The 123,126-nt window shown below is 55.2% G+C and overlaps 1 protein-coding gene across 2 annotated transcripts; it reads left to right on the top strand.

Moving 5' to 3' along the window:
* Positions 1 to 31,999: 31,999 nt before the first annotated feature.
* Positions 32,000 to 110,959, top strand: OSBPL5 (oxysterol binding protein like 5). 2 transcript variants are annotated; one of them, XM_008010885.3, is made up of 22 exons: positions 32,000 to 32,133; positions 67,880 to 68,036; positions 70,455 to 70,537; positions 74,813 to 74,893; positions 75,137 to 75,238; positions 76,601 to 76,804; positions 77,620 to 77,704; positions 89,429 to 89,603; positions 89,919 to 90,111; positions 92,996 to 93,180; positions 94,421 to 94,502; positions 95,443 to 95,541; positions 95,997 to 96,093; positions 97,439 to 97,537; positions 103,392 to 103,489; positions 103,890 to 103,979; positions 104,062 to 104,198; positions 104,667 to 104,852; positions 105,161 to 105,287; positions 107,044 to 107,182; positions 107,799 to 107,901; positions 109,720 to 110,959. In XM_008010885.3, the coding sequence occupies exons 2-22, from the start codon at positions 67,901 to 67,903 to the stop codon at positions 109,856 to 109,858; spliced, it is 2,640 nt and encodes an 879-aa protein (XP_008009076.3). In that variant the 5' UTR covers positions 32,000 to 32,133; positions 67,880 to 67,900; the 3' UTR covers positions 109,859 to 110,959. The 2 variants fall into 2 exon arrangements, with proteins under 2 accessions (XP_008009076.3, XP_008009164.3); XM_008010973.3 differs by lacking the exon at positions 32,000 to 32,133 and adding an exon at positions 51,160 to 51,287.
* The last annotated feature ends 12,167 nt before the right edge of the window (positions 110,960 to 123,126 follow it).

Raw genomic sequence — 123,126 nt, 5'->3', positions numbered from 1 at the left:
CGCTCTGCAGCTCTGCTCCAGCCAGCGTTCCTCTCTCCCACACCAGCGAGCCCCTGCTGCGGCCCTGGGCCTGCCCCGGACTCTCCTTCAGAACTCTCTGGAAGCCCACATGGCAGCAGAGGTGTCCTGAGGTTGGAAGGTGGCAGTGTGGGGAGGGGAGAGGAAGAGGACAGGGGCTATGGGGGTCTTCACCTCCCCAGCATGGGAGCTGATGGGGTTTTGTTCTGGGTGGAGGTTGATCCTAGAGGCAGGTCCTGCCCCAGAACTAAGACTCCCAGGCCCCACATGGCCAGAGGGGCCTCAGAAGAGCCAAGGACCTCACAGCCTCCACGTGTCTGCCCCAGCTGCCCCAAGGGCCTTCCAAGCAGGCCACTGACTCATTCCTCCCTTCCCAGCAGGCCTGAGCCCCATCCATGGGGGCCAGGTAGCAAGGGGCTCAGTCAAATCTCACTTCTCTGACCGTCTCAGCTTAGGAGACCACCAGAGCCCTTCCCTGCAGGGGGCCTGGGCTGTGCCGAGCCTCATTCCTGCCTCTGCCAGGTTCTTTGCCTGGCGTTGCCTCCTCCGTGACTTGGTGGTTCCAACCCATGAGAAAAGCTCAGCCTTGCCCTACCCTCGAGGAGGCACAGATCTGCCTGGAGAGTCAGGGGGGCTTCCTGGAGGAGATGGTGGAGAGTCGGGGGCGGGGGGCTTCCTGGAGGAGGTGGTGGAGAGTCAGGAGGGCTTCCTGGAGGAAGTGGTGGAGAGTCAGAGGGGGCTTCCTGGAGAAGGTGATGGAGTCAGGAGGGCTTCCTGAAGGAGGTGATGGAGAATCAGAGGTGCTTCCTGGAGGAGGTGGTGGAGCGTCAAGGGGGCTTCCTGCAGGAGGGAAGGCTCACCCAGGCTCTCCAGGGAGTTGGAACTGCCCTGCCCTATTCCAGGCCAAGCGGCTCCACGTTCAAAGCATGGTGGTGTGGACACTTTTCCCCCTCCTCATTCTGTTCTGTGGGAGCTCTGCTGGGCACCAAGGAGGGTGTGTGCCTGGGATGATGGGGACTAGGCCAGAGGGGCCAGCATTGGCCAGATCACGGAGAGCATTGGACTCCAGGCTCATGAGCTTAGAGTCGGTCCTAAGAACAGCAGAGGCAGGAGGGTTCCAAGCCAGGGAATGATGTGGACAATGTAGGTTCTAGAAGGTCCTCAGGCTGCATCCTGGGGGCTCCCAAGGTGTGGGGAAGGCAGGAGGTGAGGAGCAGAGGGGGCCGAGCAGGACTCCCATGACCCTGCTCAAGGACCTTGGTCATGCCAGGCAGCCCCTTCCACTCAGCACCCCTGCTGCTTTCTTTCTCATTGTTCTCTGACCCGTCACCCTCTTTAGCCCCCAGGGCAGAGCAATCTGTTCCTGGGCTTTCGGCCCTGGGCTGTCCTTGGTGTATTCCCCACCTGGGTGGCAAACAGCCCTGAAACCCAGTGCCCGCCCCTGCCATCTCCATTCTGGAGACAACCGAGGAACTGGGGCCGGAGGGCAAACAGGCTGCAATGGAGCAGCTGAGCCCAACTGAGCCGCCTCCTTGCACAGGGCCTAGCCTCTCTGCCTCTCCACGGAGTGGTGGGGAGGCCCCAGGCAGCAGGGCAGGGCCAGGGCCTTGGGGTGACAAGGAAGCAGGGCCCAGGCCTGTAGTCTGTGGTCCTGTGATTCTGTGGCTGGTGCCCTCTGCCATCCACTCAAAGGCTCTCTGGCCTCTTGGGCCCCAACCTGCACCTTGTACCCTGCACCTAGCACCCTCTGAGCAGCAGGTTTTCTGGGGTCCCAGGTACCAGTGCTTCCCGAGACGTGTCAAACCACTGGGGACTCCCAGTGGCCTGAGTGGGCCGGATGCCCCCGAGCTGCAGCTTAGGACCCTTGGCAAACCCTCAGGGCTGGAGCTCTGTTCCCAGGGCAGACCCATGCTGGCTCTCAGAGAACTGAGGTGTGGGGACTGCTCAGGGGGAGATGGAGGCTGGGGCGATCAAGGAGTCTGAGCTGCAGCCCTGGGGCGCTATGCTGAACCCTGCTGCCTGTCATCAGTCCCGGAAGCAGCCCTCAAATGATAAATACGTCTATGCGGGACATAAGAGCCAAACTAGACTCTGCTAATTGACTGAATAGGGCCTTGAAGTGAGGCACAGCAGGGTGAAGGTTGTGCTCACAGGATCTGAGTTCAAATCCCAGCCCCAGTACTTCCCAGCCGCGTGTCCCTGGGCAAGCACCTGTGGTCTTTCTCTGCCTCAGTTTTCCCATCTGTGGAGTGGGAAATGATGCTAATAATCTCACCTCACTGTCTCCCTGAGAATTAAGTGAGCTGCCTTGTGTGTGGTGCCTGGCACATAATCTGACGCTTTGTGTGGGTGGCTGCTGTTGCTAGAGAATTAATTTTGATGTTGCATTTTCTACTCATCACCGGGAGCCACAGCTTTACACCTCCGATATTTTGGTAGTTATTGAAATTCGTGTAGGCCCAAGGTACGGGAGGCCAGGTAGTGAAAAGTCCCTGGGCTCCGGGGCCGTGACCCACAGCAACAGGCTCCATAAATGCAGCAATCAGGGGCATCCGTTGAGGGTGTGTCTGCTCCCGGCTCTGCCCGCAGGATCAGCTGTCCCCAGGGGGTGGGATCCACTGGGCTCTGCAGTGGTCAGTCCGGGGTCTGAGCCTCAAACCCCAGCAGCTAGGAGTCAGGAGACCCAGCTACGATGGCAGGACACCCCGGAGGCAGAGGCAGCACCCAGACCTCCTCCAAGAAGCTTCTTAGCCCATACTGGTTCTGCTCACCTCCCCATCTCCCCAGAAGACCCCTGGGCTGGGCCCACATCCTCCCAGGGGGCGCTGTCTGCTGGTCCCAGGAAGCTGAACCGCTGGGCACAGTTCTTCAGCATCTCCTTTGCCCGGGGCTCCCACCAGGCGGGAGAGGAGGAGGTGAGGAAAGGTCTAGTAACGGGGCTAAGCGGATGCCGGGCCCTCCAGCACTTCTCCCGCGGCCAAGCAAGGGGAGGGCGAGCTGCAGGGGAGGCGAGACAGCCTGGTGCCCCTGAGGGAGAAGGGGGAAGGCAAGTAGGCCTCCCTGAGTATCCCTTGTCAGCTTCCCCGAGGCGTCCCCAGAGGCTGCCCTGCCTCAATGGGCCTCTCCAGCAAGGGACCTGCAGAGCTGGAACTGCCTTTAGTTGAAGCCACGGGCTGCTGAGGTCAGGTCCATACTCTTCTCCTGATTGGAACCCCATGCTGATGGGCAGAGGCGGGTCTGGGAGCTGGCAAGAGCCAGAGGAAGGTGGTGACTATGGGGGGACTTTGAGGGGTCCCTGGGCTGGTCCCGGCCACAGTGGAGCAGGGCTTATAGGGGAGGTTTTAGAAGAGAGCCGAGCAGCCCCAAACCTCACATCCAGCCTGGGCTCCTGCTCCAGGGGCCCCCACAGGCCCCACAGGGATCCCTGAGCTGGGACAACCCAATGGAATACTCAAACTCATGTCCCTTCCCTCAGCCCCGGGGGTTCTTCCCACATCACATCACAGTACCTCCGGCCAGACCCTGGCTGCCTCGTGGCCCCCCGACGCACACTCCGTGGGTCAGACAAGACTGCACCCACCTTGCCCACCTGCCTCCTGCTCACACCCCCCAGGGTGAGGCTGGGCTAGGATAAGGACACCCAGATCCTGCCAGTCATTCGTGCCTGCACGGCACCAGCCCAGGGTGACCCTGGGACTTGGGACACAACCTGGGCCCTCCTGGGCCTTCCTTTCCAGCTGGCAAACATCTCGTCTTGGCTGGCGGCTGCGTCAGGAGCCTGCATTTCAGGACGACTGTCCTTGGCTGGCCTATAGTTCATCCTCGTCACATGAGTGCCCATCTCCCCAGACTCCGCTCACTCCAGGAGCCCACAGCCCCCAGCTCATGTGCTGATACCTCCCTCACCCCTCCTTGGGCCTCCCAGGCTCCAGCATCTTCTCAGCTCCATCTGCAGGCCTGTGGGGGCCCTGCCCTGCCATCCAGGGACTGGCTGGACTGGAGCCTCCCTGTGCCACTCTAGGTGGTGAGCAAAGCTGCTGCTGTCAGGAGCCAGCAGGGAGGGGCAGCTGAGTGCGGTCTCCAGGCCAGCTTAGTCTTGCACCTGAGCTGCCTGAGCTCAGCCCAAGCTGCCTGTGGCAGCCCCAGCAGGTGGGACAGTCTATGCTTTGCTCACCACTGGGCAGGGTTCCCAGGGCACACGGTGCCTGGTCCCAGGCAGCCCTTGTAGTCATACCTGGGCACTGAGCTGCCCACTAGCCCACCTGGAGAGCAGATGGGGCTCCCAGGACCCCACCCAGCCAGAGGAAAGCCATCCCACAGGGCCAGGCCCACACAGTCAGCCCGTCCTGGATCTGAGCTCTGATGGTCCCCCACACCCAAGGACAGTGGGAGCCACAGCTCTGCAGGGCTTGGAGCCCTCTCCCCCGGGCCCAGGGACCTGCCCCCGTCACTGGCACCCTGCAGCCTGCAGTCATCACAGGCCTCATCTGAGCCGTCCTTGTCAGGGCTGTGAAGGAGAAGCAAGGTCGTGCAGGCCTCCTGGCACAGATGGGCCGGGCCAGCTGCTTCTATGCCAGCTCACCCACCTGGCTGCTGTGCCTTCACCGCCGAGGTGGTCGGAAGGGCTTGGGACCCTCCAGAGGGAGGAGAGCGAGTCCCCACACAGAGTCGCAGAGCCAGAGCCAGAACCAGATCCCTTGGCCCAGCCCCTTTCTCTCCTGCACACGAGACCCCCTCCCACTTTCTCTTGTGTGGACTTTCATTTGGCCCAGTCACAGGCCCTGTGGGTAAAAGCCAGAGTTACGTCAGGGACCCACGCCCACCTGCTCTCTCTCTCCCTGTCCCGACTCACAAGTCCTGAGACCCTAATCACAGCCTAGGTGCCTCCACCTTCAATCAGTCCATATAACCGGGCTGTGCACTAGTGACCTGAGGTGGTCCTGACCAAGTCCATAGCCTGGATGATCCAGGCAACAGGAGTTTACTGTCTCACAGCTCCAGAAGTCTGAGGTCAAGGTGTGGGCAAAGCCAGTTCCCACTGAGACTGTGAGGCAGAATTGGTTCCCAGCCCCGGGGACAGCCCGTGGGGCCCTATCCAGAGGCCACAGGCAGGGGAGCTGCCACAGAAGGGAGGTCTTTGAGCACCAGGCTGCCTCTGACTGTCCAGGGTTGGCCCCAGAGCCACCTAGGCGGGGCCCCAAGCGCATCCCACTGGCTAGGGAGGAACCAAGGTCTGCAGCAAAGACCTGCAGCCTACCTGCTCCCCGCTCAATCAGGGTCCCTGGGCAGGCCCAGGGCCCAAGGCAGAAGCGTCCTGGGCCGACTGCTTCCTGCAGGTGAGCTGAGCCACAGGTGCTACACCCGGCCCTGCACGGGGACAGGGAGACTTTTGGCAGCTTACAACAGTCCCGGAAGGCTGGGGCCGTGGGAGAAGTCTCCTGGCCAGTCAGGCATAGACCTCGGTGGTGCCAGGGAGCCTGCCCGCCTTCCAGTCGGCTCTTGTCTCAGTCGAAGTGCAATGAGTTTTTCCCACTTCCCCATTTTTCCCAGAGCAGCTTCCTCTCTTCCCGGCAGGGGTCAGTGTGGGACGGTTTGGCCAAGGCTGTTGCCAGGAAGAGCAGGCGGGAGAAGCTGGATGGGAGCTGCATGGGACTGGAGGCGGAAGCCCACCCTGTCCATAATGAGTGGCCCCGTGAGCCTGGACCCTTCTCAGCGCCGCTACTCACTGGTCCCCACCACTGGGCTTAGTGGAGCATTAATGGGGTGCCAGCTGCATGCTGGGCACGGGGCCTTGATGTTTGTGGGCACTCTCACATTCAGTCCTACAAAACCTTTGCTGGGAAGGTGCTATGATGATCTCCATTTCACAGATGGGAAGGCTGAGGCCCGGGAAGGTTAAACGGCCTGCTGGGTTGTCTGCTAGGCTGAGGTTTTGGAGAGACCCGCGATGGGGGATCTCTAGCCTTCTCCTTCCCAGCCCTCGGCAGCTGTTCTTCAGGGGAGGAGATGGCCACCACGTGCTCCTTTGGGGTCAAGGGGATGAAGGTTTTGCTTCTCAGTAAGAATGTAAAAGTCTCTCAAAGACTCAAGATAAATGAGTAGCAATCAATCACACCCCAGTGTGAATTAGGGAGCGCTGCCTGAGTAGCTCACTGCAGAGGACCAGGCAGAGTGGTGGGCATCTTCCTGGATTTTGAGGGGGGCTCTATGTAGAAGGTGCACCCTGCAAAATAGCCTAAGAGGCAGCAGGAGCACAGGCAGCCCCAAAGGAGAAGGAGCATCTACCCTCCGCTACCCACACCCTGGGAGCAGGGGCGCGCAGCAGGCCTGCAGAGACAGTTTCCTGATTCCTAAGACCCTCTGTCCTCAGCATCCCCCACACCCCTGTCCCAGAAGAGGCCTGGTCCTGGGGCCAACCTGGAAGGAGGGAAGGGGGGTAGGGGAGGGCAGGGGAGGCGATGCAGGGAGGCCACATCCCTCCCCAGACGCCCTGGACCTGGGGCTGGGGTAGAGCTGCCCCAGTGGGAGGGTCCCCTTCCTGCTGCACCTCCCTCTGGTCAGGAAGGTAGAGGCCTAACCTTGGCAGGGGACGAGGGTAACTATCCCTCCTTCTTTGTCAGGAAGGATCTCGTCCATCAAGGACCTCTACAATTCTACTCTGGCCAGAAAATGCCGGAAAATGCCAGAAAGAGCTGGAAAGAACAAATAGGCCAAGTGGGAAAAGGTGGAGGTGGCCACAGGTCTGGTGGTGCCCTCCCTTCTGGTTGGCCCAGCCACGCCCCTCTGCCCATGCAGTATTGGGGAACGTGTCCCTGGAGAAGGGAGAAGTGGGGGCTGTGCTCCCAGACCACCATTGGCCCCTCAATCCAGGTCTCCCATCTCACCCCAAACACACCCTCCACCCACGTCCTCCTCTCTGGGATGCGGGTAGCATCTAGGTTCCCGGGTAGAGCTCCAGGCTGAAAATCATTAAAGCAAGGGGAAGGGGGACCCCCTGAGATTCCAGGGCAACAACTTCCTGGGGTGGCACACACAGGTGGGTCCCCTTACCCTGCCTCTGCCCTCAAATCCCCCTCATGCCTGGAGCTGAAGTCCCAGTAGGTACCCACTCGCAGCATTTTGTGCCAAGTGACTTATTCACACCGTAGAGAGGCATCTGTGCGTGTGTCGGGGGCTGGGGAGCCGGTGTGCCCACATCTCCTGGACTTTCTGCTTCTGAGAAAGGACGGTGGCCGATTCCAGCCGACTGTGGCCCTGGAGGGGCTGAGCCGCCCCCTACTTCTGCTCCTTATATTGCACAGCCCTTCAGAAGTTGGAGGGATCTTCCCTTGGCCCCTGTCCCCTCTGAGTGTCGGGGGCTCAGTTCCCTGGGGCCTGAGTCCTGACTCAGAAAATGAGCCGAGTCGTCCATGGCCTCCCTGTCCAGTTTGGGGGTTTCTGGAAATCCCAAGGGAACCCATTCCTTCTAGGTTTTCACCCTGACTACACTTCCACACCACTGGGGAACTGGTAGAACCCCTGAGGCCTGGACCCCGCAAGTGCCACCACCAATGAAGTAGGAATCCCAGAGCTGGGAGGGAGACCCTCTCTGGGTGCCTCCTGGGAGCCTGCAGCTGGCGTTGTACAGGGAAGGTGCTGCTTGATTCGAGGGGCTCTGTGGAAAGGAGGTGGTGCTCACAGAAGCACCAGAGCCTGAATGACCTGGCTTGGAGGGAGGAGGGGCCAACAGTGGCCCCAGGAGAGGTTGTCTGGGGAGCAGTTGGGTCCCCCTACCAAGGCCCACCCTGCCCTCTTCTCTGCCAGGGCAGATCTGCCCACACCCACTCGCTTCAGCTCTGGCTGCCGAGCCACAGGCCCGAGCCGGGTCCCTGGGGGAAGGAAGAGACCGGGGGAGGCAGGGGCTGGGAGGAGAAAGGAGGTGCTCTCAGGAAAGGATGCTGCCACCTGAAACTCACAAGCCTCCACCTGCACGCTCCCTACGTGTATGGATGATTACCGGAACCAGCCTCACCTGCAGTGAATGCGTTCCTGTTTACAAACTGCACGTGGATGCTCCACCGAGCAAAAGCACCCCAGCTGGGAGGAAAGGAGGATAACAAGTCCCGAGAACAAGGACATCAGAGTCCCTTCTGACCACGTCACTCCCCCAAGTCCCTGGCCTCAGCTGGGCACAGAGTCCTGCTAAGCAACCCCACATTCTTCAGACCCTGGCAGACAAACCCAGACTGGGGTCTATCTCCCAGGGCTTACAGCCACAGTCACCTCCAATTCCCACCCCGGGGCTTCAGGGAGGTAAGCTGAACTAGGAGGAGATCTAGGAGGGCTTCCAGGAGGAGGTGAGGCCAGAGCCCAGAGCTGAAGGAGGAGTAGGCTTACAAGCAGCAGAGAAGGCGCAGATGGGTTTCTATGCAGGCCACCAGAAACACACCTGGCTGGCAGTGGTGCCTCTCCACTGTTTTATGCTTTCTCCCTGAATATTGTTGGCTTTCGAGCCATCACATCCTCGTGTGTAGCTCCCACATCCACATCCCTCAGCTTCATTGTAGAAGCCACCGATTCCCAAGCAGCTGCCCCCATTTATGAGGCCTGTTCCCCTCCTGTGTCAGAGCCACTCTTGCTGAGGACCCTTCTGGAACTTTCCATTCTTGGCTGGGCTGCCCTCTGGAGCTACGTCTATTAGGCCCTTCTTGCATTGCTATAAAGAAATGCCTGAGACTGGGTTATAAAGAGAAGAGGTTGAATTGGCTCACGGTTCTGCAGGCCATACAGGAATCATGCTGCCGGCATCCTCTCGGCTTCAGGGGAGGCCTCAGGAAACTTACAATCATGGTGGAAGGCAAAGGGGCAGCCAGCACCAGCGCTGCACATGGCCGGAGAAGAAAGGTGGGGGGCGGGCAGTGCTGCACACTTTTTAATAACCGGATCTGGGGAGAACTCACTGTCACAAGAACAGCACCAAAGTGGGGAATCCACCCCCAGGATCCAGTCACCTGCCAGCAGTCCTCACCTCCAGCACTGGGGATTACAATTCTACGTGAGATTTGGGTGGGGACACAGACCCAGACCATAGCACTGTGGTTTTTTGGTTGAATAAGCTAAGACTCACCTGAATCTTTGTTGAAAATGCTAATTCCGTGTTCTCCTCCAGACACTGGGGAGTCTCCACTGGGACCCTGGAGTCTGCCTTCACTGGCTCTGTGCTGTGGGTCCTTGGATCCTTGTCACCGGAACCCCCGTTAGAGCATATCTGGCACCAGATCACACCCTCTGCCAGCTCACAAGTATGTCCTGAGGGCTGCTGACCAAAGGCACCACCCCACCACTAAGTACAATTTTTTTTTGGGGGGACGGAGTTTCCCTCTGTCACCCAGGCTAGAGTGCAGTGGGGTGATCTCAGCTCACTGCAACCTCTGCCTCCCGGGTTCAAGCAATTCTCCTGCCTTAGCCTCCCAAGTAGCTGGGACTACAGATGCGTACCACCACCACGCCTGGCTAATTTTTTGTATTTTTAGTAGAGATGGGGTTTCACCATGTTAGCCAGGATGGTCTCGATCTCCTGACCGTGTGATCTGCCCACCTCAGCCTCTCAAAGTGCTGGGATTGCAGGCGTGAGCCACCGCGCCCGGCCTAAGTACTAATATTTTATATTTTAATAGAGCCCCAGGGCTTCTTCACGTTTTTTCTAGGGCAGGAATTGGCTTTGGCCATCATGTGAAAACTCACCAAAGCAACACTACGGTGAATATGGAACTATTCTGCTTAAAACAGGGGTGGAGGCCCCAAACCTGCCCATTCATCAGCCCCACCCCCTCCCTGTCTCTTCACCACTACAGCCGCAGCTGGTGACCACTGATGTGGCAGGGGAGCTAATCTTCTGTGGGATTTGCCTGTGATTTTATAAAATCATCATCTACTCAGAAAGTTGCATTTTGCTACACTTTTCCCCCTACTTAATGCTACCATTTACTTCTAGGTCAGCGGCATCTTACAAACATCCTAATCTGACGGCTTTAAAATCTATGAATCCATTTTCAGCCAAGTTTATTTTCACTAATAAAAAAATCTTCAAAGGAGACACTTCCTGCTGTGGACTGAATGTGGCCCCAAAGCTCATGTGTTGGAAGCGTAACCCCCCAGTGCGACAGTGCGGGGTGTCGGGGCCTCTTGACAGGTGTTTAGCTCCTGGGCTGTACCCCATGAATAGGTTAATGCCGCTGCCTGGGGTTTGGCCGCCTTCTGCCCTCCCCTCCCTTCTGCCCTGTGAGGACACAGCACCCCTGCACCACAGAGGTCACAGCAACGAGGCACCGTTCTGGAAGCAGAGATGGGGGCCCTCACCAGACAGCAAACCCGCTGGAACCTTCGTCTTGGACGTCCCCAGCCCCCAGAACTGCAAGAAAATACATTTCTGTCTATAAATTACCCAGTCTCAGATATTCTGTTAGAGCAGCACAAAATGGACTGAAACACCTTCCTAATCGAATCTCAGAGTTGGAAGGATGCAGAAGTCACCACCTGGCTTCCCACCCAGCTATGGTCTCCTGAGTGAATGTGGCCCAGCAATGCCTTGGTTCACCCACACAGACTCCAAGAACCGACGGTGGAATCTGTCCCACAGAGCCTGGTTGTAATCTCTGAATCCTCAAGAGGACACTCCAGACCCAGTTCTGCTCCAGGGAGGCCTAAAAGCAGGGCAGCAAGCTCTCCAAGTCCTTCATATTCCCCAACAAAACCCAATGGAGTGGTCTGTCACCAGCCAGCCTGTTCTATTCTAGGTTCATCCCTATTTACCTATGTCTTTGCGCCCATTGCTGATCCACAAGCTCAGGTATGATTTGATCAGGTTACAATACATTGGGATTATCACCTCCTATGATATGCACACTATATCCCTGTTAATGTGACCAAAGAGTGAAATTTTATAAATGTGTGTATACACACACACACACGTGCACATGTGCACATACATCTGCACCCCACGCCCCAATCACAATTTAATGAGACTCACCTTTGGATGTTACTGGTCTTTACAGTTTAGGAGCTCACAGCCACCAATGCTCAGGCTTCTCACCCGTCTCCTTCATGAGGCTCACATTCACACAGGGTTGGCAGCCCCTGTGCCCAGGGAGGGCACCCCGCAGACAAGCCTGGAATTGAGCCTGTCATCTGCCATTTGGGGCCGTAGACCTCAGGCAGGTCACTGCACCTCTTTGAGCTGCACATCCTCGCCCGTAAGGGAGTAATGGATGGGCTGTGCTAAAGACCACATTGTCAGGCCTCTGAGCCCAAGTCAAGCCATCGCATCCCTATGACTTGCACGTATACGCCCAGATGGCCTGAAGTAACTGAAGAATCACAAAAGAAGTGCAAATGCCCTGCCTCGCCTTAACCGATGACATTCCACCACAAAAGAAGTGAAAATGGCCGGTCGTTGCCTTAAGTGATGATATTATCTTGTGAAATTCCTTTTCCTGGCTCATCCTGGCTCAAAAAGCTCCCCCACTGAGCACCTTGTGACCCCCACTCCTGCCCACCAGAGAACAACCCCCCTTTGACTGTAATTTTCCTTTACCTACCCAAATCCTATAAAATGGCCCCACCCTTATCTCCCTTCGCTGACTCTCTTCAGACTCAGCCTGCCTGCACCCAGGTGATTAAAAAGCTCTATTGCTCACACAAAGCCTGTTTGGTGGTCTCTTCACATGGACACGCATGACACACATGACAGCCCCAGTAGGGCTATTCTTCCTGCCTCCTGGGCCATGTCACTCACGTGCACTTGACCACTCGTCAGCTCTCAGTGGCAGTGGGGTCCCGGGGACCAGCCAGCAGCTGAAAGGCATCTGTCTCCTCCTCTGCTGGTGGAAACGGAGGCTCCTGAGAAAGAAAAGCACTGGGCTGCTTGTGTGCTGCGTCTCAGGACGGAGTTCATGGGGATTTCTAAGCTGTGCAGCCACCCAGCCCCCAACCCCCACACTCCCCTACAACACACCGGCCGCCCTGGGCCAGAGTTCGTTAGCATTTAAATGGAGTTTCAAAGCCCTCCCCACCCCCACCAAGGCAAACGGCCCTGCCTGGCCAGCACTTGTCCAGTGACAACACAGCAAGTCACTTACCCCCTGTCGAGAAAAACTAGCAATAAGACCAGAGATAACAAAGGAGGCTGGCACGGTGGCTCCTACCTGTCATCCCAGCACTTTGGGAGGCCGAGGCAGTGGTGTGGAGGGAGCGGATCGCTTGAGCCCAGGAGTTGAGGCCCTCCTGGGCAACATGGCAAAACCCCATCTCTACAAAATAAAATAAAATAAAATAAAATGTCCTGGGTGTGGTGACACATGGCTGCAAATCATTCCGGCTACCTGGAAGGCTGAGGTGGGAGGACTGCCTAAGCCCAGGAGGTTAAGACTACAGTGAGCCATGATCATGCCACTGGACTCCAGCCTGGGTGACAGAGTGAGACCCTGACTGAAATAAATAAACACACACAAAGAAGGCTGCAGCCCTTCCAGGGACACTGTGGCAGCCTTCTCTACCTGTCAGGTCCAGCAGCTGGGAGGCATGCGATTGGCTAACCAGGCTCAGGGTCCCCTGCAGCTCCCCGAAGGACCTTGCCAAGGACCATCCCTGCCAAACCTCTCCTCCTAGGGCTGAGAGCCGAGGACAGAGGCCAATTGCTTTGGGTGACCACACTCAGCCCAAATGCCACCTCCTGAGATGCCTTTCCACATTCCTTCTCAGCAACACACAAACCAGTCAGCACCCTGCCAGCCCCCATCCCACGCATTCACGCCCTCACTCTGTTATGAGCTTTTGTGAAAGTTTTTTTTTTTTTTTTTTTTTTTTGAGACAGAGTCTCACTCTGTCGCCCAGGCAGGAGTGCAGTGGCTCGAGGTCGGCTCACTGCAACCTCCGCCTTCGGGGTTCAAGCGATTCTCCTGCCTCAGCCTCCCGAGTAGCTGGGATTGTAGGCGCATACCACCACGCCTGGCTAGTTTTTTTATTTTTAGTAGAGATGGGGTTTCACCATGTTGACCAGGCTGATTTCCAACACCTGACCTCAAGTGATCCACCCACCTCGGCCTCCCAAGGTGCTGGGATTACAGCATGAGCCACCATGCCCAGCTTTGTGAGAGATTTTTCCTCCCCCGCTGCCCCGGGTGAAGAGCACCTTGGGGCCCAAGCTGGGTCTCCTCCCATGTACATGGAATGATGAGCACAGGCACTAATGCATGGATAGATCCATGAGCGTCAAGATGTGGCAACAACAGTTAAATGCATTCCTGCACCCTGGAGATGCCCCTGGGGGTGCAGGAGACTCCTGGGGGAGTCTCTGAGCTGCAGTGAGGTGCTGAGAGCACACAGTGAGGTGCCGTGTTTTGAGCGCAGCCATCCTGACTGGGAGAGGTGGCCCCTTAGTGGGGTTTTGATTCGCATTTTCCTAATGATTAGCGATGCCCGGCACCTTTTCGTGTTGGTTGTCCATTTGTGTATCATCTTTGCAGCAATCTCTATTCTGGTCCTTTGCCCGCTTTTGAATCTGTTGTCTGGTTTCTGTCGGGTGGTGGCTGAATTGTAGGAGTTCTTGACATCTTCTCACATTAATCCCTTCTCAGATATGTGATTTGCAGACATTTTCTCCATTCCGCGGGCTGTCTTTTCGCTCTTGATGGTGGCTTTGATACACAAAAGTTTTTAATTCTGATGATGTCCAATTTGTCTGTTTTTTCTTTTGTTGCCTGTGCCTTGGTGTCATATCCGAGAAATCATTGCCAAATCCAGTGTCACGAAGCCTTTCCCCTGTGTTTTCTTCTAAAAGTTTTATGTTTTCAACTCTTATATTTAGGACTTGGATCTATTTCGAGTTAATTTTTGTATACAGTTTAGGAGAAGGGTCCAGCTTGGTGCTTTTCCATGTGGATTTTCAGTTTTTCCAGCACTGTTTGTTGAAAAGACTCTTCTTTCCACATTGAAAGGTCTCGGCACCCTTATTAAAAATCATTTGCCCGCATATTCAAGGGTTTCTTTCTGGGCTCCTATTCTATGTAGTTAGTCTTGGTGTCTGTCTTTATGCCAGTGCCAGTGTGTTGATTACTGTAGCTTTGCAAAAGCTTTCAAAATCAGGGCATGTGAGTCCTCCAGCTTTGTCCTTTTTCAAGATTATTTTGGCCATTTAAGTCCCATGAGATTCCATAAAAATTCTAGGATGGGCTTTTCTATTTCTGCAAAAAAAAAAAAAAAAAATTCCTTTGGACTTTGATAGGGATTGCATTGAATCTGTAGGTCAGTTAGGGTTGTCTCAACATCTTAATGGGCAATCTCTTTTTACCCCAGATCCTTTCCACCTGCTAATCACCCACACATGTCTAAAGGGAGAGAGGTCTCAGCAGAAAAGCAGATAAACAATTATTAAAAAGTCAAAAAATGACAGATGCTGGCAAGGCTGCAGAGAAAAGGGAATGCTTATGTTACGCACTATTAGTGGGAGTGTAAGTTCGTTCAGCCGCTGTGGAAAGCAGTTTGGAGATATCTCTAAGAACCTGAAACAGAGCTACCGTTCAACCCAGCAGTCCCACTCATCACTGGGTACATATCCAAAGAAAAATAAACATTCGACCAAAAACACACCTGCACCTGCCTGCCCGTCACAGCAACTGTTCACGAGAGCAAAGACGTGGAAGCAAACCGGGTGTCCGGCAGGGTGGATGCAAAGAAAACGTAGTATGCATACACCATAGAATATTATGCAGCCTTGAAAAATGAAGTAATACCTGTTGCAGCCACATGGATGCAGCCGGAGGCCATTATCCTAAGCAAACTAATATGGAAACAGAAAGCCAAATACCACATGTTCTCACTTATCCATGGGAGCTAAATCCTGGGTTCACATGGACATGAAGATAGGAACCACAGACACTGGCAACTCCAAAAGGAGGGAGGCTGGGAGGGGGCAAGGGCCAAAAACGTTCCTGTTGGGTGCTACGTTCACTACCTGGGTGACGGGATCAGTAGAAGACCAAAACCTCAGCACCACACAATATTCCCTGGTAACAAACCTGCACATGTTTCCCCTAAATCTAAAAGAAAAATGGAAACTTGTTTTAAAAAGACAAGGAAAGGGGGTTGGAGGAAAAGGGTGGGGAGAGCATTGGGACAAATACCTAATGCATGCAGGGGCGTAAAGCCTAGATGACAGGTTGATAGGGGCAGCAAACCACCATGGCACTGTATACGTAGGTAACAAACCTGCACGTTCAGCACATGTATCCCAGAACTTAAAGTTAAAAAACAAAACAAAATAAAATAAAATCAGAATGTGTTTCCCAAAAAAATAAGAACCCTCTCTTTCACTGTAAATACAGTTGGAAGTATTTTAAAAAATGAAAGAAAGGAAAAGAGAACGACTATCCCCAAATCTCAGTGATTGAACCCAAATATTTCTAACTCACACTGCATGTCCACTGAGGTTTTTGGAAGACTCTGCTAGTCACTCAGAGGCCATGCTGAGGAAGGGTCTACCAACCAACTTCTACCCGTGTTATTTAGACCATGTGACCTTCTCTGTCCCTACGGTAGGGGAAGAGAGAGACTGGGGAATCACTTTGGGCTAGTTTACTATCAGCTCCAAATTGATACAGTATCATTACTGCTATGGGTTGAATGTGTGTGTCCCTGAAACATTTGTAGGTTGGAACCCTCCCCCAGAATGTGATGATATTTGGAAGTGAGGCCTATGGGAGTGAATTAGATCTAGTTGAAGCCGTGAGGGAGGGGTCCTTCCTCATAAGTGTCCTTATGAGAAAGAACACCAGACAGCCAGCTTTCTGTCTGCCTCTGCCAGGTGAGGATGCAGCAAAATGGTGACCATCTGCAAACCAGCAACCACACTCTCATCAGACACCAAGCCTGCTTGCACCTTGACAAGGTTTGCATTTGTGGCCCCGCCCAAATCTCATGTGGAACTGTAATCCCCAATGTTGGAGGACGAGGCTAGGAGAGGTGATTGGACCGTGGGGGTGGACTTCCCCCTTGCTGTTCTTGTGATAGTGATGAGTACTCATGAGATCTGGTTGTTTTAAAGTGTGTAGCTCCTCCCCCTGGCCTCTCTTCCTCCTGCTCCAGCCATGTAAGACATGCCTCCTTCCCCTTTGCCTTCCGCCATGATTGTAAGTTTCCTGAGGCCTCCCAGCCATGCTTCCTGTACAGCCTGTGGAACGGGGAGTCAATCAAACCTATTTTCTTTATAAATTACCCAGTCTCAGGTAGTTCTTTATAGCAATGTGAGAACAGACAAGTACACACCTTAGTCTTAGACTTTCCAGCCTCTAGAATTGTGAAAGACAAATACTTGTTGTTGAAGTCACTCAAAAAAGAGCAGATCAACCACTTTATTTTAAATCTAAGAAATAGGTCTCCCTCTGTCACCCAGGCTGGAGTGCAGTGGTGCAATCATAGCTCACTGCAGCCTCACATTCCTGGACTCAAGCAATTCTCCTGTCTCTGCCTCCAAAGTACCTGGGACTAGAGGCATGCACCAGTACATCCAGCTAATTTTTTTTATTTTATTGTACAGATGGGGTCTCACTATGTTGCCCAGGCTGGTCTCTAGTTGCAGGAACTACAGGTGTGAGCCACCAGTCCCAACCCCAGATAAACCACTTTTTTTTTAGATGGAGTCTCGTTCTGTCACCCAAGCTGCAGTGCAGTGGCGCAATCTTGGCTCACTGCAACCTCTGCCTCCTGGGTTCAAGTGATTCTCATGCCTCAGCCTCCTGAGTAGCTGGAATTACAAGCATGTGCCACCACGCCCAGCTAATTTTTGTATTTTTAGTAGAGACAGAGTTTCACCATGTTGACCAGGCTGGTCTCAAACTCCCTGCCTCAAGCAATTCACCCACCTCGGCCTCCCAAAATGCTGGGATAACAGGCGTGAGCCACCATGCCTGGCCAGATAAACCACTTTTAAGAGTCTAGATCTGCACTGTCCATAGTGTAGCCACTGGCCACACAGGGATACTTAAACTGACAATATTAATTAAAACTCAGTTCCTTGGTGGTACCAGCCCCATTTTAAGAGCTAAAGAACTGTGTGCAGCTAGTTCCTCCTACAGCAAGCCAGGCAGCTTGTGGGACACTGTCATCGCTTCAGAAAGTTCTACTGGATGGAGCCATTCTTGACCTTTTTTGGGTTGCAAGAGGCCAGAATTGGAAAAGTGATCCCAAATGCTTACAGGCTCTGAATGGGCTGAGATGGTTTCCACAAAATAGGTCCTCGAATAGAAATAAAGAGAACCATAGTGAGTTATTGGGAGGTGGAGTTACAATTCTGTCTTAGAAATAAAGAGAACAGGCCAGGCGCGGTGGCTCACACCTGTAATCCCAGCACTTTGGGAAGCCGAGGCGGGCAGATCACAAGGTCAGAAGATCGAGACCACGGTGAAATCCCGTCTCTACTAAAAAAATACAAAAAATTAGCTGGGCGCGGTGGCGGGCGCCTGTAGTCCCAGCTACTCAGGAGACTGAGGCAGGAGAATGGCGTGAACCCGGGAGGCGGAGCTTGCAGTGAGCCGAGATCGTGCCACTGCACTCCAGCCTGGGTGACAGAGCAAGACTCCGTCTCAAAAAAATAATAAATAAATAAATAAATAAATAAATAAATAAATAAATAAATAAAAAATAAAGAGAACCATGGTGAGTTTTTGGGAGGTGGAGTTACAATTCTGTCTCGCAGAGAGTGTGGACTCTGAAGAGGACACGGTGCCTACTAGGAAGGAAGAAGGAGGCGGATGGGCACTGGGCAAAGCCTTCTCTGGAGTCCACCTCCCATCCTGAGGAGGTCAAGGCAAGGACCAGAAGCTGCAGGCCCGGCCTGGCCCGGCTGTGGTGCAGCTGAGGTGGGACATAGAGTTTTCAAGGTAGGACATAATTACCCCTTCCCTCACTCTGTCCTCACTAAACTGCTCTTGCCAGCCCACCCTTATCTCCACCCTCAGCAAATGCAAGAGTGAGGACCCCTTTCCTCCCTGGCCAGAGGGCCTGGCACCAGGAGAGGGTCAGAGAGGGTGGTTTGGATGTGGTCTGTCTCCACCAAAACTCGTCTTGACATTAGGTCCCCAGTGTGGCAGTGACAGGAGAAGGGCCTAGGGGAAAGCGTTTGGGTCATGGGGGCAGATCCCTCATGAATGGATCAACCCCTCCCACGGGAGTGAGTCCTTCAAGAAATGATTCATTCAAGGCCGGGCGCGGTGGCTCAAGCCTGTAATCCCAGTGCTTTGGGAGGCCGAGACGGGCGGATCACGAGGTCAGGAGATCAAGACCATCCTGGCTAACCCGGTGAAACCCCGTCTCTAGTAAAAAATACAAAAAAATAGCCGGGCGAGGTGGCGAGCGTCTGTAGTCCCAGCTACTTGGGAGGCTGAGGCAGGAGAATGGTGTAAACCCGGGAGGCGGAGCTTGCAGTGAGCCGAGATCTGGCCACTGCACTCCAGCCTGGGTGACAGAGCGAGACTCCGTCTCAAAAAAAAAAAAAAAAAAAAAAAAGAAATGATTCATTCCCTGGAGAGTAGGTTGTTAAAGAGTCTAGTTGTAATCCTAGGATTTCAGGAGGTTAAGTTGGGAAGATCACTTGAGGCCAGGAGTTCCAGACCAGTGTAAGCAACATAGCAAGACCCCATCTCAAAAAAAAAAAAAAAAAAAAAAAAAAAAAAAAAAACACTTTTTAAAAATTAGCCAGGTGTGGTGGCCACACCTGTGTTCCCAGTGACTGGGGAGGCTGAGGCAGGAGGACCACTTGAGCCCAGGAATTCAAGGCTGCAGTGAGCTATGATAGTGCCACTGTACTCCCACCTGGGCAACAGAGTGAGACCCTGTTTCTAAAAGTAATAATTTAAAAGTCAAAAAAAGAGAGAATCTGGCACTGTTGCTTTCTCTCGCCATGTGATCTCCTTGCCCATGCCTGCCCCTTTCCATTTTGCACTGTGAGTGGAAGCTGCTGAGGCCCTCACCAGACACAGTTGCCCAATCTTGATCATTCCAGCCACCAGAACCATGAGCCAATCTCTTTTCTCTAGACATTACCCAGCCTAAGGTATTCTGTAATAGCAACACAGAAAGGACTAAGACAGAGGGTGACTGGCCCCTGCCCTGCCATAGCCAAGGCTTGCAGCACTGCCCCCCAGCCCCACAGGGCCACTGTGTGCCCCTTCATCTTTGGCCAGAGTACGAGGTGGAGCAGCTGAGCTCTGCTGCTGTCCTATCACAGGGCACACCTGGCACCCAACAGCTCAGGAGACCAATGACTGGGCAGGCCTGACCCCTGGCCTTTGTCTGCATGCACTTGTGTCTGGGAATGGGCCAGACCCAAGCCAGAGCTGCTGCTGTCTAGGAGGGCCACCCCACACTTGCTGCCAAGCTCCTCTGGCAAGGAGCACACAGAGGTGCCCCTCAGCCCTGCGGTGACAGACCCACCCTCACCCAGCTCAGGACAAGGCTGTGGTCATTTCCCAGCCAGACACTCATTCGAGGTTCCACATTTGCTTTCAGGGATTTTGAAGTGGCTGAACCCATCCAGCCCCTGGCCCGGCCTGTAGAGGCCCTCGGGCAGTCCTCACCTGCCAGAATCAGTGGCTCCCCGGTTCTGAGCTGGCCCTGGGGCTGTTCTGCTACCCTCCACAGATGACCAACATCTGTGGGCCCCCGACTTCATGACCCAGAAAGCACACCTTCAGAGAGTTTGGGGCCCCCAGCAGAGCCCTGGTGACCAGACTCCAGCATGCCAGGACCGGAAGAAAGTGTCTCTGGAATGTGCCACCTCGGGAGTGTTTTCGATGCCTACTGCTTTTTTTTTTTTTTAATCACATATAAGTAATAAGCAACGATTTGAAAGCAAGCAAATGTGGTTTGTGCATTAGACAGGATTTGAGCACGGGCTGCTCTTGGGCCTGGATCCTTTTTTCACCATTCCATTCATACGCCTTTTTCGAGGGGGCCCGGATCTTTTTTTCAGCATTCCCTTCTTATGCCTTTTTTGAGGTATCGTTGTATTCGGTGTCAATCATAATCCCCAAAGACACAATCCTGAACTGCGTAATCTGCAATGCTGAAATCCCTAAGTCTAAAATCCCTCATGTCAGATTGAAATCCTGAATATGCCGGAATCCTGAAAGCTGAGTCCTGGGGAAAGGATTGGTGCCTGTCTGTCTGTACACAGGACAGTCGCACCGTGTTGGGCAGAACGACGAGGTAGACCTGTGGACCTAATTTCAGGTGTCAACTTGACTGGGCTAAGAGGTACCCAGAAACCTGGTAAAACAGTAGTTCAGTTGTATCCATGAGGGTGTTTCCAGAGGAGATGGAAACATTCTCAGCTAAGCAGCATCTAAATGCACTTGCTTCATCACAACACTTGAGCATAGCAAGAATGAATGTCCGCCCTGACAACCTTCTGTGCTGGCTTCGTACAAGTACATTTCCATCCTGTTATTAGTTATCACCCCTGTCTCAGAGTTGATAATACTTCACTCACTCACCCGTGAGTCTGAGTGGACTCAGGGGAAGATCAGCCCTCGGTGTTGGCAGGCACCATCCAGTCAACCAGGGGCCTAGAAAGAATAAATACAGACACGGAAATCAGTCTTTCTCTGAGAGCTGGGACAGACTCTTCTTCTGCTGCCTTGGACATGAGAAATCCAGGGTTGCCAGCCTTTGGACCCCAGGACATACATCAGCAGCCCCCTTGGGTCCTGAGGCTTGTGTGGACTCAGAGACCACTAGACCACTGGTGTCCCTGGTTCTGAGGCCTTTGGACTTAGACTGAGCCTTGCCCCTGGCATTACAGGGTCTCCAGCTTGCCTGTCATGGGACTTTCCAGCCACCATAATTGCATGAGTCCATTCCCCAGGGAAATCCCCACTCTTTATCTGTATACCTATCTTATCAGTTCTGTCTTGCTGGAGAAGCTTAGTATAGATCTGGTACTGCGGAAGTCAAATATTCCTTCTCACTGTGTTTCTCACAACGTAATGGTACAGAGCTGTGAAAGTGATCCCTTGCAAAAAGGCTGTGATAAGTGTACTGAATGATGGAATATTAAAGATTTAAAGCTAATTATTATTAAGGCTGTGAAAGCAGGTATCGCTTAACTGCAACTGCTGACCAAGACCAGACTTGCAAATGGACAGCAAAGACACAATTTGTAGGCCACAACCACTCTCCAAGTGCAGCAAATGTTTCAAAGATCACAGAAGAAGTGAAAATGCAGGTGAAACATTTAGGAAATCTTTTCCACCAAATTATTCCATCATGTGCAATTTCCGCCCCTTCACACGTAGTGCCAATTTGCCATGCTGTATTTCATCTTCATATCATTTCCAACACTGGAGGCATAAATTATGTTACTTCAAAATGTACGTGAATATGTCCACTTCTCCTGACCTCCCATTCAAGCACCCCAAAACAACCTGAAACAACACTGACTCTGTTTACAAGACTTCCTGTCTCCATTCTGTCTGTACAGCAAAAACAAAGACCATCACATTCCCTCCTCAGAACTCCCTAAATGGCTTCCATCACAATCAGAATGAAATCAAACTCCACATGGGGCACAGGAAGCCAGGTGTGACGGCCCCTGCAACCTCCCTGACCTACTTCCTGCCCTTCTCCCTCCCCCTGGCCACCCTGGCCTCTGGCCATTATGTGAACACACCAAGCTCATGGCCTCCTGGTGCCTGGGTACCTGCTGTTTCCTCTGCCTGGGACATACTTAACCCTGAGGTGCTGTGGCTCACCCACTCCCTTGCTTCATGAGGGTTTCTGCCCAAATGTTCTCTCCCCAGAAAAAGTCCTCGCTGGCCCCCCTCTCCAAGCCCACTCAACACTGCATGCCTCCTCCTACCTCCTGCCCCGGATTGGCTTTCCTTCCTTCCAGTGTCGCTGGGGCTGTGTTCATGCACTCATTTTCTGTCTTTCTCACAAAAGTTTGAGCAACATGCAGGCGGGAGTCCTGTTTGTCCCCTTCACAGCCATGTCCCCATGCCTAGACACTACCTAGCACCCAATAGGTACTCTAAAAATATGTGATTAGGGAGAGGGAGCATCATGGGCCTGCTGCAAGTATCCCCAGTCCAAAGAACAGAGCAGAGCTGAGAGGTGGGAGGAGGCCTCACTATCACTAGCCTGCACCTCAGCCTGCCACACCCCCCTCTGCTGTCTCCATAGGCCTGGCCACCTCCCCTGTGCAAGTCTTACAGCTGGGGCAGCTGTGACAACAGGGGTGAGCATTCAGCCAGTGCCACAGTGTGCCACGCCTGGGGGATGATGCTTTTCACATGGGACTCTCCCACCCCAAGATGGGTGTAATTTTAATGCCTGTTTTACATGATCAAGAGGATTAGGTTAACGTTGACATGCACATAGCCAGTGCCTGGTCCTTAGTAGATATTCAGTAATAGCAAACTATTAACATTAGCAATATTCCCAACTAACAAGCAACAAATAGAGACAAACCAAGCTTGAGTAACTCCCCAGGATTAGAGAGAACAGAGACAAACAGATTGATATTCAGAGCATGCTCCACCAAGCAATTTAACTTTTATACGCTTCAGTCTCCTCACCTGTAAAAATGGATAATATTACCTGCCTGGTAGAGTTCTATGGTGATTAGAGAAAATGACTTATAAAGACCTGACACAGTGTCTGGCACACAGTTCATGCTCAGCCAAAGGGAGGCAGTAATCATGAGAATAGTCATGATAATGGTGGTGGTAATGATGGAAACGCTGGTGGCATTGTGGTAATGCTGGTGATGGTGATGGTAATACTGATGAAGGAGGTGATGATGGTGATGATAGAGATGATTATGATGATGATGATAGTGATGATGATGATGGTGATTATGATGGTGATGGTGATGAAAACTGATGGTTGATGATGGTGGTGGTGGTGATGATGGTGACGATGGTGATGGTGGTGATGATGATGATGTTGATGGTGATAACGATGACAATGAAGGTGGTGATGGTGCTTATGATGGTGATGAAAGCAATGATGATTGATGATGGTGATGACGATGGTGGTGGTGGTGATGATGGTGATGGTGGGGATAGTGATGATGATGATGGTGGTGGTGATGGTGATTATGATGATTGAAAGCAATGATGGTGATGATGGTGATGGTGATGGTGATTATGATGATGATGGCGATGATGGTGATGATGATGAAGATGGTGATGGTGATCATGATGGTGATGGTGATGAAAGCAATGATGGTTGATGATGGTGGTGGTGATGATGGTGATGGTGAGGATAGTGATGATGATAATGATGGTGGTGGTAATGGTGATTATGATTGAAAGCAATGATGGTTGATGATGGTGATGGTGATGGTGATTATGATGATGATGGTGATGATGATGAAGACGGTGATGGTGATCATGATGGTGATGGTGATGAAAACAATGATGGTTGATGATGGTGGTAGTGATGATGGTGGTGGTGAGGATAGTAATGATGATGGTGGTGGTGGTGATGGTGATGATGATGATGAAAGCTATGATGGTTGTTGCAGTAATGACGGTGCTGGTGGTGATAATGATGGTGGAGGTTGAGGTAACAATGGTAGCAGAGGAATAGGTGAGGATGGCAAAGCCTAGATTCACACCCAGCTCTGACCCCAAAGCCCAACCCCTCTTCAGCACATCATCCTGGAATCCCTACTCTGCCTTCCAGCATCCTCTACATCCATGGTTTTCAAGCCTTTTGGTCTTAGCGTCCTTTATAGTCTTAAAAAATTACTGAGAACCACAAAGAACATTTGTTTCTGTAGGTTATGTCTATCAGTATTCACTAAATGTTTTAAAATCTGCATTTAATTATTCATTTAAAAAGTAACTATTATAAATCTATTACACTGTTAATGTAAATAACACATTATGAGAACCAACCATATTCTACAAAACAAAAATATTTTATGAAAAGAGTGGCATTGTTGTACATTTTTGTGAGTCTCCTTAATGCCTGGCTTAACAGACGCTAGCTGGATCTTTGCATCTGCTTCTGTATTCTCTCCATTGCAATATCACACATGGGCTGCCTCCAGAAAACTCCACTGTACGTTGTAAGAGAACAAGGGTGGAAAGGGCAAATAGCATCCTAGTATTACAATGAAAATAAGTTTGACCTCTTGGACTCCTGAAAGAGTCTCAAGGACCCCAAGAGGCTGAGTCTGTCCACTTGGGAGACTCCAGGCACACACTCAAAATCACTGCTCTAGCTCCTCTTAAATGAGTAACCATCAGCCAGGCATGGTGGCTCATGCCTGTAATCTCAGCACTTTGGGAGGACGAGGCAGGCGGATCACCTGAGGTCAGGAGTTTGAGACCAGACTAGTCAATATAGTGAAACCCCGTCTCTACTAAAAATACAAAAATTAGCCAGGCGTGGTGGTAGGTGCCTGTAGTCCCAACTACTCGGGAGGCTGAGGCAGGAGAATCGCTTGAACCCGGGAGGCAGAGGTTGCAGTGAGCCGAGATCATGCCACTGCACTGCAGCGTGGGCGACAGAAAGAAACTCTGTCTCAAAAAAAAAAAAAAAAAATGAGTAGCCGTCTCCAGCTGTGGGTTGTCTCGTTGTTCCTGCAGGGGTGACAGGAGAGCCGCAGGTCATGCATGCCCCAATACTGACTTGCCCTGAGTCCTGGGTGACCCTCCCTCCAGGTCTTGGTCATCTTTAGGGCCTTTCCATCTGCCTCTCAGTGCACAAGTTACACCTGCCAACCAACCCCAATTCCATAAGAAAGTGACTTCTCAGTGGTGGCCCTGTGAGTACAAGCAGGGTCTGCAGCATCCGGGACTCCCCTCCCACCCCACAGACCTGGCCATGCGATTCTGCAGTCTTGGGTTTCTGTATCCTGAGAGGAAAAGGCGGCATCTCTCCTGGGCATCACAGGGTGGCCACTAAGACTGCAGATTCTCTGGTCAGATCCTGCCTTGGGGCAGTCGTTTTCTTTCCCCACCCATTCACTGTGTGTCACCAGGAAGCAGCCCCAGGCCTTCCCCAACAGGTGGAAGACAGAACGTGCCAGATTCCCCATGATCCTCCCGAGGGCAGTTTGAAGGTCCCTGGAGGGAAGCCAGCCTTCCACCCCAATGTGCACTTGCCAAAATCCTGCTCCTCGGGTACCCAGTTGTTCCTGGCTAGAAATCAGCAAGCCGAAAGGGCAGCTTCTAGCAAAAGCGTAGACCCTGCACTGCTCCCGGGAGGTGTCGACCGCCCCATTCAACCCTCTCCATTAGTAGGGGCCAGGAACGGCCTCCAGCTTGAGGCACAGAGCCAGGATCTGCTCCATCGAGGCTTCCAGGCCCCGAGGCTGTGCACTCAACAGAGACCCAGAACACAAGCATTTAGGACAGGAAAGAAGTTCAACCGGCTCACCAAAACCAATGGCATTCAATGGGAAAATCAACACAACACTGCCAAGGTTACCTTGCGCAGGGCCAAACCCCCAGTACCTGTGAATGTGACACTATTTGGAAATAGGGTCTTTACAGATGTAATCAAAGGAAGGATTTTCAGATGATATCATCCTGGATTACCCCAGTGGGCCCTAAATCCTATGACTGGTGTCCTTATAAGAGAAAGGAGATGGAGATTGGAGACATAGACACAGAAAGGGAAGGACGCCATGGCTGAGGATGGAGGCAGAGATTGGAGGGACGCCTCTTCAAGCCAAGGAGTGCCTAGGATTGCCGGCCACCAGAAACTGGGGAGAAGCAGGGAAGGACCCTCCCTCAGAGCCTCCAGAAGGAACCCAGCTGCTGACACCTTGATTTCAGGCTTCCAGCCCCCAGAACTGTGGGGGAAGCAATTCCTGTTGTTTCAAGCCCCCTGGCGTGTGGCAGCTGTTTGTTCTGGTGGTTCCGGGAAGTGAGCACACCTGTTTACAGTTGGTCTGTGGGTTGAGGAGAATCACCGGGGTTTTATTTGGTCATCACATCCACTAGGGTCACTGCGTGTCTTTGAGCACCAGCATTCTGAAGTCACGGATGGGGTCGTCCTCATGGGGTGTCAGCGACTTATTAGGAAAGCTCCAGGTCTCATTAACTTGGAACCAGATCTGGGTGAGGTGACCCTGCGCACTTCTGGCTTACGGCAGGTGCTGTTAGTTCTTCCTGAGGGGCACACGCACCCAGGATGTAGGGGGCAGGCCTTAGCCTCTCAGGCCTTCAGCCCTCTCCTCCTTGTCTGTGTCCCAGGAGGGCCCTGCTTTCCTGCAGCAGGTCCTCAGCCCCAAGCCAACACGGAGGTTCAGGACCCAGCTCTGATCTCAGGCGTCAGTGCCAGGGAGCACCGCCTGAGTGAGCAGGCTCCGGGAGGCTGCCCCTCAGATAGCCATATCCCTGCAGGGTCTGCAGCCTCCCAAGTGGACACACTGGACCTCCTGGGTGAGAACTTGGACACGATGTGCCTCCCTTAGAGACATGTCTGCTCCGGGTGCCCCTTGATCTGCTCCTTCAGGTACCAGCACTGAGGAGACGCTGCACCCAGCTACCTGCGGCCTTACCCAGGGCTCTCTCCACACCCACAGCTGACCGACATGCTGTGCCTGCTCCTTGGGCGGGGAGGATCACTGTCTTCCTCCTCAGAGCGGGGACAGAAGCTTCCCCTGAGCCCCAAGCAGGAGCCAGGGGCCCCCGTGAACTGCCCCCTCCCAGCCTCCCTCCCTGCCTCCAGCAGCAGCACCATGGGGCAGGCAGATGCCCACGACTGTGGCAGATGCAGCCCATGGCCAAGGGTGACAGGCAACGGGCTCCTAAATCCAGGTCCTGAGCTGGGTGTGCCCCTGATCCCTGAGAAGAGGCCCGGCTGGAGCCCAAGGCAGCGCCCCCAGCTAGCGACTCCCTGGAGCAGCTGCCCCCACTCAACCAGGGCACCAGCCAGCTTTGGGAACCTCTGGGCATTTCTTTCTTTACCCCGTGAGGTTTCTGTGGTGTATCACCAACCTCCCTGCAGTGCCCACGAGGCCCTGCTCCTCCTCCTGACCAGGTGCGGTGGAGGATGGCATAGGGCTGGCTGCACATAGCAGGGCCATAGGCAGAGCCCGTCACCCTGGGAGTCAGCTCTGAGGACTGGCTCCACACTCGTGGGGAGGTCTGAGCACGAGCTTATCCCACATATCCAATGCCGTTCAGCGGCACCCACAGCCCCCTGGAGCCACCTCAGCTTCCCACCGAGTCCTGCGGAGGTTTTGACCCTATAAATAGCATCTTCTTTTCCTTTCAGGCAGGAGTCCAAATACTGTCACCAAGAGAGGTGGGAAACTCCGTTTTTATTATGATCATATTACAATGCCTGAATCACAGGTTTAGATATGGCTTTCTGGAAGACAGGGGTGTGTGTGAGTGTGCGTGTGTGTGTGTGTGTGTGCACACGTGTGCATCAGAGAGAGAGAGAGACAGAGACACAGAGTAACAGAGTCAGAGACAGACAGGCAGACAGAGCCAGAGAGCTGGGGCGATACTTCAGGCAGCAGGCCTGCTCAGGACACATTGTGGACAGTGTAGCCCAAAGCTGGGAAGGGAGTCCTGCAGGCTGCCCCAGGAAAAAACCAAAAGAACAGAAAACAGCCACTGCTCCGTCCCGCTCCCCACACCTGGCTTTGTGACTCAGCCCGGGAGACACCACCACAGTCTCCCTAGGAAGAGGAGGAGGAACGCATGTGGGGACCCAGTACGTCCTTGCTTCTCCTCAGGCCCCAGCCCCTGCACCCCTGTGGGATCCAGGAGAGGAAAGGACTTGTCTCCCTCCCATGGCTGGTGGCCCAAAGTGGCAGCCATGTCCAGCCCTGAAGGAGGGAACAGCGGGGAAATCCTGCCTCCTGTAACCTGAACGCCAGCTTGGTTTCCAGTCCTGCCTGGGACGCTCCTCAGAGGCCAGCCTGGAGCTGGTGGCATCACCTCCTTGACTTTCCACTTCGGCGTCTGTAAGCTGGGGATGCTAACAACCACAGGCTTGCCAGCAGTGCAGGGGGATGCAATCCGGTCACGTGAAGTTGAGGACATAGTGTCAGGTGCACAACAAATGGTCCATACGTGCTGCGATGTTCTTGTGATTAGCTTTGTGCCATGGAGACTACCTGGACGCTTGGAGTTTCACTGACGCCCCACTGCCTACGGGAGATGTCATCTCATCCCCCTGCACAGGGGAGGAAACAGAATTAGCAGCAAAGGCTCCCACAAGAGACCACACCTGGGGGTGGATGTGCCCTCAGGGCAGCAGGGAGGGCAGCAGAGCCCAGGCTCACCCCTGGATCTCCCCACTGCAGCCTGGGGAAACCGGGCAGGTGCCCCACTAGGAGTCGGAGACCCACCTAAGTCCAGGTTCACCCCTTACTACTGGGACCTCAGTTTCCTCATCTGTCCGAGGGAGAGAAGTGGTTATTGCTGCCTCAGAAGACTGAAAAGGACCGGGCGTGGTGGTTCACGCCTGGAATCCCAGCACTTTGGGAGGCCAAGGCGGGTGGATCACAAGGTCAGGAGTTCAAGACCATCCTGGCCAAGATGGTGAAACGCCGCCTCTACAAAAAATACCAAAATTAGCTGGGCGCGGCGGCAGGCACCTGTAATCTCAGCTACTCAGGAGGCTCAGGCAAGGGAACTGCTTGAACCCAGAGGGCGGAGGTTGCAATGAGCCAAGATTGCGGAGATAACCGACAACAGTTTGCAGGCCCACACCTGCTGAAGGTCTCTCCCCAGGGGGCCACACCCAGCCCCGCGGGCTCCTGCAGTGGCTGCAGCCCTGAGCAAGGCTTTCCTGGTTGGTGGCACCTTCTCTGGACTGGGCCCAGCCCTGTTCCCACATGTCCTGGCCACCCCAGCCCTTTCCAGGGAGGTAGCCAGATGCAGTAGAAGGGGCAGGGGCTTTGGGGGGTCTCCTCTGAGCTGGTGGGTCTTCATCATGAACCAGGTGGCAGAGCACAGCGGATCAGAGCACAGTTCTGGAGCCAGAGAGGTTGGTGACTGCCTCGCCTGCTGTGCCTCAGCTTCCCCATCTGTAAAATGGAGTCAGTCACGACAGAACTAGCTCATAAGTTTGTGAGACAGATGAAATGCACCAAGTGTCTAAAGCCGTCAGAAAAGGGTCTGACAGAAGAAAGGTGCCCACAGCCATCTTATTCACCCCTCAGTTGGTGTCAGGAGGAGTAGATGAGATGCAAAGAACCTGGGATAGGGTAGGCGCTCCATCAGCAGGAGGCCTTGGGGGCTTAGACCAACCACCCGAAACCAAGGAGTGATGCCAGCAGGTGGACATGTATTCACTTCTGGGGCAGGGATTCTTGACCACTGCATGACCAGCATTTGGGGCCAGGTCACTGTTTGTGGTGGAGGCTGTCCTGTGCATGACAACGTGTTTAGCAGCATCCTTGGCCTCTACCCACTAGACACCAGTAGCAACCTCCAATGTCAACTATCTCCAGGCAGTGCCAAATGCCACCTGGAAACTGGAGGCAAAACCACCCCTAGCAGAGAACTGCCATTCTGGAGACTTGGATTGGAACTGCCCTGATTTTAAATTGCACTCTGCTTGCAAAGCATTTTAAAAATTCTTACTTATCACAGACATATTTGTCTGAATTACCATAAATTCCAAACTAACCAGCTGGGCGCTGCAAGCCGTTCCTTCCCATAGTTCACTCATGGTCCCCAATGCCCACCAACAGCCAGCACTTGCAAAGTCTGTTGGCCCACGGGGGACTCACGGAAGCTCATGCAGTGGAAACTGCTCTGGTCATCATTGCCATTTACAGATGAGGAAACTGAGGCACAGCCAGTTGCACAAACTTGCTCAAGGGCTCCTGGATGGTGGGGCCTATTGGGCGTGCCCCCCTAAAGCTGGTGCCGTTGGCACCTGGCTCTGCCCATCTCTGAGAATTCTCATGCCCTCATTTCCTGCGCTGACCACCAGGCACAGATGCTGTGTCCATCTGACAGGAGAGGAAGCGGGGGCCCAGGAGGAATAAGCCACTGCTTGGTGACAGAGCTGCTTTCTGGCAGCAGCAGGATTCAGACCTACCTCTTGTTGGGGGCGACCTCTTCGGCTCACTGCCTCTCCAAAACCAGGCAAAAGGCTGGAAATGGGGCTTTCTGGAAAAATGCAGACCCTGCTGGGAAGCAGGGCAGACACCTGACACCTGTCGCTCAGCCTGGCAGGTGGCGTGTTCTTCATTTCTTGTGTGGTCATCTGGCTGTCACACTCAACCCAGTGAGAGGGTCAACCCTCGTCCTGCTCCGCCCCAGCCCCACCCTGCTGTCATCTATGGCCCCTTTCCCCACCCCGTCAGGTGCCTCTTTGACTTTTGACCTCTGCCCTCAGCAGTGTCATTTCATGAAACCCAGGCCCCGGACAGCCAGCATCAAGCACCTGGCAACCTTCCATACTTCGCCCCTGAGACCTCTGCCCTAGGGATAGGGGCTTTGTTTTCTTCCCTAATTCCCTTTGGATTGGCCCCAGCAACCAGCAATTTACCAGGCAGCAGCACCCCAGCTTTGGGCGGAGTCTTCAAAGAGCAAACCCAGCAGGTGTCTGTGGATCCCGGCTGCACAGACCCTCTCCTGGAGAGGCAGAGGCCACCTGCCACAGGCCACGCGGAGCAGGGTCCCACCATGGCCCTGAGCATCTTGACTGAGCAGTTCTGCATCCCAAGACCTCACAAGGTGACTATGGAATGGCAAGGCTAGCCCTGAGGGTAAGCTTAGGGCAAGTCCGAGTAGCCAACACACCTCCATAAGCCGTGGGTTCCTGTGATCGGCGCACAAGCGGCTGGTGCTGCTATCCACAGGAGGATACCCACCAACTTGTCTAATGGGGTGGGCGAGGCCAGGGCTGAGAGGAGAAGGGGTCTGGCTTGTGGTGGGCAGAGCACCTGCATGCTGTGCCACTCCCCCTTCAGGTGCTGGAAGGAGCCTTCCTGGGCGGCTCGCCCTCCGCAGCCCTGCTGGGAGGTCTTGCACACGCCCATGATAGCCAGGTTTAGGGCCTCCCGAATGCACCTGCAGCGTGAAACCGTGGAAACACGCGTGTCAGTGGCAGTTCTGTGAGGGGAGGAGCCCGGGGCTCTCTGCAGAGGGTCAGTTCTGTCCCTTTTAAGGTTCTGCGTGGAAAAGGCTAGGCGCCTTCTTGGGTCTACCTACATCTGGGGATGCCAGAGCCCAGCTCCCAGTTTTTCTGATATTTGGGGGCATACCATAGGAAGGACCTGCGGGGCACCTCAGGCTTGTATACTACGGCTGCAAACCTTGGGGCCAACCCTGGGCTCACACCCAATTCAGGGTCTACAGGCAGGGAGCCAGGGGCCAGGGGAGGACTTCTCAGCTCCCATTGGGGATGCTGTTTAGGGGAATTAGAATGTATTTTATATACAAGAGAACTGAGGGGTCTAAAAATGTCTCTGGGGGGTAGAAAAAAGTGAGGAGGAAACACAGGAAGAAACGCACATGAGGGTAGGTTCTTGTCAAAAGGGTCCTGAGAAAGACGTACAGTTAGAAACACAGAGTGTGACTGAGGGTCCTTCTTAGCACGTAAGGGGCAAGGACAATAGTCTTAGATGTCTGGGGCTCCTCTTATGTTCTGATGGTTCCTGAGGTGGGGAGAAACGGCGACAGTTTCTTGGGTTCAGAGAGGGAGAGGAGGCGCCTCACACTCTGGCTAGGGTGGGCTGGGGGCCTGCACCCCTAAATTGGAGAACCCCACTAAGCTGACCCCACTCACCACTGCCCACCCCGCCAAGCCTCCTGGCCATTTTCAGCGGAGTGTCCCGACCTCTGGACGCCCGGGTGTGAGCCCCGGAGCGCGCGCAGGGTTGGGGGGCGAGGAGAAGCGGCAGCCGGTGGGGGGGGCCCCCTGGGCGGCGCCCGCTCCGCGCGGCGATTCGGCCCGGGTTTTGCGGCCGCCGCGCCTCCTCCTCCGGCCTCCGGGCTCCCTGGGCCTCCTCCCTCCGCCGCGCCCTCGCTCCGCCTCGCGCGGAGGGACCATCTGCTGGCATTTCCTGCAGCCGGGCCCGCGCCGCCAGCGGAGCCCCCGCGCGCCCGGCCGTCCCGGAGCACCGAGCTCGCGGCACGGTAGGAGGTAGGAGCGCGGCGGCCCGGGGGGCAGCGGGGGACGGCGGGGGGGTGGCGGACTGGGAAGGACCCGGAGGGCCCGGCCGGGCAGGGCCGGAGCGAACGGGGGGCCGCGGGGGGCCGGCCGAAGGGATCCGGGAGCCAGCGCCGCAGCCCCGCGGACCCTGGCAGTGGCCAGTGCGGGGAGCCGCGCCGGGGCCGGTCGTGTGCGGGGGAGCCTGGGGGCGCCCCGGGCCAGAGTGGGTCGGCGCCTGGCGGGTTCGGGCGGGTGGGGCCCGCGAGTGGGAAGCGGCGCGCCCAGCACGGCTCCCTACTTGGTGGGGCTTAAAGGAGACGGGACCGCCAGGGAGGGTGGCTGGGTCTGACCGCCCAGACCCTGGCCAGTGCGGGGGTCTGTGTCCCCAGCTCGGCCGACGCGGGCTCCAAGGAGCCTGCGTGGGGTCTGGGATCTGAGTCTGGCGTCCCAGCTGCGGGCTTGGGAGGGCGGCTGTGTCTGAGTCCGCAGAGTCAGGGGGCTGCCTGGATTACAGGCTGGGGAAGGACCCCTGCCCACAGTCCCCATCTCTGGGGCACTGACCCCCTGAAGATATGGAGCCTCAGGGACTGTTGAGGTGCCTGAGCCCTCAAGAGGGTCTGGTGCACTTAAAGATTCCTCCCGGGGAACGGGGTGCGGGAGGGTGGGGCAGGCAGGAAGGAGGCTGGAGTCTGCAGCCCCCCGGGCAACAGGCCTGTCCTGGGCTTCCCAGGCACCGCCCCGACCCCCACGCAGACCTCTGGGCCGCCTGCTGTCAGAAGCCAACTGGAGTTAGGGTTTGGGGTGACTCCTGGGGGTATGGAGGGTGGGCTTACCTGCCCCTCCCTCATCCTTGGGCTGAGCCCACTGCCCCTCCCTCATCCTTGGGCTGAGCGGCTCTGCCCTGCCGAAGTGGCTGGGTGGATTTCGTCTCTTGCCTTTTGGTGTGTCTGCCCCAGTCTCTTCAAGGTGCCTTTTACAGGCAGACTTCTGTAAGGGTCCCCCCCCACCTGATACAGCCTCCCAAAGTCTGGAGAAGTGGGCCAGCCTTTGGGATCCTAGGTAGATGCTTTTGGATCTGCCTGCACCAGGGCTGATCCAGATCCCGGACTGAACAGAAACCCTGCCCCCCACCCCCAAGAGTAAGGCCCCTCTGCACGTTTTTATCCCACCTCCTTGTTACACAGGGGCCTTGCTGTTCCTCGAACCTGCCAGGTGAGAGGGGGCTTTGCAGGCATCAGGCAGGTTTGGGGCAACCTGGGGTGGCGTCAGGTGCCCGGCTGTTCCCTTCAGGCCTCAGGCTCCAGAACTGCAGATCCTATTGTCTGCCTGCACGCGTGTGGGGCTGGCCCGGGGTGCCCAGGAGGCAGGCAGTGCGTGTGTCTGTCTTGCCAGCCTGTGTTTAGGAAAGGTGACACAGCAGATGGGCCGGATGAGGAGCCTCTGACCCGCAGTCCTGGGCCTGGTCTTGGAGACGCTGCCCTGCAGATGTTGATCCCTGGGCAGCCGTCCTGCATGTCCAGTGGAGGCTCCTTTCTGGGTCCAGATTGGGCCATGAATAGGCCAAGTTCTTCAAAGGACTGCTTTCAGCTCTTCACAGAATGCCAGTGCAGGAACCCCTGCCCCGCCCCCACCCAGGGTTGTATTTACTATGCTGAGAATGCCTGGTATCGGTTTCTCTCCTGAAATCTTGGCCTTGCTCTGAGCTCTGATAGTAATCTGACATGTAACACTTGGGGGAGGGAGAAACACTCCGTGACAAGCCGGCGGATGGAAGGGCTGTGTGCGTCTCTCACAGCTGTGTTTTGGGGACTGGTGCTCTCTGCTGATTCTATGGTGAAGCCCGCACGCGTTTGCACACATACAGGCACAGCATGCAGGTGGAGAACTCACCCAAGATGACAGAAGGTGTATCCCACCCCATTCCGATTTATTGTTCAAGGGACAGGTGAATCTGAGTCTGTGACCGTAGCTAAGAAACGTTGTGGACCCTGCTCAGGGTTCTCCCAGAGAGGCCTGGGGAGCTGCAAGCTCTGACCTCCTGGACAGGGGGTTGTAGAGGGGCCGAGGCCCAGGGGTGCATCGTGCCAAATGGATCCCGGTCATTTTGATAGGAAGGGAGCTGTCAGGGAGGGAGCCATCAGGTGCAGCTCCCCTCGTGGAGTCCAAAGGCCAGGTGGGTAGAAGTGCTCACTGCCTGCAGGGTTGGCAGGGCAGCCCAGGGAGCGCACTGGTGTGCTGGAGAGTAGATGTTGGGTGGTGCAGATGAGGGCCACTGGCCTCCCAACAGGGACAGGTGTGCTGCCCTGGATGTCCTCGTGCTGCTTGTGACCGGCACAAAGGAAAAGAATATTGTTCTTGATGCCAGCTTTGCTTGATGACTTACCTACCGAGCCTGCAGCTTGAGGAGGCAACTGACAGCCTGAGGATGGGGCTCCTGGGCTGGTCAAGATTTTTAAGGGTTTTGGGGCCTCGGTGGCTGGGTCTTGGCCACGGCTGGGTCACCTTTCCCGTGGAGATGTATGGGCAGATAGAGAAGCTGCTGCAGAGAGTGGTAGGGTTGGCGGTCGAGCACAAAGGACTTGGACTGAGGACCGCGTCATTCTCTTAGCATCACAGTTGTTCTGAGCCAGGGCCTCTGGGATCATGTCCACGAGGGTATGAGGTTGCCTTGTGCTGGCATCTACACTAAATGGAGCCCTGGGCACCAGCTGTGTCCTCAGGACCAGGGCTTGAGGTGGGAGATGGGGAGGGGATGGGACATGAGCCTTGTCGGCTGGCTTAGAGGGATCTAGAATTCTTAGAGGGCCTTTGTTGCAAATCTCACAGCCACCCAGGCTGAAAGCAAATGCTTTGCTTGGCCTCCCAGCCCGCCTCACATCCGGCTTCTCCCTCCAGGGCTGGCCTCCACTCCCCTCCTGGCCCTACCAGCTCTTGCCTGGAGCTCCACATCAGCTACCTGCAAGGTTCCCCTTTCATGGCCTTCCTAGCCCTTCTCCAGCCAGCAGCCAGCATGGTGTTTAAAAAGATAAACCACTTCATGTAGTTTGCCTACTTACAGCCCTTTGAGATTTGCCATGGGTCTCAGTAAGTCCTGACCCCTTTCCAGACCCCACAAGCCCTAGACACCCCTCCACTCCGCCTCCCTTCGCATGTCCTCCTCTCCCCCTTCCCTCCTCTCCCTCTCCCCTCCTTGCTCCCAGGGGTCCAGCCTCAGCCCTGGCTTCTTACTTCAGGGCCTTTGCACCTGCTGTGCCTCTGTTTTTGGCCTCTCCTTGGATCTACACTTGGTGGGCTCCATCTAATTCAGGTCCCAGCTCGGATGCCGCCTCCCCTGAGAGAGTCTCTGTTCCTGACACGATATCCATTCCAAAGCAGTTCTCAGCTGTGCGTTTTGTTTTCTCTTTATTTATACTGAAATGATCTTGTTTGTTTAATTGAATGGCTTCCTATGGAGAAAGCGATTGAGCCAAGCCAGGTCCATGGTGGGCGCCGCTGGTGCGTGGCATCTGTCGCATGCACGGTTGCCTGCAAGTCTGCTCCGGGCTCTCTTCCCAGGGGCTGGCACACTGTAGGTGCTCTATGGTTAAGTGAGGCACATGTGGAAAGCCAGCATACTGTCTCATCACAGGGAGGTCAGTAGGTTGAGACTGGCTGCCCCCATCTAGCAGGTCCCCCCCACCATGTCCCGGTTTCAGCAGCATCGACTGGTGTGGGACGTGCCCAGCTCATTTCCTCCGTGCCCCAGGATGGCGAGGACAAAAGTGTGTGTGTGACTCTTCCCAGGGTCCCATCATCTCTGATTTAGGAATGGAGCCCTTAGGGTGTCTCACCTCCTCGGGGTGCCTAATCTTTTATTTGGTGAACGCAGATGGACTTAACTGGCCCGTGGATCCCCTGTGACCCTGGTGACATGAAGAGAAGGATGAAGGGGAAAGATGAGGCTCAACACCTGAACAGTATTCCCTCTGACTATGTACATTCTTCGGGAGTTTAAGTGGGAAATAGGGAGGAGATGTGGGGGATACCCCACCTCGGCAGGCAGCTGGTCAGGCTGCCGTTGTGACCAGCCTGGGGTCGCCTTCCCTTCATCCAAGGCCAGGGGAGTTTGCAAACCTGTAGTAAGCCCTGCTGTACCTGGCAGAGCAGAAGCACCACCCCGGCTTGGAGACAGCAGGCCCCTGACTGCCGGCCATGGATGGCCCCTTGGGAAGTGCCCTGTGCTTCTGAGGAAGGAGGGAACGGGCCTCCAGGCACTCGGGGACAGCACAGAGGGCGCTCTGTCGCCCGTGCCTTTGTCCCTTTTCTCGCTGGCCCATTCTCAGCTGCTTCCTCTTGGGGAAGGGCCTTCCTTGGCCAGGGGAGGGAGCACTCAGTGGCCCGGCGCTGCGGAGGTATTGATGTGCTATTGGGGTGAATACGGCGCTCGGTGTGGGGGTGGGGGCGGGAGGGTTGTCATTTAAAGGGGCCTTTGGGGATAGTCAGCAGAGGAAGGCGTGGTGTTGGGGCGGGGCATCCGCATCTCCGCGCCCCATTCCTGGCAGCCAGCGGAATTTCTCATGTCTAGCTATTGCAGCGAATAAGACAAGAGAGTCAACTAAAGGGAGCGCCACTGTAGGTCCTATTCGCTGGGCTGCGGCTCCAGGCAAAGGCATTTGTATTAGGGTGAATGTGACGCAGGGAGTGTGGGTCGCTTAAAGGGCCGGGACTCTGGCAGCAGTGCGTCCCGCTCATGCCCGCCTATTGCAGTGAATACGGTGCAGTAGTCGGGTCGCTTAAAGGGTCCTGGTGTCCTGCTTGCTGGACTGTGCTGCTTTGGGGCAGCTCCTGGTCCTGGGCGGGAGGGGAGCACTCTAGGGAGGCTCCCCATATTGGCCAGAGGGAGACGCTGGCCCGTCGGGCAGGAAGGCTAGGTGCCCTTCTTACAGGATGAGCCTCACCCCCACCCCACCCCCTGCTGCCTTAGGAAGTCACCCAAATTTAGCAAAATTCAAGCCACAGCCAGCAGGCACCAGGGCGGGGCATGTGACCCTGTTCTGGAGGGCTGGCGGGGCCAGGGCAGGGAGGGGGCCGGGCCTAAGAGATTGATGGTGGTGATGGTGGCAGGCACCGCCTGGGATCTGATCAGAAGGCCTAGCTGAGGAAGACGCAGCTGGAATTCTTCACCCCAGGTGCCAGGGTCAGCAGATTTTATTTGCCTTCTAAACCTTGGTTACCCCGTCTGTAAAGTGAGGCTCATGGCTGGCCCGTGAGAAGTCCCGAGATGGTCTTTGTACACAAGCTCTGGGTGAGCATCGGTCATTGTGTGAGTGACTGGCATGACCCACTACCCCACCCCTATAGGCTGCCAGTCAAAGGTTTCCACCCTCCAGCCACCATCTCCCTGGCTCAGATAGTCCTGGGCCTGGGGTGGCCCTGGCCCTCCCCAGGTGGACCCCGTCCCTGCCAGCAGACCCTCCACCTCTCTAGCTCTCTCCTCTGCTCCTGTACTTGGCATTGGTCCCAGGCTGCCCTGAGCTGTCTCAGGGGACTCCTGACCTGTGAAGGGGCAGCGAGTCCATGGGAGGCAGTTGGCCTGGGCTCTTCGAGGCTGTTGTCCTCACCTGTAGAGCAGGGACCACAGCACATGGTGCTCCTGAGTGCAGCGGATCCAATGAGTGGCCTGGCACAGGGCGAGGGAGAACTGGGATGCCTTAGTCTCTGGCCCACACACTCCCTACCAGCGAGCACTTTGTGGGTTAGGTACCAGACCTTGTTAGCCTGAGGCTGGGGTGCTGTGGACAGGGTGCTGGGACTTAGCATTAATGCTCAAAGATGAGCTACAGAGGTAGTGAGATCTCCCAGCCCCAGGGACACCTGAGAGTTCTACCTCTTCCCCGCGCCAGCCTCAAGAACATACCTGGGCAAAAACCGACCCTTATGTTGCATTCGCTGTGGCCTCAGGGTGTGTGCACTCTTGCCTGGGCCCTCACCCTACTGTCCCCTCTGTTCAGAGTGTGGCTGGTCCAAGGGCTCACAGCATCTGACAGGCTCCCCTCTGAGACGGAGGAAATGGGGCCCAAGAATGGCAGGGTCATGGTGCTACTCCTCGCTGGGCCTCAGTTTCTCCATCTTAAGGCACCCCCATCCCTGACATTTGCTCCCAACCCCCACACCTGCGGGGCTAAGGCACCTGCACACAGGCAACACCCCAGCAGGAACTGAGATGGAAACCTGGACATCCAGAGCTCCCTCTCCACTCCCGAGGCCCCGGCTTCTCCAAAGGCTTCTGTCTGTCTGCTCCTACGCCTTGAGCTGTTTTATATCTTGAGGATGCACCCCAGGTTTTAGGCAGAAAGAAGCGTCCACTAATTTTTAAAGGTTTGAGACTGAGTGATTGGAAATCTTTCTCGTCCTTCCTCCTCCCTCTCTCCTGCACCAGTGTGCAGCCCGGAAGAGGCCTCATGTATCAGTGACCACGCACCAGTGTGCAGCTGGAAAGAGGTCTCATGTATCACTGACGCTCCATGAGTCTAACTTCTGCATGTGGAGTGTCCCTGTGGCTGGTCCTGGGGCGGTGGACTGGCCTGATGCTGCCAAGGACGCCCCACTTTCCCACAAAGCTCCACCCTGCTGTCTTGCACATCCTGGGGCCAGGACAGGAAGAGCGCCCTGCAGATTGGAAAAGCAGGTGCCATTGTGGGCACCAAGAGCCCTTTGTGCTTTGTAGGATCGCGTGCTGCCACATGGCACCCTCTGATCTCCTTGCGGCAGAGGAAAAGAGCAGCCAGCTTTGAAGGGAACCCTCGCCCACTCCAGCGCCCATGCTGGGTTTCTACTTTGGGCCCAGCTCCTGCAGGAACGCACAGATCTCTCTCGCTCCGAGACCTAGATTCTGCCTTGGAACGGCACAGCTGTCCCCAAAGGGCAGGCCGGGGCAGGCAGCTTGGCCACAGGAGGCTGGGAGAGTTTGGAGCATGAAGAACACCTAGAAATGTCAGAATGTGGGCCCCATCTGGAAACCTGAGGCTGAGGCCGCTTCAGGACAGGGCCTGGTTTCTTGTCCCATTACAGTGCCACAGTGGGTCATCCTCCCCAGCCTGGCACCATGAAGGCTCCCAGAGGGAGGGGGACAGAGGTGCTCTCTGTTGGTGACTAGCACCCAAGGGTGCTTGGCCCTAGTGTGCTGCTGAACACACATGGCCGCCGTGGTCGAGGCCATCAGGAATCCCCACCCTCGTGCCCTGCACCGAGTGCAGCTGTGTGGCTCTTTCCTGCCCAGACCCTCCCTGCTCGCAGGTGCCCACCAACAGCCAGAAGAACCTTCCGGCTGCTGCAAGCCCAGCAGGCTGGACCAGTTTCTCCTTCATCTGGTTGCTGTGAGCAGAGAACGAGTTACTCAGTCCCCAGCCGGCCGGGGGCGGGGCCGCCTTCGTCTCTGCTCCGTGGCTCCTGGGTGCTCACACTCTAAAGTGATGTGGGTGGCAGGAAGTGGCCTTGTGGCGCCCACCCGCTGAGCACAGGGCTGGCCTGTGGAGCCACCCTAGTCATGGAGCCAAGCTGGCTGGGTCTCTCCTGCCCCCGTCTGTCTTGGCACAGGCCCTTCCCAGGCCTGCAAAGCCTGCTTCCATCGGGGCGCTGCCTCAGTACCCGCAGCACACATGACATCTAGGCTAGCTAACTTGGTACCCAGGACCCCTCTTGGCCTCCCTGGGTCTCTTGGGGACGTCACCTTCTCCTGGAACCCTGTCTCATCAGGGTGACCTCTCAAAAGTCCAGCCTCATTCCTTATCTGCCCCTTGCCATCCTTTTACCGGTCAGGGTCTCTCTGCTGCTGGCCCTGACTCCCTTAGATCTGGGCCCTGCAAGGCCCACTTTTTCCCATGTGCTCAGGAAGCGCCGCTTGCTTTCCTCCCTCGTGGGCCGTGAGCCTGGTCCCATGTGTTTGGCCTGTGTGATTTGCACAGAGGCACGCAGCTCTCTGATCGTTAGTGCGTGAAGCCAGGTGCCCTGGGCCGTAAGCACCGCCCTGTAAAGGTGCTCTTCACTTTCTGACGTGTGCGAGCTGGGAGTTTGCTGCCCTTGGGGGCCCTGAGGAGTGACCCGTCTGACCTTGTGGACAGGGGCACAGTGCTTAGAACATGGGCTTAGCAGTTGGCAAAGCAGGTGGGAATCCCCACTCTGTGGGGCCATGGGCAATTCCTAAAGCCCCAGACCTTGGTTTCCTTGTCTGTGAAATGGGCCATTGCAGGGACAGCCTCCTGGAGGTGCCTCGGGACGGACGTGGTGGGAGCATGAGCCAGCTCATCGTAAGCGCCGGCCCTAGGCCTATGTGGGAGTGGCACGGGCTCTCAGAGCAGGGAGGGGCCACCTCCTATCACGCCTATCATTAATGAAAACTTTCACTGTGAAAGATGTAAACACAGGAACCGTACAGAATAACAGAACCAACCCCAGCCTTGTCAAGGTCCTGGCACCTGGCTGTATTTGCTTTAGGCGTCTTTCAACAGCTACAAGTTGTGTGTAGGGAGGGCCCCAGAGCTCCCTTCTTTCCCCAGAGTTGCCATCCTGGGTTTCCAGGCTCACGCTTCCAGGCGAGTTTTGGGCTTTACTATATATGGATGGATCCGTAAACACACACAGACAGAGGTCACGTGACCACTGACGTTCTGCTCACATCCTTCTTTCTGATGGTTTTAGAGTCACAGAGAAGTCGCAAAGACAGTAGTTCACCGCCCTCTGCAACCTTTTCTTGTCTGTGTGGTTCTGTATGCCTTGTACATTTTCCTTGCTTTATGTACATAAATCACATGGATTTCCATCCTTCGGAAGGACTTTCTGGTAGTTTCGTTCCGTCCCTGGAGCAAGGTCTGTGTTCCGGTTTCCTTGGGCACGGCCGAGGGTACTCCCCCAGGGGACTGGCCTGGGGTGGGGTCAGCAGCCCAGTGGGATGTGGCCCAGTCCCTCCTGTGCTCAGTGCTGCCTTCCCTGCCCCCTTGTCCCAGAGGGAATCATCCCTACTGCCCCCGCTTACTCTGCCTCAGCATAGGGCAGCAGGAGGCATCCTGGCCCCCAAGGAACACACCTTACAAAGATGTTTGCCAGGGGCCCCCAGGGGCCTCTCAGTGACCAATGCATTTTGTTAGTTAAAACCAGAAACACAGGCTTGAGCCTGAGACTGAGGGTCCAGGAAGGGCGGGATCTGGCCGAGACTCTGCAGGTCTGCTCACAGCCTGTTCCAGCATTGCAACCCCTTGCTGAAACCACACGTGTGTGGCCTTGCCAAAGATGGGGAGACGGGGCTTGGGAATACCGGCCAGGCCCCAGACCCGCAGCACCTCCACAAGCTAGGTTAAATGGAAGCGAACTGTCGGCATAGTGGCTGCTACCCTAGCCATCCGGCCGCTGGGGACATGAGTGGCAGAGCTGGGGTGAGTGGCAGAGCTGGGATGAGTGAGTGGCAGAGCTGGGATGAGTGAGTGGCAGAGCTGAGGTGAGTGAGTGGCAGAGCTAGGGTACCCATCCCCCCTCGGTGCTTGGGATCACCCCAGGTTTCCAGCTGGGAAGTGGCCCAGGCAGGATTTGAGCCCGAGTCTGCCAGGCTGTGCCAGGCATTATTCCTGGGAGAGGGGCCCTGTGGCACCTCCCGATGTGGCCAGGGAGAAATCCCCTTTTCCCAAGGAAGCTGGTGCTATAGTCCGTCTGCCCTAGGAAGGCCCTCCTGGGCGGGTGTGTGAGTTTGCAGGGGTTTCCACCACTAAGCGGCCCAGACGTTGATTCTCTCTCAGTTCTGGAGGCTGAAGTCCAAGATCAAGGCCTCGCAGGGCTGGTTTCTCCTGAGGCCTCGCTCCTGATCGTGCAGGCAACCACCTTCTCCCTGTGTCCTTGCAGGGTCATCCCTCTGTGTGCCTGTGTCCTCATCTCTTCTTTTTATAAGAACACCAGTGAGATTGGACTAGGACCCACACCCTAATGACCTGTTTTAATTTAATGTGCTCCTTAAAGACCCCTTCTCCAAGTACAGCCACTTTTTCAGGTCCTAGGGACTAAGACATCAGCACATGAATTGGGGGGACACAATTTAGCCCGTGACCGTGGGTAGTGGAGCGGCCAGACTAACCCTGGGCGTCTCGTCAGTGGGTTCTGTTTTTATTTCCTGTGAGGACCCAGCGTTTGCTGGGAGGGAGATTTTGATGTGATCAGAGGCTTTCCACACCCTTGAGTGTGTGCAGTGTTCTCAGATTTCACCTGCTTGAATCTTGACTGTTTTATGTCCTCCCAAGAGCCCCAGCTCAGCTGGAACCTGGAGGAGCTGTAGAGACCCCTGCTTGGTGAACGAAGCGTCAGCAGGAACACGCTCACCCTTCCAGGCTCACCCCTCCTGGGCCACACGCCATCAGCCACTCTGTCCCACCGGCAGAGTGGGCGGGGAGACCGGGATGCGGGTCACTCGGCGTGTGTGGGGTCAGCAAGCCCTCTACGACACATCCTGCCATCCACTGGCAGGTGCTGCACGCAGGGCTGTGCTCTCCAGGTCCCAGCATCCTGGGCCAGCATCTGCGGGCTGGAGTGTGTCAGCCGCCCCTTCGCCTTTGCCCTCCAGTTCAGCAAACACCTCCTACAGCAGCCCTCTGGGCACCACACGGGGCCTTTCCTCCCAGGGAGGGCAGATAAGGGGCCACACACCAGCGGCAGTTTGAATGCCGTGTATTTCCCGGGCACAGACCTTCCTCAGGGACTGCGGGCCTGCCCTGGGGCTCCCTGCTGTGTGTGCAGTGTCCGCAGCACTGTCGGGGAGCCAGTAACCCCGGGGCTCCCAGCTGCAGCCACCTTATCTGGGCTTCACTTATATGGAGCCTCTGCTGTCCAGAGCTCTGACGAGAACTCCAAATGCAGCAAAAAAGAAAACGAAAACGAAAGACTTCTCCCGAGCAGCCGCTGTGGACACCCACCCGTCACTCACACCCGGGCCTAGTGGGCCGCTCGGGAGTCGTGCCAACGTGGGCCGCTGCTTCCCGGCAGCTTGAGCCTGTGGTCAGTTTTTTAAACTGAGGTTTAACGAATGACCGCAGGCAAATAACTGTCCTCCCGCCCTGTTCATTATTTTTAAACTGTGTCTGCTTTGAATGTGCAAGGAACATGCTGTTTGTCTCTGGTGGGCGCCTGTTCTCCTGGCTGTGGCCATTTATTATTCCTGGGCCTCAGCCCTAGCGACAGTGCTGGCGTCATCAGCCCCCCGCAGCTTGCTGGAGCAGGAATAGCCCCGGGAATTTGTGACCTCAGTGAACCACATCTTCAGGCTAGAGCGAGCTTTCCCGCACAAGAGCAGCTCATCCCACGGAGGCTCAGATCTTTACACACATTTGCGCTGTTCCGTGCATATCCCAGAATGCATTACGTGCAACCTTGAGGTCTACATGAGAGACACTGGAACCTTCTTCCTGTTGACTTGTGTCATTATAATGGTTAATTTTGATAATGATTAACATGTATTTTATTGAGGCTTTTGGAATGACTTATCTCCTTTAACCCTTGAAACAACCCTATGCCATAAGTTCTATTATTGTCCCCATCTTACCGATGGGGACACGGGGGCTCAGAGAGGTGAAGAAACCTGCCTGGAGTCACCCACCCCTACGTGACAGGACTGGGATTGGAAGCAGCTCACCTCGTAGCCAGGACTCCCTGGCGCCTGGGGGATGTTGCACTCTGTGGGCTGTTTCTCGCTGTACTCAATGGCCCCAGACTCCTCCTCTTCTCCTTGTCGGAAGGGCTGTCAATGATCATTCCCGCCCACTGCTGTCTAGGAAACCAGATGAGTAAGATTGTTAGAAAAGTGGGCAAATCAGGAGCGGACGGACGTGGCAGGAGGACCCAGGAAGTGCCAGCAAGGCGTGAATGAGACCTGGCACGCGGTATTTCATGATGCTTGCTTGGGCTGTTTAGGGGGGGTCTTTTCTGTGTTCCTCATTCTTCTGATTCTCGATCAACATGCAGTGTGGATCACACGGTATTGACAGCCAGCAGCGTGTATCAAACGCCTGCTTGCACCCGGCTCTTCCTGGAGGTTTTGCAGGCACTGGTTCTGTTTACACTTAAGTACCCTTTCAGGATAGAACCAGGCTTAGGGATGCTGCGTGCCTCGCCTGAGCCCGAGCCCATCGCACGCTGCAGGCTACTCCGATAATCCTGCAGGCCCCTACTGCTGTTCCTGGTGGGATCCCTGGAAGGGGGCCTGGTGAAAACCAAGACCTGGTCCCTGCCTGCAGGAGAAGGGAACATAGGGGTCTCTTGGTCAGGAAGGAGCCCCACACTTTGAGCAGCTTCTGGCATTTTTAGAACAGCTTTCAGTGTGCGCAGACCACCTTGGCAATCCAATGTCACCTATACTGTTATTTAAGACCTAGCTCTTTAATAAATCAACTCACTTCTTTTTGAAGTATGTTTATAACCTAGAAGACGTGTTAATCATTGCTGCAGTTAAAAAATCAACATCACCTGTGATTAATTGCAGGTAACTATGAAAACATGCACAATGAACACGAACCACTGACTACATGTTAGCTTTTGGGTGCTCTGGCCACAGGGACTCACATTGTTTGCTGTGTGCTTTGCGCCCAGGGCCACCCTGCCTTCCTTAAATAGAGAGATGAGCAAGGGCAGAGCCACCATAAAGACCCATACTCTTGTCCCTTGATGTAATCAGGAGTCTGGGAAGAGAATGGAGAAGGCCTCGCTTTCTCACTGTGACCTAATGGTGAAGGCCGCCTGTACTGCTGGTGTCACCAGGGGCATCGGTGACGTGCACACTTCCAAGCTGGCTCGAGAGGCAGAGGGGGCGTTTCAGTGGCCAATTCCAGGGGATTTGAGAACGGGTCCCTCTCCAGGAGAAACCTGAGGAACAGGCAGCTGTCGGGGCTGCAAAGCCCGCCCCGGGGAGGCGGGAGAAGGTGACCTCAGTGACGGGGCCCATCCAGGTTCCCAGCACAGTGCGGTTGTGTTGCCTGGAGACCCCTTCCCACGGGGCAGACTGGCATCTGCCGAGTCACGGACCATTCTCCAAGGAGTCACCAGTTTTCTTTTTGGATTAATGCCAGGACAGTGTGTTCAGCAGGGATTCCAGAGGGGTGTAAGAACCATTTTTTGTGCCGTGGGGGAAATAAAGGTACATGAGGCTTCATCTTCAACCCCTTGGCTTTTCTTTCTTTTTTTTTTTTTTTTTTTTTGAGATGAAGTCTTGCTTTGTCGCCCAGGCTGGAGTGCAGTAGCGCGATCTCGGCTCACTGCAAGCTCCACCTCCCGGGTTCACGCCATTCTCCTGCCTCAGCCTCCCGAGTAGCTGGGATTACAGGCGCCCACCACTGCGCCCGACCAATTTTTTGTATTTTTAGTAGAGACGGGGTTTCATCATGTTAGCCAGGATGGTCTTGATCTCCTGACCTCGTGATTCGCCCGCCTCGGCCTCCCAAAGTGCTGGGATTACAGGTGTGAGCCACTGCGCCCGGCCCCCCTTGGCTTTTCATGGGTGAAAGGGCAGGAGGACAGTTTGGTCGCACCCCCAGCACATGGGGAGTGGGGAAGACAGCTGTGCTGACAGGAAGTGGCCAAGTCAGGCTGGTGCCGGGTCTGTCTGGTCGCCTGCTGTGTGGAGCGGGGGCTTTTCTGCGGTTTCTTCCATGCCGGTGGCAGGGGTGCTGAGGAAGAGGCGTTCGCACCTTTGACCAGGCTCTTCCCTGCTCCCAGCTCTATACCCAGGGCATGGGTGCTGTGGGGCTGCCGTAACAAATGACCACAAACTGGGTGGCTTAGAACAACACAGATTCATTCATTCACAGTGGTGAGGCCCAGAAGTCTGAAATCCCAGTGCTGGCCGGCCTGCACTCCCTCCGAAGGCGCTGGGGGAGGATTCTTCCTGCCTCTTCCAGCTCCCAGGGACTCCAGGTGTTCCTTGGCTTGTGGCTACATCGCTCCGATCTCCGCCTCTGTCTTCACAGCACATTCTCCTCTGTCTGCGTCTCCTCCCCTGTCTTGTCACACGTGGACCCCAGTCATTGGACGAGGACCCCAGGCAGTGACCCTCTTTCCAAGGTCAGGGTCACAGGTACTGAGGTTAGGACTTGGACGCATCTTTCATGAAGACACAATGCAACCCTCCACCGCCGGGAGAGGGTGGCCACAGTGGGCAGCCTGCCGTGACTCCTGGGAAGATGGACTAGGATCGGAACCTGTAGAAAGACCAGGGGTGGCATTCTGGGGCATAGGGATGACATCACAGAGGCAGGCGTGCGTGATCACAGTCGTTAGTTCTAAGGAGCAGGGGGTTGCCGTATTTCACAGATGAGAATAATGAGGCCTTTCAAGAAACCAGGAGCTGCCTGGGGCACCCAGGCTGTCAGCAGTGAGCTGGGAATGAAAGTTGGGCGTGGCCACTAGGGAGACCCCACCCCAGGGAAGGGAAGAGTTCTGCTCCCGCTGGAGGCATGTTTGTCCAGCTCTCACGACACCACAGGCCGCTGGCCTCTGTGTCAGTGAGGTGGGACACCTTGATCCCCTGGCCTCCTGACCCCTGGCTTGCTCCTGAGATGGTTCCTACACGCTACGGACATGGCGACTCAGCTTGGACAGGAGGGGCATGCCCACCTGGGGGCTGCTGGGCTCCTCCCTAAGGAGGAGGAGGAGCTGCTGGGTTCCTCCCCAAGGCTGCAGCCTGGTCCCAGGACCCCGGAAGACAACCTGGGACAGGATTGTGGTTGCATCAGACATGTTTACCTGGGAACCAGAAAACGTTTTTTAAACAAAGCTGTCTTTAAAAAGTGAGAGGGAGAAAAGTACTGTCTGCTTCCCCTGGGGACTTGGGATCCTGGCTCCCGAGGGCAACTTGCCTTTTTGTACTGGCTCAACCTGGAGCCTCCTGCCTGGGCCTCTGGGCCACAGTGCCCTCTTGGGAGGCAGCAGCTGATTGGCTTCTGCATCCTGATTTGCTATGTGTGTGTGCACGTGTGTGTCTGTGTGTGCGCATGCATATCTGTGTGCGCATGCATGTGTGTGCAGGCATGCATCTGTGCACATGTGTGTGTGTGTGTGCCGTGCCTGTGGTTGTGTGTGTCCATGCATCTGTGTGTGTGCCTGGGATGGGGCGGGCAGTCAGGATAAAAGAGGAATGCAAGGCCACCGTCGCACTCCTGTGTGTCAGCACCTGCACACAGGGAACACTCACCAGCAGCCACAGCTAGCCCTTGTGCCCCGGGCTATGTGGTACCTGCCAGGGCAGTGACCACCCGTTGACTGGTCAGTGAGGGTGGGGTCATTTGATGATCAAAGAGGAAGAAGGGACAGGGAGTAAGGGCCTTGGGGAGCACTACTGTGTGCTGGAAACCACACGTCCTGATAGGACCTGCCTCCCAGGACGGCTGTGAGGACCAAATCAGATCAAAGGAGCCCAGACAAGGCTGCAGCAGGCACCTGCTGCTTGCCTGACGCACCAACTGTCCCCACGGCCTGCGTAGGTGGCACCCCTGCCACAGGCACACGTGGGCAGGGGAAGCTCATGGAGCGGCACTAGGTGATGTTAATGGGGACGGGGAGGATGCTGGCAAGAGGGTCAGCCACGGTCACAGCGCCCACTGCCTCCCTCACCAGAGCCCAGCACACCGCAAGATCTTGCCCCTTTCCCGGCCACCAGATAGGGTAGGGGGGCTGGGAGGTCTCCCAAAGGGCGACTGCCCCGCCACCAGCCCACGCCTGTGGGAACAGAAGACTGCTCTGGGGGGCCTCACTTGGGGCCTCTGCTGCATTCTGGACTTGGGGGCTTCCAGCATGGTGGTGTGGACGCTCAGGGGGCCTGTTTCAAGTCTGATACTCCCTGGACAGTGGGAGAGCCATTCTGATAAGGCCGGAAGCCTCTGGAAAGGGCTGTTGCTAAGACGCAAGGCTGGAGAGGCCAGGAGGTAGCTTTGGCAGCTGATATATAAAGGTGGCTCTGCGGTGGGCCCAGTGGGGAGGTCAGGGCTGGGGCAGGTTCTGAGCCTCTGGGGGTCCAGGCTCTCTGGAGGCTGCAGCCCACGGAGGAGACCTGGCCGGTCCCTGCCAACCCACAGCAGAGGCTACTCGGCTCCTTCTCTGCTAATTCTCCAGCTCATCCTGAGTCTTAATCCCTTTATCTTAATAACCTCTTTTATCTTGTGCCGGTTACTTGATTTTTCACCTGTTTGAAGCCTCTTATCTAGCTGGCTGTCACCTTTGCCTTCTTAAAAACCCTTAGCCTCCCTCGGGGGATGGGATTCTGCTGTCACGCCCAGTGTCCTCTCCTGCTTTAAGGCTCTTCCAAAATTCTCCTCTTAAAACCCCATCCAGGTAGTGGATTTCCCTTCACGTTGTGCTTTCAAGAGAAATCTATGGCTTCTCCTATTTGGCTTCGTATGATAGAAAACGTCAAAGACGTACAAAAGTGCAGAGGACAGTGCCCCTGCCCCGCCTCCCATGGAAGTGGGTCCCAGACAGCGCCCCGTCTCCTCCACCCGGACAGCCACTGGAACGAGACTCTGTGCGCACCTCTGGTCCTCTCTCTTCTGTGGCCTCTGTTCTTCCATCTTGTTATCCACTTTCAGAGCTGCCAGCAGGAAGGTGTGGGGGGCAAAGCACATGTCATGGGAGGGGCACTTCCTCTCCACCCTCCCTGGACCCTCAGCCCTTGCCTCCCCAGGTCAGGGGTCGGGGCCCACATGTCAGCATCAGATAGCAGAAGGAATGGGGAAGGTTCTGGAAGGTCCCACCCTGATGCCCCTCATGACCTTGGGGAGTATGTGGTGGGGTCCAGCCCACCCTCCCAAAAGACACCTAAGAAAGTCAGGGAGCGGTTTCCGACCTGCTCCCCAGGGAGTCCCCACTGTACTGTATGCACATCATAGTCAGACTCACCCGGGAGGCATTCATTGGCACCTACTCCATGCTCAGGCACTGGGGGTGCAGGGAGAGCTGTCTGCTCCATGGAATGGGAGCCTCTGCAGTGTGTGCCAAGTGCTGGGTGCCGGGGGAGTGGGGAGGATGAAGAACAGGAGAGTGACCAGGCAGGAGCCCAGCTAGTGGCCCAAGAGGTCCTGGGAAGCAAGGGCAGCTCGGTGAGGCCGGGGCCGTGGTGGGCGTTGAGTCGCAAGAACAGGCTCCTGGTGGTGGAGACCCAGACAAGACGGAAGGGCCTGGGTCGTGTACATCAACTCCCACTTGCTGAGGCTGGTCCTGTTCCTCCCCGCACCTTCCATGCCCCTGTGCCCCGTCTAGGGCCGCACCCGGCCTTCCCTGCCCCAACCCCAACACACCCGTGTGTCCCCGGACAGCTCACTCCCATAAAAGCCACTGCCAGCCATCCGCCTCTCTTCCAGCAGATATTGATTACAGAGCGTTTTAGTCCCAAGGGTAAATTTCTGGAAGTCCATCCCCGGCTTAAAGGACACATGAGCACTTGGCGCCTTGATTCGAGTTCACAAACGGCCCTCTGGAGAGGTCAGTGCAGCTCTGCCTGCATCGCTGCCATCCCAGCTGGGCCTGCACGGGGCTGTGTGCCCATAGCAGGGCTGACTGGGCTGACCCACAGCCTGGGGCACGAGGGAGAGGCTGGAAGCAGATCTTGTCTCCATGGGCTGGCCTCGGCTGCGGCTGTCCCGGCCCAGGCAGCTTGAGGTCAAGCCAGGTTGGCCTGCAGAGGCAGGAGCTGTGCCCAGGCCTGTGGCCAGCCCTGTGGGACACAGTGTCAGACACATCCAGTACTCGAGGTGGCCCCTGCTCCCCCTCCTCCCAGGGCCTCTGCCAGCATCCTCCTGAGTGGGCCCGGCCCAGCCCTAGCCCCTGACTCTGGAGCAAGAGTCCGAAGTCCAGCGCTCAGGCCTCACAGAGGCCTTGCAGCCTCCCACCCACACGGCCCGCTTGAGACAGGGTGAGTCACACGGCTGTGGTTTTGCCTTGGGGAAAACTGAAGCCCAGGACAGAGCTGGGGCCTCAGCCTGCCCAGAGCTAACAAGGTACAGGCTGTGCATTTAGCCCAGGAGAGTTGTGACAGCTGCCAAGACCCCTGTGCCCTCAGCTGAGCCACCTCGAAAATCCCAGCCCCTTGTCAAGACCAGAGCTGGGTGTGCTGGGAAGGGGCATGAGAGGCGAATCATAAATAGAAACACCAGCTCCAGCCACAGCAAAGGGGCTCCTGGCTGCCAGGGACCCCGCAGTCTTTGCTGCCCTGTGCTGCCCTATGCCAGACCGTTTCAGAACAGGCTGTACAAAGGCCAACTCAGTCATCTCCCAAACCCCAGAGGGGCCCCAGGATTGTCCCCCTCCCCAGAGAGAAGCCTGCAGCCTGGAGCCGGCCTCTTCCCAGGCGCTCAGGCGCAGCTGTGTGCCCAGTGGCTTAGCAGCTCTGCAGAAGGCAAGCGATGGAGTGCCCGAAACCAGGTGCGATGGAAACCAGGTGCCAGAAATGCACCAGGTCCCTTGTCCCAGCCATGCTGTGACAGGCTCCAACAACCGTGCCCACGGGCGGGGGGCTTCTGACCACCATGTCCCACCCAGCTTCTCCTCAGGCCAGAATCTCCACCTGCATCCTCTCTGTCCCTGACTCTCAGAGGTCCCACCAAATCCTGTAGAGGAATCCACAAACGAGACCCCTTTCCTACCTTCCCGTGAGTTCCCCTCCTCGTCTGCCCTCTTCTCCCCCACCCCGGGAGTGAGCTCTGGCTCCTCAAAGAGTCCCACATGCCCTGGGAGTTTCCTGCAGGAAAGAACAGTCTTCCCCAGAGGTGGCTGTGCCGGGGGCGCGGCTCCTAAGGGCAGTGTGTCAGTCTCGCTGGTCTGCTTGCCCTGGTCTGAGAGCTCCGGCGGGGCCGCTGGACCCTGGCTTATTTTTCTGTGTACCCCTAGCATCTGGTGAGATGGAAGGGCCTGGAATAGAAATAATGTGCGGCCTCCGTGGGCTCCTGGGGCCAAGGCCACTGGGTCTGACTTGGTCCCGGCAGGGCAGAGGGGCCCCAGGTGAATCCTCCCTTCCACAGGTGGAACAGCAGCTGAGGGTGGTGTTCAGAGCACGTTTGCCGACTGTGACCCAGGGAGCATTTACCAGCGTCCCTGTAACTCTCAGCCCACCCAGAGTCATCTGGGAGCTTTGTGGAGTCGTGACCTTCCTCCAGGTAACCAAGTTAAGTGAATGCAGGATGGGCTACCAGGTGCCCGTTGCCAACCACTGAGGTCGACAGGCTGGGGTTCTGGTCCGGTCTTGGTCGGCCAGGCCCCGCTTCCCACCAGGGCCTCCCTTCTCATCTGTCAACTGCACAGGGCCTCTAAATGCCACGTTGGTCCTGCCGGTCTGGGGTCTGAGGGTGCAAGTCTGTGAGTGTCCTCCAGGAAGCAGCCCCCCACGCAGACCCCCGTTCCCGTGGTGTGTGGGTCTCAGCCGGCGCGGGGACTGCAGCCAGGTCCGATGTTCCCAGCCCTCAGGAGGCCAAACTCCCACCCCAAGAACATCGTGGCCAGGACAGCAGGCAAGAGAGTGCCAACTCGCTGGGCTTCCAGAAGGTTCAGTGGAGGCTGTGGGGCAGCGGGAGACACTGCTGGCCCGGGAGGAGGGGATGTGACCAAGGGAGTGGGGCTGGTGAAGCGGCCTGGCCTGTGGGACTGGTTGCAGGGGCTACCAGTGTGACAGAATTGTGGGCCCTGCTGCTGTGGGCACTGAGCTGGCACAGCCGGTGGTGGAGGGAGGGGCAGGGCCCGAGGCTTCATCTGGAGGCTGGAGCCCCAGGGGAGGTTCATCAAGGGGCTGATGGGGTTGAAAAGGTGGCCCTGCCACAGGCGATGGGAGGCAGTGGGGCAAGTTGATTAGGCTTTGCCTAATCCAGGTGGGCACGGGGCCGGCACAGCTGCACGCGGAGAATGTGAGGGCCAGGCAGAGCAGGGAGGGATGGGCTTCTGTGGCTGAGGGGAGCACAGTGCCCCTTCCGTGGGGAGTTGCAAAGAGCCAGGCTGCCCCCCAGAGGCCTCCACTGGGCTAGATGCTACTGAAGCTGCCTGTAATGGGGTGAACAGTGTCCCCCAAAAATATGTCCAGGTCCTAACCCCAGGTACTTGTGGACGTGGCGTTGCTTGGAATCCGGGACTCCGCAGATATAACTGAAGATCTTGGTATGAGACCCTCCTGGAGGATCCGGGTGCCGGGGGGTGATTCTCATAGGGCCTGGGGAATGGGCTACAGCCTGGCCCCAGGCCTGACCTCCCCCCAGGGTGGCTGCCAGAGCGTGGGGATGCCCTTGGGGCACTGGGGGTTGGCTCTAGCAGACTCCGGACTTGGAGGATTTGTAAGGGGGGTGTGTTTTTCCCATTATAAAATGATTCCCAAGAGGCAACATAACATGGGGTATCCCCAAAGTCAGAGGACCCGCGTGTGTGGCTGCTTGGCCAGATGCAGGTGGTTTCATTTGGTGCCGGAGTCTGCTGTCTCAGTGTCGGCAGAACGGGGTCGGGCCGGGCCCAGCCCGCACTCCCCTGCAGAGGTCGGCTGGTCCCGGCCACGGAGCCTGGCGGGTTCGCTGCTGGCTGTGATCATGATCAATGCATTGACGGGAATGTGAAGAGTTGTGGAAATTCCACTTTGTTTTTTAAAGAAACAGCATCGGTCACCCAAAGTCTGCCGCCGCCAGCGTTTCTGCACACTCCAGCTCCCCATCACGGGGGCTTTACCATGTCGAGGGCAGCTCGCCGTGTTCCTCGGCACCGTGGCACCCGGCTTCCCTGGGGCTGTCATTGTCAGCGGTCTCATCGTATCCCCCAGGGTGTGAGCTGCAGAGGAGTGGCACTTTCTGTCCCCACCTGCCTGTCACTTCTACCTGTGATGGGTTTTTTGTGTATTTCTGTTCTGATGCAGCCTGCTTGAACCACCTCCCAAACAATAAACCCGTGTTTGGTCTCAGGGCTGTGGGACGCCCTGAGGATGGGGGAGCCATCGAGGCTTGCCGGACTCAGTGGGTGTTGGAGCAGCTGCCCCCCGCCAGGCCTGACTCAGTGTGGCTTGAGGCCATCGACCCTCGGTCCTGCTGCCCAAACCCAGTGCCCACCCCAGAGCTCCCATGGTACAGGATGATCCCAAGAGCTGCTGATTCCGGCCAGACGCGGTGGCTCATGCCTGTAATCCCAGCACTTTGGGAGGCCAAGGCGGGTGGATCACGAGGTCAGGAGATCGAGACCATCCTGGCTAACACAGTGAAACCCCATCTCTACTAAAAGTACAAAAAAAAAAAAAAAAAAAAAAAATTAGCCGGGCGTGGTGGCGGGCACCTATAGTCCCAGCTACTCGGGAGGCTGAGGCAGGAGAATGGCATAAACCCAGGAGGCAGAGCTTGCAATGAGCCGAGATCGCGCCACTGCACTCCAGCCTGGGCAACAGTGCATGACTCCGTCTCAAAAAACAAAACAAAAAAAGAGTTGCCGATTTCACAGCATCTGCTGTGCACTGCAGCCTGGGTGCCTTCCTCGGGCCCTGCCCAGCTCTGACCACAGCCAGGAGCTAGGAGGACCCCCCGGGCTGCAGTAAAGCAAACCAAGGGCCCAGGGCTCCAGAATCATCGGGTCACCCTCCAGTCTTAGTGAACTCCAAAGCCCGTATTCTTTCCCCAAAGAGCCCCGGGAAACCGGGAAAGAACCGGGCCGGGCCCTGGCAAGCACCAGTTTGCATTCCGTGTTGGGACCTGCCTGTCCTGGATACTTCGTGGGCGTGGAAGCAGACAAGATGTGTGGCCTTTGGTATCTGGCTTCTTTTACTTGGCTCATCTCTGTGGCTCATCTGTGTCGCATGTTGTCGCATGTGTGAGTGCTGTGCTTCCTTCCTCTTGAAGGCCGAATGTTCGTCCGTCTGTCGCGCAGATGTGACCCATGTTTATCCGTTCACCCGTGTGGACGTCTGGCCATGTCCACTTTCTGATGGGCCTGAGCCATGCTGCTGGGAGCGTGCGTGCGCATACCACCTGGGGGCATACACTCGTTTCTCTTGGGCGTGTGCTTGTTTCTCTTGGGTGTGTGTGCTCCTTTCTCTTGGGCGTGTGCTCATTTCTCTTGGGTGCGTGTGCTTGTTTCTCTTGGGTGTGTTGCGTCCGTGCGTTTTCACCCACAGTGCAGCCCCTGTGGGCCCCTGGAGTCAGTCACTGGTCCATGCACTGGGCTGTACCTGCCTCCTCTGCCCTGCTCTGCAGGCACCAGTACCATCCACACCTAGACGCGGGGTCCCTAGGGTCTCTGCTCACACACCCCCACCCCACGTGCTGTCTGCTGTCCTGGGTGACCGATTTTATCCTTTTCCTCCGGCCTCACTGTTTCTGTGTGTGCAGGGGATGGGCAGTCACTGCCCTTCCACCCGCAAGGCTGCATGGGGATCGGGGATCCCCATGGCCAGGCCCCGTGGACACAGAGACAGAGGGGCAGGTCTCCACCTGAGTGGGTCTATGTGGAGAGGCAGAGACATGAAACCAGCAGCCCTGTTGATAAACGCACCACCCAGGCTCTCCGCCCGCGAGACAGTAACTCTCAGGCCTGTAGGATGGAGTCATTCATTTCATTTCCCTGGGTCTCAGTTTCCTCATCTGTAAAATTGGAGGGGAGCTAAACATCTGGGTGAAATCTGACCTCCTGGGACACGGAGCGGTGAGTGGGGAGGAATCCTGGGCCCTGTGGCAGCGGGGCGTGGAGGGGTCGTGGTGGAGAGGCGGGGGCTTCCCAGTTGTACAGACCAGCAGCCCAGAAAGTGTTCTCTTGGACCATCCGAGCATTGCACTCCCCCAGCTGCGGGCAGCCCCGTGGACTCTGGGGTCATGCCAGGGCCCAGCACCTCTGGCACCAACCTGCTGTGTGGCCCTGGGTGAGTCAGCTTCTTCTCTTGGCCTCAGAAACTGCAGCTGTTGGCAAGGCGCAGTGGCTCACGCCTGTAATCCCAGCACTTTGGGAGGTCAAGGTGGATGGATCACTTGAGGTCGGGAGTTCGAGACCAGCCTGGCCAACATGGTGAAACCCCATCTCTACTGAAAAAAATACAAAAAAAATTTAGCTGGTCATGGTGGCAGGTGCCTGTAGTCCCGGCGACACGGGAGGCTGAGACAGGATAATCGCTTGAACGCAGGAAGCAGAGGTTGCAGTGAGCCAAGATCGTGCCATTGCACTCCAGTCTGGGCAACAGAGTGAGACTCCATCTCAAAAAAAAAAAAAAAAAAAAAGAAAGAAGAGAAACTGCAGCTGTAACATGGAGAGAAAGTGGGGAAATGGCGCCTTTGCTCTCTTGGGGTTTTTCTCCTTCCGGGGCGTAGAAACCTCCCAGTCCCTGCACTGGGTGAGAGGTGGGTGGGGGGTGGGTGTTCCTACTGCCACCCCATTTAGCATCCTGTGCCCAGGGGAGGACGCACGTGCAAAGGTTGCGTGGACACCTTGGCAAAGCACTGGGACGCATGGGAATCGCAAGTTGGCAACGCATTGAGCAAGGCGTGAGCTTTCCGTTCATAGAACGGTTCCCCTTGGAGGTCAGTGAAATCCAGCCCCTCCCTGTCCTCTCTGTGCAACTCGGGCCATAATGGACCCCATTAATCCCTTTTCCTGAACACCTTGGCAAGCCCTCCACCACAGCGGAAGACAGATTGGGGGTCCTTCTGTTGGAGACCCCCCCGTTTCCTGTGTGAGACAGATTGGGGGCCCTTCTGGAAGCTCTGTTCTGAGGGGAACCAAGGAGGCCTCGGGGCCAGACCTGCCTGCTGGGGCAGGAGGGGTTTCTAGAGTCTGTGTCCTCCCCACTGTGCAGAGTCACAGGGAGGAAGCTGGACCCGAGGGTCCGTTCCCAGGTGAGCAGGAGGTGCTTCGCCAAGGGGCATTGTGCATTGTCCAGGAGCGGTCACGACCTGCTGGCATCCCCTGTGCCCTCCCTGCGTCACGCGTGATGACCATACTGTCTGCTGGGCAGGGCGAAGATTGGGTGGCTAACAGAATCGAAGCGCTCGAAACAGCCTGGAATGAGGCTTAACGGGTTGACTTTGTTGTTTCTGTTGTTAGGTGATTCTTATTCCTGTTTTGGGGTTCTCTCCATACAAGACATTGGGCTGACCTCCCCCACCCAAGTTGGTGCCCCCAGGGTCCTACCTGCCAGGCTTTGTGTTTTATCTGCAGTGTGTGACCCCTGACCCTTGACAGATGGTGTCAGGGAAGGAGTGGCTCTGAGGTGGCCACCTGGCCCTGGGGCCCCCAGGGCTGTCACACCCATGGGCTGACCAGAGCACCAACTGCAGCCCTGCATTGGCGGGTGGGAGTGGGGTAGCCACCTCACCTTGATACACCCAGGGGCAGCCTCAGCTCCTGGACATGAGGGGCCGCCCCAGGTACCTGCATACCCCAAGGAGAGCTAGGGTGGGACGTGTGGGCAGCAGGTGACCTTATGACCTCTCTGGTCTTGGAAAGAAGGCTCCTACAGCCAGTCCTGGGTAATGTGAGCCGGGGGACAGAGGGGAGCCGGGATGACGATGCCTGTCTGGGATGACAAGGGTACTGGCGGGGTACCATGTACCTGGTGGGCAGAGGGCACTGCCCGGGGTCCTGGCTTCCCTCGGTGCCCCTCTCTGCTGGGGGAGGCCCTGCGTGCTCACTGAGTGTTGAAAGTGGGCTACCCGGTCAGGGCCTTGTGTTCCCCCTCAGCCTGGGACCCCTGAGTGTCCTCATAGGCCTCTCAGGAGGACATACTGTGCTGGCTTCTCCTGGGCTGCCTTGGCCCTGGGAAAGGTGTCCTGGCTCGGCTGTGAACCCCACCCTGCCTGTCCAGCACCTGAGGGATACAGGGGAGAGCTTGGCTGTGTGTGTCACACCTGGGTGGCACCACGCTGGCCCTTCACAGAGAGCACTGCTGTGGGCTGCCCCTTCCTGAGGCACCCAGAGCTGAACCCAGCAGCCTGGCCAGGGAGACTCCGCTGCAATTATCCCCTCCCTCCTTCTGAGGACTCAATCTCTGTTAATACAGCCCGAGATGGTGGCTGCAATTTGGGAGACCTTGGCCAGGTTCTCCTCTGCAGAGGGAGCTCCTTGGCAGACCGCTGCAGACCCCACTCTCATGCTGCACTGACAATCGGTGGGCCCGGAGCTTGTGATGAACGTCCGTGTGAGGCTGGCTCCTCAGAGCAGGGGGGCCGCCTCTGCAGTCCTACCAGGAGCTGCAGGGAAGAGCTCCTGTTGGTGTCCTTGGCCACAAGGACAGAAGGACCAACCGCAGGCCAGGCCGTGAGCGCCCCACCCCCGCCACCACCTTCCGCCTCTGCAAGTGAACGCACCCTAGGAGCTTGTGTTCCTTCAGGCGCGTGGCTGGGCCACGGGGCCTCCAGCAGGGAAGGCTGGCTGCCTGAAGGAAGAGAGGCCGGGGGGAAGCAGTGCTTGGACCCAGGGTCCAGGAGCCCAGAGAGGGGAGCCGAGGGACAGAGAGAGAGGAGGGGAGGCTGGATATGCCCTCAGGAGGCCTCTGGAAGTGGCTCCTCACCACGGAGCAAGGCAGCAAGGCCTCCCTGGGGCGGGGGCTTGTCCGGAGGCCGGGGGAAGGGCTGCTACCTCCATCCTGCCGCCAAACACCTGTGGGCAGGGCTGGGTGCCTGGGCTGGTGATTAAAGCCCCCTGCTCGCTGGCTTTCCCCAGCTCACTGGAGGCCACTCCTCCCTGCCTGTCCCAGAATGGACTCAACTCCATCACTGGGGTCTGTCTCCACCTCTGCCCCAGCCCGGTGGCTCCTCCTTTCCCCATCACCCCAGCTGGTTGCACGTGGCCCCACAGAACGCTGGCAATAGCACAGCCGGCACCTTCAGAGCTGATGCCCCTGGCAGACCCCAGCAGGCTTGGCCATGGCCCCAGACCCTGGGGCCGCCCCTCCTGCACGGCCTCCTGGTTTCTGCTCACTCAGCTGGCCGGTGGCCATGTGCTCCTCCAGGGCTGGAGGCTTCCACCTGTCTGGCTCTCAGGCCCGCTGCCTCATGGTCACCCCAGGGTCCCCTGAACAGGAACAGCTGTGGAAGGTCCCCACAGAGGTGATGTGTGGGTGGGCAGTGGGGGAGACTGAGGCTGGAGGGTTTTGGGGGAGAGTGTGGGCCTGCTTGCACCCCAGGCTCCCCACTCAGTGTCAGCGATGACCCGTCACCCAGTCCCTGCCCTTGGAGCTCAGGTGCCTCTGGAGGGCGGAGAGAGACCTCAGTCTTAGCCCACAGCAGCCGAATCCTCTTTGTTTCGCTCTGGTCTTCTTGTTGGAGCTTTTGCCCACACGCCTGGCTCCAGGCTGCACTGGAATTAGGAGGATGAGCAGGCTGGGGCCAGATGAGGAGACACAGCCATGTACTCAGCTTCTCAGCTGCGTGTCCCTAGGTGGCCACAGCCCAGCCGCTTCTCCCTCTGTCCCCCAACCTGGGTAGTCAGCAGCCGGCAGGGCAGTCCACTGGGGGTGGCACACCGAGCCCAGGACCCTCAGCAGGAGGGCCAGGCGAGGGGGTACTGGCACCACCCAGAAGAGGCCCCAGGTGTGCCTGAGGGCGTTCAGGGCAGAGGCCAGCCCCACAGCACAGCGGGCAAGCGTCTCTTCTGGAAGTGGATGTCCAGGCTCCCCTGGGGGCCCAGGTTCATGTCCTATTTCCGGTGTAAATGGTGAGGCTCAGCGTGGCGGGTTTGAGATTGTGTCCACAACCCCAGCAGGCCCCTGCCTCCAGCTGCACTGCCTCCAAGTGACGGCCCCCACCCCCTTACCCGCTCCCCGGCGGACCCCTGCTGCCACCTGGCTGCAGCTTGCAACTGAAAATCAGAGTCTCCTTTCAGTTGGGACAGGGGGGCTGGGTCTGGCTGGGACCTGGTGGGGCCAGGCCTGCCTCAGAGACCACGCCCAGCCCGGCCCCCATGGCCAGGGCTTCCTAGGGCTGGTGGAGCGACCGGCTACGGGGGTGTGGGGTCGGGGTACTAACGCCAGCTGACCTGGTAGCTGCTCTGAGCCTTCAGTGGCCTGGTGTTGATCAGGACAGGTGGACAGGGCCGGGGACGGGCTGGCCTAGCCGGGCCCACAGGCACAGGACTTGGCTGAGGCAGCCTGGAGAACACGCAGGCATGGCTCGAAGCGGCATCCTCAGCGGGCAGGCCGCTTCATGCGCCCCTCTTGAGGTCCAACCACTCCATGGCTGCCTCTGAGAAATGTCTTCCCAGAAGGAGGCCTGCCCTCCCCCGTCACCTCCTCTGCCGTCTCCAAAGTGCATTTGGGGCTTGAGCTGTGCTCCTTTGAGGGGATCCCAGGCACGGTGTGGCCCACGAGACCTTGGATGGGCCGTTTCTCCTCTTGGGGCCCCAGTTTCTTCTTTGTGTGTGTGTGTGTGTGTGTGATGGGGGTCTCACTTTGTAACCCAGGCTGAGTGCAGTGACTTGACCACAGCTCACAGCAGCCTCGACCTCCCAGGCTCCAGCCATCCTCCCACCTCAGCCTCTGTAGTAGCTGGGACCACAGGCATCTGCCACCACAACCGGCTAATTTTTTTATTTTTGTAGAGACAGGGTCTCGCTATGTTGCCCAGGCTGATCTGGATCTTCTGGGCTCGAGCAATCTGCCCGCCTCAGCCTCCCAAAGTGTTGGAATTACAGGTGTGAGCCAACCACACCCGGCCTACTGCATCTTTAAAATGTGATGATGACCCCTGCTCCCCGTACCTTGCGAGCGTTCTGAGAATCATATCAGACAGGATAGAACATCCAGGAGGGCCTGGGGGCTTTAAGGTCCATCAGTGCAGCAGATGTGCTGGGAAAGCCCCTGTCCCAAGCCCCCCAGGGCCCAGCTGCCACAGGTGAAGTGCATGCCATGGCTCTCTGAAGAGGCTGCTGCTCCTGCAGGGGTGGGCAGGCTGCCCACATTAGCACTAGGCATTCGGTCCACCCGGACACAGCAGCCTGGTCCCTTGTGCTGCTGTCTGCTCTCAGGGAGGGCATCTGCTGCTGTGGTGGTCTCCATGGGGTGACTCAGGAGGCCCGGGTGGTTTACTCACAGCAGGATCTTCATGGTCACTTGCACTGGGACCTTAGCAAGTTTCTGGAATGCAACTGTATGGTGTTGACATGATGGCTGCTGTCCTTTAACTGATGGCTGCTGTCCTTCCTTGGGACCCACTGACCTCTCCGTCCCATGTGTGAAGAGCCAAGCACGTGGGCTTACATTCCTTTATGCTTGTGATTTCAGAGCATTTCCACCCCCCACAGTCTTGAATGAGAATCTATCTGCTTTAGGCAGAAGTATCTGTGCCAGATGTTGCTGCTGAAGGCTGACCGCGAGCTCCTGCTTTTCTGGCCCCTGCCGATTGATGGAGCACCCCAGTGGCCAGAGCCTCCTCTCTGCTCGGCCCAGCCCTGTCACTCTGGGCGGTGGGTGAGGAGGCCACGCAGGTGTGGAGAGGGCTGGGTCTGGGCTCACACTCACCTTTGCAGGCGCCTTCCCCAGGGCCTCCTGTGGGCCTGGGACATCATCTCCCTGACTCACAGCAAGCCCTGATTTACAAACAGGGCCCGAGAGATGAGTGTGGCCAGCTGAGACCGCACAGCCATTGGAGGCAGGGCTGAGCCCTTTTCCCCAGCTCTGTGGTCCCTGGGCCTCTGCAGGAGGACAGGGGAGGAATTGGGCACAGGGAGGATGCAGAGTGAGTCCAGGACTCAGTTGGATTCCTTCTCAGAGCTTCAGCCTTTCCCAGAGCGGAGGCAGTGTCTGCCCCGACCGAGGTTCAGCTGAGTGTGGTCCCAGCTGACGGCTCTGTGTGGCCCGACGAGGCGCCAGTGACCTTTCTTTACAAAAATCCCTTTATCCCAGCCTGAAGGCGAGCGTCTGGGAGGTAGGGGGTGGGGAGCACTTTGGAGGCCAGATAACTGCTGGGAAGGCAGCTAGGGGAGGCAGGGGGGCCATGTGCCCTGGCTCTGGGTGGGGACCCCAAGGGGCCTGGGCCCCATGCTGCCAAACAGCTGGCCGTGGCATGGGGTCAGAGAGCATAGCCCCTCCCCGGGTGTCCGGAGGCGAGCATCCAGGTGGAGGCAACCTGACCTGTCCCTCCCCATCTGCTCTGGGCTGGCACCACGTGGGACCTCTTGTCCCCCAGTGATGGGTGGGGTCTTTCGTGCCCCGCATGAGAAACGGAAGGAAGAGCATGCTGCAGCCTACACAGTGGGGGTTGCAGAGGGGTGGTCAGCCCAGTGTCAGAGCTCACTTCCTTCCTGTGCCCTCGCCTCTGTCCCCTCCGCAACTCCTAGGTGGCCCGGGAAACTCAGCAGGGCAGGAGGAAGTGGGAGCCATGAGGAGGGGACCAGAAGGTGCCTGTGGTTAACAGGAAGGGCGGTCAAGCGGTGGCTCTGGGCATGGGTGGGACCCTGCCGTGGGCAGGGTGGCCCCCAGGCGCTGCCGCCACGGGGCGGTGTCTTTGCTGTGGTCTCAGGAGTGCAGCAGCTGCACAACACCATCACGGCCACCTGCAGTCCCCCAAGAGCCCCACATGTCCGCCTGGCCTGGGCATTCTGCAGCCCTGGGCACAGGCAGGGGTGGGAGTCTGGGGCCGGCCTGGAGGAGGATGCTGGGGTCTCAGGAGAGGACCTGGAAGGGGCACCCATCCCTGCCTACCCTGAGGAGGCCCTGAGGAGGGCCTCAGGAGTGGCCTCTGCCTGGCTGCCACGGTTCTGGCTCTCTGTCCCACTTACTCCCTGGCCCTCCAGAACGTTCCCTGGCCCTTAGCAGCTCCAACGTCTCTCAAGCCCCCTTCCAGCTATGAGCGAATTCATTCTAGAGATGCAGCATTGGCCCCTGTGTGTACCCCACCCGACTGAGTCCAGAGCTGGGCCTGTGTCCCCTCAGCGGAAGCATAGCCCTGCCCAGCCCAGCCAGGCTCAGCTAAGGGGAACCCACCTGGGCCAAAGCGAAGTACTGCCACGGTGCACTTCAGGTCCAAAGAGACGGGCGGGGGCAGTCAGCTGCTCCTGAGGACCAACAGCAGGGGAAAGGTTCCTGGACAAAGGGGCTGGGTCTCTAAGGAAGAAGGAGGAGCCCCCTGCAGAGGGCCAGGCAGAAGCAAAAGCCCAGCTCGGGGGCTGGGGTGCAGAGAAAGGGGGGCCTTCTGTGGGCCAACCTTCTCCCGTGTTCCCTCTCCAGCCTAGTGGGACCATGAGTGGGAGGCTGGTGGTTGGCTCTGCCCACTGACCTGCACCTGGCACCCACACTCGCCCCTCCCTGACCCTCAGCCTCAGCCCCTCTCTGGGTCACAGGATCACCCTTACCCCACCTCCAAGTCCCAGCAGACCTCTGAGGAGACCCAGTCACGCAGCCCCTGTGGGATCCCCAGCCCATCCCACTATATAGCAGAGGAGGCTCTGCTCAGAGCCCGTTCTTTCAGTGGACAGCGGGTCTCCAGCCCAACCGAAATCCAAAGTGTTCCCTTTTGGTGCCCCCCTCCCTCCTTTCCAAAAGGCCCAAAGAGGCACAAAGTGGCACAAAGTCATGACTGAGAAGAGCGGCTGGGCAAGGCAGCCACCTGGGATGGGCCAGGGGCCAGCAGGAGGAGGGGCTGGGGGGCCAGCCCTGCCTCACTGTGAGACTTCACAGGCTGGGGAGTGGGCCTGGCTCACTCCGGACTAGGAAGAGTGGCCCCCACCCTGGTCACTAGGTCTGCCCAACAGCTGAACAAAACCTGGCGCTGCCCCAGGCAAGGGGCACTTGGAGAATTGGTACCTGAGGGCACACGCGACCCCCCACGCTGGGAGTCGTGCCTGCTGGGTGGCCAGCGGATGGCTACAGTGGCAAACACAGGGCCCCTGGAGGAGAGCAGGAGGCCCTTCCTGTCCTGTCTGGTGACGAGCAGGAGGCCCACAAGGCAACTCAGCACCTGACATGACGTTGGAAGAGGAAATTTCCTTAGGCCCCCCAGGAATGGAAGCTGCAGAGGAGGGTCGTGGCTGATTTGGACTTGGGGTCAGGTGGTGGCTTCCAGGCCCACCTGTCACCTGCCTGTTTCCTGCTGAGCTCCAGGCCTGCACCCTTCCATCCTCCCAGGCTTGGCCAGAGCTGGGCACTGGGGACCACATACATTCAGTGACCCCCCACCTGCCAAGCCCTGCCTTCTTCCCCAGCAACTCCCTGTTCCCTGGCCTCCTGGCCTGGCCTCCAGAGTGAGCCTCCTTAGGGGACCTTGGGGTCTTGGGGCTGGGACCCCATCAGGCAGAAACGTGACCTTTCAGACTGGAATTGCCCACACTTCCTCTCTGGCCCCAGGGACAGTCTCGCCGTGGGAGGGGCACTCCTGGGCTCCTTCCTCCCAGGTCTCACAGCATCCCTCCTGCACTTGGACTTCAGGACTGTGGGGGTAGGGTGAGACCACAGCTGGAGGTGGACACAGCACCGTGCACAGTGGTGGAAAAGGGTTTGACAACTGCAGGCTGAGGCCCAGCTGTGTACAGATGAGCAGATAGTCACTGGGGGCTCTGGGGGTGAAGGTGCTGCTGGCATCAGGGACGGGCCAGCCCCCCAGGGAATGGAGGCCGCTGAGAGCGACCCACACATCAACCCTGGGCGGCCTCAGGCAGGCAGAATCCTGAGGGCTGGGCCCAGAGGGTCCACCTGGAGTCCTTGGTCGCTGGAGCCTGGCCCGGGGCTTCCCCACAGGCAGTGCAGGCTAGTGGCGATTGCAGGCGTTTTGTGTTTCCCAGCTTGAGTGGGATCCCAGGTTGCTGCTGCCTCAGCCAGCGTGTCTGTTTCCTTGTCCACCCATCCTTTCCCTCTCTCCCTCCCCTCACGGGGGGTTCCCATGGGGGGCTGTGCTCCCTGGGGCTCCCAGCCTTCAGCTTTCACTGCCGTGGATGAAAGTCCTGCCAGCGCCGAGAGGGCCCCAGCAGCTCACACCCTGCAGATGCCAACTGTCCGTTATTCCTTAGGCAACGCCTGGTGTGGCAGGTGGCCGGGGGATGGGAACCTCACTAGGGTTCCAGTGGAAATCAGCCCTGAAACTAACCCTGCTCACCTCTCTGAGGACTCTGCCCTGATCTGGAGACGTCAGGAACAGTGGGGAGGCACACGGGCGCCCCAGGCACCTCCACTGGGGAGTGCCTGCCACACACCACCCAGGGTCTCCACCCCGGAGCCGTGTGACACGTGACAGGCAGCCTGTGTGAATCCAAACACGGGAAGCACCTGCTGCACATCCCTGCCCTGGCTGCTGGGACAGAGCCATGATCAGACCGTGCCACCCCTCACCTGCGCTGCATCTGTTGGGAGAAGAGAGTGTGCAAAGAACAAAGAAGTGCAATGTGGAGCCCTCCGAGGACTCCCAGTGTTATGTGGAGAATTCGAATTGACTCCCAGAGTGGCCAAGCCTCTGGGAAGTGACATAGAAGCTGAGAGTGGAATCTGAGGAGGACCCGGCCGTGTGGAGACGGTGGGCGGGCGCATTCAGCTGGAACGGGAGCATAAAGGGGCCAGTGTGGCTAGAGCAGAGTGGGCGCCAGAGTGGGCTGGGGAACGGGGTGGCAGGGAGGGCTTGGGGAACAGGGAGGAGATGAGACTGGATTTGTTCTAAATGCCATGTGGAGCCACTGGGGAGATGTGGCCTTTAACATGAACAAAACACCTCCCCATCAGGTGACCATATGGGGGCACTCAGCCGGCACCTCTCAGCTGTAGGGCATCAGGAGGTCCAGTGAATGGGGGACTCCAGAAGGGCTCCACAGACCAGGATGCCTTGTGATACGAGCTGCTGCCCACCCTGTCTGAGTGGGTCAGAGGTGGTCTGCAGAGCGCAGGGCACTGGACACTGGTCTGGGGTTGTTGGCACACAGAGTGATAGTCCCTGGTACGTCTGGATTGGTGAGTGCTCCGTATCAGTGTTTCAGTCATTATTTGAATACCACCTCAGATGTGTCTGAGTGTGAGGTAAATGGGAAGGAAGGCGGAATCAGGCTGGTCAACTGACTGGCTGGAAAGCTTTGTGGAGGGAGAAAGGGGTGGCAGGTGGGTGGGTGGATGGATGGATGGACAGACAGATGGACAGGAGGATGGATGGATGCCTGAAAGGGAGGGAGGGTATGTGGGTGGGTGGATGGATGGAAGGATGGATGCCTGGGAGGATGGATGGATGGATGGATGGATGGATGGATGGTTTGGTGGGTGGATGGATGGATGGATGAGTGGGTGGGTGGATGGACGGATGGATGGATGAATGGGTGGATGGATGGATGGATGGATGGGAAGATGGTAGATGGATGGATGGATGCCTGGGAGGATGAATGGGTGAGTGGGTGGATGGATGTGTGGGTGGGTGGATGGATGGATGGATGGATGGATGGATGGATGCCTGGGAGGATGGGTGGATGGATGGATGGATGAGTGGGTGGATGGATGGATATATGAATGGGTGAGTGGGTGGGTGGATGGATGGATGGATGGGAGGATGGCAGATGGATGGATAGATGAATAGGTGGGTGGGTGGATGGATGGATGGATGGATGGATGGATGGGTGGGTAGATAGGTGGATGGATGAATGGCTGGGTGGATAGGTGGATGGATGAATGGGTAGGTGGATAGGTGGGTGGGTGGATGGATGGATGGATGGATGCCTGGAAGGGAAGACGTATGTATGTATAGATGGAGGGATACAAGGGAGTGGGAGAGTGTGGTGTATAGATGAGTGGATGATGGTGCTCACAGACTAAGAAGTCCCACTGGCTGTCACTGGTGCTGGGAGAAGGCATGTGGGGTGTCTGAGCAGAAAGGCACCAAGATCCCTATGCCCTCTGCACCTTGGCCCAGGTGGAGCTGGAGCAGACAGCCAGACAGGGCAGCTGAGGCTAGGTTGTGAGCCCCTCTCCCTGCCTCAGGAGGTTCTGAGTGAGGGAGACCTACCTGGGCATCACTGTCACCACACTGCCTGGGACATCCCGGGGCTCTCTGTGGGTCCTGAGAGCAGAATCCCTGCTGACACATTGGCTGCCCAGTGCCCAGCCCAGCCTGGGTGCTCGGAAAATCTCAGTTGGCTGAGTGAGTAAGCCCGGCCTCCGCTCAGCTGCTGGTTCCCAGCCTGAGCCGCACCTGGGCAGGTAGGACATGTTTGTTGTGATTGACAAGTAGGGGCAGGACTTCTCACCCGCCCACTTCCCTGCGGCAGGTTCGCAGGTTCGCTGAGCCGAGCTGAGACACTGAGTGGGCAGATGCTCAGCAGCCGGGTTTTAGGATCGGTTGCACCTGGCTCAAGGACGGGTTAGCTCTATGACCTGGGCCAAAATCCCAGCCTCTCTGAAACCAGCTTCCTTGTGTGTAAGATGGCCAAGGTCACGAGCTGAGCCAGGTGTCGGGTGAGGGAGGGGCTGGTCCAGCCTGGCTGCAGCCTTGGAGCCCCTCCCAACTCTGACTTCGGGACTGGGGGCAAAGAGGGGGCTCTGGGGTGGTGGACAGAAGCGCCCAGGACCACAGACACCCTGAACCACCCAGCCCACTCCTGAAGGCACAGCAGGAAAGGCTCTGTGTGTCTGAGGCCCTGCCCAGCAAAGCCCAGGGCCCTGAGAGAAATCGAGGCCTTTATCCTGGGCTTGGCAGGAAGCAGCCCCAGAAAATTGGGAAAGGAGGAAAATTGACCAGTAGTTTTTAAGGAGCTCGTCCTTAGGAAGTGGACACAAGATTAGGAGCTGGAGAGGATGCTCTGCCAACCCCTATCAGGTCACGATTACAGGGTGGGGTCTTCCATTCCCTGAGCCACGATTTTCTCATCTGTAAAATGGGCTGAGACCTCGGTGGATTTGGCGCCGTCAACTTCAAGTGCCTGCAAAGGCATGACTGCAATCAGTTATCCTCTGCTTGGCCCAGCACTACTAGGGGTAGGGGTGTGGGGGAGCAGGACAGAGGGGACCGCCTGTTGTCCACAACCAACCTCCTTCCAGGGGAGGAGACGAGAAACCCGCTTCTGAACCCACAGGGGAAAGGCAGGTCTGCCAGTGGGTGGGGCTGGGAGAGTGAGGCAGGTGGGTGTCAGGGCCCAGCTGTGAGGCCTCCCTCTTTTGTGAAGCAGGGAGGAAGCTCCCACTGGGAATGCAATGTCTTGGGCTGGGCATGGACACAGATGTGCCTGGCTGTGAGCGCCCAGAGCTCCCTCTCGCTGGGGTGCATGTGGGTGCAACGGAAACCATTGGGGCACCCAAGCATCAGGCAGGCTTGACCAGAGGCACTCCTGGGACCCTTAGGTGGACGGCAGGCCAGGCTCCCGGATTGCCCAGCGCCATGCCAGCCACTCCCTGGTGCTCAGGGGCCACCTGGTCTCACCCCGCTGCGTCTTCTCCATGGTCAGACAAGCTCTAGACCCCTCCCCACCACAGAGCGCTGTCTCGTGGGAGGGAAATGCGGGAGGAAAAACCTGTGTCCCCAGGTGGGTCTGCTTGGCTGCGGCCAGGGTCTCACAGAACCTGGGGTGGGGGTTCCGAGAAGGATGTCTTCTGAGGGTGCTGATGAGCCTCTCTGACCAGGGCTCCGTCCAGCCCTTCTGCCAGGCCTGGAAAGGGCTGGCACCAGCCAAAGCCATTCTCCTGAGCTGGGCTGCCCTGGCCGACCACCCACGACCAGGCTCCCAGGGCCCAGGCCTTCCTCACCCTGCCTCGGAAGTCCCCTGAGACTGGGACTTCTCAGCCAGGGGCACCCCTACCACGTGGCTCTGAAGCCCTTTCCCGGGCGGTGACCTCCTGCTGCCCCTCCTTTCTTCCTTCCAGAAGCCCCCAAGTGCCCACAGCATGAAGGAGGAGGCCTTCCTCCGGCGCCGCTTCTCCCTGTGTCCGCCTTCCTCCACCCCTCAGAAAGTCGACCCCCGGAAGCTCACCCGGAACCTGCTCCTCGGCGGAGACAATGAGCTCTACCCACTCAGCCCAGGTCAGTGCCGGCCACGGGCAGGGCATCCTGGCCCCCAGCTTGGGCCCGGTGGGGTGATCCCAGGCGGCCCAACCCCTCCGTGCCCCTCGAGGTCCACAGCCTCCATGCTGGGGACTGTGCGGGTTTCATGATCAAAGGGATTGTAGCTTGGTGGTGCGCCAGGTAATACGGCTTCTTGGCTTGACCTGTGGGGCCAGGTGAAGCCCATCTGGCTGAGGGGGGAGCTCCCACAGCCCAGGCTTTGGGAGTTATGTAGTGCAGTCATCCCAAAACAGGCTCCAGGGACAGGTGGCCTGAGCCCCAGTCCTGGCAGGGTAACCCCAGGCCAGCAACTTGACCTCTCTCGGCCTCTAAAATGGGACAATATTAGTACCGACTCCCAGCTACACACGGGTCCTGGGTTCTGGGAGGGAACCGTTGGAACCAGGTCTGCCTTCATGCAATTGTGGATAAAGCACCCAGCACACAGACTCAGAACCTCTGCCTGCCAATGCTACCACGCTCCAGGCCCCTCCCTGGCACCTAACTATTCACGACCCCTGCCCCTTGGACTGTGACTGCTGTCCCCCAGAAAACCCAGCCCTTCCTCCCCTGTTCCCCTGAGAGTAGGAGGTAGAGGCTGGCACCTGCCTGGAGGGCCTCTCCCCAGCTCCGCCCTTGCTCCTCCCACTGCCTGCTTTGGGGCAGAGGAAGTGGGAGCCCCAGCCCTGCCTGGCCATGGTCATCTGTTCTGCCCTGGGGGGAGTGGGAGAGCATTGGGCAGACCCACCATCCAGGCTCGAGGGGCATGTGGATGGTCACAGCCAAAGTCCCATCCAATAGATGGAAAAACCGAGTCCCGGGGTAGAGCTGGCCTTGCTGAAGGTCCTATGGCAGGCAGGGGCACTCGACACCTGACGAGGTAAATCCCACACCTTTTATTCTCTGCTGTCACATTCACCCTGGCCGGAGCCTTAGAAGCACTTGCAGAGTCAGGGGTGGGGAGGAAGGGCCCGGTCCCAGCTGCTGGTCAGTTTCTGAGGGACTCGGACTGCAGAGCAATTGGCCCAGGCGGTGCAGAACGCGGGCTGGGAAGGGCCTTCTCCAAGGAACGGAGGCAGCAGGTCCTGGGCCAGGGGAGTGGGGTGGGTGTGGACAGGCTGCAAGGAGAAGGACCAGCGCTGGCCTCCCCCTGCCCAGGGCACCTGCACCCTGTCCCTTTGAATGATCCTAGGGCCCCCGTCTTTGAGTCTTCCCGGCCAGGAGGCAGCATCCACATGGGAAGTAGTTTGCTAGCGGCCACAGGCCAAGGCCCCAGAGCCCTATGAGAAAGCACCAGAGGAAAGAGCGCCCCTGCTGGCCTCCCTCCAGCACTCCGGGTCAGGCACGTGGCACCCTGCAGATGGGGAAGCAGAGGCTCTCCCAGGTGGGGGAGCAGCCACCGCCAGCCAGGGGCAGCGATGTCCTGTGACTGTGAGTGGCCACAGTCCAGGACCTTTGGACAGAACCACTTCCTCAGGTCACTGTTCTGGCTTTTCCGTTCTTCGTCCCCACCCAGTCCCTGCCCAGGGCTGTCAGGGAAGGTCGGCTGTTGACCCTAGGCCTTCCAGCTGGTCTGTGGCGTCTGTCCATACACCCAGCCTATTGCTGGCCTGTCGCCTGTGGCCTAGGCAGGATGGGGCTCACTGCAGCCCTCAGCCCCTCCGAGTCTCAGTGCCAGGGACCGGGGCAGTCAACCCTCACCCACCAGCCACAGAAAGCAGTGGAAGTGGCCCTACTGGGCAGGACTCAGGCCTCAGGCCTCCCCTGCAGCCATGCCCTCCTTTCTCCTGTCCATAAATCGTACCTTGGGAAACTGGCGCTAAAGCAAACAGAGCCAGGGAAGGGGAGGCCATTTCCCCCAGGAGCAAACGCAGACACCTCAGGTCTCCCTCCCTCGCCTCTCCCTCCTTACCCAGCCTGTCAGGGTGGGATGACAGACAGGACTGACCACCTCCCAGCAAGAGCCCCCAGCAAGAGCTCCCAGCAAGAGCCCCGGCCAGAGGGATGCACAGTCCAGGGGCCCCAAACCTGCCGTGTGCCTTTGAGACTGGATGTCACGTTCTTTGTCTGAAAACTGGGGACTCTGGCCTTAACAGACCGCAAACTGCACACCACAGCAGGCCCAGGGCACCGGTTCCTACCAGCTCCTGTCCCAGCTTCCTCCCTATAGGTCCTAGAGGCCCTACCAGATCTCCTGGGTCCCTCCCACAGTGAAGCTCGCTGGCGTTTATTACACCTCTCAGGCAGTGTCCTGTTCCTGCTACCACCTCCGGCTGGCTTCCTGCCCCTCCCAGGCCGTCCACACCCACCCCTCGCCTGCAGCACACCAGGCAGCCAGCCTGAGAAGCCCGGCCCGCCCACCATGCCTGGGTCCTTACTCCCACTGCTCTCTTGCAGGGAAGGACATGGAGCCCAACGGCCCGCCGCTGCCCAGGGATGAAGGGCCACCGACCCCAAGCTCTGCCACGAAGGTGCCACCGGTAAGAGCCTGGGTATGGGGGGGATCCATGAGCCAGAGCCTGGCCCTGGGGACAGCAAGAAATGATTGGGCAAAAGGACAGCAGGGCGTCCAGCTGAGCCTACCGTTCCAGCCTGTTCCGGGGAAACAGCTCGCAATCCCAGACTGTGCTGCTCCGAGAGGGCTGCTGATGGATATTTGGGCTGTTTTCACTGTATAGCTGTCGTGAAAAATGCTTCTGTGAACAAGTGTGTACGTGTATTTGAGTATCAGTTTTCAGTTCTCTCGGGTATAAACCTAGAGTGGAATTGCTAGGTCACATGGTAATTCCGTGATAATATAGAATTCTCAAAATTCTCTGGTTTAACTTTGGGAGGAACTGCCAAACTCCTTTCCCAGCGGCTGCACCATCTTACATGGCCACCCACACAGTGCACAAGGGCTCCAGTTCCTCACATCCTCACCAACACTTGCTATTTTCTGATGTGTTCTTTTCTTTTTTTCTTTTCTTTTTTTTTTTTTTTTGAGGCAGAGTCTACCTCTGTCACCCAGGCTGGAGTGCAGTGGCACGATCTTGGCTCACTTCAAGCTCCGCCTCCCAGGTTCACACCATTCTCCTGCCTAAGCCTCCTGAGTAGCTGGGGCTACAGGCGCTCGCCACCACGCCTGGCCAATTTTTTGTATTTTTAGTAGAGATGGGGTTTCACCATATTAGCCAGGATGGTCTCGATCTCCTGACCTCATAATCCACTCACCTCAGCCTCCCAAAGTGCTGGGATTACAGGCATGATTTGTTCTTTTTGGCATTATTTTTATAACTCTCCTAGTGGGTGTGAAGTGGCATCTCACTGCGGCTTCAGTTTGCATCTCTAATGACTGATAACATTGAACATCTTAATGCACCTGTTGGCCATTTGTATGTCCTGTTTGGAGAAATGTCTATTCTAGTCTTTGTCCATTTTGGGAATGGGATGTTTACCTTTTCGTTGCTGAGCTGCAAGAGTTCTTTACGCACTCTGGATACTAGCTCCTTATCTGATACATGGTTTGCAACTACTTCCTCCCATTCTGTAGGTTGTTCCAAATTTTATATATATATATATATATATATTTTTTTTTTTTTTTTTGAGACGGAGTCTTGCTCTGTCGCCCAGGCTGGAGTGCAGTGGTGCAATCTTGGCTCATTGCAAGCTCCACCTCCCGGGTTCATGCCATTCTCCTGCCTCAGCCTCCTGAGTAGCTGGGACTACAGGCGCCCGCCATCACACCAGGCTAATTTTTTGTATTTTTAGTAGAGACGGGGTTTCACTGTGTTAGCCAGGATGGTCTCGATCTCCTGACCTTGTGATCTACCTGTCTCGGCCTCCCAAAGTGCTGGGATTACAGGCGTGAGCCACCGCGCCTGGCCTCTAAATTATATTTTTAAGAAATTTTCATAGGTTGCAAAGTTCTGGTCAGACTAAAGTTCACGGTTCTGAGCAGCACTTCTCATCTCTCAGGTGCCTCCTTGTGGCAGCGTGTGCTGATGCACAGTAGCACTGAGGAGTGAGCAGAGGACCTGGCGTGCCTGGACGGGGTACCCTCCTGGTCTGCAGGAAGAAGGAGTGGGCAGGCACTCTCTGCAGTGCTGGGGCTGCAGGGGCTGCAGTGACCAGACCCCAAGGGTCCTGCCCATTTGGGGAGCAGGGGTTGCAAGTGCTCCATCCCATGCCCCACAGTCTTGCCTCTATTTTCCCCTGTTACCTCAAACAAGCACAGCTCCATTCAGCTGCATCTAGTGGGAGACTGGGCAGAGGGGAATTGGCAGCAGGTTCATGCATCCATCCATCCATCCATCCATCCGTCCATCCGTCCATCCATCCGTCCATCCGTCCATCCATCCATCCATTCATTGGAGATGCTTGCTAAGCCCCCAGCTGCCAGTGTGAATGGGCAGTAGGGTAGAACCCTCCCCTGGTAGGAGCCATACACAATCATCAGTTCACCACCGAAGCGGCTGTGTGACTGTATTGCAAAAGTCCTGGGCGGGCCAAGGGTGATATGTGTCACCAGGACCTGTGCCAACAGGGACATGAGCTGTCCTACTTCTGGGGAAGCAGCTCAGGGAGAAAGAAAGGAGCAGGGGCTACCCAGCCACAGGGAAAAGCATTCCAGGCTGGGAACAGCATGTGCCAAGGTAACTAAGGGCACCGTGAACAAGACTGTAGCTCAGGGGACTCCCAGGAGGGCAACTTAGGACACCTTCTCTGCCAACCTAGGTCCCTGGAGACCTGTCACCTGGCCAGGGTCTGGCACATGCCTCATCACTCAGATCTGCCTCCTCCTGATCACTCATCATCAGCCCAAAGACTGCTTCCAAGTCAGAGCCCTCCAGGCGCCCCGTCTTGTGCCCTTTTCTTCTTGTGATCCTGAATGCTCTGACTTGGTTAAGAAAGTGCCACACTGGAGTGACACTGCCTGGGTTCAGTCCCAGCTCAGCTCCTTATTAGCTGTGTGACCTTGGGCAGGTTTCTGAACCTCTCTGTGTGTAGGCTCTTCCTCTGCACAATGCTGATAGTAACAATGATGATCTGAGCTGTGGGATCTAATGTGCTTACATCCACGCACAGGACTGCAGAACCGCAGCACTCACGTGACCCCTGGCTCCTCCCGCCTCTGGTGGAGGCTCCTCCCGCCCCTGGCTCCTCCCGCCTCTGGTGGACCAGCTGGTGGCTGGTCTGTCTGTCCCTGAAAGAGCAGGACACTGGCATCTTTACTTTCTAACCTCAGTGCCTAAGGCCAAGCCTGGCTCCCAGTGCTGCCAGGACTGCCAGTCCTTGGAATGGTTCCATGCCCTGCCCCTTGCTAGCTCTTCACTTCTCTGTGTCTTGATTTCCCAGGCACAGAAATAAAATAGGGACCATAACCGGCCCCACCTCATGCTTGGCTGCAGAATGAAGGGGATGAATACAGGCAGCACCCGAACAGGACCTGGTGCCCCAGCAGACAAGGCTTTAGCTCTGTACTTAGCACCATCATGATTGGGGTGGTGGGCAGTCCCCAGCGTCCTGGGCTTCCAGCCACGAGGAGGCCTGAGGGAGGCTTTCCTTGCACTGGAGGCTCCCCTGGAAAGTGCTGAGCACCCACAGATGCCCAGCCAGAGCAGGGCAGGGCGGGCACGCTTTCTCTGGAAAAGGCCAGACAGCATTTAGGCCCTGCCATGGCGCAGGCTCCGTTCTAGGTTCTCGGTGCAGCCATCCAAGCGCAAGAACAGCCACAGACAACGTGTGCCAGATCGCCTGGCTGTGTGCCAAGAAAACCTTATTTATGGACTCCTCATTTGAATTTCATATAATTTTCACATCTCGCAAAATATTCTTGTGATTTTTTTTTCAACTGATTAAAACTGTGAAAGCTGTTCTTAGCTTGCAGACCACATGGAAGGAAGCAGCAGGCAGGATTCAGGTCGTAGCTTGTTGTCCCAAGCCTGCAGCCTTTAGACCTGGTTCTGTGTCCCAACTCCCCCCCTACCTGGCCTCAGGTTCCCCATCTATAGGAGAACCATGGCCCCTTCTGCGTCCAAGATCTTGGGACTGCTGCCCTGGGCCCGTGCAGTCAGCCACGTGTTGGACTCGGGTTCGGGCCTGGACAGTGACGCCTGCCCTTGGCTCCCAAGGGATGGGGTGGGCACCTGCACTACACACCCCCCCAGCACATTGGCCCTGCCCAGAGCTGGGCACATGCAGTGGCTAAGGAGCAGCCATGCTGGGTACCGTGCAGGGAAGACAAGGCAGGGAAGCTGTTCTTTTCGGTGGATGCAGGGCTGGTCCCCAAAGACCCAGCCTGAGTGCTTGTTACCACCATCTCGTGGCTACAGCCGAGCTCCCCTTCTGCGAACTCCACCCTCTGGCACCCCGACTGCCTTCCTCAGAGGCCTCCCAGGTGTCCCCTCAAAGAGGACCGTCCCTCAGGGCTCAGTCAGACCCATGGAAAGTCAGCCCTGAACCCTGATGTCCCCACATGCCCCTCTTTCCTGACCACCCTGCCGCATCCCAGCATGTGCCCCGAGGAAGATGGGTCTCCCCCGGTCACTGGCATGCGTCCATGGAGGGGCTCTCGTCAGCCACCCTTGTTCTTCCATCCCCACATGGCAGCCCTGGAAGTTCTGGTCGGGGGGACAGAGGGTGCCAGGTGGGAGGGGAGCAGAGCACCCTTCTCTGACCTCTGCCCCTCATATCCCTGGCATCAGGCCAACCTGGGCTCCTAGCCCTGGGCCGGCCCCTCTGCCCGGTCCGCCATACCCACCTCTCTCTTGTAGGCCGAGTACAGGCTGTGCAACGGGTCAGACAAGGAATGTGTGTCCCCCACCGCCAGGGTCACCAAGAAGGAGACTCTCAAGGTGAGTCCAGGCCTGGGGAGGGTGCAGCCGTGTCATTGTCAGACCAATGGCCACCTGAGCCAGGGAGGTCACCCTCCCCACCTGTCAAAAGGAGGGGGACAAACCGCACCTGGTCGCCTCCACCCCCCCCCCCCCGCTTCCTCTCCTGCCCCTGCCCCTGGACCCCCCCGGGCTGGATGGTGGGAGGAGCTGGGGCAGCTCGGTGCCTTCTCCCATGACCCACCGCGGGTGCCCTGGGCCCAGGCGCAGAAGGAGAACTACCGGCAGGAGAAGAAGCGTGCCACACGGCAGCTGCTCAGCGCTCTGACAGACCCCAGCGTGGTCATCATGGCCGACAGCCTGAAGGTAGGTGACACCCGGCCTCTGGCCACCCAGGACACGGGTCAGCATGCTGCTGCCATAGCAAAGGACCACAAATGGGGTGGCCTGAAACGATGGAGATTCACTTCCCTGCATCCAGCCGCATCACTGCAGCCTCTTCTCCATCCTCATGCGGCCTTTCCTTATCCACCTGTCTCCCCCTTTCTATAAGGACACCGGTGGTAGGAATTAGGACCACCTTACTCCAGGGTAGCCCCATCTTCACCTGATTATGTCTGCAAAGGCCCCATTTCTGAATACGGTAGGGCCTGGCCAGTGGGTGGAGGGCACTGGGGAGGGAGGCATTGCTGCAGCTTCCGGGAGAGGACCCCACATCAGGGCGGGGTGTCCTGTGCTCAGACCTCACGGAGACCATGGCCATTCACTCAGCCTCTGAGCCTCCATTTCCCCTTGCGCACAGTGGAGGTAAAACTACCCAACTCGAAGGCTGCTGGGCCGCGCATACCAGATAAGTGTGCCCGGCCCTGGTGTCTGCAGAGCCCTGGCCCATGTGGGCTCCTTCTACCCACATACCAAAATTATGAATCAAAAGTTAGGTGCAAAAGTGAGTATTCAGAATGAGAAAAGAAGTGACAACTACTTTCAGAATTTACAGAGCTGCCAGGCCAGGCACGGTGGCTCCCGCCTGTAATCCCAACACTTTGGGAGGCCAAGGTGGGTGGATCACCTAAGGTCAGGAGTTTGAGACCAGCCTGTCTAAAATGGTGAAACCCCATCTCTACTAAAAATACAAAAATTAGCCCGGCATGGTGGTGGGTGCCTGTAATCCCAGCTACTCGGGTGACTGAGGCAGGAGAATCGCTTGAACCTGGGAAGCGGAGGTTGCAGTGAGCCGAGATTATGCCACCGCACTCTGTCCTGGGCAACAGAGACTGTCTCAAAAAAAAAAAAAAAAAGAGTTTACAAAGCTGCCAGTTACAATAGCCACGCCACTCATTGCTGGTTCCTCTCTAAGGGCCTTGACCTTGAACATGACCTTCATAAGTAAATTTGTCCTTGCTGCCACATATTTCTTTGCATTCACCATAACACACGGGCTCCTTTTAAAAACTAAATGAGGACCCTGCCCCGAGTTCCACTCTGAGTCCTGGGGCCCTGCTCACCGTGGCCTGGCCCCTGCTCGGGCATGCGACAGACACAGGACACCACCCCAGGGAGTGGGGGTGAGGAAAGGGTGAGTTCTGAGCTGGTGTGGGGGAGTGAGGGAAGAGAAGCACCCCTCAGCAGCCCACTCTGGTCTGTGCCTGGCTCCCCGCCAAGCCATCAAGATGCCCCCGGGGTGGTGGCCCCGGAGGGTGGGCATTGACGCCGGCACCCTCCCTGCAGATCCGTGGCACCCTGAAGAGCTGGACCAAGCTGTGGTGTGTGCTGAAGCCGGGGGTACTGCTCATCTACAAGACGCCCAAGGTGGGCCACTGGGTGGGCACGGTGCTGCTGCACTGCTGCGAGCTCATCGAGCGGCCCTCCAAGAAGGACGGCTTCTGCTTCAAGCTCTTCCACCCGCTGGATCAGTCCGTCTGGGCCGTGAAGGTGCTGCAGAGGGACGGGGTTGAAGATAGAGGCCCCGTAGGGCCAAGGGGCTCATTCCTGGGGCCGCGGTGGAGGGTGGAGCCAGCCAGCTAAATGGCCCCCTGGGGGCGTTGGGCAGGTCTTTCACCTTCTCTGAGCCCCACATGCGGTGGGGGGCGGGGTGGCGGGGGATGATGATCAGATGTGGTCACCAGTCCTGCAAGTGAAGCAAACAGTAGGCTGCAAGGAGGTGGTCGCCTGGCACCAAGGTCACCCCAGCCCCTCACCCAGCTGCTATCCAGGAGGGAGAATAGTAGCCACTCCCCAGGGGTGGCTGAGGAACAGCTCCCGGCCCTTACCCCTCCTAACCCGGGCCTGCCCTGCCAGGTCTAATGGGTAGGAAACCAGAGAAACCCAGAACACCTGGTTACATTTGGATTTCAGCGAAACATAGGGTTCTTTCATACGAGTCTGACCCCAGTCGTGCATGGGAAATACTTAGACCAAAAAGCTACTCAGGGTTTTTCTGGGATTCAGACATCACTGGGCATCCTGGATGTGCATTTGCTGATTCTGGCCACCCCGAGTTGGGAGGCTCAGAGCTGGAAAGCTGAGGGCAGAGCTGCCGGCTAAGAAAAGGGACAGAGCTCCCTCACCTACCCGCCTCTCTGCAGCCATGTGTCTACCTGGCCAGGTGCCTGATCCCATCTGGTGGCCCTGTGGCCCTGGGGATATCCAGGTGGTCCCGGATGTGGGTCCGCATGGTTCTGCCTGACCTGTCTGTGTAGCTGGCCCTGGGTGTTGCCTTGGGTGACACCCAGATCCTCTCTCTCCAGGGCCCCAAAGGCGAGAGCGTGGGCTCCATCACACAGCCCCTGCCCAGCAGCTACCTGATCTTCAGGGCCGCCTCCGAGTCAGATGGTAAGTGCCTGACAGCTTGCACCTCTCTCCAGTGCCCCCACCTGAAGTGGGCCCCCTTTTGAGGTTGTAGCCCGGGTACAGGTGGCCCCAGTTCAGTCCCTTCCACTGCGTGGGGGCAGCCTGAAGTCTGGCCAGGATGAGTCTGGCTCAGAGCCAGGCCTGCACTCACAGAGCCCCCATTCCTAGCCTCAGTTCCCCATGAGTAAAACGTGACATTAAAATACCACCTGTCAAAGGCCAGGCATGGTGGCTCACACCTGTAATCCCAGCACTTTGGGAGGCCGAGGCGGGTAGATCACTTGAGGTCAGGAGTTCAGGACCAGCCTGGCCAACATGGTGAAACCCCAACTCTACTGAAAAATATAAAACTTAGCCAGGCATGGTGGCAGACGACTGTAATCCCAGCTACTCAGGAGGCTGAGACAGGAGAATTGCTTGAACCCAGGAGGTGGAAGTTGCAGCGATCCAAGATCATGCCATTGCACTCCAGCCTGGGCAACAAGAATGCAAGTCCATCTTAAAAAAAAAATAATAAATAAAAACACCTGTCACCTCAATGGTGTGAGAACCCAGTGACATTATAAAAGCACTCATATAACAATTACTGAGCTCCAACCACATGCCAGTGTGAACCCCAAACATCTGAGACAGGTCTCAGATAATTTAGAAAGTTTATTTTGCCAGGCTGGGTGCAGTGGCTCACACCTGTAATCCCAGCACTTTGGGAGGCCGAGGCAGGTGGATCACCTGAGGTCAGGAGTTTGATCAGCCTGATCAGCATGGCGAAATCCTGTCTCTATTAAAAATACAAAATTGGCCGGGCGCGGTGGCTCAAGCCTGTAATCCCAGCACTTTGGGAGGCCGAGACGGGCGGATCACGAGGTCAGAAGATTGAGACCATCCTGGCTAACACGGCGAAACCCCGTCTCTACTACAAAATAAAAAAAAAAAAAACTAGCCGGGCGAGGTGGCGGGCGCCTGTAGTCCCAGCTACTCGGGAGGCTGAGGCAGGAGAATGGCGTAAATCCGGGAGGCGGAGCTTGCAGTGAGCTGAGATCCGGCCACTGCACTCCAGCCCGGGCGACAGAGCCAGACTCCGTCTCAAAAAAAAATAAAAAAATAAAAAAAATAAAAAAATAAAAAAATAAAAATACAAAATTAGCTGGGCATGGTGGTGGGTGCCTGTGATCCCAACTACTCGGGAGGCTGAGGCAGGAGAATCGCTTGAACCCGGGAGGCGGAGGTTGCAGTGAGCCAAGATCAGGCCACTGCACTCCAGCCTGGGCAACAGAGGGAGATTCCATCTCAAAAAAAAAAAACCAGTTTATTTTGCCGAGGTTGAGGCCACGCCTGTGACACAGCATCAGGAAGTCCTGATGATGTGCCCAAGGTGGTCAGAGCACAGTTTGGTTTTATACATTTTAGGCAGACACGAGACATCAGTTGGCACATGCAAGATGAACATTGGTTCGGTCTGGAAAGGCAGGACAATCAAAGCAGGGAGGGGGCTTCCAGGTCATAGGCAGATTAGAGACAAATGGTTGCATTCCTTTGAGTTTCTGATGAGCTTCTCCATAGGAGGCCATCAGATATGCATTTATCTCAGTGAGCAGAGGGGTGACTGAGTAGAATGGGAGGCAGGTTGGCCCCAAGCAGTGCCCAGTTTGACTTTTCCCTTTAGCTTCGTGATTTTGGGAGCCCAGGATATTTTCATTTCACATTTCCCCCCTTTTTCTTTTTAAAAATCTTTTGGAGAAAGCATTTTAGAAGAAAACGAGTCTCTGGTCTCAGGTTCCACCTGATCTCTCATGGCTAGGATGGTTTATTCCTACACACGTAGGTCCCAAGTTATTAGGAAAGCTCATTTTTAGAAGGTTGTGAAGTCTTGTGTCCTATGAAGAGAAAATAGGGGGAGGAAGGGAGAAAAACAACAACAAAGAAAAGAACAATCCTGGGAAATTGGTATAGGCCACATTACTCTGAAGTCCATACATCAGGAGGCAGGTATGAAAGTGGCTTATGTATGTAAGTAGGTTGCTGTTATTTTCTTCTGAAGTTTAAGTTGCCTAGCTTCAGTTTGCAGGGCTTTAAGAAAGCACAGCTTAGTCTTCAGTGACTCCAAATTAGGAAAAATGGGGAAAAAAAAGAAGGAAAAAATTTGAAAACATCATTTTGAAGACTTGTAGCCAAGAAAAGTTAGAATTTCATCCAAACTGTAGAAAATAACAAAAATTGAAAAACATTAAGGAAGACTAGAATCTAACAACAGCTGTACTATAGATTTTGAAACACATTTTTTTCTCTCCAGTTTCCCGTTTTAACTAAGGACGAATCATGGTAGGACTGGTTTGCTTTATTATACTTGGACTAATTATTTCTATACATTGCAGCAAGAGTAATTATTTTTTCCATAGGCTTTTAAATTGTCTTTGATAGAACTTTGTTCCATAGAAGGAATCTCAGATAAGACTTTTTAAAAACTGAGCCCAGTCATGGATTTGTGCCATGAAATGCCTATAAGTTGGGTGAATTATCATCTTCTTGAGGTTCCAAGATAAATTTGGAGCTCCTGGGCCTGTCAGAAAGTGACATTCTTTACTTACCACAGGTCAAGGACTGTGTGGATGAGGTAAGAGGCCAGTTTTTCCAAGGGGCTTTCGTTGGCTCCATAAGTCAAGTTTGAGTCCTTAAAGGAAAGCACATCATTCCAGGCAAAGCCTTGGTAAAATAACCCATTTCTCCAATTGTGTCCTGGTACAAATGAAAACAGATTCTTACTGCACTTATGCAAATAATTACATTGTCATAAGTTACGAATACTCACATATAGTTTCCAAATTCTGTAAAAATCAAGTAGAGAGAAACAAATATGCTCCAAATTTTGTTCATAGGAGTATACTTTACTCGATTGTTAAAAGCCATAAATAGCTTAAAGTTTTCTTGACTCTGAAAAACAAAACAAAGGATCAGCAGTGTTTTAAGCAAAAAGTCAAAAAGATTACTTCACACTTCTTTGCTGTTGTTGTTGTTGTTGTTGTTGTCGTGTTGAAGTCTCGCTCTCTTCCCCAGGCTGGAGTACAGTGGCGCCATCTTGGCTCACTGCAACCTCCTCCTCCCGGGTTCAAGCGATTCTCCTGCCTCAGCCTCCCAAGTAGCTGGGGTTACAGGCATCTGCCACAATGCCCATTTAATTTTTGTATTTTTAGTAGAGATGGGCTTTCACCATGTTGGCTGAAGTTTTATAGCTGGTTATAAAACCACCTTCTAAAGAGGACCAAAACAAGACAACAATTGTCTGTGGATGACAAAAAGTTTTAGGGCAGCCATAGTCAAAGACAGAATTGACAAGGAAATTTGTTACCTCTGTGGCACAAAGTAATTTAACGTAACAATTATAATTATTACTGATAATGTACATTAGGTCATATCAGAATTATAGGAGTTTCCCGTAATTTTGGAACACATACCAATAACATATTTATACAAATACAGCCCAAAGAAAACCAAACACCATTTTATATTTGACAATGCTTCATGTATAATTTTTATACCAAATAAAAGCCAAACATATCATTTTTGGACTTTAGGGAACCTATTAATAATATCTTAAAGGATTAGGTTAGAAAAAGATATAATTTATAATTTGATTTTGGAAAGTTTGTCAAATATTAAAGGTTTAAAACACTTGATATTACAAAATAGGATTACAAGTCATTGTAGAATCATTCATTTGAACAAAGTGATAACTCAAGGATTTTTTTAGAAAGGCAAAAACCTTCATTTTTTGAGACGGGAGACTTAGTTTTCCAAACAATAAGCCCTAATAACATCATGAAGCCAATTAAATTATTTTCCAAAATTACAGTCTATAAAACTTTCATCTTGATCATAAGATATAACTTCCATAAGCCTTTATAACCTTTACTAAGGAGTCAGTTATTGTTTCATGAAAACCTTGTTTATCTGAACAGGGGCCCATATGCCAGTCTTGCATCAGTGTGTCTTTGACATTAATGATTAATTTATAGAGAAACTGAACTTACTATTTTTTCTTTTGAGATGGAGTCTCACTCTGTCACCCAGGCTGGAGTGCAGTGGCACAATCTCGGCTCACTGCAAGCTCCACCTCCTGGGTTCATGCCATCCACAGATTACAGGCGTGAGCCACCACACCCGGCCGAGAAACTGAACTTATTTTATCTCTCAAAGTCAGCCCTTACAGTCTCACATGCCTACCTCTTCTGGGATAGTCTCTGGGCCTTGAGGAGTTGAAGAGTTTTAATTTCCGTGTCTCAGGAATGTGGTTTATTTTGATTGGCATCTTCTACCAGGCCTGAAGATGAAGCTTTAATTGCTGTCAGTGTTTAAAATTTAGGAGGACTTGGTGTTCTTTTTAGATCCACAAGTCAAATCCCTGTAACTTGATGTCACAAGGATTTTAAAAGCACATACAAGAAGATTCAAGGATGTAATAACCTTAATTAAAACAAATTTTTTAATCTCTGTTTTTCCTAAGCAAACCAAACTTAATAATAATGGCATAGGAATTATTTTGATAAAACATAAAATCTGTTAGGCCACTTACCAAAAGGCAGAAGAAAATACCTTCTACAGTGTATAGAATATTATGTTAGAAGAAAACATTTTCTTTAAGAAAACATTGTTAGCATCAGGCCACATACACACAAAAAAAACAGAACCTGAGGAGGAAAACAAAACTTATATGAGCTGAAAATGAGTTGAAGGGAAGTGTTACTATTTTGTACCTTTTAAAAGGGAAGAGGCTGGGCACGGTGGCTCAAGCCTGTAATACCAGCACTTTGGGAGGCCAAGACGGGCGGATCACGAGGTCAGGAGATCGAGACCATCCTGGCTAACACGGTGAAACCCCGTCTCTACTAAAAAATACAAAAAGAAACTAGCCGGGCGAGGTGGCGGGCGCCTGTAGTCCCAGCTACTTGGGAGGCTGAGGCAGGAGAATGGCGTAAACCCGAGAGGCGGAGCTTGCAGTGAGCTGAGATCGCACCACTGCACTCTACCCTGGGCCACAGAGTGAGACTCCGTCTCAAAAATAAAATAAAATAAAATAAAATAAAATAAAAATAAAAGGGAAGAGAAAACTGAAACTGGCAAGATGCAATAAAAGTTGAACTTTGGATTAAAATTTAAAAATTAAAATCTCTTGTAATTGATTGAGAGTAAATCAACCCCTTAAGAAAATGTCATTGTTCTAACCAATTATTTAGTCTATAACTGTTTTTTATATCAAACCCAATATCTAGAAAGACCATTATAATTTCCCTTTAGTCATAGACAACTTGATCGTATAAAAGATTTTGTTTTTTTAATAGATCCTCTTATTGTGACTTACATAGATCATTCATGACATACTTGGACTTTGTTGTTTGTCCTGAACATCCCTCTTTCTTAAACAACCAGTCGTTTTACTCTAGGACTAAATTTACCATACAAGATTCTTTCTCATATGAAATTATTTCTCTTTAAACTTTCTTACCCCCCACCAAAAAAACTTCTTTGTAACTTTCTTTACATCTCTTTTACTATTTTATTTCCCGGTTCCTTTTACCTTGTTTTATACGTGACCTTTAAATAAGCTTTGAATTAGGCAAAAATTGTTCATCTTTTTAAAAAGGACACACTTTTTCTTAGAAAGTATGTTTTCCTACAAATATATTTTTATTGGAAAATATCCAAATAGTGAATTATCTATTATTTAATCTAACTTTAAATTCTAAATTATGATGAGTTTGTCTGCAAGTATTTGTCTTATTACATTCACCTAATTATTTTAATCATTTACCTAGATCATTTATAAAAACTGCAATTGTCATTATTTAAATTATGGAACCACCATTGCAAAATTATAACTGAGACAGTGAAAGAGATTTGACCTAACTGACTCCATCTTGCTTCTAACCTCCAAGCTGTCCTTGTTCATTCCTGGGCATAGGTCGAACTAACTTTGGGAGGAACTTAGTTTATAGTTTAGCTGAAACAAAGACTATAACAGTCTTTCTCAAAATAAACCTTACTGCCTGTGGACTAGACTACCTAAAGCCACCAGATTAGAAGTTATGGTAATCTTACTAAATTTAAGAGGTAGCTATTTTTGTTAAACTAATATCAATGTTTGTTTTTTGTTTTTTTTTTTTTTTTGAGACAGAATCTTGCTCTGTCTCCCAGGCTAGAGTGCAGTGGCGCAATCTCGGCTCACTGTTAACTCTTCCTCCCAGGTCAAGTGATTCTCCTACCTCAGCCTCGTGAGTAGCTGGGATTACAGGTGCCTGCCACCATGCCTGGCTGATTTTTGTATTTTTAGTAGAGACGGGGTTTCACTATATTGGCCAGGCTGGTCTTAAACTCCTGACTTTGTGATCCACCCACCTCAGCCTCCCAAGGTGCTGAGGTTACAGGCATGAGCCACCGTGCTCAGCCATCAATGTCTTATTTATTAAAGATTACACAAGCAAAGATCATTCTGTCTTGGGCTGGGTTTATAGTTTCATAACTCTTATGCCAAATTTTGACACCTTATGGTGTTTGGCAGGGATAAGTATGAAATTACTTGATTAATAAATGCAAACAAATATGTATGCTGGCAATTCTTAAGACATTCTCTAATATTACTTTACCAATAATTTTAAAGCTAGCTTATTCATTAAAGATTTTATGTAAGTTACATAAACTTAAAAAGCATTGGACTCATCTTTTCTTTTTTCCTGATCAAGTATTTGATTCAAGTGCGTTTATTTTCTTAAGCTAATCAATTAGAGCCCTTTTATATATTTTCAGTAGTGAAACATTGTGTACACAACACAGAAATACATAGACATATTAGGCACGCCAATAGAAGTACATTTTATAGGTTTATAAAAACTTTTTTTTCCTATCTTAGACTTTCAGATTCTTGAGAACCTGTTTCACAACCCTAGGCAATTGTCAGCTAAATAGCCTTAAATTTGCATGTTAAAGGAAACAACGCAGGTGAAAATCAAATAGCAAAATTTGCATCATAAGGTACAGAGAGAAAAAGTCTGGTGGTGCTAGAGGGAGACTAAAGATGGATGCCAAATCAAACAAAATTATAGAAGTCTATCATAGTATTGCGTAAGGAGACCAATTTTATTTAGTAGGGACTACCTATCATTTAACTGGATCTCTGAGCTCTGGGAAGAGCCCACACTGAATCCTGGGTCTCCAAAAAGGGAGAATTATTATGAGGTTAGACCACGTAATGCTTTTATAGTGCACTTAAAAAAAAGTTTTTAAACAAAGACATTTCTAACAATAACTATTTTAGTCAAAAAGAAAACACAAAACAGCTTACACAATACAAAAGTAAACAGTTTAAGAGCTGAGACAAACTTGTCTGTTTACATTCTTGGGGTTTCATAAGAAAAAGCAAGTTTCTCCCCCAGAGGGAGTCTGGCGCCTTCTCCATTTTCTTTAAGGAACTCCAGGCTACTAGAAACTATTTTAGGTCCCCCACGCAGCAGAGGGTGCAAGAGAAAGGAGAGACAGCAGAAGTAAATCAAGAAAACAGAATTCAGTCAACTTAAAAGAAAAAAACCTTTTGCCCAAAAAAAGGCAAGGTCCTAGGAGAAAAACAAAAACAAAAACATGAAGGTCTCTTAAATACAAACACAAATGCACACACACACACACACACACATGCACACACACACCTGCACACAAACATACATATGCACACACACACAGATGCACACACACACATCTTGGATGTTAGCTTTTCATTAAACTGACTTTCAACCATTGAGCTTCTTTAAAAAAATCTTTTTAAATCTCATTCCATATTTCAACTGACCAATTTTAATGAGGACACAGAAGTACAGTCATTACTCTTTCAGTTTGGCCTGGCTAGTGAAAATGCGGCATTATTATATCAATAAAGCCCCTTAGTAGTCAAAAATCAAAATCTTTCCTCTTTTTTTTTTTTCCTTTTGCTGGCCATTTTTCTCCCCCCATCACACCACCATTGTGTGTGTGGCGGGGAGGGTAATTTAGCCACTTCAGAGGCCTTGTTCCCCATAATTTGGAACTTCCTTGGGATTTGATCAAGCCAGATAGAGTTCAATGGGAAAAAGACCAAAACAACAAAAACAGAAACAATCAACAACAAAAAAACAGTTAAGCGAAACAAACCATTGCACAACTTCTGTGATTACTGAGCGCTCTAATAGTGAGGAGAAGTTAAGACCAGCTGGTTGTTAATCTTAACTTTAGCCAAGACAAACCACAATTCAGTTACTTACCTAGGGATGGGTCTCAGGCTGAAAACCGCTCTCCACTGTCCTAGAAGCAGGAAAACAAAACAAACAAATCCCATCTTCCCTATTGGAAGCGAGCTCAAATTCCATAAAGGAGTTACCTGCCTTCCATCGTCATGGAAGCAGGAAAAACTTGCCTTCCTTGTGTTGGAAGCAAGTAAAACTCCAAAAAGAGAAGTTGTACAGCAAAGTAAACTTTGGATCTCGGCCACATTTTGAGAGATCAGGGATTCTCTGGGGTGGGTGCTTCCGGGACTCAGCAAATTGTCTTACTGGTTTGAGCCATAAAATTAGCTCAAGCTAGTACCAAGCACCAATAGGAGACTTGTGAAAAGTCAGGGGCATCTCCACTCAGAATCCCTCAGTGGATACCAAAATGTGAACCCCGAAAATCTGAGATAGGTCTCGGTTAATTTAGAAAGTTTATTTTGCCAAGGTTGAGGACGCCCACCCGTGACACAGCCTCAGGAGGTCCTGATGACGTGCCCACGGTGGTCAGAGCACAGTTTGGTTTAAGGAGACATGAGACATTAACCAACATATGTAAGATGAACATTGGTTCGGTCTGGAAAGGCAGGACAACTTCAAGCAGGGAGAGGGCTCCCAGGTCATAGGTAGATAAGAGACAGATGATTGCATTTCTTTGAGTTTCCCATGAGCTTCTCCAAAGGAGACAATCAGATATGCATTTATCTCAGTGAGCAGAGGAGTGACTTCCAATAGAATGGGAGGCAAGTTGGCCCTAAGCAGTTCCCAGCTTGAGTTTTTCCCTTTAGCTTAGGGATTTGAGGGGCCCAAGATTTTTCTTTCACACCAGGCACCTTTGAACCAACAGGTTCCACTGTTATCATCCACATTAGACAGATCAGGAAACTGAGGCACAGGCAAACTGCCAGCAAGAAAGTGCTAGAGCCTGGACATGAATATGAATTTCCCTGACTGCCAAGTACATTGCACGCTGTTGGTGTGCCCTGAGTGGCCGCTCAGGCAGCTGTGACTGCGGTGATCCTGCACCTGGAGGGATTCCCTCTTGGCAGTGCCTCCCTCTAACCTGAGGTTGGGGCCTTGCCCCACCGCACCCTCCAGTGGCTGCTCTGGGTAAATGTGGTTGCTCCATCTCCTCTAACCCCAGCTGGTGCCTCCCAGAGCAGTCCCACCAGTGGTACAGACCTAAAGCAGCCTGGCCTTGACCACGGGGCTCTGGTGCCTGTCAGGTTGGAGTCTTGGTGCCACATCACCCCTGGTGGTCAGGTGCCAGATCCGTGCTTCCTCCTGAGCCATCCTGAGTCCCCGACTCTGTGCCAGGTCCCATGCAGGCCCTGGGATGGACAGGGTAGTCCAAAGCCTCTGTGCTCCTGGGTGAGATAGATAACCAACCATCTGATAAGGCAGGTTGGGCTGAGGCATGAGCTGAGCCCCTGATAGGGTGGGGGCCACCATCCGGGAGGAGGGATGTTCCCAGCCCCTGTGGGTATCAGGGTGGGCTTCCAGGAAGAGGAGGAAGAGGTCTCGGAATGAGCTTCAAAGGATGCGTAATATTCAGGATGTCTAGTCCTTTGTGGCAGCTACAAAGCACAGTTGTTTAGGCCCTGGAGCCAACTCAGCAGTTGTGACCCCTCCAGCTCCCCACCACCAGCCACTGCCATCCCTCCCCCAACCCTGGTGTTCAGCCCAGCCCAGGCTTGGCCACTCTGGCACCAACCAAGCCTGTAATGGAACCAGCAGGATCCCAGATATCCCTCCAACCCAATGAGAAGGGCAGCTCTAGAGACCCAGGAGCCACTGTCTAGGCAGGCCTCTCACTACCCTGGACCCTGGGATGCTCCACGAAGAGCAGGATTTCGTGGATCTGAAAGTGAGGGAGAGAAACTCACTGTCTCCAGGAGCTCCAAAAGGCAGAGGCTCAGGGAGGCACAGAACCGCCTTCAATGCTCTTCAGCCCCATCCTCCCACCTGGTGTGACCCCAGAAGCCTTTCTTTGAATAACACTAATTAATAGCCCAGTCACAGTGGCTCACGCCTGTAATCCCAGCACTTTGGGAGGCCGAGGTGGGCGGATGACTTGAGGCCCGGAGGTTGAGACTAGCCTGGCCAACATGGTGAAACCCCATCTCTACTAAAAACAAAAAAAAAATTACAGGCAGGCACCTGTAATCCCAGATACTTGGGAGACTGAGGCAGGAGAATCACTTGAACCCTGGAGCCGGAGTTTGCAGCGAGCTGAGATCACCCCACTGCACTCCAGCCTGGGTGACAGAGCAAGACCCCATCTCAAAACCACAACAAAAACAAAAAACACGCTTACTGACCCAGCGCGGTGGCTCACGCCTATAATCCCAGCACTTTGGGAGGCCGAGGCAGGCAGATCACCTGAGGTCTGGAGTTCGAGACCAGCCTGACCAACATGGAGAAACCCTGTCTCTACTAAAAATACAAATTAGCTGGGTGTGGTGGCGCACCCCTGTAATCCCAGCTACTCAGGAGGCTGAGTCAGGAGAATTGCTTGAACCCAGGAGGCAGAGGTTGCGGTGAGCTGAGATCGTGCCATTGTACTCCAACCTGGACAACAAGAGTGAAACCCCATCTCAAAAAAACAAAACAAAAACAAAAACACTTATTAATAGTGTGACCTGTCATAGGCCACCACAAGATGCTCTTCTGAGTGCAGGGGCCGCTGTTAGTGATCACACCAGGACACCGGTGTCACCCAGATGGACACATGCCCCACAGGAGGACCCTCGGGTGGTGCTGTCACCCTGCTTAGGAAGGCAGCAGGGCACAGGCCCCAGAGCAGGGCTTGGAAGTGCCCAGCTGTCGACCGGCCTCTGCTCCGCCACTACCCACAGAACCTCTGGGTGGCCTCCAGCAGGGCTCCTCCCTGGTGTGCAAACCCCTCCTCGGCCTTCCCCACCCTCCTCCCTGGACTCCAGGCAAGACCCCCACCAGTGCTTCCCAGTGAGGGAGGACCCTCCTCCCTGACTCCGCCTGCAGAAACCCGTGGGTGGCTGTCAGGGTAGGAGGCTGGCTCCTACCCTGGGTTTGTGACCTGGAGGGGTCACTTACGCTGGCCTCTTGTCAGCAATGTGGGTGATGGAGGTGGGTGGGGACGTGCTGTGAGCATCCCCAGGCACCTCTGTAGGGCTGCCTTCCCTGGCACACCTGTCCCCAGGCCGGGCTTGCCTGCTTGGGAAGTCCTCAATCCTCAGGAGTTCCCGATGTCTGTCCCCACACAATCTGCAGCTGGATATCGGGGCGGGAAGAGAGGGCGTGTCCCTGCTGGGGCAGGGGCAGGGGTGGGTCTGGGATGGAGGGGGTGGGTCCCTGAAGAGTCAGAGTGAGGGGAGCCTCCTGGTGGCTCCTTGGGGGATGGGGGATATAGAGAGGTGGGGGCCTGCTCACCCCGTGTCCCCCACAGGTCGCTGCTGGCTGGATGCCTTGGAGCTGGCCCTGCGCTGCTCTAGCCTGCTGAGACTGGGCACCTGCAAGCCGGGCCGAGACGGGGAGCCAGGGACCTCGCCAGACGCATCACCCTCATCGCTCTGCGGGCTGCCAACCTCGGCCACCGTCCACCCAGACCAAGACCTGTTCCCGTGAGTGGGGCGAGGGCACGAGGTGGTGCTGATTCATGGGGTCTCCCTGGAGGCAAGGAAGAGGGGGAGAGGACGGCCCCAGCCTCTGCTCTGGCGGGCTGCGGGGCTGCAGGCAGGGACGTGTTCACTGCCGTGTGCCCTGGGAGCCTCGGTTTCTTCCTCTATAAAATGGGGCTAATCGTGTCAAACGTGGGTTGTGGAGGTGATGACAGGCAGGAACGTATGCGAAGCACCAAGCAGCGAGGGGTGGGCGGCCCGGAGGCGTGTGCTGGGGTCTTACCTGTGACAGACCCACTGGCACCATCCACCTTCCAGGCTGAACGGGTCTTCCCTGGAGAACGACGCGTTCTCAGACAAGTCGGAGAGAGAGAACCCTGAGGAGTCAGATACCGAGACCCAGGAACATAGCCGGAAGACGGAGAGTGGCAGCGACCAGTCAGAGACCCCTGGGGTCCCGGCGCGGAGAGGGACCACGTATGTGGAGCAGGTCCAGGAGGAGCTGGGGGAGGTAAGAGCCCCCCCAGCCAGGAGCCCCACGCGTCTCCCCGGCCTCGGCCCCTCATTCTGGAAGCAGAGGTAGCCACGCCTCATCCTCAGGGAAGCAGGCAGAGCCCAGGGGGTGGCTTTTGTCCCCATCACTGGGCAGTGAGCTCAGGAGCTGTCTTTTAGGTAAATAGGCTCCTCCCCTCTTCCAAAGAGGCTGCCCTGCTGGCTGCTGGGGTGCAGATGCGGGGATGGGGCAGGGGTTCGCTGCAAACAGGCAACTCCCTCCTCGGGCTGGAATGCGCTGATGGGAGAACAGGAGGCTCAGGAGGGGCCCTTGACCCCATCTGGTGGGCAGCCCCACTTCCTGGAGGAGCACAGAGGAGGGCATGCAAGACCTGAGTCCCATGCTCACAGGCCCCTGCGCACCTGGTGCTCCCCTGGGGCCCTGGGAGAGCCGTGAACGAGACAGACCTGGGCCCTGGGCCTGGGCCTCCAGCGTATGGGCAGCAGGAAACACAGATGATAAACCCACAAACACAAGACGAGGCTGGGGAGTGGGTGAGGGAGGCAAGCCAGGCCATGGGCTCTTTCTGAAGATGTGAGTGACAGGAGGGAGGATGGCATTCCAAAAAGAGGGACCACCGGTGCACGAGCCCAAGGCAGGGGGCAGGCGGCAGGCGGCAGTGTCCCCAGAGCATGCCTGCAGCTGAACAGCCAGGGTGGCTGACTCCCCGCAGCTGGAGAGAACTCATGTGGCCCTGGGCACCGTGGGGCGCCTCAGGAAGGGGAGTCCAGAAGGAATCACAGGATCTAAGCTTCCACTGGGCCACTTGGGTGCGGGCTGAGGAAGCTGGGCTCTGGGGTGGGCGCTGTCAGGAAAGTGGGGCTCTGTGGTCTGGGATCTTGTCATTCTCATCCGGGAGGCGAGATGAGCAAGGCCGTGGCTGTCACTGAGGGCAAGGGGCAGCCCATGGCTGTCACTGAGGGCAAGGAGCAGTCCTGGTTTCCACAGGAAAGGGGAATTAGGTCCTTGCTGTTGTTTGGACAGCGTCGTGTTCACATCTTGCTCTGCAGAGGCCCAGAGCGGGCTCCTCCGTGGTCTGTGAAATCCTTGTGTTCAGTGGAACACCATGGCCTCCCTGTGGGCTGCCGTTCCCACAGAGCTCAGACTTCCGTGCACGGATGAGAAGGTTAGGATGGGCCTGTGGGGAGTGGACTGAGGACCCCGGGGGCCTCGGGCTGAGAGTATTGGGGAAGCCACCAGCGGGTTAGGCAAGGGCCTTGGGATAGCCGAGGGGCGGGGGTGGACACTGGGCCACTCATAGGGAAGAGCCATTGGTAGGAGAAAGCTGAGGGTGCCCTGGACCCAGCTGTGATGGAGAAGGGAGAAGTGGGCAGACTCAGGGTATTTTGGAAGGTGGTTTGGGCAGATCTCAGCCAGATGGTGATGAGCAACGCTGCTGTGAGCCAGGCAGGGCGGGCTGCTGCAGGTGCGAGCCTGGGGCTCCAGGCAGAGGGCATGGAGCGGGCAGCCAAGGAGTCCGGGTACCCAACCTTCAGAGGCCGAGCACAGATAAGGCTTCACAGAGGTAGGGCAGGAAGGTGGCAGGAGCCAGGAGCCCAGGTGTCTCAGAGCCAGCTGGGCCGAGAGGTAGGGCAGGATGAGAAGCAGGGATGGCTGCTGGAGCAGTGAGAGACGATGGGAACCTACAGCAAGACAGTCTCAGTAGAGAAGAGGGCAGAAGCCTGGTGCAGAGGGTTAAGGAGGACGGGAGCACGTGGACAGAGCAGGAAGATTCCTGACAGCTGAAGCTACCCATGATGTCCAAGCCCCAAAGCTGGCTTGGAAATCAAAGCTATAGCACTGGGCTCCCTGTGACCCCTCATGGGGTCAGACATGGCTCCTGGGTGTCCACGCACACTATCCACTAGGCCAGTGCCATGAGGATCTGTCCGTGGCCCTGCATGCACAGAGAGGCGAAGCCATTTGCCTGAGTCCCAGCAGCGGGGATGAGATCCTGACGCAGGACTCAATAGGCCACGCTCCATCTTGCCCCCTCCCTGGGGCAGCTGCTGTCGGGCTAAAAATGCAGAGAGCGCAGAGTTCAGATCTCACCTCTGCCGTATAGCAGCTGTGTGACCTTGGGCAAGTCACTTGTCCCCTCTGTGGAGGGGGAGGAACAGTGTCCCGGTACCCCGGGGCTGCGGTGAGGTGCAAATCTGGAGTGAAGTCACTTATTCGGGAGCTGTGGTGAGGGTTAGGTGTCTCAGAAAAGGAGGAGATGAAGGGGCCTTCGTGAGTGGCACACAGGCTTCGGAAGTGAGGGGTGAGTTCACAGTGCCCGTGTCGGTTTCGCGGTGTAGGCTCACCTCCAAACTCACCCAGTTGTCCACATTCAATATCTGAAGGCTTCTGTATACAAGTCATACCTCAATACAGTGGTTCAAAAACAGAAAAAGAAAGTTACAATAATGTTTTTTAAAAAATGGAAGAGCAGGCCAAATCCCTGCCTCCCCAGGCAGCCGTGAGGACAGGGTGGGCTGCAGCCTCTCTGTTCCCTGAGCCCAGGGTCCCACGATGCACAGACAGGTTTCAACAGCAGGTGTTGGGAGGCTGTAGCCTGGACTTTGAAGGGGCAGGGCATGGGGTCCCTGCACCAGGTGCGGAGAGAGGAGCAGGCCTGGACCCGGGCTGCAGGTGCCCCAGGGGCGAGGTGGAGACGCATTGGGAAGAGTTCACATCTGATGGGGTTGAGGCAGCCTCATGAGGCTATGGGAGCCGAGCCAGGGATTTACACCCAAAGGGGTGGCAGGTACAACCTCCTCCAGCCAGAGCTGCCACTGTCCTGCCACCCCTTCCTCCCGGCTCTTCTGGGCGGGGCCTGACTGCAGCCTGTCTGCCGCAGCTGGGCGAGGCGTCCCAAGTGGAGACGGTGTCAGAGGAGAACAAGAGTCTGATGTGGACCCTGCTGAAGCAGTTGCGGCCGGGCATGGACCTGTCCCGTGTGGTGCTGCCCACGTTCGTACTGGAGCCACGCTCCTTCCTGAACAAGCTCTCCGACTACTACTACCACGCAGACCTGCTCTCCAGGTGGGCGCCACGCCGGGAGGGGCACCCCACACCTTGTCCTGCATCTGCATGAGACCCCGCAGCCCCCTCGGCACCTCCCTGCCCTGTTGGGGCTTCCAGAGAATCCCCTGGCTGATCCCAGCCCACTGTTCCTGCAGCTCTAGCCTCCTGGGGGCCCTGTCTCTAAGATGGGCCTGGGTGGAGCCAGGGCCATCCGTGGTGAGAGGGGGGTCAGTCCCCAGCACTTGCCATGCACCCTGAGCCCTGCACCCTCGAGCCGGATGGGATGGGCTGTGGAGGCTGGAAGGGGCAGCCGAGGCTGGAAGGGGCTGCAGAGGCAGGAAGGGGCAGCAGAGGCTGGAAGGGGCTGCAGAGGGAGGAAGGGGCAGCAGAGGCTGGAAGGGGCTGCAGAGGGAGGAAGGGGCAGCAGAGGCTGGAAGGGGCTGCAGAGGGAGGAAGGGGCAGCAGAGGCTGGAAGGGGCTGCAGAGGCTGGAAGGGGATGCAGAGGCAGGAAGAGGATGCAGAGGCTGGAAGGGGATGCAGAGGCTGGAAGGGGATGCAGAGGCTGGAAGGGGATGCAGAGGCTGGAAGGGGATGCAGAGGCTGGAAGGGGATGCAGAGGCTGGAAGGGGATGCAGAGGCTGGAAGGGGATGCAGAGGCTGGAAGGGGATGCAGAGGCTGGAAGGGGATGCAGAGGCTGGAAGGGGATGCAGAGGCTGGAAGGGGATGCAGAGGCTGGAAGGGGATGCACAGGCTGGAAGGGGCAGCAGAGGCTGGAAGGGGATGCACAGGCTGGAAGGGGCAGCAGAGGCTGGAAGGGGCTGCAGAGGCAGGAAGGGGCAGCAGAGGCAGGAAGGGGCTGCAGAGGCAGGAAGGGGCTGCAGAGGCTGGAAGGGGCTGCAGAGGCTGGAAGGGGGCAACAGAGGCAGGAAGAGGCCTGCAGGCTCGGGAGCCAGGCAGAGGGAGCAGGGTGGGAACAAGAGCATGGGCAGGGAGGCTTCCTGGAGACAGGGGCACCCTGGCAGCCCAGGTCAGCAGTGTCCTCTCTGCCCCAGTGTGGGAGCAGCCCTGGCACTTTCTGATTAGAAGAACCCACTTCCCCGGAGAAAATTCTCCCGCTTGGGGGTGACCAGAGCGCCTGGGCCAAGCAGCCTGTTTCCAGCTGAGCGGGTGGAGGTTGGGATGGTAGGAGGGAGGGTCAGGGAAGGGAGGTGGCCACGGCCCTGGAGCTGGGGTCAGCGTTCTCCCGCCCATGGCAGGGCTGCGGTGGAGGAGGATGCCTACAGCCGCATGAAGCTGGTGCTGCGGTGGTACCTGTCTGGCTTCTACAAGAAGCCCAAGGTGAGCCCCTGCCAGCCAGGGAGGGCGGGGCTGCGGCCCAGGGGTCTGTCTGCTCAGCCCTTGTCCCTTGGCACTTTCCCAAGTCCCCAGGCCATCCCCTACCCCACATGGCCTTGAAGGATCCTGGTCACCCCCACAGAGGGCCCTGGTCCTTGACAGGGTGAGGGCCCTGGATGGCTCAGGCCAGGCCCCCAAGGGTAGTCTCATCCCTCAAGGCCCCACGCTGGACCCCTTCCCCACCCCACAAGAAAACAGCCTCAGGCCTCAGGCCATGCTAGAGGTGATGCCAAAAGAAAGGGGCTTTCAACCCTAAACCTCAAGGTACCTTTGGGATCTGTGGTTTTCACAAATTTTTAGCCATGGAACCCCCTTTTAGAACCCCAAACCCAGGACTCCAGTGACAGCAGGGCTGCTCTGGTTGTAGTGAGGGAGAAGGCCTGCAGCTCCCCTGACCCACCACGGAGGCCTGGGGTTCCATGGGAAGCAAGTTTGAAAACCACGACCCTAGTTCCATGTCTTCGTTGTGCAGATGGGGAAACTGAGGCTCAGAGAGGAGAAAGGATGGCCCGAGTTGCACAGCAGGTTTGGGGTGGAGGCAGGACTCCTGACGGCCTGGTGCCTTCGTGGCTTTCAGCAGGCTGTGTGCAGGTTACACCCAAGGTCCAGGGAGAGTGTGACAAGGTCAGGGTCTTGTGTCCCCTCTCCGAGCTAAGAAGTAGACAGGGTTCCCCTGAGGCTGTCCCCCAAGAATGTGAACCACAGGCAAAGCATCGTCCCACCGAAGCAGCGGTGAGGTGTTGTTCCCAGATGCCAGCAGCAAACCAGGCCAGCAGGCAACGGGGAGCCCACCCACGCTGCCCCTCAGTGCGCATCCCTCACCTGCTCTGCACAGCGGGCCTCTTCCCACCTGGTTCCTCACACGAGTCTCTGTTGTCCACAGGGAATCAAGAAGCCGTACAACCCCATCCTGGGGGAGACCTTCCGCTGCTGCTGGTTCCACCCCCAGACTGACAGCCGTACATTCTACATAGCAGAGCAGGTAAGAGCACCTCCGCTGCACCCGGCCTGGGCGCGGGACTCTGTGGGGGCGGGGCACTGGCAGCAGGCAAGGGCAAGCGTGACCCCGAGGGCCCGCTTCCTGGGGGCCCCACGTCCTACGCAGCGGAAGGGCTGTGGACCCAGCCGCTGCCAATAGGGATTCTTGCAGAAAGTGCAGACCCCACCATGGCTGTGACAGCAGACAGTGTCCCCCCCAGAGGGAGGACCGTGTGTCCCCTCTCCCAAGGAGGCCTTCTAGGGCAACTTAGGGCTCCCAAGCCCCACAGCTGAGGCCTACCTGCTCTGGGCGTCATGAGCGAGAGCCAGGAAGGCCCCTACCCGAATCCTGGGACCAGGGGAGGGGATGTGACGTCAGGGACAGGGAGGGGTTTTTGGGGGGGAATCTGGGATTACCTGTTTCCGAGGCTGTTTACAGAGCCGCCTCCCTGCCTGCAGGTGTCCCACCACCCTCCCGTGTCTGCCTTCCACGTCAGCAACCGGAAGGACGGCTTCTGCATCAGTGGCAGCATCACAGCCAAGTCCAGGTTCTATGGTGAGGGGGTCACCCCGGGCGCCCCCTGGGGCCTCAGGGAAATGCGATGGTCAGGGGGGCTCCAGGAGCCAGTGGACCAAGATCTCAGGTGGAGGCCATGTGCCTGTCCCTTCCAACCCCTCGTAGTCAGAGACCATGTGGTGGTCAAGTGCTCAGACCCAGGCATCAGGCACAGCTGGCCTGTAGCTCCCCTGAGCTGAGAGTGGGCACCTTTTGTAGGGACGTTGTGAGGACTGAGAGGGGGCACCTACATGGAAAGGTGCAGACTGGGGCTGAGCAGCCCCACAGCACTGCATGACTATTTCAACTGGCTAAAATGAAATGAAACTCAAGGTCGGGCACGGTCGCTCACGCCTGTAATCCCAGCACTTTGGGAGGCCGAGGTAGGTGGATCACCTGAGGTCAGGAGTTTGAGAACAGCCTGGCCAACATGGTGAAACCCCGTCTCTACTAAAAATACGAAAATTAGCCGAGCATGGTGGCACGCGCCTATAATCCCAGCTACTTGGGAGGCTGAGGCAGCGGAATCGCTTGAACCCGGTGTGAGGGTTGCAGTGAGCCAAGATGGTGCTACTGCACTCCAGCCTGGGTGCCAGGGTGAGACTCTGTCTCAAAAAAAAAAAAAAAAAAAAAAAAAAGAACTGAAACCAGAGTCCCTCTGTTGCCACATCACACAGGCTCAGTGTTGGGTCTGGAGTGGGACAGGCAGGAGGGAAGCTCTGGTCTTCACAGACAGCCCCATTGGATTGCGCTGCTCTGGGGCCTGGCAGCCTCAGGTGCTCAGAAAGTGTCCATTTGCATTTCATCCCATCCATTGTACCTTTTTCATCAGTTTCATCCATGGACAGGTGTGCGCCTGTTGCCTCTGTGTGCCCGGCTCTCTGCTGGGTGTGTGGAAGTCTGGCAGAGGGTCCCAGGTTCGACCCTCAGGTTCAGCCCACCTTTTCCACCTCTGTCCTCTCCTCACCAGCAGTGCCTGTGACTCTTGGCCCCGAGCGGGGCGCGCTCCCTCCACATGGACGTTTAAAATCTGAGCAGGGCTCAGGCGGGTCTGAAAAAGTTTGCAGACTCCACCCTGTGAATCTTCAGTTTGTGACTGCAATAAACCACTAACACATCAAAGGTGAAATAACTTCTCAGCACAGATGTCCTGTGCACACCGGACAGGGATTTTACAGAATCTGAGGCCCAGAGAGGTTAAGTGACTCACGCACAGTCACACCACTGGAGGTGCCAGGAGCATGTTCAGCTGTTGGTAGGGGCTCAGACCCTGTGATTTAGGGGTAGCCTCAGGTGTGAAGGGGCTGTCCCCACTCACTGGTCCTGCTGCCTCTTGTCTCTGCAGGGAACTCGCTGTCGGCACTGCTGGACGGCAAAGCCACGCTCACCTTCCTGAACCGAGCCGAGGATTACACCCTCACCATGCCCTACGCCCACTGCAAAGGTGAGAGGCTCAGCCACCCACCCCGAGGGCAGAGCGAGGCTCCTCCCTCAGTGAGAGCGGCTAGGTGCTAAAACCCTTTGGTTGTTGCTTGAAGAAATCTTTACTTCACCTTCACTCACCCATGACTTTTTTTTCTTTTTTTTGAGAAGGAGTTTCACTCTTATTGCCCAGGCTGGAGCGCAATGGCGCAATCTTGGCTCCAAGTAGCTGGGATGACAGGCATGCGCCACCACGCCCAGCTAATTTTGTATTTTAGTAGGGTTTCACCATGTTGGTCGGGCTGGTCTCGAACTCCCGACCTCAGGTGATCCGCCCGCTTCGGCCTCCCAAAGTGCTGGGATTACAGGTATGAGCCACTGTGCCCAGCCTTGCCCATGACTTTTGAAGGTGGGTAATTCCAGGTGGAGGCTGTTTTATTTGAATATGTGCGTTGTGCTTTTTTGCCTTGTGGCTTCCACTGCTGTGCGGGATGATTAGCTGTCAGCTTATTTGTTACATAATCTGCTTTTCCCTGTAGCTGCTTTGAAGATACTCTCCTTGCCTTGGTACCCTGTAGTCTTGCTATAGTGTTTCAATGTTCGGATTTCTTTTTTGTTTTTTCATTAATAGATTTTCCTTTTTACAGTAGTGTTGTGTTTACAGAAAAATTGAGCAGGAAGTACAGAGAGTTCTTGTGTATCCCTTACACACAGTTTCCCCTGTTACTAACATCTCACACTGAGGTGCTACATTTGGTACCATCGATGAGCCAATACTGATACATTGTTACTAACTGAGTACACAGTTCTCCTTCCCTTTCCCTCCTTGTGTTGCTCATTCTGTGGGTTTTGATAAATACAGAAGGACAGGTATCTGCCATTACCATATCTCACAGAATAGTTGCACCACCCTAAAAATCTCTTAGGATTAGACATGAATAGATGGATCCACATATTCCTCAGTCCCCCCAGGCCCTGGCAAAATAATAGTTTTGCCTTTTCCAGAATGTCGTGTAGTTGGAATCATATGGTGTGGAGCCTTTTCAGATTGACTTCTTTCACTCAGCAATATGCACTTAAAGATTCCTCCACTAGGCGTGGTGGCTCATGCCTATAAATCCCCGTGCTTTGGGAGGTAGAAGTGGGGGGATCACTTGAGCCCAAGAGTTCAAGACCAGCCTAGGCAACATGGCAAAACCCTGTCTCTACAAAAAGTACCAAAAAATTAACCAGGCATGGTGGTGCATCTGTGGTCCCAGCCTTGGGAGGTTGAAGTGGGAGGATAACCTGAGCCCAGGAGGCAGAGGCTTTGAGGAGCCATCATGGTACCAGTGCACTCCAGCCTGGGCAGCAGAGTAAGACCCCATCTCAAAAAAAAAAAAAAAATCCTTGCCTGGCGCAGTGGCTCACGCCTGTAATCCCAACACTTTGGGAGGTCAAGGCGGGTGGATCACCTAAGGTCGGGAGTTTAAGACCAGCCTGACCAACATGGAGAAACCCCATCTCTACTAAATATACAAAACTAGCCAGGTGTGGTGGCGCATGCCTGTAATCCCAGCTACTCGGGAGGCTGGGGCAGGAGAATCGCTTGAACCCGGGAGGTGAAGGATACGGTGAACTGAGATCATGTCATTGCACTCCAGCCTGGGCAACAAGAGAGAAACTCCATTTCAAAAAAAAAAAAAGAGGCCGGGCGCGGTGGCTCAAGCCTGTAATCCCAGCACTTTGGGAGGCCGAGACGGGCGGATCACGAGGTCAGGAGATCGAGACCATCCTGGCCTACACGGTGAAACCCTGTCTCTACTAAAAAATACAAAAAACTAGCCGGGCGAGGTGGCGGGCGCCTGTAGTCCCAGCTACTCGGGAGGCTGAGGCAGGAGAATGGCGTGAACCCGGGAGGCGGAGCTTGCAGTGAGCTGAGATCCGGCCACTGCACTCCAGCCTGGGCGACAGAGTGAGACTCCGTCTCAAAAAAAAAAAAAAAAAAAAAAAAAAAGAAAAAAATCCTTCATGTCTTTTTATGGCTTGATAGCTCTGGATTTCTTTTTAATTTTTGCTGATTGAGGATGTTTGTTTGTTTGAACTCTTTGAAACTGAGGTTTCGTGGCTTTGATGAAGTCCGGAAATTTTTAGCCATTTTTTTTTAAGTGCCTCACTCCTGATTTCCCCATTTTTCCTAGAACTCCAATGAGACTGAATTTAAACCATCTCCTCCTTTGCTTTGTCTTTCTTATTGTTTCCATCATATCTCTTATCTCTTTGCATTCTAGATTATTTATTTAGATGTATCTTTAATTAACTTGATGTATAACTCATCCACTGAGTTTTCCATTTTGATATATTGTTTCCCAAGAAGTTCTACTTGGTTTCATATCAAACCTGCCTGGTTTTTTTGTTTGTTTGTTTTTGGGGTTTTGTTTTGTTTTGTTTTGAGACGAAGTTGGAGTTTCACTCTTGTTGCCCAGGCTGGAGCGCAATGGTGCCATCTCAGCTCACTGCAACCTCCGCCTCCTGGGTTCAAGCAATTGTCCTGCCTCAGCCTCCTGAGTAGCTGGGACTACAGGCATGAGCCACCACACCTAGCTAATTTTTTGTATTTTTAATAGAGATGGGGTTTCTCCATGTTGGCCAGGTTGGTCTCAAACTCCTGACCTCAGGTGATCTGCCCGCCTCGGCCTCCCAAAGTGCTGGGATTACAGGTGTGAACCACTGCGCTCTGCCTTGCCTGTTCTTTTGTACTCGTACGTTGTTCCTCGGTCATGTTTGCAATCCTTTCTGGTAAATCTTTGAGCATTGTAATAAACACAGTGTTTTGTCATCTCTAGCTGGTCATTCTGATATTCTAATTTATTTGCTGCTGTGTCCTCACTGTCCATAGTGATACCCTCGAAGGTGCTCAATAATTATTCGAAGAATGGCTGTATTTAGTAAAACCTCGGGATTCTAATTTGCTAGTTTTTTCTTTGTTTGTTTTCGTTTTGTTGGCTGAAATTGTTTTGTTGGCTCTCACATTTTCTTAGTAGGTTGTTTATGGGGCACAGAGGAAGTAGAGATTTGAATCCCAAACTCACCCTACACATTCGTGGAGAGTTCTGGGGTTTCTTTTTAACCCCTAGAGCACAGGCCCAAAACGAATGTTCCCTTGACTCTCCCTCTGGGATGAACGGGCTTTCTGCGGCTGTTCCTTTTGTTGAGTGTGTAGCCACGTGAGAGTGCCTGCTCTGTGGAAATGTCTCGGAAAAAATCTCTCCTGGTTACTCTGACCCAAGGACCTGTCTACCGTTTCCCACGGGAACCTCAGAAACCAAGATCTCAGATCAACAAATGCCTCTCCTTCTCTTCCCCGTCTTTCCTCTTCTCCTCCTCTCCTCCTCCCGTCTTCTCCCTCTTTATTTTTTCTTGTAGGGGAGTTCCCATATTTTTTTGCTTGCTCATTGACTCCTCCATGCTTCATAGATTTTTTTCAACTTTTTATTATGGCAAAGTTCAAACATATATAGAAGCACAGTTCACCCCACGTACCCTCAGCACAGCAAGCCAGCCACCTTCAGGCTCTCTCCCGAGTTAATTGGAAGAAAATCCCAGATGTCATATCATGTCATTTGTGTATTTTATTTTATATCACTAAAGATAAGGATTTCCCTTCTTTCCTTCTTTTTTTTTTTTTTTTTGACAGAGTCTTGCTGTGTCACCCAGGATGGAGTGCAGTGGTGTGATCTCAGCTCACTGCAACCTCCACCTCCCGGGTTCAAGCGATTCTCCTACCGCAGCCTCTCGTGTAGCTGGGATTACAGGCATGTGCCACCACACTCAGCTAATTTTTGTATTTTAGTGGAGATAGGGTTTCACTATGTTGGCCAGGCTTGTCACAAACTCCTGACCTCAAGTGATCAGCCTGCCGCAGCCTCCCAAAGTGCTGGGAGTATGGGCTTGAGCCCCTACGCCAGGCCAGGATTTCCCTTCTTAACCATAGCCACAGTACTGTCATCCGACCAAAAACAAACAAACAAACAAACTCTTCGTTATCATCAAGTCTGCAGTCTAGGTTCAGATCCCCAGCTGCCATGTGCCTGTGTCTTGATCCCCCACACACATGACAGCTGGCCGTTTGGCTAAGTCTCTGCATCAGGCCATGCTCTGTGCATGACTGCCCTGTGTTTACATCTCCTTTGTGTCCCTCCCTCCTGTTTTTCCCTTGCAGTATATTAGTCATTTCCTCCTAGTCCCCTCCAGCATGGATTTTCCTGGCTGCATTCCTCTGCCCTGGGGATTTCCTATAAACCACCAATTGATTTGATCTCTAGTCGCCTGATCACGTTCAGCACAATTTTTTCAACACGACGCTTAATCAGGGGTTTCGTGTCTTTCCACAGCAGGGTGCACAGGGCCTGTTGTTCTTTGTGACATTAGTGAACATTGATTCTCAACGTCTGGATCCGTTCATGTATCAGGCATTGCTAGATAATGACGTTCCATCCTCTTTCACTAAATCACCGGAAGGCTTCTTGAAAGAGAAACTTCCCCTTGTCTACTACGCGGTTACCCAACAGGATTGGTTTATTTTAGGATAAATCCCAGGTTTTTTATCTTTTCAAAATAATGACTTTTTTCCCCTGCTGTCTTCCAAAGGTGATTGGCGAAGGTCATTATTGCCATGTATTATTTGATAGGAACATATTTGGTGATTTCAGAACCTTTCAGTTGTTAACTTTATTGATACTGATATTGCCCCATCTTTGGCCAGTGGGGGCCATAGTTGGCTCTGGGGCCCCCTGCACACCCCAGTAGCTCGGCTGGCGTCCTTCCTTCTGCCCTGACCACGTGTGGACCTAGGACATTTCCTACACTAGACCTCAAATCGACCATTTCTCCAGGAAGCTCCAGTTTCCTTTCACTAGGAAATAATATTTAGTGATCACAATCTGGAGGTCAGATCTGTTTTGTTTTTCTTTTTTTTTTTTCTTTTTTTTTTTTTTTTGAGACAGAATCTCACTCTGTTGCCCAGGCTGGAGTGCAGTGGTGTGATCTCGGCTCACTGCAACCTCCGCCTCCTGGGCCTTCTTCCTCTCCTTGGAGCCTGGAGACCCCCTCAGAGCTGCACAGAGATGCCCCTTTGTCTTTCTAGGCCGCATAGCTTCCCATCGTGCGCATGGACCAGGGTGCACTCACACAGCCCCCTCTGGAGGGATTTGCGGGTATTTCAAGCCTTTGTTGTGACAAGTAGCTTGTTGTTTCTTTTCTTCATTTTTAAGAGACATATTTTGCAACACATTTCTAAGTGGTTTTTAGAGTGCAAATGTTTGGGTTTTGATGGCGGCGGTGGTGGTGCTTCTTTAATTAGATTAACTTCTCCATATGCCAGAAATGGAAGAGTTGTTCTTTCCTTCATTAATTGAACAAAAAAAAAGTATTAATTTTTTTAAACATACGGGATGCCATCGTGGGTGCTGGTGCCCACTGTGTTCCGGGTGCCATTCTGGGACGCAGCAGTGAGTGAGAAGATGCCTGCCCTCAGGAGCCTGACGTCGGAGCGGGAACTGTGGAGTCAAGTGAAGCACGATGCATGCCTCATGGCGCTGGTGGCCTCCCGGAAGCCTGGAACAGGAGGCGACACATGGCATGAGCAAAGGCCCTGGCGAGGACAGAGCCCCCTTAGTCGGGGAGACGGCCCCTCAGGGACCAGACGTGCCTCCCAGGCTCCACGCCCTCACCAGCCTCTCCCTGTAGGCTCTGATCCTGGCGCCTCCTGTCCTTCTCACACTCCCAGGGACTGACACAGGCCTCCCAGGGGTTGGTGCTGCTGGGTTGGGACTCAGCAGGGCCTGGGGCTCAGCAGGGCTGGGGCTGCCTGGCCCCTGACACTGGCTGCATTTCAGGAATCCTGTATGGCACGATGACCATGGAGCTGGGTGGGAAGGTCACCATCGAGTGTGCGAAGAACAACTTCCAGGCCGAGCTGGAATTCAAACTCAAGGTAGCGCTGGCTGCAGCCTGGGGGAGACGAGGCCAGGGAAAGAACGAGGCCTTGGCGATCCCCCTCACACCCTCTCCAGGCCCCAAGGAAGGTTCCCCAAGGCAGTGCACATGCAGGGAACAGCTCCTGACATCCCAGAACACAGACAGGGCCCAGAGAGGGGAGGCTGCTGCCTGCAGCCACACAGCGGAGCCAGCCCAGGCCCTGTCTCTGTGGCAGGGACCCTGCATCCTTGAGCAGAGGCGTGAGGGTCCCCAAGGCCTTGTTGGCTAGTGTTGGGTCCATCCTCCTGGGCTCCCAGGTACCCCAAGAGAATAACTGTTCCGTGCCCCCATGAGGATGTGACTCTGAAGGCCCCAGCCCCCGCTCACTGGGCTCTGTTCTGGGTGTGGCCCTGCAGCCCTTCTTCGGGGGTAGCACCAGCATCAACCAGATCTCGGGAAAGATCACGTCGGGAGAGGAAGTCCTGGCGAGCCTCAGTGGCCACTGGGTAAGGGGCCGTCCCTCAGGGCAGGCACGGCCGGGCGGTCATCGCCAGGCCAGCCTCTGACCCCGCTGGCCATCTGGGGCAGGACAGGGACGTGTTTATCAAGGAGGAAGGGAGTGGAAGCACTGCGCTTTTCTGGACCCCGAGCGAGGAGGTCCGCAGACAGAGGCTGAGGCAGCACACGGTGCCGCTGGAGGAGCAGACGGAGCTGGAATCCGAGAGGTGAGGCCCTTCGGCGCCCAGGGACCCTGCTGATCACAGCCTGGCATGGCTGGGCAGGCAGGTCAGCAGGGCTACAGTGCTGTGAGCGTGGCCCCAGGATGTCCCTGGCAGGGAGGGCAGGCCTGGTGCATCCCTGGTGGCAGATCACGTGTCCTGGAAAGGACAGATGGAGGGAGGGGGTGTGGCCTGGAGTGGAGCTGGCTCCCCCTGACCTCTCACTGCCTCACTGCCGGTGGGTGACCAACAGGGGAGGTCCCTGCAGGGCAGGAGGTGGGAGCTTAGTTTTGGAAAAACCCATCTCATGGACAAAAGAAAAGCTCCCTTCAAAGTAGTGAGCTCCCTGTCACTGGAGGTAATCAGGCAGAGTTGCTCTGTGCCTTCCTTCTGGTGCCAAGGGGCCCTGATTCCCAGCTGCCTAGGAGTCAGGCTGCCCGGGCCACTGACTCAGGGCGGGTCCCTGGCCCGCAGGCTCTGGCAGCACGTCACCAGGGCCATCGGCAAGGGCGACCAGCACAGAGCCACACAGGAGAAGTTTGCACTGGAGGAGGCACAGCGGCGGCGGGCCCGAGAGCGGCAGGAGAGCCTCACACCCTGGAAGCCGCAGCTGTTCCACCTGGACCCCATCACCCAGGAGTGGCGCTACCGATATGAGGAGTGAGTGCTGGCAAAGCCCTGGGGGCCACGGGGTGGGGCTGGGCCTAGCAGATGGGCTGAGAAGGGCCCAGAGGCTCCCAGCTTCCTTCTGACCTTCAGCCTGTCCTCTGGAGGAGCCAGTGGAGGAGGGTCAGATAGTGACACCCCCTACCGCCAGTCCTTACTGCAGGCCCTGCCCATGGGGTATGGGCAGTGGTCATTCTCCTGGAGGTCTCTGGCCACTGTTGGGGGGCAGAAGGCTGGGCCAGGACAGCCCCCTCACCTGAAGGCCACTGCCTGTGCTGACGGACACCCTCTGGACCCTCCAGCCACAGCCCCTGGGACCCCCTGAAGGACATCGCCCAGTTTGAGCAAGACGGGATCCTGCGGACCCTGCAGCAGGAGGCTGTGGCCCGCCAGACCACCTTCCTGGGCAGCCCAGGGCCCAGGCATGAGGTCAGCACCCCAGAGGCCCCACCCAGGGCTGCTCTGAGCTGCACGTGTGGCCACCACCACCCTTCGCTCCTCACCTCGCTCCTCCCTTCCCCTCGCTCTGTTAAGTCTTAGCCCTTGTCTCCCAGTGGACCTGGGACACAAGCGTAGGCCCTCACATCCTTATCCCCCAGCCCCCTCGTCCCCTTTCCCTCTCTGCCCAGCGTGAGACTCAGGAAACCAGAATTTGCAGGATGCTTAGTTCTAGGGGCACCTTGGCATGTGGGACCCTGTGTCTACTGTCTCTCAGTCCACTGCCCCCAAAGTCTCCCTCTGCCAAGTTAGCAGCCACATTATCCCATTCCACTGATGAGGAAACAGAAGATCAGGGCAGCCCAGGGCCCTGCCCAGGTAGGAGGAGGAGGAGCCAGCACTTGCCCAGATCCTGGGTCTGGAAAGGGGAAGCAGGACAGCAGGGAGACTCCGCAGAGGAACGCGAGGAAGTTGCCTTGGGCGGCCACCAGGTGGCGCCAAACCCACACGCCCCCCCCCCCGTTCCAGGTGTGCTGAGCCTCACCAGCCGTGCACCTACTGCGTGCAGAGCATGCAGAGTACGGCCAGTGCTCACCCGCGGCAGGCAGGATGGGGCATGTTCCCCAGCTGATGCCATCTGGGCCAGACTCAGATGAGAGGCCATGCTTGCCTGATGGTCCTAACTTCCCCAGAAAGCTGGGGGCCACGGTATCTCCTTGGCCTCATATCCCATGCTCTGCCTGCCAAGGGACCAGGGAAGAAGCCTCAGGAAGGCAGACAGATGCACCCCTGCACCCCCTTTGTCTGCAGCACAGTTTCCATCCCCCTGAGCTCAGGCCAGACAGCTAGCTCCCGCCTTCCCTTGGCTCCAGCCCCTGCCAGTCCCACTCCTCAGCCCCTCCCCACCGATCTCCAGCAGATGTCCATCCCCAATGCCCTCTGCAGCCTCCCACCCCTCAGCCTCTGCAGTCAGCCTGGGCTCCGCCATGCCTCAAAAACCGTCCCATGGAGTACCCTGTGGCCAAACCCACCTGCCCCACCTCTGACCCCACCTGTCCTGGCTCTGACCCAACTGCACCATCGCTGACCACACCCAATGCAGAGTGTCCCTGGCACCTCTCTGGCCCAAAAGGCTTGTTACGTGGTGGTTCCACAGCCAGGTTCTGCCCTTTCCCCACCCCTGAGCATCGGTTCCTGTCCTGGGTTCCTTGTGAGCTCAAGTAAGGGCTGAATGGATGAGCCCTGCCTGCACTCCTGGGGTTGTGAGCAGCCAGCTGAGTCTGGGGGCTCCCCCCTGGAGATGCCCCTTGACATGGGGAACCCTAGCCATCTGGGGTTCCTATGGACCCGCCAGCTCCCACAGTGGCCTCGGCTTTCATCTGTCCTCGTGGTTCAGGGGTCAGAACCACCCTCGGCCCCCCATGCTTTCATCTCTGCATTTATTCGATGCCACCCCGTGGTGGGCCCAGGGCAGGTGCATCTGTACCGCCTTGCAGGCCCTTGCTCACTGTGAGGGTTCAGCAGCTCTGTCTCACCCATGAGGAAACAGGCCCAAAGGGGCCGTGGCTACTCCAGGCCATGCCAGGGCTGAGACAGACCCCTCCAGCCAGCTCCACAGTCCAGCAGCTGCCCTCCCTGCCGGCTGCCGCCTCTAATACTGTCCTGGCATAAGCATGCCACCATGTCCCTGGGGCCTGGGCAGGGGGCGTGGGTGGCTCTCAGCTGCAGCAGCTCTGTTTCTCCGCAGAGGTCTGGCCCAGAGCAGCGGCTTCGGAAGGCCAGCGACCAGCCCTCTGGCCACAGCCAGGCCACGGAGAGCAGTGGATCCACGCCTGAGTCCTGCCCAGAGCTCTCGGACGAGGAGCAGGATGGTGACTTTATCCCTGGTGAGCCCCCTCGGGCCCAGCCCCAAGGCCTCTGTCTGGTTCGCGCCTCAGATGCTGACCTGGCTGGTGGGGAAGCCAGAGAAGCACCTGCCCAGATGTAGGGCAGCCTCCCAGCAAAAGCTCCTCTGCTGCCCTGAGGGGCCCCCAGCAGGCTCTGCCCTCTCAGAGTCTGGGAGGCAGCCCAGGGGCCGAAGTGGGGCATGGTGGGGGCGGGGAAGAAAGGGAGCAGGCCCAGGCCAGGGGCTCCCCAGCGGCGGGGGCGGCATAAGGGGCAGGTCTAGTGGCATCCTGCCCCTGCCCTCTGCTCCTTTCCTGTCACCAGGAGCTGTGTCTCCCCGACTTTGCCCCTGCCTCTGTAATGGATGGGCCTTGCCTTGGCCACTTCTGCCTCCCAGGCCTGTTAGAGGCTGGTCCAGCCAGGGAGTTCCCTCCAGAAACATCCTTAGCGCCCCTCCCTCATCTCCGTGTCTCCAGCTTGACCCTGCAGATTTCCCATGAGGTGGGGCGGAGGCCCGAGCTGGATGTGACCCCAGGACCCACAGGCCAGCGCCTCCGAACCTCCAGCTCATCCTCGCTTCTCCCTTCCCCTCCTGTGTCTCCCTCGGGGCCATCCCAGGCGGTGAGAGCCCATGCCCTCGGTGCAGGAAGGAGGCGCGGCGGCTGCAGGCCCTGCACGAGGCCATCCTCTCCATCCGAGAGGCCCAGCAGGAGCTGCACAGGTGGGCCACACTCATTGTGTCCATCCAGGCTCTGGGTTAGAGAGTGCGGGAGACCTGGTAGAGCTAGGGCAGGAGGTGGGGAGGCCAGGAGGCCGGGGCCGGGCTTGTCATTGGAACTGGAAAGCAAAAGACCGGCAGAGTGATGAAAGGAGGAAAACCGCCGAGGGCAAGAGAGAGGGTGTGGGAGTGGCAGGCGGTGCGGTGTGACCAACCAGCCAAGTTGGCCATGCCTGGCAGATACTGAGCCGGAGATGTCCTGGAGCCCAGAGGAAGGTGCCAGCCCAGCATGGCCTGGGGTAGCCCCAGGAGAGACCCTGAGGTGTGTGGAGCGAGGTGGCAGCCTGGGCTCACTACAGTGGCCCCGCACCTGCACACGTGGCTTCTCAGGAATGGCTGGGGAAGGAGCAAATGGGAGTGGCCGAGAGCCGGCAGTTGCAGGCCTCCAGGGCCACGTGGCCCCTTCCTGTCAGATGCCACCGATGGGGAGCAGAGCACAGGGTCCATCTCGGGTCCAAAGCTCCTGGCTCTGAGCCAGGCTGAGGCTCTCACTGGCTGTGGGGCCTTGGCTGTCGTACCTCACCCTCCCCTCTGTAAAGTGGGCTTGATATCCCAGGGTGGAATGCAGCCAGGGCACAGGCCTGGGCTCTGGGAGGCTCAAGAGCCTTCGAGAGCTGTCACTGTCCCTGTGTGAGCATTTCCAGAAGGTGCTCCCTGGTGAGGCTGTGTGGGCAAAGAAACAGGGAGGCCTGGCTCCCCAGAAGCAGATCAACTGTCAGGCAGGTGGCCAGGGCTCAGCCAGAAGCTTCTGCAGCAAACCAGATACCATGTCAGAGGCCAGGTCCTCCACGGCAAAGTACTCCAGCTCGGGGGCCAGGTCCTCCACGGCAAAGTACTCCAGCTCGGGGGCCAGGTCCTCCACAGCAAAGTACTCCAGCTCAGGGCCCAGGGTCTCCACAGCAAAGTACTCCAGCTCGGGGGCCAGGTCCTCCACAGCAAAGTACTCCAGCTTGGGGGCCAGGTCCTCCACAGCAAAGTACTCTAGCTTGGGGGTCAAGATCTCCATGGCAAAGTACTCCAACTCAGGGGCCAGGGTCTCCACGGCAAAGTACTCCAGCTCGGGGGCCAGGGTCTCCACGGCAAAGTACTCCAGCTCAGGGGTCAAGATCTCCATGGCAGAGTACTCCAGCTCAGGGGTCAGGAACTCCATGGCAGAGTACTGCTGGCAAGAGGCTCGGACAGCAGCGTCTGCTCCCTCACGGTCCTGGAGGCTGGAGTCCGAGATCTCGGTGCCGCAGGGCTGGTTTATCCTGAGACCTCTCTCCTGCCTGGCAGACGCCACCTTCTCACTGTGTCTGTGTCTTCATCTCCTCATCGTATAAGGATGCCGATCCTATGGGACCAGGGCCCACCCTAATGGTCTCAATTTAAATAAATACCTCTTTAAGGACCCCATCTCCAAATACAGTCTTATCTGAGGTGGAAGGGGTTAGGACTCCAACATATGAAGGTGGCAGAGGCATGACTCAGCCATAACCACAGAGGTGGGAGGGAGGATGTAAGAGGCTGGCTCCTCGATCCCTGAGCCTCCTCTGCCCTGGATGTGCCCAGGGAATCCCAGTGTAGCCATGGTGCCCTGGGGCCCTCCCACTAACACGCTTTCCACCCTTACCCGCTCCGATGCCCCTGGAGGGCCATCTTGTCTCCACCTCGGCCCTGGGTCCAGCACCTGGTCAAGCACCCAGGGCACCGTCCTGGCCTGTGGGAGGGGGACTTGCTGGCATTGTCACAGTCCCCATGACCTGTCCCCTGTCCTTGCAGGCACCTTTCCGCCATGCTGAGCTCCACGGCACGGGCGGCACAGGCACCGACCCCAGGCCTCCTGCAGAGCCCCCGATCCTGGTTCCTGCTCTGCGTGTTCCTGGCGTGTCAGCTGTTCATTAACCACATCCTCAAATAGGAGCCCTGGGGGCAGAGCTCCTGGCCAGCCCCAAGCCCTCCCTCCCAGGCACCCAGCACTTTAAGCCTGCTCCGTGGAGGCAGAGAGGCCTGGCAAGCACAGCCACTGTGACGGGGAGTCCAGGCGCAGGAGGGACCCGGGGTCACAACGGTGCTGCGGGCCCAGGTGTGCTAGGCCCCTCTCGGGGGGCACTGGCCTCTCTGCAGGGCCTTCTGCCCAGCGCCGGCCTTAATGCTAAAGCCAAATGCAGCTTCTGCTGTGCAACACACTCCTGGCCATCTTGCTGTGTCACCCCCTGTCCAGCCTCCACTTGCCATGGGGGATGGATGGATTTAGGGTGGGAGGGCCTGCCAGGGCCCTGGACAGTCACACCCCAGCAGCAGTGAGTGGGCAGGTTTGGAGGAGCAGCCAGGGAGCCCCGAGTGGCCCAGGAGTCCCCCCACACACATGGACGCATAGGCCTGCCTTCCTGCGACCCTGTCCATGTTGCCGGGGCCACCCTGGTGGGGCCACTGGTGGGTGCCAGGGACAGGTTAGGGCCACGCTGGGGAGGGCATTTTGGTTTTTTATTCCACCATGTGCAGTTTGGATGGGAGCCCCACAGAGGCAGGTCCTGGAACCACCTACCCCTACACCTGGACGCTCGCTCTGGTGGGGGCACGCACAGGTGGAGGTGGTTGTGGGTGCAGGGGTGTGGGGGGCACAGGGGTGTGGCCTAGCTGGCCCCGCACCTGGGCCGGGGAGGCTCAAGTTCGCCACTTTACTCAGACCGATGCACAGTCTTCCCATTTTACACTTTTTTAATAAACATAATTGCAATATTTTAGGCAGGCTGCGAGCCGCAGTCAGCCTCCGCGTCTGGCCTCAGTCCCCGTGTCAGTGCCGCTCTGCGTGTGCGTGAGCGTGTGCGTGTGTGTGAGCCTCTACACATATGTATATACATACAGAGCCTTAAACTACATCATGGCGGTGCCGTCTGAGCTGTAGCGGATGGTTTTGTTTCCAGTTTTTGTACCCATGTCCTTGTCTCCCTTCCTCCCCCATCTGGGGATGTGTCTGTGCTCCACACCTTGAAATAAACAGACACATGTGTGTTCTCTTCTTGCGGGACTTCTGGAAACAAGATGGGGACTTCCCAGGAAGACTCAAGGCCAGCGTGGAGCTGTGTGGGGCTGGGTGGAGGGGCCCAGGAGGGAGGAGGGTGCAGAGTTCACAGGGAGCCATGGGCAGCTGGCCCGCCCTGTGGAGCAAATGCTGGGAGGCTGGGGTCCCATCACCGCCCAATGAGCCAGCGGGGGACACGGAGTGACACTTCCCACAGGCGCTCCAGGCACCTCAGAGGCTGCTGGGGGGCATTGGCACAGCCCCTGAGGCCAATGCTGCCAGTCACTGAAGGGGACCCCCAGGCTGGACCACCTTACCTGCTGCCCCTTGTTTCGGTTCCACTGTGGCCACCGCCCCTGCTACTCAGACACCAAGGCCAGTGAGTGGGCCTGCCCAGGGTGCCCCTGAAGGAGGGGTGGGGGCACCTGACCACAGGCCCCATGTGACAGCAAAGGGAGACTGCAGCCCACCCCTCACAGCAACCAGAAGACGAGGGCAGCCAGGCAGTGCCCAGGAGAGGAGAACGCAAAGGGCCTTGGGTCACCACCTCCCTCTGCACCTCCCTGCCTCGACCCCCAAGGCCCCAGGAGAGGAGGGGCTGTGGCTGGGGTGGAGGGAGAGGCAGGGGGTCCTGCCCCCAGCTCCTCTAGGGAGCCTCATGTTCACCTCAGACAGCCAGGACTCCCAAGACCCCCCAAACCACCTGGAGGAGGGGCGGGGGGCCCTGCCTGGCTCCAGCACCCCTGTGTGGAGGCCACACGCCATGAAGCAAACATGAGCTCAGAGTGTGAACCCTGGGGGTGACGGCCTTCTGCATCTTGATGCCGGGGCAGGCTGTTCCAGACACCCCACCTGGGACCCCTATCTTGCCTCCTGCACCCCGGGCCCATGCAGAGCAAACATGCTCAGCCAGATGGCCCTGCCCAGAGGCAGCCTACCCAGGGGTCCTCTTCCCACCAGCTCCAGCTCACCACAGGGCAGGCCCTCCCCCAACACCTCAGCAGCTTCACACACCCAGGGGCAAGACTGGAATCCTCTCCAGAATTCTCCCTCTATCTAACTAAGAGCTGTTTATTTTTTAATGTATTTTTGAGACAAGATCTCACTCTGCCACCCAGGCTGGAGTGCAGTAGTCTGATCGAAGCTCACTGCAGCCTCGACCTCCCAGGCTCAAGTGATCCTCCTGCCTCAGCCTCCAGAATAGCTGGGACTACAGACACACACTACCATGGCTAGCTCATTTTTTTTTTTAGAGACAGGGGTCTCACTATGTTTCCCAGGCTCATCTGAAACTCCTGGCCTCAAGCAGTCCTCCTGCCTTGGCCTCTCAAAGTGCTGGGATTACAGGTGAGAGCCATGGCTCCCAGCCTCTTGCTAAGAACTATTTTACATCAACAAGGAAGAGAAAGCAACTATCCCAGGAGGAAAAAAACAGAGTCCAGACCCCAACGTGTCCAGGGTGAGCATAATCCTAAGGGAATAATTGCCCCAAATCCTAAGGGAATAGATGCCCAAAGAAGTGCCTACACAGGTGTTCAGGGAGCACTTTACAACAGTAATCACCTGGCCTTGGTTTGAAACGTTGCAGGAGGTGGAAGGGAGGGCACCTGACCAGCATTTCAAATGTTCAACAAGGTTCATTGTAGCCAGTGTCAGTATTTGGAGAGCTCCAGTTGTCACTCTGCAACTCTTGGGGCAGGATTCATCAAATGAATATGCCATAGAGGCTGTCAAGGTTCAGGGGAAATCAACCGGTCTGAAATCAAAAGCCCAGGCTGCACTGATTGTATTGAAGAGGACGCAGTGAGAGCTTCCAGCTCATCAGAAGCAAATCCTTCATGCCTCCAGCCGTGCTGGTGTCTCAGTTGCAGGGCTTACTGTGGGTGCCGGACTGTGACAGATTTCATGCGCCAGGAGCGTTTGATTCCAGATGCGTGTTTGACACTCTTCCTGCGTGTCCTGTTGTATCTCTAATTGGAAGCAAGACAGAACCCAGCACAACAGGCTGGCCAGACACCTTATGGTGCTTATTGCTGGTTGTGATGACAGGTGCCTCCGTATTTTCTTTTCTTTTCTTTTTTTTTTTTTTTTTGAGACAGAGTCTTGCTGTCACCCAGGCTAGAGTGCAGTGGCACAATCACAGCTCCCCGCAACTTCCACCTCCCAGATTCAAGCAGTTCTCACGCCTCAGCCTCCCCAGTAGCCAGGATTACTGGCACACGCCACCATGCCCAGCTAATTTTTGTATTTTTAGTAGACACGGGCGTTCACCATGTTGGCCAGGTTGGTCTTGAACTCCTGAATTCAAGTGATTCACCAGCCTCGGCCTTCTAAAGTGCTGGGATTACAGGCATGAGCCACCACCCCTGGCCAAGCCTCCCATATTTTCCAAATCTGTCCATCTGGGATTTTGACTGCAGAGCTCTGTCCACTAAAGCCTATTGTCAGTCCGCTCCTATTTACGTGGAGAGACGTGTGTGCATTTATGGAGTATGATTCGAGTGAGCTGCTTCAAGTGGTCTGCATGCCTTAAGAGAGACATTTCTGAAAGGCAGGACTTAACGACACCAAATGTTTCTGCTGCAATTGCTGGCAAAGATATGGGGCTTACCATCTGTGATGATAATGCTGTGTCTCCGTTCCTGGAAAGTCCTGGAGAAAGGTCACAGAGGAAAGCACGGCACACTGCACCTGCCGATGCACCTGCAGAGAAGACTAGTGACCTGGGGAACATCCTGAGAAACCAGGATATATGTGCATCACCAAATACACAGAGTGAGGAGCAGGCAGTGATGACAATAATCTAGACTTAGAGCCAAAAGCTGCGGCGCAGTGGGTCGGTGTGCTTTAGGAATCAGTCCAGATGTGAGTTTTTTCCAAGCAGCCTCACCAAAACCGTACCATGGAGGCCTCCCTCTCAAGGGGCCTGTATACTCGTTCTCCAGAAAGTACAGGGATTGGCACGAAGAAAATAGTGTCATTTTGGTTTAAAGCCAACTGTAGAATAAAATTAGTCTATGAAAACAAATAAATAAAATAATAAAACCCGAACATGGTGTTTGGGTCCATCAGTGAAGGATGCCCCAGGTGAGTTTTGTATGCGGACGCTGGAGATGAAACGGTGGGTGGTGATATTTGCTGACGATGGGGGTGTCCAGAGCTGTGCCTCCCGCCCCACTGCAGCAGAGCACCTGGTCTCAGTCCCCGGCCCTCCCCTGCCCTGAGCCGCACCATTTGAGGGGCTATGCCTGGCTAGACCACCTGGGTTTCTGTTCCACATCCCAGACTGGACAGGAGAGTGCAGGAGCAACTGCAACCTTTCCGCAACCTGCCCCTGCCCCCAACTCTGTTCAGAAAATATTGTGGGAAGGAGGGAAGGAGGGAAGGAGGAGGGACAGACACGGGGGGCTGCTGACTGGGTACCAGAGCTGGAAGGGACCCCCAAGACATCTTGTGGGGAGAACAAGGCTAGAGGTGGTGCTTGCTCTGGAGGGGCTGGGGAAGGGGAGGCCAATGAGGAGCCCCCTTTTCTCTTCCGCTGAGCAGGGCTGGTGAAGCCTGGACCCTCTTGGAGTGCATGGTCGGGGGTGAAAGTCAAGATACCTCTTCCCCTCCCTAGGAAGTGACCAGGCAGCAAGGAGAACCTCTTGGGCTGGGCCGGGGGACGGGGTTACTGGGGAAGGGATGGGGAGGGCCTGTCCTGGTGGATGCCGAATTCTGAAGCCCAATCAGTGGCTTTACAGTTTTAGCTCTTATATTTCGGTCTTTGACAAATTGTAAGGAAATACAAATCAAAACTACAAAGAGTCAACCCTCCAGATGTCTTCAAGGTATATTCACACTGTTACATGTGCCAGAATGTCCTTCCTTTTTTTGGCTGAATTAGTATTTTCTTGTATGAATAGATCACATTTTGTTAAACCATTCATCTGTTCATGGATCGTCAGTTTTTTTCCTTCTACCTTTTGGCTATTGTAAGTAATGCTGCGGCTGGGTGCGGTGGCTCACGCCTGTCATCCCAGCACTTTGAGAGGCTGAGACGGGCGGATCACCTGAGGTCAGGAGTTTGAGACCAGCCTGACCAACATGGTGAAACCCCGTCTCTACTAAAAATACAAAAATTAGCCGGGCATGGTGTTGGGTGCCTGTAATCACAGCTACTCGGGAGGGTGAGGCACGAGAATCGAATGAACCCAGGGGGTGGAGGTTGCAGTGAGCTGAGATTAGGCCATTGCACACCAGCCTGGGTGACAGAGCAAAACTCCATCTCAAAAAATAAAAAAATAAGGAAATAAGTAATGTTGCTCACTGTTCACAATAGCAAAGACGTGGAATCAATAAATGCCCATCAATGGTAGACCAGATAAAGAAAATGTGGTACATATACACTGTGGAATACTATGCAGCCAGAAAAAAAGGAGGAGATCATGGAGCTGGAGTCCATTATTCTTAGCAAACTAATGTAGGAACAGAAAACCAAATGCCACACGTTCTCACAAGTGGGAGCTAAATAATGAGAACACATGGACACAGAGAGGGGAACAACACACACTAGGGCCTACTTGAGAGTGGAGAGTGAGAGGAGAGAGAGGATCAGAAAAAATAACTCTTGGGTACTGGGTGACAAAATAACCTGTACAACAAACCCCATGACACGAGTTTACCTACATAACAAACCTGCACCTGTATCCCCAAACCTAACAGAAGAGTTAAAAAAAAAAAGAGCCGGGCGCGGTGGCTCAAGCCTGTAATCCCCAGCACTTTGGGAGGCCAAGACGGGCGGATCACAAGGTCAGGAGATCGAGACCATCCTGGCCAACACAGTGAAACCCCGTCTCTACTACAAAAAAAAAAAAAAAAAAAAAAAAACAGCGGGGCGCCTGTAGTCCCAGCTACTCGGGAGGCTGAGGCAGAGCTTGCAGTAAGCTGAGATGCGGCCACTGCACTCCAGCCTGGGCGACAGAGCAAGACTCTGTCGCAAACAAAACAAAACAAAACAAAACATAAAAGAACAACGGCAATGAAACCGATGAATAATAAATAAATAAATAATGCTGCTATGGACATGGGTATACACGTATCTGTTTGAGCACTTGTTTTGGGGTATATGATACCCAAAAGGAGGAGGGACAGATGCAGGGGGTGCTGGTTGGGCATCAGAGCTGGAAGGGACCCCCAAGACATCTTGTGGGGAGAACAAGGCTAGAAGTGGTGCTTGCCCTGGAGGGGCTCGGGAAGGGCAGGCCAGCGAGGAGCCCCCTTTTCTCTTCTCGCCCGCCACCACACCCGGCTAATTTTGTCTTTTTAGCGGAGACGGGGTTTCACCATGTTGGCCAGGCTGGTCTTGAACTCCTGACCTCAGGTGATCCACCCGCCTCGGCATCTCAAAGTGCTGGGATTACAGGCATGAGCCACCACGCCTGGTCAATATATTGTTGTTAACGGTAGTCACCATGTTATACATGGCAGTTACTCCTCCTGTCTAATGGACATATACCCAAAAGTAGAATCTCTGAATCATGCAGTAATTCTATTTTTACTTATTTTACTTTATTCTTCAAAAGTGACAGGGCCAGGCACAGTGACTCAGGAGAATCACTTGAACCCAGGAGGCGGAGGTTGCCGTGAGCCGAGATCGTGCCATTGTACTCCAGCTGGGCAACAAGAGTGAAACTCCGTCTCAAAAAAAAAAAAAAAAAAAAAAAAAAAAAAAAAAAAAAAAAGGAAAGAAAAAGAAAAAAAAAGTGACAGATAAAGTTGAATATATTACAATGTACACCACGATCTTCTACAATATGTATAAATTGTGGAATGGCTAAATCACGCTAAGTGACATAAGCACACCTCACATAGTTGTTCTTGTGATAAGAAGACTTAAAATCTACTCTGTCAGCATTTTTCAAGAATATAATATATTGTTGGTTTTTCATGGGTTTTTTTGTTTGTTTGAGAGGGAGTCTGACTCTGTCGCCCAGGCTGGAGTGCAGCGGTGCAATCTCGGCTCACTGCAGCCTCTGCCTCCTGGGTTCAAGCAATTCTTCTGCCTCAGCCTCCTGAGTAGCTGGGATTACAGGCACATGCCACTATGCCCAGCTAATTTTGTCTCTTTAGTCGAGACAGGGTTTCACCACGTTGGCCAGGCTGGTCTTGAACTCCTGACCTCAGGTGATCCACCCACCTCGGCCTCCCCAAATGCTGGGATTACAGGCGTGAGCCACCAGGCCGGTCAATATATTGTTGTTAATGGTAGTCACCATGTTATACATGGAAGTTACTCCTCCTGTCTAACAGAAATTTTGGAACCTTTGACCAACATTTCCCCAGTCACCTCCTCACCTCTCCAGCTCCTGGTAACCACCATTTTACTCTTCTCTTCTGTGGGTTCAACTTTTTTAGACTTTGCATGTGAGTGAGATCATGCAGCATTTGGCCTTTGGGCTAGCTCATTTCACCTAACATAATGTCCTCCAGACTTATCCATGTTGTTACAAATGACAGGATTTCCTTCTTTTTTCTTGCTGCATAGTATTTCATTGTGTATACATAGCACATTTTCTTTATCCATTGATCTGTTTATGGACACAGGTTGATTCTCTATCTTGGCTGTTGTGACTAGTGCTTCAATCAACCAGGAAGTGCAGATATTTCTTTGATATACTGACTTCACTTGTTTGGAGCATCTACCTAGCAGTGGGATTGCTGGATTATATAGTAGTACTATTTAAAATTTTTTTTTAGGAACCTCTGTACTGTTTTCCATAATGGCTGCAATAATTTGCACTCCCACCAAGAATGAGCAAGGGTTCCCTTTTATCCACAGCCTCACCAACAGTTATCATCTTTGGTCTTTTTTGATAATACCCATTCTGGGCCGGGCGCGGTGGCTCATGCCTGTAATCCCAGCACTTTGGGAGGCCGAGGCAGGTGGATCACGAGGTCAGGAGATCGAGACCATCCTGGCTAACACAGTGAAACCCCGTCTCTACTAAAAATACCAAAAAAAAAAAAAAAAAAAAAAAAAAATTAGCCAGGCGTGGTGGCAGGCGCCTGTAGTTCCAGCTACTCAGGAGGCTGAGGCAGGAGAATGGCGTGAACCCAGGAGGCGGAACTTGCAGTGAGCTGAGATGGTGCCACTGCACTCCAGCCTGGGCGACAGAGCGAGACTCCACCTCAGAAAAACAAAAGCAAAAACAAAACAAAACAAAACAAAACAAAAATACCCATTCTGATAGGTGCAAGGTGGTATCTCATTGTGGTACTAATTTGCATTTCCCTGATGATCAAGATATTGAGCATTTTTTCATATACCTGTTAGTCACTTGCATATCTTCTTTTGAGATATGTTTATTTAGTCCTTTGCCTATTTTTTAATTAGGCTGATTTCTTGCTATTGAGTTGTTACATGTTCTGGATATAAACCCCTTATCAGTTGTACAGTTCGCAAATATTTTCTCCCCTTCTGCAGGCTGTCTGTTCACTCGGTTGACTGTTGCATTTGCTATGCAGAAGCTTTTTGGTTTGATGTAATGACATTTGCCTATTTCTGCTTTTGCTGACTTATTTTTAATTTTTCAAGGAACTGTTTTCCACAACAGTGACACTACTTTGCATCCCCAGGAGCAGTAAACAAGGGTTCTAATTTCTTCATTAACACTCTCTTTTCTGTTGTTTTGCTTTGTTTTGTTTTTTGATAATAGTCCTCCTACTGGATCTGGAATGGTATATCATTGTGGGTTTGATTTGCATTTTCCTAATGATTAGTAATGTTGAGCATGTTTTCTTTTCTTTTCTTTTTTCTCTCTCTTTTTTAATGGACATGGGGTCTCTCCATGTTGCCCAAGCTGGTCTTGAACTACTGGGCTCAAGTGATCCTCCAGTCTCAGCCTCCTAAAGTGCTGGGATTACAGGCATGATCCATCGCGTTCAGCCAAGCATCTTTTCATCTGCTTTTTAGTCATTCTTATATCTTCTTTGAAGAAATGTCTGTTCAAGTCCTTTGACCTTTTTTTTTTTTTAGACAGGGTCCCACTCGGTTGCCCAGACTGGGGTGCAGTGGCATGATCACAGCTTACTGCAGCCTCAATCTCTAGCTCAAGCAATCCTCCCTCAGCCTCCCAAGTAGCTGGGACCACAGGTGCACGTCACAACACTCAGCTGATTATTTTTTATTTTGTGTAGAAACAGGGTCTCCCTAGGTTCCCCAGGCTGGTCTTGAACTCCTGGGTTCAAGTGATCCTCCTGCCTCGGCCTCCCAAAGTGCTGGGATTACATGTATTAGCCACTGCACCTGGCTGGTGTTAGTTCTTCTTTAAATGTTTGGTAGACTTGGCCGGGCGCAGTGGCTCACGTCTGTAATCCCAGCACTCTGGGAGGCCGAGGCGGGTGGATTACTTGATGTCAGGAGTTGGAGACCAGCCTGACCAATGTGGAGAAACCCTGTCTCTACTAAAACTACAAAAATTAGCCAGGTGTGTTGGCAGGCACCTATAATCCCAGCTACTCAGGAGGCTGAGGCAGGAGAATCACTTGAACCCAGGAGGCGGAGGTTGCAGTGAGCCTAGATCATACCATTGCACTCCAGCCTGGGCAACAGAGCAAGACTCCATCTCAAAAACAAACAAACAAAAAAAAAAAAAAAAAGAAAGAAAGAAAAGAAAGGAAGTTCCTAGAGCCAGGTCCACTCTTCTAACATCGCAGCAGAAAGCCTCATACCAGGCAGGCTGGTGGAGGGCTGCCGAGGTGAGAACTAGTGAAAACCTTCTAGAATAAAGAACTGGCTTGCCCTTAGGAAATATACCTAAGGGGGCCCGCACTGTCCAAGTGAAATGTTAATGAGATTGCTAAAAGAAAAACCTTAGCCAAATTAAATTTATTTATTTTATTTTATTTTTCATACGGAGTCTTGCTGTTGTCACCCAGGCTGGAGTGCAGTGGCTCACTGCAAGCTCTACCTCCCAGGTTCAAGCGATTCTGCCTCAGCCTCCCGAGTAGCTGGGATTACAGGCACCTGCCACCATGCCTGGCTAATTTTTTGTAATTTTTTAGTCAAGACGGGGTTTCACCATGTTGGCCAGTGTGGTCTCAAACTCCTGACCGCAGGTGACCCGCCTACCTCAGCCTCCCAAAGTGCTGGGATAACAGGCGTGAGCCGCCACGCCTGGCCTAAATTTAAGAGTTTAATTGAACAAAGAATAATTAGGAATGGGGCAGCCTCCCAAGCCAGAGTAAGTTCAGAGATTCCAGCACAGCCACGTGGCGGAAGCAGATTTATGGACAGAAAAAGAAAGGAAGGTGATGTATGGAAGTGAGCTACAGAGACGGCTGGATTGGCTGCAGCTCAGCGTTTGCCTTATTTGAACACAGTTTGAACAGCTGGCCACCTCTATTGGCCAAAACTCAGTGACTGCCACAAGAGTCGACTACAGTCTGTTTACAACTTCATTTAGGTTTTAGTTCATGATGTACAGAGAAACCTTTAGGCTGAACTTAAAACACGGAAGGAGGCAGCTTTAGGCTAAACTTGATTTAACAGGATGTCAAATGGAGCATGCCTCCTTTTCTGCCAGGTCTCAGGTCCTTCGGTGGAAACCAGCATAATGATTCATACGGATGCAGCAGAGCCTCTGACCCCATGGAGCACTCACCTGCTCTCATTTGCAACACGGGCAGTTGGGCGGTGAGCTCTGTCTGGGGAGGTGGAAGAGCCGTCCTCCTACTGACCACTAGCTCACCCTCAGTAGCCTCAGATTCTGAGGTCGGAGGGAGCCTGGGATTCCTATCATGGTTCATAGCACAGCTGTTGGGAGAAGCAACCCAACACAGATAACCAGAACGCTGGGAGGCCACCAAAGCAGTCTGTCAATCATTTATAGGAAATTGTGACAACCCAGAGATTATTTTGATCCTAAACTCCAAGACATAAGTATTTATATTTTCTCATTCCAGGTGTGAGCCTCCTAGGCCTGGATGGGCAGACAGCACAGCCCAGGATGCCAGAGTGCCCTGGTGCAGGATCTGACCTCTGCCCAACCTCTTGCCCAGGTGAGTGTGTTGGTGAACCCTGTGGGAACCCCCACGCCCAAGGAAAGTGTGTGAAGTGTGACCAGGTGACACTTACAGCCTTCCCCAATGGCCTGGACTCCTGCCACCATGTTCCACCTGCTGTGAGGGTGGGTGCATGGAAGGCATCCTCTGTGACCTCAAAACCTGCAGCCTCTCGGTCCAGCAGTGGCCAGGCTGGGAATGTGCCCTAAAGAAGTCAATAAAACTGAACCTAATATTTAGTCATGAGGATGTTTGCTGTTTAGCTAAGAAAATTTAGGAGAGGCCAGGTGCGGTGGCTCATGCCTGTAATCCCAGCACTTTGGGAGGCTGAGGCGGGCAGATCACCTGAGGTTAGGAGTTCAAGACCAGCTTGGCCAACATGGAGAAACCCCATTTCTACTAAAAATATAAAAATTAGCCAGGCGTGGTGGCACATGCCTGTAGTCCCAGTTACTTGGGAAGCTGAGGCATGAGAATCACTTGAACCTGGGAGGTGGAGGTTGCAGTGAGCCAAGATGGCAGCAGTGAGCCAAGATGGCAGCATTGCACTCCAGACTGGGGGACAGAGCAAGCCTCTGTCTCAAAAAAAAAAAAAAAACAAAAAAAACAAAAAAAACTTAGGAGAAAGCCAAATACCCATTGATCAAACATTTGGAGAGAGGAACGGAACTATCCAGCAAATGGCCATTGATCCAGCATTTGGATAGAGGAACCAGCCAGGACAGTTTTGGCACTCAGCAGTTGCTGGGAAGATGTGGCTGCAGGATTTTTATTGGCATAAAAAATTGTTCCCAGCTGGGCAAAAGACTGAAACTCTGTCACCAAAAAAAAAAAAAAAAAAAAAGAAAAAAAAAATTGTTTCCAATATATTTTCAGAATGGGACAAAGTAACAAGAATTACACTTACATTCTGATCCAAATTTCAAAGCAACGTTTTTTCTCTTGGTTTTGAGGCTGAGTTTGGCACTTGTTGCCCAGGCTGGAGTGGCTCTTGCCCAGGCTGGAGTGCAGCGTGATCTCAGCTCACCACGACCTCTACCTCCCGAGTTCAAGCGATTCTCCTGCCTCAGCCTCCCGAGTAGCTGGGGTTACAGGCGTGTGCCACCACGCCCAGTTAATTTTGTATTTTTAGTAGAGACGGGGTTTCGCCACGTTGATCAGGCTGGTCTTGAATTCCTGACCTCAGGTGATCCACCCGCCTCAGCCTCCCAAAGGGCTGGGCTTACAGGCATGAGCTACTATGCCCAGCCTGATGAGAGTTTATGCTTTGTAGGGCATGACTCCCCAGACTCCTTAGATAAGAATTTGGGCAAGATTTAAAAAATCAGACTTTAGGCCTCAGTCCTAACAGTTCATGTGCACAGGCACCTGGTAGACAGTGAGGTGGTCTATAAAGAGCGACTTCGCCTCCTCTCTTTGGAAGCTCTGTGTTTTTATTTCTTTTCTGGTTTTGTGCTGCCATGCAACTGATGCCAACAGAATGAGGCCAGTAATAAAATGCTACTGGCCTCATCCTGTTTGCATCAGTTTACAGTCACCCTACAAAAGTAGGTGGATTACTTTCTGTCCTCCTCCTTTCTCTACCAGGAGAGCAGACAAGGAGGATTCAGAAATCTCTAGCTCCTCCTTCTCAGAAATCCTGGACGACCACAGTATCTTCTAGGCTTGAGGAGAGAGCTTTGGTCAAGGAGACCCTGCTTACCCACTCCGGTGCCCCTCCGCCCTGCCCCCGCCAGCTCTCTGCTTTCAGGCGGGATGGTCACCTCCAGAGCACAGTTTCTTCTGTAAAAGTCCCACACGGCAGGCACAGCTGATGTGAGTTAAGATATACAATGATGGACCTGGCACTGTTCCCACTGCCCAAGACCCACACCTGGCACCCCACTGAGGCTGTGCCCTGAGGTCATGGTCTCCTGCTGCCATGGGAGAGGCCTCCGATTCAGTCTGGCTGCTAGAGAAGCAGCTTCCACAAACAGCTTAGGCAGGAAGGTGCTCACCAGAGAGCCGCTGGGCAGTGGGCCGGGCTGACGGGGGTGCAGGCGTGGTGATTCCCAGGGATGGCAAAGCTCAACTTCACAGCCCGGGTTAGGTGTGGATGGCATGCCTGCAGAGCCCCTGCT

This window comes from Chlorocebus sabaeus, chromosome 1 (assembly GCF_047675955.1).
Source record: "Chlorocebus sabaeus isolate Y175 chromosome 1, mChlSab1.0.hap1, whole genome shotgun sequence".
Lineage (NCBI taxonomy): Eukaryota > Metazoa > Chordata > Mammalia > Primates > Cercopithecidae > Chlorocebus > Chlorocebus sabaeus.
Note: the sequence above shows the minus strand (reverse complement) of the source record. Positions and strands in the feature narration are given on the sequence as shown.

What these genes read in the sequence shown, in the direction of transcription:
- OSBPL5 (XM_008010885.3), top strand. Translation starts at nt 67,901, where the DNA reads ATGAAGGAGGAGGCCTTCCTCCGGCGCCGCTTCTCCCTGTGTCCGCCT. An exon ending in CTGCCACGAAGGTGCCACCG is followed by an intron (nt 70,538 to 74,812) that starts GTAAGAGCCTGG and finishes TCTCTCTTGTAG; the next exon opens with GCCGAGTACAGGCTGTGCAA. An exon ending in GCCCAGGGCCCAGGCATGAG is followed by an intron (nt 105,288 to 107,043) that starts GTCAGCACCCCA and finishes GTTTCTCCGCAG; the next exon opens with AGGTCTGGCCCAGAGCAGCG.